The 144179-nt window shown below is 41.2% G+C and overlaps 1 protein-coding gene across 9 annotated transcripts; it reads left to right on the top strand.

The window, feature by feature from the left end:
* Positions 1-40413: 40413 nt before the first annotated feature.
* LOC111596276 (homeotic protein antennapedia) lies at positions 40414-140943 on the top strand. Of its 9 annotated transcripts, none has more exons than XM_030222753.1 (6): positions 40414-40711; positions 57286-57366; positions 127210-127455; positions 127514-128260; positions 128404-128442; positions 128550-128792. In XM_030222753.1, exons 4-6 carry the CDS (start codon positions 127640-127642, stop codon positions 128790-128792), a joined length of 903 nt encoding a protein of 300 aa, XP_030078613.1. In that variant the 5' UTR covers positions 40414-40711; positions 57286-57366; positions 127210-127455; positions 127514-127639. The 9 variants fall into 9 exon arrangements, with proteins under 9 accessions (XP_030078613.1, XP_030078609.1, XP_030078608.1 ...); XM_030222749.1 differs by lacking the exon at positions 40414-40711 and adding an exon at positions 140277-140943 and having other exon boundaries at positions 57309-57366; positions 128550-128784; XM_030222748.1 differs by lacking the exon at positions 40414-40711 and adding an exon at positions 140277-140943 and having other exon boundaries at positions 57309-57366; positions 128538-128772.
* Positions 140944-144179: the final 3236 nt, after the last annotated feature.

Genomic DNA, 144179 nt, shown 5'->3' with positions numbered 1-144179 from the left:
AACATCGTAAACAACATTTGCAGTACTGCTCGTTGTTCTGTTCCCTTCTGGCTGAAGCAATTTGTAATTTTCCGTATTTCATTCGCATACACTTCATTAACATCCCCCTGAAGCTGACTGGCGTGGAGGAAGAGTTTTCTTTCGGTGCGCTTCAATGGCAGCTAACCAGGCAGGGGGATTGTGGGTGGGATGCATCATTAGAGTCGTTGAGCATAGTCGTGCCTTGAAATTTACGTCCTTTTGGCGAAGACCTTCTCTAATTTCTTCAAGGATCCTGCCAGCCACATATATGCTCAACCAGGGGAAGGACGACGACGACGACGACAGCGGCAGCGGTGGCGGCGGCTTTGCCATCAGCGACAACGACACAAAAAGTCCTTGGCCAATGACAGCCGCAGCAGCAGTAGCAGCAGAAGCCAGTAGCCAGGAGCTGGGCCCGAGCTCAGGCGCAGGCTGAGACAGGAAAATGTTTTTTCACGATAAAAATGATGGATGACATCATAAATAACGTTGGAGTGCGCCCAAACAGAGGGTTTCCAGTGGTTGTTTATTTCGATATAAATGAAATTCTTCTTTTTTCGCCTTTTCTGCTGCTTATTTTCGCCGGCTAGTGAACAAATAAAAACTTTCCGTATGTAGGGGCGGGAGTGTTCCCCAAACAATTTGGCAAGGAAAGCACACGCATATATACACACAAACACACTCACACACACACACACACACATAATCATCGAGCCAATGCAAATGCCGAACTTTCAATGCCCTAACCCGAATGCTGCTTATCCAAACCTTCCTCTGCACATTATCAATGGCCATTAATTTGGGGGCGGGGCCCCCGATATTGGAGCGGCATTTGTAATCACAGTTCCAGCTCACATTGTATGTGGTAGATGTTTCCCGTCATAAATATCGAAAATTATTATTAATGTACCGTGCCGTTTCTTAGACGTAAGTCACTAAGTCGACACATTGTTGACGGAGCGTTTGTAAATTTGCAATACAATGGGATTAAAAGGAAATCCATGAGTCAGAAATAAAACAAGAGATTATTTAAAAACATCAAGAATTTGTCAATTGCAATAATATTCATATATGTCATCATTAGACAATGATAAAATAGAGTCCATAATATTAATAAATTGTGTCATAATATTTTGATTTGTGCTTTCCAACACAATAATGAAAGCATTAAATACAAACTACTAATATATATATATTTTTTTTTGGTATTGCTGATTTTATTTGCAATCTGTCTAATACTAGACAATAAAAAAATTTGTTAACAATAATATTACATAACAGGATGGCTTGGACTCCAATGAGATCAATCCTACTTTACACATTTATCTATTTCTGTGGGGCAGGTCTAGGACACGAAATCTTTTGAGTCGCCTGTGGTTGCTTGCGTCATTGAGTAGTCTTAGTGCTAGAAAGCTGGCGTGGTTATGTAGTTTATTAATGTATCTGTTTGCATATAGTTGTATTTCTTCTATAACAAGGGGCAGTTGAACATCTTTGTGGATATTATAATTAGTCACATACCAGGGTGCATATGTAATCATTCTGAGCGTCTTGCTCTGGTATCGCTGTATAATTTCGATATTTGAATTACTAGCAGTACCCAATAACTGCAAGACAAAGTTCAGAACGTGGTCCTAACATCCAATACCTTGTCCTGGTTTTCACCTTGAGCTGCTTTAATGTGCTGCTTCCAAGCTTCTAATATAAATTTCGACATGAGGCTAAATTACCTTAAAGTCTATATAATTTTATTAATTTAGCTCTTAATTGTGTAGGAACTAATTGAATTTTCTCCCATTGTGCGGCTCATTTTGAAGGACAAACTCGAGTCGGCACACACGGACATAGATTGTGTGAAAGTGAAAGCCTTGCCAAGACGTTGGTGTGTGTGTGTGTGTTGGTGCGCTTTAATGATATCCTTATAGCCTGCCAAATTTATGGCAAAGCCGCATAAATTTAGACACTTTTTTTCACGCTTTCACTACAAGGCGAGCCTTATCGTATTTTTATTTTAATGGATTTTTTATCTGCGGCTGCGGTTGCCTCCGCAGCCGCTGCTGCTGCTGATGACATTCCCTTCGTCTGTGGAACATCAAGCACAGGACACTTGGCTAGCCGAGGGGGCGGGCCAACCGCGCTGGCCAAATAGTTGGGCACATTTCTCATTTTGTTTAACTGTAACTTGATGCAGGGAAATGGGATTTAATAAGCCAACATTTATTTTAGACATTATTGATGGCGGTTTATTTATCGCGCCTCTATACTCCACCTCTATTAATGCGACACACTGTGCGCGTGTAGCCGGCACTCCTTATGCGGCAAAACTCAAAAGGATTAAGTTGCACACAGACACACACGCACACACACACACACACACACGTACACAGCGAGACAAAGGCACAGCCAAAAAGATTCACAGCCGCCGCACAATGCAAAAGCTTCTCGACATGGTTTGTCCCTGCTACCGCTTCTCCTGCTGCCTTTGCTCCTTCCTGCCTTTGCTTTTGCTCATGTTGTCCGACGATTATTCAAAATGCAAGTCACACTCGTGTGTGTGTGTGTGTGTGTGTGTGAAAGTCCTCGCAGCCATGTTGGCGTCAGAGTCACGACCATTCCCTCTTTAGCCGCTTGCTGCTAGTTCCAACTCTATGCGGGCTCTCTGGCTCCTCGGCTGCTTGTTCTCCTCCAGCAGCTCCTGCTCCTGGTCGTGCTTTGGGCTTAGGATTTGCTGCTGCTGCCGCCGCGGCTGCTGCAATTGCCGCATGTAAATTCTTAAAGTAGTACTTAGCGCTATTATTTATTATATTCCAACAGTTTCAACACCTCTCAACAAGTAACGAGCCAAGTTAAAGGGGTTGCGGGGGAGTCAGGGGGCGCCACGGCACTGCATGAGGTGCAGGGTGTTCGACTAGCTGCTGCACTTTGGTATTGTTGCGCTCTGTTCGCATTGTTGTTAGTACTCACTGCTGCTGTTGCAGTTGTTGCTGCTGCTGCTGCTGCTGCAGTCCTCGGCGATGTTGTGCAGAAATTTATGAATATTGCATGGTAATAAAGCGAAGGATTTCATTACGACTGCGTATGCAACTGGCTCTGTGTGCGTGCAGCTGGGCGTGCTCCTTTTTTGCGAGAGCGTATTTGATTTGAGTGCCTTAGTGAACCTCTAAAGAGGTCACATGACTGCTTAAATATAGATATGACTACATATTTACCTATCAGGAGCTACGAATTAAATTGCATAAAGACTAACCGTGAGTGCAGAGCTATACGATACAGACATAGGCCTTAAAATAGAATCGTAATATAGGTAATGGCAATATATATCAATTGACAATCTTCACATATATTTAAAAGCTCGAAGATAGGGAAGCTCCGCAGTCAAAAATAGGAACTGCCAGAGACAATGAACTGCTCACATCGACTGTGAAAACCACAATAAGATTTACACGAATCATAATTCAGAAAGGGATCGTTGACAGACTGAGACAGAAACAGAAAGACAGAGAGAAATAGGGACAAGGGGCGTATGCGTGGAGCAGGGGCTCGACACTTACAACCGCCATAATCATTTCAACAAGAATAATTTAAATAATTATTAAAACGAATCCACAGCAGCCACGACAATTACAAGCGAATGGGCCGGAGATTCGAGCTGCGGACAGCAGTTCACGGGATTGTGCGGTGTTCTCCTCCCGCCGTGCGACGCATCCTGTCAGCTGCGTCTGGCTGACTTTTGATTGCAGCCAGCAGCGAGCAGGCAGCGCCTTTTTGTATTTGCGTGGTCGTGTGGTTAAAAATTAATACGCGGAAGGATATGGCAGGCAATTCGTTTTGTGCGCATTTGCCAGCAAACGAAAAAAATCAAACTCCAGACGAGAGAGCATGAAAAATTTACATTTGAATAGACGGCCAGTGAATGAATGTGTTGCTGGAGCTGCGTGCTGCGTGCTGCGTGGTGAGAGTGGCGCGAGTGGTGCAGCGCTTCTGTGGTTCGCGGCCGGCAGGAAGCTGCGCCAACAATGGCCGCTGGAAGTGCGGCTGCCTGAGCATTTATGTGGCGTATTGTTTTAATTTGCAGCATTATCGTTGTATACCAAACGTTTCTCTGTGAATGCATTCAAATGCAACTTATATTCTCCATGCAGCTTAAAGATTCAAAGTTTGCCATCGAATCGGGGCATTGCGTGGCAGTTTTTGCGTCACGTTCCGTGCTGGATGCGCAGTCACAGCTTGTGGCTGGGCGCGTGTTTAGGCCATGTCCCTGCAGTTGTCCCTGTTCTGCTCTGTCCTGTCGTGTCCTGCTGTATTCCTGCAGCAACCGCTAATGGCGCTCGCATTGGCCACTTGCATTGGAGCATTCTGTCTTCCAAATTAATTTGGTGTCCAGCTTGCTCGCTGACAGAGACAGTCGAGCTGCAGCAGCAGCAGCCAGGACATGATTATGTTGGACATTGCAGCCAGCAGCTGGCCAGTCCTTGCCCTCAACTCTGTTCTATTCTGGTTCAGTGTCCGCAGTGCGCTGCTTCGTTTCAATTAAACAGGCATCCAGCAGCAGAAGAATGTGTATGGCATTGGGTTTAGCTGCACTTAATGCATAAATTCTCTGCTGGACATCGCTCATGATAAATTTGACCCTCTTTTTTGGTTCAGCAAAATATCTGCGATTTGCATAGCCCTGCGCTTAATCGATGTACAATAATTTGTAGTTGCCAGCACAGTTGTGTTAATTGTGAATCAGATCACTTGTATTTTATAACATAATGTGTTTTATGTCAGCTTGCAGCAGAACTGCTGTTTTTAAGTTTTCGAAAATTATGAGCTAGACAAAAGTCAATAGAATATTTTTGAATATGTTTATTACTTTAAAAATCATTGCTTATTCAAACCCAGTATGTACATACCGCGGGTAACTATTGATAACATGAGCTTTCCATAGCCTTTATCATATTTAACAGCCCAGTTTCTGAGCCTCCTTTTGCCAGCTCTTTGTTGTTTTATATAACTTTTGTGGCTTTAATATTTTAACCATGAGATCAATAAATAATAAAAATGATTGACTTATGTTAAGTTATGTCACTGACACCTATTCTTGGTATTATGACAAAGGTTATTCTTTTTAGAGAGTTAAACAAAGTTTCATAAAAAGTAGCTTAAAATGAAAAATCAATTGAACTTGTTTTTTTTTTCAAGATTGTATAAATGATGTCCTTTCAGAATCCCAGTCATTGTGAATTGTATTATACTAAGAGGCTTTTCTTTGTTTATTACATGATCTTTATTCGAATATGCATACAATCGATTTACTATGCATTTTTTACTGAACAAGAATGTAATAATTAAACCAAAAATGTTTGAAAGTAAATAAATATATGATTTTGTATAAATATAAATATATAAAAATAATATAATAAAATACAAATATAATAAAATACAAATACAATATCTCACTTACTTGAGATATGATTGGAAAAGAAAGTTATATAAGCCGTAGAGCACATTTGGCAACTGATGCTGTCAAAATAAAAGCCAAATGCTGTCGGCTTTAAATTGTTTAAACATAACGATGCAATGGGGAATTCAATGCAAGTGGCTGGAAAAACTTTTTCACTCAGAAAAAAAAGAAAACAGAAACCAAACAGGGAAATACAAATAGAAAAGAACGGCACAACGTGGCTGGCAACGCTGGCAGTGGCAGCATCCAATTATTTTTCGATTAGTTTCGCTATCATTCTTGAACAACAACAACGTAAACAACAACAATATGTATCTGAAACCGAAACTGAAAACGAACCCAAAACACAAAACTCAACCCTCAGGCTGAAAATGTGGGTAAGGGTAGAAAGTGTGTCTGCGTGTGTGTGTGTTGTAGTGGGAGTATCAAGTCGAATATAAATAAATAAAACATACAAAATGGAAATAAATCTAACTGAAAAGCCATAAAGCATTTTCAGCATTCGCAATTTAATATGTTCGAGGGTATTTTTCTCGCACGTAGCGAAGATGAACAACACCCACCACCGCTGCCACCACCACCAGAAGCCAGCTAGCAGCAGCACCACCAACACCAGCCACCACCACCGCCACCATCAGCAGCTCGGGCGCAAGATGGTGCCTGCTGCTGAGCAGGACGAGAAGGACGAGTCGACAGCTGGACGCGCAGACAATGGCCAAGAACGAAAGCAAGACGCTAGAGCAAGAAAATGAGAAAAAAATACGGAAAAGAGGAAAGGAAAACGCATTTGGATTCTCAGTTTGGATGCTCAGTCTCCACGCTCCACACTGTGCATGTAGATGAAGATGGAGAGATGCCTGGCCAGATGCTGTGGCATGGGCCTCAACTAAGTGGGGCATGGGGCATGGTGCAGGGGTTTCGAGTTGGGGGCAGGGTGTCTCGCGAGCGCGCTAAGTGTGATATATTTCGTAAGATTATATAAAATGTTTTATTTGTTCTTCTTGTTGCGACTTTTTCCCGACTGCTGCCTTTTTGTTTCGCTCTTCGCTCGTCCTTGCCGAGCAAATTGCGTGCGCATCAGTCGAGCTATGTGAAAGTGCGAAAAAAGGATATTAGATATATATATACATATATATACATTTATTTATGTATAGTAAGGGGACAATTATCCCACTCCACTCGTTGCAACGAGCGAATGAATTATTTCTTACCCTCATCTAAATTCCAAGTTGGTTCTGCTCCTCTTTTGCTTTCCTTTTGTTGTTGTTGCTTTGTGAAATTTGCAAAAACTCAAAGTCTTAGGCAGTTGCAAACAACAACAATAACTACTTCGACAAACGCACTTCAACGGAAGGTAAAATACGAATTCTTAGAAGAAAATTAGTAATCTTAAAAAAAATTATATTTAAATTTTGTTTCTTAGAAAATATTTTATTAGTTAATATATTTTACTTTTTTAATAGTATTAGATCAATTGTTACAGATATAACAAAAAAATCTTTCGGATTGCTTTTATAATGAATTAAATATATATTGATATGCATTTTTATTTACTCCAATTCGTATTTATCCCATTGTGCTTAAGTTGTCCGTTCAGTCCGGCTGGGGAATAGGTTATAGGCTGTTGGCTGTTTTTGGAGTTTGATATGTACAAAGACAGCGGCAGATGTGACCAAGCTGAATTTTTAAGTAGCCAGCACACAGTTCCCTTACACACCCATACACTGTTTCAGCGTTTAGAAATTAGTGAAGAATGTTTTTTTGTTGGAGTTTTAGGTGGGCTCAGATGAGAAAACGATGCTGATGATGCTGCCAATGGCTGAGGAAAACAACCATTTTTCCTACTTTATGCCAACTTAAGTGGGTGAAGCGCCTCCGCCTGCGCACGCTCACACACTGTAGGCGAAAGAGAGGGGTCGGTGGTGGAGGATGGGGCCCAGGGCTGAAGATGAATGTGCCGCAGCTCTATAAATATGTATGGGATGCTATATATTAAAACCGACTCGACTCAAGTCAACTCAACTCGCACAGAGCAAAAACTAATTTCGAAAAATGCCAAAAGAAAACGCAGCAAAATGAAAATAAAAGAAAAACCTTCAAACGGAAAAACATACAGCAACGAGCTGAAGTCGACTCGCCTGAGCCGAGTCAGAGCACTGAGCAGGAGGAGGAGTTGGAGGAGGAGATGGAGATGGAGTTGGACGGGTGCTACAAGAAAAGGACATTTGTGCTGCCGGAGGAGGCTGTGGCTGGGCCTGGGTCTGGGTTCGTATATTGGGGGTTGGCTGGCAGGACCACAGCCAGGACCTGGAGCCGACACGGACTGACAGGCTAGCAACGGCAGCTGCTGCCGCTACTCCTGTTGTTGCTCCTTCGGGTGGGTACACGAGGGTAATATAACACAACAAAATGCAATAAAGCATTTTGTGGCAACTTGAAGATGTGAGCAGCAGATGCTGATTAAAGGTGTGTGGTTGTGTGTGGGCGAAAGGGCGAACTGTGGAGGCTACACACAGACACACACACACGCACGCACACATAGAACACACAAACTTCCATATAGATGAGCTCGGCAAAAGAAATGGGAAAACTCATTTTCCGCTTGAAGTTGAGTGGCAACCGTTTCGGTGAGTGGGTGACTGGGTAGTTGGGTGGTTTTTGCTCATTTAAATTGCGTGTACATTTGCCGGGCACTTCACACTTGAATACGAAAGCAGATAAAGTAATGTAGGAAACGACTGGAAGTAATTGGCTGCTGAGAGTAATGAACACAGTCCTCAAACTCTGCCCAGTTTATCTCAGCTAATATCTTTAAACATGGCCCAGATTATCTCCTTACAATAGTTTTTGATAAGCTATAACCTATACGAAAAATATCAACATGCTGAGAAAAGCAAAAACGAAAGATTTCAATGCACATATGATCTACATATTATATGTATACCCTGAATCATTTTTATCCAATAGCTCATCCCATTGGTTTAAGGTATCTTCTAGTCGAGCACTCCAGACTGGAACACTCTCCTTTGTTTTAATATGACGTTGTTAGATTTTTAGGCGTATATTTGGCTGATTATAAAATTTAATATGCTATTCACAATAAGAAGTAAAATATGGTTCGAGATTTTAGGGGCACATTCTATACTATTAGCATTCGGTTCAATACTAAAATGGATTATGGTGCGAAGAGGTGGATTTAGTTTGTCAGTCTTAACGCAAGCTTGGTGAAGCGCGCTGACATAGGGTACTTCCGCTGTAAAACATAGGACTGTTGCTTCAGGGAGTTTCAATTCGTGCTCTGAGTTTTGTGAGTCATTGCAAATAAATAAAGTTCCGTAATTTTGAATTTTGATTTTAACACATTTCTGTAGTCTTATATCATAAAAAGCTACCATATCAGTATTAGTCTCTTTATTTTTCCAGAATGAATATCGAACACCCGATGGTGGGCACACTGCTTTCCATTCGTCTCGAAAAGCTTTTGTTATCACGCCTTCGCATATAAAATGTAAAGTAAGGCCTTCGACGAAGCCACAATCATCGAAAGCTCCATCGGCCAGACAGCATGGTAACTGTGCTATAATCAATAGGATCGAAATTGCGAGCGATGTGCACCGGCAACTCATTCTTTACAGACATAAATGTTAAAAAATATTCCAAAATTTTAGGTCATAAATTGTAAAAGGAAAATACAAAATTTACTGACATCTCTAACCATATTAGCTTAGACAAAATATTTTGAAGCACTTAATTTATTTTAGGCATAAGAATTTAGTATATTTTTTTGGAGTTTCTCTAGCTTTTGTTAAAATTTAACGTCCTGATCATGTATTTATATAATCATTTCCCATTTTCAATGGGCTCCGGCTACCAATACGATACAGGGTAAGGTAGAAAATGCACACAATTTAATTAAATATAAAATTTAGCAAGCCTTTTGATAAATGTCATCCAGTGTTCAAATAAAATGCGCTAGTTTCTTCACAGTCTTACCGGTTTTAAAGAGGGCTCTATTTGCAACATAGCGAAAGCGACGCAAATCGTGATGTGAATTGTCAAATAGTTGTCGCTGTTGGGCTGTACTAATAATTGCAGTCAGTTCTTGGCAAGCAAAATACGTCCTCGTATCCAAGCCCATTGACCAGCTAGCCAAGCGCTTTCTATGGCCTTTGCTTAATGACAGTTTCGACAGTTTTGGTTTTGATTGCTGTCGTAGCAAAGCCAAGCAAAACAAAATCAACATACGAGCTGCTGCCTCCCCATTGGTAATGTGGTTGTTGACACTAATTATAACTGGAATTGCATGTGGCTGGGTGCCTGCCTCAATGCATCTGGCCGACTGGCTGGTCGGCTGGCAGGCTGGTTGGCTGACTGGCTGGCTGTTTGCCTGCCTGTCTTGGGCATGCATTTCCACCTGCAGCAAGTCGGTCAGTTTTTCATTATTTTCATGCTGCATTTAGCTCACGTTTTAATTAAGTCGTCGCCGGAGTCGTCAGCAACTTGCGTTTCATCGTCGTTGTTGTTGCTGTTGTTGTTGCCTTGGCTGGGCCACGGGGCATGGTTGTCGTTGCTGCACTTGCATGTAAATCTGCTCATCACTGTTGATGGCCATAATACAATCCAAAGCTCCTGGCACCTGACATACCCCAACCCAACTCCCCCACGCGTCCCCCACCAGACGCCTCTATCCCAGCAAGTGCAGTGAAATGAATGCGATTTGCAGTCGACGCGTCTACGAGTTGCATTTGCAGTTTTGCAGTTTAGCAGTTTGTGCTGCAGACTTTGGCAATGTTTTTCTCTTTATGGATTTTCACTGGATTTTTGCTGCATGTCCGTTGACACGTAACGTTCAGTTTTTGGAAAATGTTAACACACGTTCTTGTTGTTGTTGCTGCTGTCAAATTGCAAAAATACTTCGGAATGTTTATAGTTTGCTTACTGCGTCGCTTCAAAGCAGCAAAACAGTACACTTTATACGCACTAACCCGACCTTCCGCACAGCAAGTTCTGCGAGCTTTGATCTTCTGACTGAATTATAAATAAAGATTTCATCATCAACAACAACAGCCAGACAGCCTGATGGGCGTTCCGCTGCCAATTACTATACATATAATATATATATATATATATTTATATATATGCATATATTTATATAATTGGTGCATATAGGAAGACATTTGGAATTCGCTTTGTAATTTTGAATACCTGACACGTCTCGAAAGGCAAACGCAAATGTGCAGTTGATTATGACAGAGTTTATGAGTTTCTGAAATGCAAACGTTTGTTTTAATCATTTTTTAGCTTATTTCCTATTTGTCATTGCTTACCTAAGAACTATAAATATTAAGCACCATATTTGAGTCTGTGTCTGGAATAGCAAAAGCATATAAATTTAGAAATGATACAATAAGAAAACAATTTCGAACTTCAATAGATTAAAGCAAGGTATGATCATATATGTCTGGCTGGGCTGTGTGGAAACTTAAATTGTATTAGAACATACCTCAAATGTATATATAAAATTTAGCTTAGAATAGTTCTAAGGGGCAAGGCACTTAATTTTAACATTGTAATATTTATTTTCTTTTTAAGGAATTTCTTAAATATTTGGAATGTTTTCTCAAGAAGTCATACAATAAAATTATTATTTTATAAGCTGATATTTCGGTTAATTATTTTGAATACTATTTTAATGTATCAATTTCATTATATTTACATTTTTTAAGACTAAATATTTTTGTAAATGTACAAGGTAATATTTATAGTTTCTATTTGATTTTATCTTTTGTTTCGTCTATTGCAGCAGCACTTGACTTGGCATCAGATAATTGCCCCAATGGTTTGCTTGGGGATTTGTGCCTTGTTTTGTCGACGTGTTATTGCCAGCCAATTGCCAATCAATGGCTAAACTGCAATGTCTGACCAACAAGGAAGAAGCTGCCGTTGAACGATTGCATCAGTTGAATTGGAAAATTCACTTGAAATGGCAAAAACCGGACTAATTGAGGGTTCATGTACAGCATGCCAAGCAGGGCCAGTGGTGGAAAATGCAAATGCTTGCATGCCAATTGAACATCTATTGGCCTACAGTCGGTCTTTGTATCGGGGAAATGTTTCGAATGGCTCTCACCCTGGTACAAATCAAAGTGGCAATCAGAGAAACTGCAGATTGACATCTGCCGGATTTGCATCTACCAAAATTCTCGTTGGGGTAGCCTTTCGACTTGGTCCAATCAATGAGGCAATCGAGACTCCCAGTTGGGTCTTCACTTGGCGACCATAAGCGATTAAGTTTGTTGGTCTCCAGGGGCAAAAGTAAGCGAGGCAGCAGCTACAGCTCAACTAGCTGCGAGGGTGTTTCGTTAGCTCATTGCCAGAGTGTGTTGATATTTTTGAGACAGCGAAACATTTTCGAAATTGAGTGAAACCGATTTCCCACAGGATTCATATGCCAAAGTGTCTCTGTGTGTGTGTGTGTGTCTGTGTGCCAAAGTTTTGTTGCCAGTCAAAGCTAAAGAACCTCCAACCAAGACCAGCCCACAATCGTCCAAATGAAGAAAATGTGGTTTCGGTTACGGTATTTCACTGTTTTGCTTCGCTCAGTCCTGCCACCCAACCAACTCATAGAAGGCCCAAAGCTTGTTTGTGTGTCTCTGTTTTTTTATGGAAATTTACGAAAACTTTTCGTAGGCATTTTGTTTATTTCAGTTGCTGCTGCTACTGGGGCAGTAGAAAGCGGGAAACAAGGCAGTTGGAACAGGGATAAAAGTTTCGGTCGGCCTCTTTCAATGCGGTTCCTGCTGCGTGGCATTCGTTTGCTGATGTAGCTGCTGCTGCCGCTGCTGTTGCTGCTGTTGTTGTTTATTTTATCATTACCATTGGCAATTTCTTTTAAGTGGTGCCAATCTTTTTTCACTTGTTATGCCCAAGTTCGAGGGGATTACCCAGCACTTTCCGTCCCTCCGGTCCTCTGTCTCTTTCTTTTTGTTTCTCTCATTCCCTCTGTGTGTGCAAATTTATTATAGTAATTTTATTCAATCGACAAATCGGAAGTGATTTTGAATTCATTATAGTGGGTGGACACTCATCGCTCTTCCTTCCGTCCTAAGTTATTGTAGGAAACGTGTTTTATCTACAAGGACATCTTTATGAAAAGTGTGGGTATCATATAAGTATATAAATGGATGAAAATTGAAATAGAGCGTAATATAATATATATACATTAATATAATAAAATATAAATATATGTATATATATATACTCCTAAGCTCTATATTTAAATTTAGACTTCAAATTTTTGAAAACTTTTATTTTAGCCTTTCTGGTCAAATCTTAGCTGCGATGGAGGCAGCGATTCATGAAGAAATAGACCTGTGTTAAGTTTTCTAGAAGAAGGCCTCTTCAGCTGTTACAAGGGATGCTTAAATTCTTACTAATTTTAATTGCCAAGCTTTAGCCTATATATTGTAAGTGAATAGCCAGCGGAGCGATGCATCAGTCGGTCAGTTGACCAGGCTAAAAGTCAAAGTCTGAGCCAAATGAGCGCATTGACCTCATAAATAACACTCGTTCACTCGCACACACACACACGCGCACATGCACGCACACACACACACTCATACAGTCCGGGCAGTTTGGTTAAGATGCAGCCCGGCCGCTGGCACTGGCGGGCGCTTGATGCCACTTTGGTGGTGGCATTTCCAGACACTTGCACTTTCTCCGCACGCTTAATGGACAATTAACCTTGATGGCGACTGCGGTACGTTTCTGACCTTGCACCACAAATTGAAGTCAGCGCAAGGTCGCGTGCTGGCTGCTGTAACCGTTCTGGTGCAATTGCAACAGTTATTCAATTTTATAGCAGCCAAGCTGCCATTTGGTTCATGTGCATTATTACATACACGCGCCCTGGGTAATTAGTCTACCACCAACACCTGATCAGCCGGATCACGCAGCGTACCTGCTGAAATTCCTAATATACAGTTTTTCGCCTCTCCATTTGCTGCCTTTTGACCTCCTGACTTGAATGCGAGTTACAATTATCTTACATTTATTAGCCTTCGCTTTTGGCCGTCTCAGAAAGTCAGTTACTTTCACTCTTGAGTTTAGGCTGAAAAGGTTGAAAACAAGAAGCAAAATAATCTATTTGGAAAAACTGTGTTAAGTATGAAAAGAAATTTCGCTTATAAAATTGCCTACTTAATTTTATATAATATGAAAGTTTTTTTTCATATTTTTTAAATGTGGACTAAGCGTTGGCGGATTGCTTTCGCTTACCTGGCGTGAGCTCTAAATACTATTTTTCATATATGTATATATCGATGCGATAATAGTTAAAACTTATTTCTCAAAAAAAATAAATAACAAAACTTGTATATCATCAATGGATTTCCTTCAGATTTTCGTAGCTATATATATATATATATTTAAAAGCAAGATTCATTGTGCACTTATGGCTCAAGTAATGTTTTATTTGCCTAATATAATTAGCCAATATTATGGCCAAGTTAGATGGTCTTTAGGCGCAGTGGCCACAATACAATGATATATAAGGCTCATAATGAAAAATGTAATGAGAGGCATTTATCAAAAATCGTTTGTTTGCAAGAGAAGGCATGTATCTTGTATCTTTATATCTTTGTATCTGCAGCGGCACACATAAAAAATTTATAAATGTATGTATGTGCGAGTATTTGATAATTTTGTGGTGTATCTTGGCCATGAACATGAATCTTTTGGCCGTCCAGCCAAAACAAAAGCGACAAAAAAAGAAAGAAAAAATAATATGAGAAGCGAAACGAAGTCTCGAGTTTGTGGCTTTTGTATGCTGCTGGAGCTCTGGGGGGATCATCTTCAAGTTTTTTTTTTGACCGACCGTCCGCTGGCCATAAATCTTCGTGTATATTGGACTTTTAGACGATATCAATGAAATTGTATCTCTTTATCCGCATTATTATAATATACGGATGCGAACGCCTGAGACACTCTGCCAACTGTGGGTGGGTGTGGGGAGGCATCACGGCAACATGGCAACATGACCCACCTGCCCCTCAGCTTCAGATATTTCATGACATTATGAGATATTATTTATATATATATTTCTTATTTCTGTTTTGTTTTTATTTTTTTTTTGGCTTTCTAAATACTTACTTATGTATATTTCATTATGGGTCGCTAGGCCAGGCAGAACTGAAGCTCATTGCGAGTTGTGTGTGCTGTGTGCGCAGGCGAGAGGGCGGACAAAGGGAATTTCACGTGCGGGTGGCACAAGATAGATTGCCACCGCCTGCATATTTATGTGCAAAATATCGTTGATACAAGGCAGCAGCTCCTTATGGTAGTCGCCACATGGCAAGGCGGACTCCTTTGCTAAGAAAAATTCCATTAAACGAGCCAAGTTTTTCTCTAGGCCAGCTGTGGGTGTCTTGGCTGCTGCTGCTGCTACCACCCAACCACCCACTTAGCAAAAGCGCCCACTCATTGTCAGTGGCGGCAACAACAACAATTGACGACACCCAGAATCACAAATCATATAGATAAGAGCACACAAAGGAATTTATTTCTATTTTGGCATTTTTCGGTCTCTCATTTTGCTTGTAATTTTTTTCTTTTTGATGCTTGTTGTTGTTGTTGTTATTGTTGTTGCTTTTGCTGCTGTTGTCCTCCTCCATCGATATTTTCGGCTATTTTCACCCCAAAGTTATTGCGTTTTAGATTTTTTTCTTCTGCTGAGCTTCCGCCTACCGCCTTGGGCTGCCGCGGCTGCTTCAAGCTGGCAAACCTTGCTTTAGTTCTTTGGAAGAGGGAGGAGGGGAAAGGGCACGCACCGGAAGCGCCGATAGCGCCATGTGTCGAGTGCGTGCGTGCGTGGCCTGCGTTCGTGTCCAGGGAGAGGCATTGGCAGAGGGAGAGTCTGTGTGTGGGTGTGGGTGTGCATGTTAGTGGCGCTGTAGGGTGTTGCCACATCGTATTTCACCACCCCCAACAGCAAAGAGTCCCCTCCGCCCCATTCGCCTGAGCCATCCGAATAGTAGGCGTTTCGCTTCTTTCATTTTAATGGCGCACACGCATTTGCTTTCGATACAATAGATATGAACATACAACATACAATATATGCGATACACAATCTCTTAGCTGTGAATATGCGTGTGTGTGTGTGTGTGTGTGTAGCTGGGCGTAGTCGTATTTTATTTTCACTCACTTAGTGGCTTTAATATTTTTCATAATCATATCATTAGTTGCAGCCAATGGGCTTAGTTTTTAAATCACTTGGGAAATTCAGCTTACCGATAAGATAATAAACAAAGACGTATTAAGGCAAGCACATGAATAGATATATCTATAAATAATTGATATTTCATTTGGCTAGAGAACGTGTGAAAATCTCTATATTGGATGACAAACCATTTATTGTTTGATTTAAAAGTTAAAACGCGGATAGCAATAAAAATAATAGTAAAATAACATTTTTTTAATTTTTTTGTTTACTTTTAATCTATTGTTTACATATATTTATAATTCTATACTTATTCTACATAGTCTAGTTTGGAGTGGATTGAACTATGCTGATATATTTATAATTAATTTTCAACTTAGCATTTTAGTTGATAAAAAATGGAGTGCAAAAAATATTATAAATTTTAATTAAAACGTACGTTTTAAGCTTAAGAGGCTGTATAATGTTTATAGAATTTGTTTTAACTTCTGCTTCTGTAATACATACTCTAAGGTATTTAATGCAAATTTCAGTCTGCCTCACAACTGTTGACATAGTTATCTTCAACGCTTTCTATAGTTAATCTCTTCTATTGTTATCTTTCAAATTGAAAGTCTTCGAAACACGTAAAAGTCAACAAACGGATTCCGAAACTAGTTTTCAAGAGTATATACAATCGGTATACCTATCAATTTAAGCCGCATTACAGACTGTCTAGGCTAAGTGTCACGCCTGTAGGATGCCCGACGCTATGTGATCCATTTGAAATTGTTATGAATGGATATGTGTGATTCGTGTTATGGCAACACTTCAGTTGGCATTACTCGAATGATGTCGACGGCAATTTGTGTCCCGTTGCTGCCATTTGGCATTGTTTGACACATAATGTTGCCAGAGCGAACTTAATCAAAATTGTTGCTATTTGGTACTGAGTAACAGCAACGCCCAACGCTCAACGCCCAACTGCCACGCCCATAACTGCGCTGTGCTGTGTGCAACAAAGTAAGCAATTGATGTTAGCTTGGCTCAAAGACAAATTATGATAAACGACCATTAAAATGTTGTCATATGTACACATATGTCTATCTGCTGTTGCTTTTATTGTTGTTGCTGTTGTTGTTGTTGTTGCTGCTGCTGCTGGCCGGGGCTACCGTGCGCCGTCAGTTGGCTTTTTATTTATTGACTCACCTGATCAACTTGACTGATTATTCGTTTGCATGCACGCTCTGTCACAGAAGCAGGCAAACAATAACAAGAACAACTTCAACTTCATTCAGAACAATTGCCGAAGCGACTGTCAGAAACTCACTTCTCAAACACATGACAGACCTGAATACTCTAACACACGAAAAAGACAATTCAAAGCAACTGAGACAAATGAAATATATGATTGAATGTTTTATACAAGCTTCATTTAGTTACATGTTATATTTATAGATTAAAGTAGCCGTTAATCAAATTATTGGAAAAGGCGAAAAACTTATCGAAGAACAATAATTTCGTGATTGATAATTACAAGTAACTGATAACAATATTGTATATAGTGTTTTATTAATTAAAAGATATTGTATGTAGTGTTTCATTAATTAAAAGATATTTCTGAAACGTAAAAGAAGTAGGAGAAATAAATGTTAAGTTAGTTGATTCCATAAGTTTTTGTTTAGATAAACTAACATAGAATCTGACCAAGCTGGATTCTGATTTAAATATGTATATGAATGCTTCATGCTTGAGTCAGCAAATTGATTGATAACACACAAACCCAAATGTTAACTGAACATATGCAAAGATGATATAATGCTAATCTGCTCGCATTTCTATTTTTCTCCTCTTTTCTCTTGGTCTAGGAGTGTAGCTTGAAGCTCTAAGAGAATTATAAATTTCATAAATAAAAATATTAAAATATAATATAGCAAAACCTCTTCTGAACATTGTACTTTGTATTCAAGAACCCTTCATATTTCAATGAAATTTTAGCAAATTTAAAAAACAAATATTAGTTGCAGAATTGCCTTATGACTTAGGATATTTTCCCTTTTTAAATGCTTTGCTGTATTCTGTATCTCACGCTTAGCTGTATACAAAAAAAGAGTAAGTGGAAAGTGAAAACTAATTGTTAAGCACTGAGTGGAAATAGGAAATTCACTTTGTTTTTACTGCCTGCCCTTGGAGATAAGGTGAAATTTGTGATACGCTAAGAGCAGATCAGAGCTGTGGAACTGGGAGGGGCTGGAGGGATTCTGGATAGGGGCGGCTTCGCTCGAAAGCAAAATCGAAGCGACATGCGAAACAATTCAAAGTTTCACGTCGTAAATTTGGCGGCCGACTTCATCGATCACTTTTGGACTTGTTGTTGTAGTTGCCTTTGCTGTTGCTGCAGGTTGACTTATTTGCCCGATTGCCAAGCCGGAGCCCAGGCAGTCTCGTCGCCTGGGTGCCTGGGTGCCAGGTTGCAGGCTCCAGGTCCCGGTTCCAATGGGCGAACGGCACGCGCGTCTTGTTTTTCTGAATGTTGTTGTTTGTGTTGTTATTTTGTTGTTGTTGCTATTGCTGTTGTTGTTGCAGCAGTTTGCTGGAGCGGAAATGGAGACTGAGTGCGACCATTGGCGGCATGTGAAAATATTTCCCAAGGTGAATGCCACAAAAAAGGACAAATCCAGCACAGAACGAGCCTCATCCATGGCAACACGATTCCAGCTGAGCCCTCCGCCACAGCACCTTTCTGTTCCTGTTACCGTTCGCCCTGCCCCATGCCCCTTCCATGAGCCCCAATTGAATGATTTAGGGGCGCACAGTTGTCAAAGAGCAGCGATGCGTGCGGGTCCACAGACGTGGACCTGTGGCCAAGGCTTTGGTCCTGCCATTTGTGTGTCGCACATCCCCAACCCCCAGTCGCATAGTTGCAGCATTGGTGGGGCGCCAAGTACGCTTTTAAAACCGATTCATCCGCTCATTTGATATTTATTGCAGCACATAATTGAGTGTAAAATTGTACGAAAAAAAAACAAAAAGTTGAAAATAGCTGCACGCCTGTGGAAAATATTATTAAATTTCCAATATAAATAAATATTTATGCTAGTTATTATTGTATTATAATTTTAATAATATAACAGATTTAATCGCTATAATTCTTATTTCCAGATTAATACAAAAAAAAAAAGGTTGAATTAAAACAAAATATATATTTTATAATAAACTTAATGATATTTATTTATTTTCTTAAAAACTTTGTGAACATTTTCTTTTACCTTTCCAATTTAATATATTATTTTCATCTATAAAAATTCGATTATATTATATTAATATTATATTAATTATAATTATCATCATTTTATCATTTTAATTTTAATAATATTTGATAAATACTATGCGATTTTTAAAAAATTTCTGAAATTTTAAAGAACATTTCAAATTTAACCATTTCGCCTGTGGGTTCCCCTCATTCATAGCAGACGGCAAATGGCCAAATGATTCTTCACTCAAAGAGAAGCCGTCGGGCCGTACTCACAGCGGTTAGGTAACGTCGACAGCGCTGCCACTGCTCATGTTAGCGGCGACGCCGACGTCGACGCGTTGGACTCGGTCGGTTCGGCTTGTAGGTCCGACTGCGTAAATTTATGTGAGAAATCCCATTGAAAAGAGCAACGCGGCCGCTCACGACACAATAAAGCAAAATAATGGCACATTCGTCACACTTAACGCGGCCGTATGTTGCCGTCCCTGTCGCACGTGCGCTGCGGCTCTCGTGCGCTCTCGCTCGTACACAGACATAGTCGGCAGCGTCATCCATCTTGGAGGCGAGCGCTGGTGTGGCTCTCCGGCAAGCGACAGGCGAGAATGCTTTATGAGCGCGCGCTGCAGCGGCTCCTCCCTGTTTGCGACGCGTTGCCAATTGGCGGCGGCGACGTTAGCCGCGGCAGAGGCCGAGACAGCGGCAGAGCTAACGCAAAGTTGGCCAAGTATCACTTTTGGAGTCGGGCTATGCTTTTTTTCAGCAGCATGTTGCACGTGGTGTTGCATGGTGTTGCAGACACACAGCAGCTGCTGCTGCTCTCTTCTGCTTATTCTTTTTCTGCCTCTGCCGATCTCATGCTCACGCTCACAGCGGCCAACAGCTGTGGCAAGAGAGTCGCCGTAGTCGTAGCAAAATGCGAGCAGAGAGCAAAGAGAGAGAGAGAGAAAGATGCTGTTAAGCCATTTCGCTCATTCGGGGTGGTTCTGTATTGCGTGCGTGTGTGCGTAAATGCATGTGCGTATGTGTATGTGTGTGAGTGCGTGTTGTTTCTGTTTTGCGGCGATTGTACGCCATGATTGTTGTGCCGTCGGCAAACAAAGATTCCAGATATCTGGCAGCCATAATTCTTCAGAGCGAATTGCTCAAAATATGAAGCGCGCCAATAAATTTTATATTTACTTGCAATATTATATATATTTAACCCAATTAATTTAATGAAACAATACAATTGGAATAGGCCAATTTATATTTTATAAATTTTTGTTTTCTTTCTTAATAAATACTTATTTTTTATCTGCTGCAAATGGCAATTGAATATAATCATTTGTGTAATTTAATTATTAAAAGTAAAACATAATTAAAAAGTAAATGAACATAAATAGAATAGCTAAGTAATGGAATTTTTAATAATATATTATATTATTTAACTTATACATTAATTCGTTGGCTTTAATGAAAATATTCATATATTAAAATGAATCCACGATGTGAAGATAGATTCTGCTTAAGTTATTTAACCTACTAAAAGCTCAAAAAACTCAACATTTCGTCAGAATATATAGAAACCTACAAAGATTTCTTGAATAAACTTTTTATTGTTATATTTAACAAACAAAAACTTACGTAAAATTTATTATTTTAGAAAAATAAACTATTTAGTATAAAATTAAAAAATTCTTTTTAAAAATTTAAAAAATTTTAACGTACCAAAATAAAAATGGAAAATTGTTTCAGAAATTCGCATTGCCATCGGGGATTCTATTTTGGCCCAGCTAAGAGGCAAGATAGCTGCACGAAGCCGCCGCAATTCAGACTGGCAAAAGCCGCAAGTGGCCGCTGTGCGAATGTGAGATACAAACACAACTGGCAGCGCGCAACTGGCTGTGCCACAAGCTGTGGAAGCTCTCGCAAACGTAAATTTCGCACTCATTCACTCATTCGCTCAGCTCTGGAGCTCAGGAGCGCCGAATGCGAGCAGAAGATACATTTTTTTTGGTATGTTTGTTGTTTTTCGGTTCGTAGTGACTGCAGATACTTTATGGCCGACGTTGACGGCGACGCCAGCGTTACCGTTGACGCTGGCATCGGCGTCAGCGCCAGCAGCGTATAGCATAAATAACGTTGGCAGCGGCTCGGCTGTGGTTCTCTCTTTCGCTGCTCGCTGCTCACAGCTCGGCGCGTGAGTTTCTTATAAGATTATTTATATACTGTTTGGGGGGCAGTGCGACGCTGCCGACGTTAGCAGCGCCGCGACAGCGGCTGGCGCGTCGCTTCTGGATTAATAAGGAGTTCTCGCTTGGATTTTCACATGTATATGCTTTGAATTGAATGCTTTATGGGTTTAGTTTGATAGAAGTCGTAAAGAAATCAACATCACACAATACAAAACGCACCCGTGTGTAGTGTAAACCGTGTATGCCACACGTTGTCCGCCGTCGTTGTTGTTGTTGCCGTCGCCGTCGTCGTCGTCGCTAGCGTTGTCGTTGTCATAGTTGTTACTCTGGTTGTTATTGTTGGGGGCATCATCTGAGCAGGAACAGCAGCAGCAACAGCAGCAGCAGCAGCTGAAGCAGCGGCATCTTTTGGGTCTGTTTGCCCAAACTATTCGGTCGCTTACGGTCGTCGTGGTCAGCTCGTCGCAACGCCGCCAATACGCCCGCCCGCTACGCTGCGGCCAATTGACAGCTCGTAAAAAAATCGTTAAAATCATAAAAATTATCATAACAATAATCGTAAAAAATTAGAACCACAACACCAGTCGCACATTGGCCACAGCCAAAGACACAGCTACAGAAACAGACGCAGACAATAATCGCAGACAGAAGAAACGCGCGCGTTTTCTCATACTTCCTCTCTCCTTCTCTCCAACACTTTTTCTGCTGTTCTTTTATGATGTTGACCCGCGTAGATACTTAAGAGCCCATAAACACCTACCGTTCCAACGTCTGGCAGGTGTCTAACTCGGCAATCAAATTGTGCAATAAGTGAATTAGTGTAAGAATTACACTTGTTACACTCTCCAACCAAAAAAATAAATAAATAAATACATAGTGTTTCACGCTTCATATTCGTCTTGACTTGGCTATAGCCAAAGCGTGTTAAGTTCTTATAACATTTCTAGTCCCAAAGTAAGCAATATCTTTACAAACCTAGCAGACAGCCAAAAAGAAAAGTGTAGAAGAGGTAAAACACGCAAAAACCAGTGCAAATAAAAACAAAAAAGCAAAAAAAAATAATCTATATAAAGTTTTCGCTGCAAAAAGTCTCTGAGCACGTGCACCACTGCAAGTTGAATTCGTAAGCCACCCATAAGGATCAAGGATTTGCGCAGTCAAATTTGGATTTAGACGGTGAGTTGCAATACGATTTGAAATTGCCGCAGAAAGCGGCAACACTCAGTCAACACTTCATAACTCAAAAGTTGCGGTCCACAGTTTCGTTGCACATCATTCAAACTGCAAACTGTTGACAGGCTTATTAGACATTTGCATAAATTTGAACAGCTAGTAACTATGTCCACTTTCTAGTGTCCACTGGGCAGGGCTCACAGTGTCCAGAGATAGATTCTGGAGTCTGAATCAGGAGCTAGCTAGGAGTAATGGTCGCTTTGAACTTGGAATCGTTTTGAATTATTGCACATATCCTGGGCAACATAGTTTCACTTCCGCATGCGGCAGCCATTGCGGAGTGTGAGTGCACACACAGCCACACATACATAGACAAACTGCCTGTGCATAGAAAATTTATGCGGCCATTGTTGCGGCGCATTGTTGTTGCAATTGTCCTAGTTGTCTGCCTCCTGCATATTTGTCGCACTCTTTGTCTGCACTGCTAGCTTCTGCCTCGCTCTTTCTCTCTCTCCCTGCCTCGCTCTCGCGCTCATTGCACTTGCGCTGAGATTTATTTCATTTTGAAAGTTCAATTACTGTTTTTATTTTATATAAATAATAATAAATATTTGTTTGATTCGTTGTTGATTTTTTGCTCAATAAAAAACCTTAATGAACCTGCGGGGCCTTCTTTATTTGTTGTTCGCGCATTTGTTCTATATAAACAATCGGAGTCCATTTCATTTTTAACAATTTTCGCCATCAGCAATGATATTATTTGCTCATAATTTATCGATTTAATCAGCCGGAAATGTTTCACAGCTGACAAAATCATAAACTCAACTACGATTGCTCGATCTCCTCTTTGTTTTTGTTTGTCTGGCAAAAAGTTCATGATTTATGACTCGGACAGAACGGCCGGATAGTGGGTGTCACATTGATGCACTTCCAATTGTCACCAGTTACAGTCGGCTTGGCTGCAGACTATTGTGACAAACATTGTGAATGGGGCAGGGTTTTTGTTGAGGCTAGAAAATCTCTATGGAAGCTTATAATTTCTTTTATATGAATATCAAGATAACAAATAGTTTTTGTCTGGGCTTTAGGCTTTATTTTATTTCAAATCAAATTTTTATTGAAATATTATATTTTTATAAGTATTTCTATTATGTTTCCTCTTCCTTTCATCTATTCAACTTAATATTTTCTTTATTTTCGCGTTATTATTGCTCTCTCCTTGGAATGCGTTGCTTAAACAATTTCGATATCTTCATTTCACAATGCCCAATTCTTGAATGAGCAAATGAGTAATAGTTTTCCTGCTCCCCACCTCCGGAGCATAGCCGAATGTGTTCACATTTTAATCAAATTCACACGTTGAGACATGATTTATATATTTAATAATCCCGCACAAAAATGGCGACAACTGTTTTGTAAATGCATTAATCACCGATGCTCGGACGGCAGAAGGAAACTAAAGCCGAGCTAAACATACAACAATAACAAACGAAACAAACCAACAAATAAATATATTCACGCACATATATATTTATATATAAACATATATATATTCAGAAACAAAGAGCAACAAAGCAAAACTTGTTTACTTAAAACAGATGCCGTGCATTTGAAATTAAAATTATATTCAAAATCATTGATAAATGGCGACACGAATCGGCTAATTAATCAAATGCAAAACTCCAAACGAATAATAAAAGAGAAATAAAAACCACCGAAAGCCACAAAAAATAACAAAATCGAATGTCTAAGCTCAAATAACATTTCACACTGATTATATTCAAATTCAATAAGTATTAAAACGGCTTTTTCCTGATGAATTACTAAATTTGTATTTTGTAAAAGTTCACAAAATGGCGAAAAGAGTTCATGATAAGAATTTCATATCAATTATTTTCTTATTTTTTTTCTATTGTATTTCTTATGTTTTTTTTTTTTGAAGAAAACTTTTTCCTGAGGGAGCTATAAGAAATCAGTTAATGAGCTTACGCATTGAAAAGCTGTAAAAGTGTATCTGATTGAAGCTGTTAAAGTGCTTTAATTTAATAATAAGCTAAAGCTACACTTTTGAACAGCTGCGAAAGTATCATTAATTTGATGAACTAATTTTGATGCAAGTATTATATATAGAAATATGTATATAGATATGATATATATGATACCGATACCGATATAAAAGTAAAGCAACATAAAAATAAAGCAATATAGCTTAATATTCGTAACTAGATTCTATTCTATTAATTATTTTTTCTATTTAATTATTTTTTCTTGCAACTTTGTAAACGCTTAAGTTGAACTTAGTACAAAATAATCAACACTTTGTCTATCTCAAATGCTTCTATTTCAGGTTGACAATTCTTACAAGCACGTCTCGTTCTTTAGTTTGTTTCTCTCTTTTTCTTATGCCCTGCCAAAGCCACTCAAGCTGCTCACCCACTCAGGCGAAAACTGTTTAAGCCAACGGATTTTCAGTATTGTACGAGAATTCGTTTTTTATTTGTATTTTTATAGTTATTTTTCTTTTGTTTTGCCACTTGTTGTGGTCTTTTTTGCTGTGCCATTTAATTTCTGCACGGATTTTGATGTAGCTGCAGTAAAACAAGGACTAAACAGCCCCCAGTTGCTCAGATTGGGTGGCAATTTGCTGTGGCTGCAGTTTGTTTTGCCAACTCTGTCTGTGTGTATATCTGTGGGTGTATGTGTGTGTGTTTGGGGGTTTTGGGTTTTTGGAGCTTGCAGTGAGCGCCTTTTGCGAGTGCACTCGAATTGTGCTTGTTGGCCCCAGCACGGACTGAGAGTTGCTGCTGGAGTCGAAATATAGGAATCGGAATCGGAGTCCGAGTCGGAGCCAGAGCTAGAGCCAGAGTCAGAGGCAGAGGCAGAGGCAGAGTTGGGGCCGCCCAGCGGGGCGCTCTCGCAGTGACATTACGCCGAGCGGGTGACAATGATTTATGGCAAAGAGATACGCGACAACGAACGCAAAAAGACAGCGACCAAAAACACAAAAAGAATGCAAAAAGAAACGCAGTGAGCCCGAGTGAAAGAGTGCGAGAAAGTGTGCTGTGGAAATGCATAGTTTTTTTGCAAACCTTTGTAGAAACTGCAACTACCTGATCGAGCACCTTTTAAGACGCATAGTTAAAGATTTGTTGTTTTTTTTATGCGCAAAATGTCCTTGAAATTGCAACAACAAACGGGCAACTCGAACGAAAGTGAAAACCTGCTGCGTGGTTTTTAATATTTCACCTTTTTGCCACTTGCAGTTTCAGCCGCTGCACATGTCACAAAAGGTCATAAAGAATTTTCCGAAATATGATTAGCCATTAGGAAGTCACCTGGCTGAAGGTCACACCCAGCTCTAGTCAGTTGACTCTCAGGTTATGCAATAGTCATTTGCAACGGCCATAAAAATTAATATGCGTCCTTCGCTGTGGCAATTTGGTGCGCGTATCTCGGCAAATGCATCTGCGGGGCGCAGCATTTGACTTTGAACCGCTTCGGAGCCGCTGGCCCTGCCCGTGACCATGCCCCTGGACGGCCAAAGCGGACATGACTTTTGGCTTGACTTCGTCTTCAGTCTCAGTCAACTTCTATTGTGTGTGTGTGTTTGAAGGTTACCTGTTTTTACAGTTGGCCATGCAGCGCTCCTTCTGCTGCATCTTCCTCTTACTCCTCTTCTGTGTGTGTGTTTTTTTAGTATTTAGTTTTTCATTCTCGGTCTGAAATTATTATTTATGAGTTCGCATTGTTGTCGCCGTTTTGAAAGTGATCTGGATCGCCTGCATCGACCCGAGCACGGATCGTACACACAAGTTATCTGCTGTTTATCTTCTGGTATCTTCGGCAGTTCGCCTGGCTCAGCAGCAAGATCAGCTCCGAGAGCGCTGCATTTGTGTTTTTACTTTCAGTTGAAAACGAAAATTCGTAATAAATCAAATCATTTGTATGCAGTTCGAAGTGTCATATGCACATAAATCAATTGATGCTGTTTAGAATCCTGTGCTCTTTGCATTGTGCAAAGGATTAAGATTGAACGAAAAAAAAGATATGCTGAACATAGTGGTACGATCAGATGCTTCATTCCCTATATAGTTTACCATCTAAAAATTTTAACTATTTGTAGTATACATTTAAACGAATTCTTTTATAATGACACAAAAATATTTATGTTATTGAGAAAAACTATTATTATAATGACACATGAAATTGGAAAAGTTTTCTTCTTCAACTTAAATTTCATTTAGATGTTGATTAACTTTGTTTAAGCTTATTCTTAATGCCTTTTCTATTAATATTTCAAGTATTTGCAAATACAAATATTTTTGAAGTCTTTGTCTAATACTTAAGATCTGTTTTTTCAGATATTACTCAATGAAATCTTTAAAAGGAAAATTTAATTAATAATTGAGATTAAAGTTGTTTATTAAACATCCAAGTTTTTATTTTTGTTTACTAAGGTAAACCAAAAGCTGAGCTGCTTCACTGTTTACTTCTCTCTTTATTTCACTTCTGTTTTGTCACTTACAACTGACTTTGTCTTTTGTTCCTTGCTTTTTTTAAACGTTTTTTCGGGACTTCAATTACATAGCCATGAGAATGGTGCTGAATATGTGTGAGTGTGTGTGCGGGTGAGAGTATGAGAATGTGTGTTGGACTGACTCGTCGTGCCATAAATCACATTCACTTCTAATATTTTCACAAACACATCACAATGGAGAAAATTTGTGATTTATCTGTGCGAAGAAGTCAATAACTCATAAAAAATCCACATAAATCTCCGTTTGCGCTGCAAGAGGCACACAGAACTTCGCAGGCAGCTCTTACAGCAACTCAGACCAACGGTTCTGAGTTGCATTGCAATTGTCTCAATTGCCAACGGTAGGAAGTTGAGGGATGCGCATCGACGGGCTGACATCGACCCGATGACGACATATGTTGCACAATATTTGCATATTGCAGTGGCAGCGGGAACTGCGGGAGTTCCTGGAGGACGCGAGCGTCGAGCCGACGGTAGCTGAAGATGTCCAAACAATGACAAATATGAATATCAATATGGAAATCTTCAGGATTTTTCTTTTGTCACTCAATTATCTACGCTCTACATTTGGGAACATTTGGACCAGTTGCTAAAATATCAGCTTGCAGCGTTCGACGAATTTCAAACGCATACGCCGCTCACCAGCAACAAAAAACGCAGTGTTCAAACAGCATGGGCTCAAAAAAAGCAAACTTAACAAAACTGAGTCAAGAAAAGTCCGCACAAGCAAAAAATAAGGCAAGCGCAGGAACTGGGCGGCAAAATTTGCAAAATATAAAGGAAAAACCAACAACTACAATAACAAGAGGCAAAGGCCAAGCGACGAGGTCTCATATGTGTACATAAGCATATACATATGTAGATGTCGACATATCTGTGGCCGTATCTGTATCTCGCGTATGTATCTGTATCTAACTTACCAGCCACGGGCAGTTGGCGCTTTTTGTGTGAGTTTCGCATACAAAAACATGGAAATAATTCGTTTTGTTTGCCGTTGCTCTAAGCCCGAGTCGGACGAACTACACGAAAATGTCGGCAGGCAAAACTCAAGCAGAAACAGCGAAAAAAGTAACCAAAAAAATAAAAAACAAATAACAAAAAAAAAACAATGTCACACATGTCAAAGTTGTTGCAGAATGACACAAATGCGGCTCTCGAATTGCTCACTAACCCGCACAGACCCTGGCCCCGGCCCCGGGACTCGAATCGAACCCGTACTTGGACTGAGCCCACAAACCTCAGCCCTCGACGACGTCGTCATCAGCGCTTCGTCTGCCTGGCGGAATCGTGTCAGCCCCAAAAACACGAACCGGGTCCAAAACTCAAAGCTCGCGATGCGCATTTCGTGGAAATTTCACAATTAAAAAGGCACAAAAATCTTAGGAAAGAGTTAACCGGAATATGAGAAATCGTGTCAACGTCAAACCCAACCACCGCAACGAGTTCAGTTTGTGATCTGATTTTTCTTTGCCAAACCCCCCTCCAAAGAGCAAAGCCCGCGCACGAGCAATAGGGCAAAACACAAAACCAAAAGCAAAAGAGTTGGCCATAAAAATTGCTTCAAATCTTTCACTTGATACTTTTTTTTTTTTTTTTTTTTTTTTTTTTTTTTTTCGTTTTTATTTCTTTATTTTGTTGCAGCTTATTGTCTTAGACTCTATAGCGCATTTAGCTCTAAACCTTAACTAATGGGAGGGCAGATATGCCAATTATTCTGCACTTGTAGCTACTATCTTAATTAGTTCTAATATTGTCTAGAGGATGCAATCTCTTCAGTCTTCGCCTATTGTTGTTTATAGCCAGGTTGCTTGCGAGATGGTTAGGATGCGCTGCAAGTCTGTCCGCGTATCTTGAACTGTGTCGCCCAATGAGTTCAGCAACTGTGGGAATTGCTAAATCCCTATGTAAGACTGAGTTTCTTACAAACCAGCTGGCTCCAGTCCATCTGCGTAGTGCTTTATTCTGCAGGGTCTGAATTTTGTTCCTTGTAGTCTTCGCCGAGGAGCCCCATAGAGAGATACCATATACGAAGGTTGGGACAACTATTGCCTTGTAGATGGCGGCCTTGCTGCTGTAAGACAACTTGCTTGAAGCTCTCAGCATCCAGTCGAGGGTTTTTAGCTTGCTTTTGCATTTTGAGGTTACTTGACTTATGTGCGCTTTAAAAGTCAGCCTTCTGTCAAGAGTGATACCAAGGTACTTTACTTTTGAGGCTTTGGGAATAGTGGGCCCCAATGCAACGCTTGGGCAATCTCCTCTTCTAGTGGCGAAGGTAGTATGTACAGACTTTTGTGCATTAATGGTGATACACCACCGTTTTGCCCAGCGTCCGAAAGAGTCCAGATATTTTTGTAGTGAGTCTGAAGCTTCTTGCGCAGATACGTGACGTGATAAGATGGCGGTGTCATCTGCATAGGTCGCTATGAGTACTGCATCTGTACTTCCTATATTTGGCTCGGGAGTTGGCATATCTCCTGTGAATAAAGTATAAAGTGTTGGGCCTAGAACACTACCCTGTGGTACTCCAGCCATAATTGGTCTAGTCAAGGATACTGTTTGCCCCCTTGACACTTGGAAGGTTCTTCCAATAAGGTATGAGGATAGCAACGCGAAAAATGGGGCTGGAAGGGTGGTCCTCACTTTCTGCAGCAGTCCCAGGTGCCAAACTCGATCAAACGCCTGTTTGATGTCTAAAAAGACGGCAGAGCAGTACATCTTTTCTTCAAAGGCTCCAAGGATATGGTGCACAACTCTGTGAACCTGTTCCGGTGTTCCATGCTGTCTCCTGAAGCCAAACTGATGGTTTGGAATGGCCTCCTGGCGTCCCAGATGTGTCAGTACTCGTTCCAGAAATATTCTTTCGAATATTTTGGAGAGTACTGGCAACAGGCTAATTGGTCTGTACGACTCAATTTCTCCCACGGGTTTGCCAGGCTTAGGAATCATCACAATCACGGCGCGCTTCCAGCAGGCTGGAAAGTGCCGGATGCGGAGCATGGCGTTGTACACCATAGTTATGTAGTCTATGGTGGAGTCAGGCAGTGCTCTAAGGACTCTGCCGTTTATTAGATCATATCCAGGGGATTTTTTTGCCTTCACTCTTCTGATGTGTTCAAGAACCTCTTCTTTTGTACATCCAGTTATCTGGTCTTCAGCTGGGAGGGGCGAGAGAACGATGTCTTCTGTTGCTTCGATTTCTGAGGCCTCTGCGGTAATCACCGGCGTGAATTGGTCTTGAAGGTGGTTTGCAAAAGCCTCAGCTTGAGCTTCGTCTCCAATGTGCCAGGAACCAGAAATGCTCCGAATGGGATGACGTCGTATTGGCTGCCGTTTGAGCTTTCTTGTAAATTTCCATAATTGAAACTCTGCGTCAGTGGGCGATTCAGCTCGTACCAGCGCATCGCTGATACACCTCTTTTGAAGCAGGGCGAGAGCAGCTTTAAGATGCCTCGTGGCTTCGTTGTACATGGATTTGGCATCAGGCGTGCGTAATCTTAACCAGCGTCTCCTGGCCCATCTTTTGTGTATTAGTAGGTGTTGGGCCTCCAAGGTGAGGGGGATGTTGTACGGAGACTGTTGTCTTGTTTGGCAAGATGGTGGGGCGGCTTGGTGCGCAGCTTTGACTATTTCTTCCTGCAGTTTGTTTGCTGCGTAGTCCACGTCTTCAGGAGTGTTAAGTTCCATTTCTATGTGCAAAGAGTAATGGAGCTCGCGCCTAAAGACTCCTAAATCTGATCCTGCTGGCAGTAGTTGTTTCCTAATGGGCAAGGGCTGTGGCTGCGCGTGGATTGTGACTATTAGTGGCAGGTGGTCAGAGGATAGGTCCAAGGATTCTTCAATGGTCAATTGCCGGTCACAGATGCCTTTGTAGACAGCGAAGTCGATTGCCGAGGGCCTGTGTCCATTAATTGGGTAACGGGTGGGGGCTCCAGTCGCCAATATGCTGAATTGTAAGTTTTGAATCGCCTCAAATATGACTTCTCCGCGACGATTCGCACTATTGCTTCCCCAAAATGGGTGCCATCCATTCCAGTCGCCGCCGATGAGGGTCTTATTCAACCTTTGGCCTAGAACCTGTTCCATGTGATGATCACACAGACCAGTGTTTGGCGGAAGATAAATTGACGCAACTTCGATCGCTCCAATAGACGTAGGCAGGGTGATGGCTGAGACCTGCATTGTTGCGTTGCAAATTGGCAGTAAAGGTGTATGCGGTATTGTTGCTCGTATGAGGATTGAGGATCCACCAAAGCAGTTTGCTCCTTCACCATGAGCCTGATAGTGTTCGTATCCGAAAATTTGTGTAGTGGGGCACTCATGAGTTTCTGTTATTAACATTATATCTATGTTTTCTTGTGAGAGAAACGCAGCCAGTTCCTGAGTCTTGTTTCTCAGGCCATTGGCGTTCCAGATACCCACACGTAAAGCCATTATTTGTAGGCAAGCTTGGTTATGATGGCCATTAAACTGTTTAGCATGGTTGCTTGTTGGGATTGTACTTCTCGCATCGCTTTGAGCTCGGCATTAATTGCGTCAAACTGACGTTGTTGTTGCTGAAGCATTTCAGTGAACAAAGTGTCACTTGTGGTATTCTTATTTGACGGTCCACCTCTAGCGGCCTGTGCGTAAGAAACACCACTAATAGGCGTTGCAAAGCTCGTGGCTTGGGTAATGCTCCGGGGCCTTGTAATTTCGGAAGCAGTACTCGGACCCGTAGACGGTGTTTGTGTGGGACTCCTTTTTTGTGCTGGGGATTGCAATTTGCGCAACCGCTTGTATACTTGGCAGCCCTTATAGTTGGCTGGGTGCTGTAACTCACAGTGCACACAAGTTGGTGCCTGGTCCTTTTCGCGGGTGCAGTCTTTGGATGCGTGTTTCCCGGCGCAACGCACACATCTGGGAGCTTTGTGGCAGTAGCGTTGTGTGTGTCCAAATTCTTGACAGCGATGGCATTGTGTCAGGTCGTTGTATCTTCTTGGCAGTTCCACTGTGCAGCGTTGCCTGCAGACAACTCGAATGTCCAAAATTTCTTTGTTGTTGGGGGCCTGAGCCACGTCAACAAAAAATATATTTAGCGGTGTTTTGTCCATACGGCTCAGTGGGTTGTGCACATTTGTAATTGTGTGGCCTTTGGTTTCCAATTCCTTTTTAATTAGTGTTGTATCAGTGCTGGAGTGAAGCCCTTTGAACACGACTCTATATGGTTTGTCCTCCTTAAGCTGGTAGCAGTGGAACTCCAATTCCAGCTTAGTAAAGTGGTCTATAACTCTGCGATAGTCCTCACTGCATTGGGTTAATACACCTATGTTATTCTTCTTTGGCTTAATTACGTATGATTTAGCATCAATTACTTTATCTATTATCTGTTGAAGTAGGGCCACAGACTTGATGTTTGGACACCATATGGGGGGCGGACGAGGTTTCGGAGTAGTTTGCTGGTCGGTCAATACTGGGGCTTCTGGAGCTACAGGTGATTCGCTGTAGTCTTCATCTTCTTCTACGAGCAGTGAAAATCGATTTTCTGATATTAATGCTGCATTGCTGGTGCTTGGTTCGTCGAAGATGAGCCTTTTCTTGATGGTTTTTGGTGAATTTGGCTGTTTACGTTTCGTGTTTTTGTTGTTAGTGATGCCTTGCACGGAGGCGATATCTATTTTTGAGTTTATTGGCATGATGGAGGCTTGCCTATTTGCCATCACAACGTTAAGCTGGGCTTGCATTTCTGCATTTACCTTTACAGCTGTAGCGAGGTTATTGACATTAGATGTCATCGCGGATTGTGCTTTTGAGTGCAGGCGCACTCGCGCCAAGCGACGAAATTTCGTAAATTGCAATTAAAGCAATTGAGTTACGCGGAAGCAAGCGATAAGAAAACGCTGCGTGTGCGGTTTTTGTTGCTGTTGCGTTGAAGAATGCACCGCAAAGTTCTATTTTTAGAACTCTGCAGCAGTAGAGCTTAAGCGAAGGCTGTTCGAATTCACGTCTTTACAGGTCGAACGACTGATCGCGATTGTCACTTGATACTGATTTTTGATTTCCGTTTGGCTAGGAATGTGATATGAAATTAGAACAGTTTTTTTGTGCTGCGCGGAATTGATGTTCTGAGTGGGAAAATGAGGAAGCAGCGAACACTCAAATACCTTGCAGGGAAGCACGTCAAGTGAACACGTAGCAGACGTTGTACACTTCGTGCCAACCTTAAATTCATTTTGAATTATTCTGAAGGAGCTTCCCTTACAGTGAATATCATCAATTGAAGAGAGTGTTTCAAGCATATTATTGATATATTTGACTCTAATATGAATATGATTTTTTACTCAACTTACAAGGAAATTGCTTGTTGCAGTAAGAGAACTTAAGCATCAATTTAGTATGGATGACAAGTAACATAATATTATACTTACTATATGGACTTATCAATTGTTTTTTCTATTCCCTAAAAGAATTTACATTTAACCAAAAAAATGCAGAGAACTTTGAAAATTGATTCGCTTTCTATTTCGTATTGAGATTTAAAGGCACTAAATCATGCGTTTTATTTAGCTGTGAAATAAATAATTGTTTGAATTATTTATTTTTATTCAAGTCTTTATTATTTTGAATTTTTATTCAAGTCTTTGACAGGCTTAAAAACTTTAACAATTAACGATCATTTTTAATTACTTTAGATTTATATCCATTTTATTTCATTTGGAAGCAGAAAACCTTTCCATAGAAGATCTAAGTGGGCTAATATGTTCGAGTACGAATTGAGAATGATTTTTCCTTTTTCAAGTAGTTGAGAGCGGAGCAAGTGACTGTCGCAGGGCAAGTGGCATGAGCAGCGGCCATTGATTGTAGTCAATGGCGGAAGAGATATTTCCATGTGGAAGCAAGAGTGAGAGAGGATGAGAAGCAGAGATGATTAGGCAGAGTAAAGATGGTTGAGCACAAAAAAAAGTGAACCAAAGTGAAAGAATTTCGTTAAATCGAAACTTGCGGGTGAGACACAGAAAACCAATACTAATGCACACTCATGTGAGGGGCAGGGCAATCTACATACACACACTCACACAAACACACACACACACATTGTGAGCAAGAAGCAGCAGCAGCGCAGGGCAATGTCTACTTCAACGATGAACAAAAATTAAGGCCCATTAATCATTTTGACTTATTTCTTTCCTTTTTTCGTCTAAAATTAATCTTGATGCCAAGCGTTGCCTGGCAACGCGGCATCCCGGGCCCGGGCCAGCACTCAGTTAGAATGGGAGAGCGAGATGGCATTAGTGCTTGTTGTTCTGCGGATTATAAGGGCAGCGGCACACCAAAAAAAAAGCAGAAGAGAGAAATATGAAAGCCAAAAAGATGCGGATGCATAAAGGCAGCCCAACTGGGAATCAACTTTGAATTCGCAACCAAAATATTCGAGTTGACTCGGTAACCGCCTCCCTCCGCCGCCACCACCCACTTCCACTCCCCCCTGCCCAGCTGCTTAAAGCATTGCGCGTCCAGATTAGCGACGACGACGTCTCTTGCCCATTGTTTGGGCCCTGCAAATTCCCAAAAATAATTTAAAACAGATTAAACCGTTACGGCTGCCATTTGCACCCCATTGCGTCCGGACACGCACACACACACACTCACGCCCCCTTTTTGGACTGTGTCTAGGCTGGTGGTGCGGAGAGCTAAGGCTCAGGCACACATGCCGGGGCCACTGACATTGCGGCCCCCGCAAATGAATTTGAATTTGACCAAATGTCTTGCGAAACTGTCGCCCTGTCGTCCTTTCCTTTTCGTCCTGTTTGGTTTTTGTGCATATGCTGCAAATTTGCCACTCCGCCAGGATCGCGGGGTGGGGGCAACGCCGCTGTCGAGTGGCATACTTAAGGGCGCGTCAGCAGCAATGAGAGAGTGAAAACAACAGGACGGCCATAAAACCGTTTAAATCAAACGGCTGAACAAATTGGTTTCCTTCGAGTCGAAAGCTTTATGCGCCAGACAAACGAAAACCGATGGCTGCTCGTGCTGGGGGGTGGTTGGCCCAGAGCATGCGGGTAAGACGGGGTTGGACTTGAGCTTAAGGGTTGGCTCAGCCGTGTGAGGTGTGCAGCCGACGAAATATTTATATGATGTGTATGAATCTACTGAGTAAATTTTGCAATTATTATGTGTAGAAGAAGAGCTGACAGATAACTTGAATATCATTAATAACTTTAATATTATTAAAATTACCTATAAAAAATTAAAAAAATAAATAAATAAATTAAGTCTGAATAAAAGCTTTTGGCGACTTTTAAAGCTTTTTAAACAATTAAACAGGAGAATCTTGGAAAGCAATAACAAACCATAGACATGAAAGTACACTGTTTATCCTTTCGTTATAGCAATACAATTATTACTCTAATCTTTTCGTCTTATAAGACTACCAAATGGCGGTGCTGCCAACGGAATCAAGGCCAACTTAGCCCACTCAGTGCGCAAACACATTTTTCAATTTGCATGCAAATTGTCTAAGGAAGTGATAAACGATGGTCAGCGAACTGTACAAACGCGAACTCCATAAACTGGCCTCTGTCAGTTCTATGAAAATCTATTAAAAATTACGTTCTTATGGCTAGACACACACACACACACACACTGAGACATAGGTGTTTATACTTATGTATATGTTTATATAACGTGGAGTCTCTTACATTTTGTGACTTGACAGAGAAGATGACAAATTGTCGGACAGGCTGACTGACAGGCGCAACAGCAACTGCGACAGCGGCAACAACAACAACAACTTCCAGACACTCTAAGTCGCAAGTGCACTGCAATTAGTCAAAGTGGCCCTATGTGCAACAACAATAAACGGCAACCAACAACAACAAGTTAAGCCAAAGACATTTTGGCTGCAAACCAATAAAAAAGTTGTAAAATTATGAGGAGCCATCGCGGCAATAAAAGTGCGATAAAATTTTGCTTCCAAGTAAAAACAACAACAACAAAAGCAACCATATCAAGCGAATGATGAAGGTGACAAACTCTGGCTGAGCTATGCAGCCAGTGGCACGTAGCTTCACGTGCGACGTGCGTCAACTGGCGGCAATTATAAAGTCCGTGTCCACAACGTGAGGCACTTGCAACGCCGCCGGCGCTCAGGCCAGACCCAGACCCAGGCTCAGACACAAAAAAGACATTGGCACCCAAACGTCATTTCACTCGAAGCAGACAGACACAGAGCCCAAAGCCCAGTCCCAGACTATTTGCGACAGGTGTTGGGCGCTGCTGGTACCGGGATCTGTAGCCCGGCTGTCGTTTGAATCAATAAACTCTGATTAGACACCGACAAGGGCTCCCGATAGATTGGCCCACAGACTTATCGACCGTGGCAAATCGTCTGCCAAATGCATCCGCAATAAAAAGCAAGCACCGTTTGCTTCTGCGCATTCCAACTAGCCAGCTTTCAGCTAGTCAGCTAGGCAGCCAGTCAGCTAGTCGGCCACAATTATGCAATCGGCGATCGGCAGTTGCCAATAGCCAATTACCAATTGCCAATTGGTCAAAAGTGTCGCCGCTGCGTCACGTCTCCGATGCGTGGGGGTCAGGGAGCCGGACACTGGGCGGCACTACAAATCGCTGGCCTCCGTCCAGAGATTATCAATGGTAATAAGGCAATAAAATGGGCATATGCAGACAGCGTTCTGCGGCTCTCTGGGCTCTTGGCCTACTCAGCAGCTCGTATCTGCAATCATCTAAATCATCTATGAAATTCTAAGATAACTAAATACTTGTTTGCTCTTATTAAGTTTCTGGTCGACAGTGCGTGAGCGACAAATATGATAGGAAAAAGATATTTATAATAAGAAAATTTGAAATTTATAAAAACAAGTTCAAATTTGGCTCTCTGAATAAATATTTATGAGACTGGAATAAATAGGGAAATAATATGAATGTGTACTTTAAATTCACACAATAGAAGGCAGTTACGATTATAATAAAAAAACTTTTTATTGAATATTTTATAAACTCATGAGAAATAGGAAATACAGCGTCTTAGCTACCATTCGCAGATAACAGGTTGTTTTAATGTCTCAAGATCTTAAGGATGTTACATGTACGTTCATATATATTATATGATATATCCTGTTGGCATATGAATGTTCCTTTGAGAAATAGGAACCATTTGGCTTAACTTTATTTGCTTTGGATACGATAGGCAAATTGATGACAGATTCGAATAGAAACTGGTCTGTGATATTTATTAAAAAGTTTATTAACTAAACATTACTTAAATGTTATTGAAATGAGAAGGAAAATTACTGTTTTAATTTTCTATTATGTATTTTATTGTTATTTCAATTGTTTAAAATATGAATGGGCAAACTTTTAAGTATTCAGGGACGCAAGTTTGCCAACACAAAAATGAAACATGTCAACACTCGACGTGATCAAATAAACATGCGCCATTGAAATGTGCTGCGAAGATTTCGTAATCAATCAAATTGTAAAACGGTAAATTGTGCGTGAGTGAGATGACAATATGAATGTGTGAAGAGGAATAGAAGGGAAGGGAAGCGCGGATAAGAGGCACGGCGGACAGCGGACAGCGGACAGCGGACAACGGACTGTGATGTGCTTTTAGTTTGGGACATTCAAATGAGATATGCGATATTTTGGCTTGCCGCACTTGTTTCACCTGTGCTGCCCTCCTGCTCTCTTTCTCTGCCTCTCTGTAGTACTCTCTTCGCTGCGATTATTTGTATGTTTCGCTAGCAAGCGGCAATAAATCTTGTAATCATAATAATTTGTTTCAATGTTAATGCCTTCAAAATATCTGAAAACTCAATAAATAACAAAACTACATGTTCGTGTGTGCTGTTAATGTCATACCATGAGATACTTCATATATCATTCCGCTTGCTGCTGCTGCATTGGCCAGGCAAAACCTGATGCCAGCCCTCTGCCAGGTAGGTGACTTGTGCCTTGTTTTTGAATTTTTTATTTTGTTATTTTCCGCTTTACCTTTTGTGACGCAACAGTCGAGAAATGCTGTGGACCCAAAAACTGCATCACATCAAGGCATACATAGGGGCAGGGATTGCGATTGGGGATTTACTTGACTGCAGAACAAATTAATCCAAAATCAGCAAGAGACAAGCGAAAAATGAACCAAAGGACGACAACATGAGAGAGGGACAGAGAGAGAGAGAGAGAGAGAGAGAGAGAGAGAGACAGAAGAGAGGGAGAGGAACGTAAGAGACCAAAGACTTTGTCGTCGTCTTCGCTTTGAGGCGCGCCCTGGGCCAGATGAAGCTCAAGTGTGAGGCCGGATGACAACGCTTGAGGCTCGATATCGATATCGACTTGCCAGCAACACCCAATAACAACAGCGACGACAAGCACACACATGTATCTACACACACACATACACACACTCGCACACACACACACACGAATACAGCATACGCATCCAATGCTGAATAACTCAATTAATTTCTGTCACCTGATTTATCACCTTTCGTGTATTTTCGGTGTACGCGTCGCCGAACAACTTTTAATTTCAATTTTATTTATTTGCATTTTTATGATCTCACTCTCAATAAGTGCACGCGGGGTATGCACAGCGGCACGAGTAGGTGGCCCAAGCAGTTGCATGGGCAATGCAATTGCAATTGAGACATTGCCAAGAACGTGGCCCGAGCACCAAACCCATCCTCAACCCCAACCCCAACCCCAACTCGACGACGAAACCCGTTTTGCGGCCTGCTTCGCACTTGAAAATTAAAATGTTTTATCTCTCGGATATGCTGAGGAACATGTTATTAGCACAGCCTCTTGTAATTTGCATAAAAAGGCAAAGCAAAAGAGCGTGCCTTGCGCTGGGCTGGCTATTAAAACATTCCGCTTAACACTTCCTGCGACAAGCTGGCAGCAGACCTTACGAATCAATTGCACAATGGTAGGACGGGGCAAAAGTCTACACTTAAAATTCCTGACTTTGGCGCATTTGAGATAAACACCAACTGAAACGTAGAGCCTGCAACCTTTATCAGGGCTCCTTAGAGTTTCTCTTTCTGTCAACATGATTTACAATTCTCTGGAGTAAAGTAATTTTTAAAATTGAATTTTCTGTGTATAGATGATAATTCGTTTGAGTAAGACAAATGCTTTTAGTTTATAGCATTCATAAGTATTGCAACTATTTAAGACGATATCAATTGATCAATTTCAATAGCAGTATATATGTCGCCAGTATTTGTTACTTGTTCCACTGTGCAGCAATGGGGACTGCGATTGCAGGTTTCCAATATGCCGAGCCTCTAGACATCTTCGGCGATGTGAAACTAGTTTCTCAATTAAGCAGTTGGGCACAGGCACCGAAGATTGGCACTCACACACACACGTCTCCCTATTTGTGTGTGCGTTCGTGTGTGTGTAGTTGCAGTCATCAACGACGGACGCACTGCATCCGTCCAATTCGTCAAGGAACAGTTGCAGCACGCCCAGTTTGAGGCGTTGAACGTGCGATTGGCTGCGTAGCTGTATACGCAGACGCAGACGCAGCCACAGATGTCGGACGTCTCGTAGAAAGCATATTTATGGCTGTGGCATGTTATGAATACACCCAAGAGACATTTTTCTTCTTCTCACTTGCTGTGCCCAGATTCAATGCGACTCTGGCTCTCCGTGTGCATGGGCATGTGTGCGTGAAGAGGGGCTGGCGGGTGCAATGCACTGGGCGCTTGAAAACGAAAAGAAAATCTAAAAATAAGCAAAACAACAGCAAAACAAAAACAAAAACAAAATTCAAGGCAAGTCGAGCAGGCAGAGTGAAAAGAAAAACGCGTGCAACGTACGGGAAATTCTTGATCAACCATAAATCTTGGCACCCGAGCCATCCATCTATCTCGCTTGGCGCGTTTCGTTCAGCGCCAAAGTTGTTTTCTATGTTGCACTCTCCTCCACATCTCCACACGTCACCCGCCCTCCCCTACCGCAAGCTGGCAGCGTCTTGTCTTGTTTTGCCACAAATTTCATTTTCAAAAATAAAACATACTTCTTCGTCTGGCTATGGTTTCGACTTTTAACTATATTGCTGTTGTCTTTTATGTTTCTAAATACAAAACCACACATAATCAGGCACGTGTGTGCTTAACCACAGTGTTTGCATTAGAAAGCTAAAGGGTCTTCATGTAGATACTTATTTACCTCCTCAATCACAATGGAAACTAAGCAAACATTAAAGAGCTATCAGAAATTGGATTCCAAACTATTTATTTGACTTTGAGAAAAAACAAAAATATTTTTTTGACAATTTCTAAGAAGTAGGGAAGAGGAGAAATTGTGTTCAGTTTGTTTTCGAAAATGGTAATTTTCATATATGTTTAATATTTACATTTGTATTAATTTTTCAGTTTTGAGTAATTTATTTTTGTTTTAATTTTTTGTATACAATATAAAAGATTAAAAACAAATATCTTCAAATTTGTTCTAATTTAATATTATAAATATTTTTATGAATATTAAATTTTTATTGTGTATTTAACTTTATTATTTGATATTATTTCTTAATTCTTTTTGAATACCAACAAGCTCTTCATTGTTTTATAATTCGGAATAGCAAAATAACTTTTGAAAACTTTCAAAAACACAATTCTTAAACAATCAGAAGACTGCGCACTCATACCGAAGTCAAGGCAGCTATGAAAAAAATTCCGGTTGGGCTTTAAGGTCGAAATTAAGAACTCAAGTTCGTTTCATGTTTAAGTTCGTAATTAATAAATCATGTCAGCGTCGAGCGGGAGTGCGGGTTGGAATTAAATGTGTCAAATGCAAACACGCAGACCCCCAGCTACAGCTCTAACCCCGGGGAAGCGCCAGAGCCAGAGCCAGCGCCAGCGTCAGAGCCTAAGCCTGCCCAGGAAATGTCAAGAACGAGGTAAGCTGAACACGAAAACAAAACGCAGCCAAAAAGGAGGCAACATTTTCATGTTGAACGGCAACTGAAGCCAAATTCCATAGGACTACGAATAAAAGGGGTTGTGGAACACGGACTGGGTTAGGTTAGGTAGCTAGAATTGACATTTAGGCGGGGGGTGTGGCTGGCACGCACCTCGCCCAAAAATCGCAGCTGACGCCGAAAGTTTTAATAAATTAAATTAAAGCTGCGTGAAAATTGCCTTCTACATAGCATGCATATATACCTGGCTAAAAGTATATATCTTTATATATAATATATACACATATATAATGTAGAAACAGACTTAGTGCAAGCGAGATGGCAGACATGTGCGAGTGTTTGGCAAAGGAAATGATAAATGGCGTGGTAATATAAAAAATGGGGAAAAGCAGCGGGCGGCAGCCACAAAAAAAATAAAACAAAAAAACATAAAAAACGAAAGATAATAACAAAACAGCAACAAAAAAAAAAAAACAAACAACCAAATCGCTTGCTGTGCAGACAAAAAACAATAACAACAACAAATGGGAAAATAGAAAACCAAAGTTGATTTTTCCAACTTTCCTGGTCAGCACAGAAAAAAAAAAATGGGCGCCGCATTCAAAACGAAAATGGTGGAAAATGAAAAAATAAAAAGAGGAAGAAAGAGAAAAGCATAGAATTTTCTACTTGGAAACATTTTCGGCTAGTTATTCGCTGCGTTGTCTATTGTCGTGGCCAGAGAAATCGCCTGTTTTCTTTTCGGCTGTGTGTTAGCGGGTTTGTGTTACGCAATGGCTCAAACCCCACCGAGTTTGAACCCTTGTATGGCCCAAAAAACAAACACACCCAGTGACCCTAATTTTGGTCCTCAGAGAAATGTCGCTGGCATTCGGGCCCACACTCTTTTGTTTTAATTTCATTTATGGCTTCCGTTCGCCACGTCGCTAGATGCCTTTGCCGAGTTGTTTCTTGACTCAGTTCGGCTGCTCCTGCCACAGGCACTCAAGTGTACTAGCCCAGCTTTTTGGCCTTTTGTGTGATTTTCGGCATTTATTCAAATGCGGCAAAAGTTAAGAACTCTATTAATTTCATCAAGAACATTTGAGCTTTAGATTAGAGGCAGGCGATAGGCGCTAGATGAATATATAATATTTGATTAGGAAGAAGGCAGCGCCACTTCTACTTTCAGTTTGATCCTTTCGACTCGCAGCTCTCTGCACTTCTGAATTATTTCATAATCAGTTGATTTTGAATCTATTTCGTACTTTTATATTTAATTAAAGGGAAGGCAGGAAAATTCCATTTCCATTCCAAATCAAAATAAGGCCTTAGCTATAGATAGATGAAATTAATTACAAAAACTATATATATGCTGAATATCCAATTAGTCTTATTCGTTTCCTAACGCAGCAAAGCAAATGAAACTCATAGCAACCTCCTCTTCACCCCGCCCGCTCTGGTATAGACAAGAAAAGACAAGACAAGAGACATGACTCTAATAAATAAGCAGCTGGCTGGCTGGCTGGCTGGCTGGCTGGCTGACTGGGTCGGTTGTTTTGGCTGCGTTTTGGCCAGCGAAGTGTTTAGGGGCGCCTCTGAATCAGATATTTGAGACTGAGCCACATCCTCGGGGCTGACTTATCTGTCCCGTTTTATCGGAGCGAATGCGAATGTGCAACGCATGAATGAATAAATGCCAAATGGAACTAGCTGGCGTTGGTTATCGACAGGACTCAAGGCGGCCAGGCTGGCGCTGCTTCTGCTCGTGTGCACCCCCTTGGTCCTTTGCTCCTTGCAAGTGTTGTTGCTGTTGACGAGTGCTCGTCTGGCACATTTAAATTGCCTACCGCAGTCTTCGCCTCGTCGCTGATAAGACCCGCCACATTTGCTGATAAGGCCAAGACCTTGCCAGCTAGTATAAAGAGAGAGAGAGGGAGAGAAAGAGAAAGAGAAAGAGAGGGAGACCGAGAGCAAGAGAAGTAGAGGGAGAGGTTTTGCTTCCTGCCATTGCCGAGAGGCAAACAGCCGAAGCGCAACTGCCACGCGTTTCGCATAGTTTTGCATTGAAACTAGTCGGTCGAGCGACCTACGCAGCACCCTTCGACGAGCAGTATGTCTGCGATATCTCATTTTTATAATTAAAACACTTGGCAGGACATGTGCAGCCTGCCAGCATTCCACCAAACATGCCAGCAGTGCGCCCAACCATCCAATCCCGCCACCGTCTCCGTCTCCGCCATCGCCCCGGGGCAGCTGAGGGGCGATGTTTATCAGCTGCAATGTGCGGCTCAGAGCCCGCGCTGTTGTCGCAATGCTAACCCGTAGCCATATCCTGGCCAACAATCTAACCAACTGACTTCAGGGTAGTTGAACTGTCTAACCGAGCGTAAGGGCTGCAAATGCGAAGACAGCAAACGAATCATTCGCTCTCTGTAATACCTCTAACAGTTCTGTTCCTTTCACAAGCTTGATTATGTTTTCTGTAACATTGTTTAACCGACTTCAAGGTTTATTTGCTGTGGACTCAAATGACATTTGGGAAGCATTTCATTGAAGTGCTCCACTCATTTTTGTTTTTATTGAAAGTCAGCTGCAGCAATGATAAAGTTTCTTCAATAATTATTACAGTCAAATAAATGAATAAATTCTCTATCATTGCAGGTAAGTGCTGGCAATTAACACAATTTTTAATACAAATATTGGTAAGTTAGACTATAAAATCGACTAAATTCATTTGAACTATGATTCAGGGTACAGCGCAAACCCTTTGTCCAAGGCGAACTTTGCAGGCCATAAAAAAGTGCAGCACGTCAGAAAGTTTGGTGCAAAATTTATGAGTGCAGTTAACGGTTAAGTTTGAGCGCTCCGGGAGCGTAAGCCCGCCCAAGTCCAGGAACAAGTCAGAAGTCCGAGCCCCTACGGCGCAGGGGCGAGTTTATTAATTTAAAAAGGAAATTCTCATTTAGTCACCTTTTGATTTAAGTCCGTTACTAGACGCTTCACTGCTTCGACTCCTTAGGGGTAGCAAACCGTCTTCGCAAAAAGAACGCTACACAGGCTTAACTCAACACAGCTGCACAGTTGGTCAAATGGTAGTTAAGGCCAGTGAAATGGAAATGGTATTAAAGCCCAAAAAGGCGCTCGTTGAGCATTGGCAAATGCAAGCCAAATGCAGTCAAAGCATGCACCGTGGAGAAGAAACTTCACTTAAGTATTAGAAAAAAATATATTATATAAATATAAATATAAATAAGACAAATTAAGGAAATATATATTGAATCAATCAATTATCTCGATTATTGATAATTTTCTCTTTTTGAAAAATATATTCGACAAATAGTAAAATTATTTATAAAATACAAACATGAGAGTATCAAATGTTATTATATTGATTATTATTATATATATATATATATATATATATATATATATATATATATATATATATATATATATATATATATATATATATATATATATATATATATATATATATAAATATATATATTTGGATATCTACCGAAACTAAGAGACGTATAGAAATAAAATATCTCAACAATCTTAGAACTTATTTCCAGTTGATTGAACTTGAGTTTAATTATTGGATTGCCAATACAGATAAGTGTATCTCACCTTTAAAGGCTGGAAATACATGAGTAAATCAAATGTTATTAAATGTTGAAGTGTTGAATTTCTTGCCCACTGTACGCTGTGGTAGGCTTCGTATATGGTACCGGACTCATAGCACTCGTATATTGTATTCGAATTGTTCACTTGTTTCTCATTTCGGTGGCCCTTTCTTTTACCGTTGCGTTGAAATGTGTTCGTTTGTCGTTGCCGAGTGGGCAGCGGGGGCGTGGCGGGCGATGCAGCTTTTGGATATGGTCATGGCGAGTTCATTCAAACTCATTCACTCACTCGTGCACTTTGCAGGCATCGCTTAAATATGCAAAAGTTCGCAGTGAATGCAGCTGAAACAAAAAACCACCCGACAGCACCTCCGACCAGTCTCCCACCCAGCAGGCTGGCTGGCTGGCTGCCTAGCTGGGGGCGTTGCACTGCGGCGCTGTCTGCGCAGCGCAGTCATCGCAAAGGGGGTTGGCTCTGGCTGGAGGGTGGCGTTGCCTGGCCTGATGTAGTTCCACCCCCGCAGATTGCATGCAAATTGGTTAAAGTGTGAATTTATGTGAGAAATATTGTTTGGTCTTGTTGTGCACACACATATCTATGCACACACACACAGAGCTAAACTCGAGGCTCGACAAAATGATTTAAGTTCGTATGCAAATTGTTGCCGACTTTGACTGACATTTGCCGCGTTCGCATTTGAATTGCAATTGAAGTGCTTTTACCCAGATTTGTTTTTGTTCTCTTGTTATATGTTGTGTTTCGGGGGTTTATTTATATGGCATAATTATTTGTGGCATGCAACTTTTGCATATGCAATTTGGCTGCTGCTCATAAATCTTGTGCACATTTAATATGCTTTCACATTTATTCGCATTATTCGCATTCGCATATTCATATACGCATTTCAGTTTTGCGCTCAGTGCGTCCCGTCGCAATAAACACTCAATTAACGATTTCAAAATTAATTTTTCATAATTTCGTGTGCATTTCCTCATATGCTGCGTATTTTTAACCTGACCTCCCCCGCCGGCCCATGCTCCACAGCACACAGCCCTGGCCAAATTAACAGAAATAAAATTAAATAAATGAAAATGCAGTCCGGGTCAGGCGAGCTCCACGCCTCCCTCGCAGCTCCACTGTAGCTGTGACTGGGCACACGGAAAATGCGTTTAATTTATGGCCCTGGCCCCGCACTCGCCTGGCTGGGACTCTGGCTGTGATTCGCCATCTGCAGCTGCAACTGCTTCTGTTTTTCGCTTATTTTTTTGCTTTTTCCTTGAATGTGCGTGCCCGAAACATCGACTGTCCGAGTTCATATACCATGGCAACTGGCGCCAATGCGAATGCACTTCACTCTCCAGATGAAACATGCACATATTAAATGCAGAAAGAGACAGAGAGAGAAACAGAGATGGAGGGAGAGAGAGAGGCAAAAAGACGGAGCAACACAAAGGGATGGCTCTTACTTGGGCAGTTTTGCTCAGATATTATTAAGCAGCTTCTGCATATAGTTTTGAATAAATAAGATTTATTAACAAAAATTAAAAAATATATAAACTTTATTGGAATATATTAATAAATGCATAAAATGGAGTTAACTTTGTCATAAAGAAAAGTATAAAATCAGAAATTTGAAGCATTTTACTGACTGCGAATTGGGCTACGAGCTGCTGACCCATACAGAAAAACTTGAACAAGTCAATTCGTAGAGAAGAAATTTGAGGCGAGCGAGAAAGTCATTGCCGCCACGGAGGCTAACTTTGCAAATCTCTTTAAAACGTATTTTTCGGAAGGATTAAAGAAGTTGCAGCATAGCTAAGTCAAGCTGAAGGCAAAAACAAATTTCAAAATTTCTTCTTCTTTTAGCTCAGCTGTAGACTTATCAGACCGTCGCCGTATAAAAAAGCTGTTAAGATTTCTCCATCCCTTAATATTATAATGCATTTCAATTTATTGAAAAGTCAAAGCATTCAATATTATTGCTTTGATTAATGGCTCAATGATCTTGCAATCAACACCTGCTTAAGTTTAGTTGTTTCTGCAGCATCGTTTCATAGTAACCTTAGAAATGTATTCACACACACACACAAGGAATAACCATAAACATTTCAACACTTAACGGCCAACTTGAACTTCACGAAAAATATTTTCCATGCACGGGCGCAGACACGAGTCGAAGTCAGGTCCCTGCTCGGGCGCCACAAATTAAAAATGCACACAAATTGTATTTGGCACCTGTGTAAAGCCTCCGTCCCACTCTCTCTCCACTCAGCTGCAGCGGAAGTACACACACACACACACACCCGTGTGTGAAAAGGTGTTGATAAATGAGGCAAGACAGACGGCGCTGGTGTTTGGGTGTTGTTGCTGCTGTCGTTGCCGTTGCTGTTGGCCACGTTGAGCTTGGACTTTGGCTGGAGCTCACAATTGAATTAGGCAACCAAAAATATGCAAAGCTCGCTGGGATCAGCAAAACACTTGCAAAACGGGGTGTTTGCCGCTGATTTCACTTGTGCCGCGCAAGACGTGCAACATGCAACATGCAGCACTCAACTGCCCCTTCGCGTTGCCGATTGCATTTTTAATTAGCACACGGCAACACTTTTACTCTAACAGGTGTTAAATAGTCGGGCCCACCGTTAGCAACACGCAATTCAAGTCGTAATTGAAGTTGCTTCTTTCAAGGGCGGCGACAACCCTACAGGCGAACAGAGGGTTGTCAACTGGCCTGGGAAAGCCTAGCTGTCTGTGCCCGGACAAATAATAAAATAACTACGCAGTGAAATCAGTTCATGGGCTTACAGATATCCTGTAATAATATAGGGACATCAATTTAGAGGAAAATCTCAAAGATTTTGTTCTTTCTTATCGCTAAGATCTTACTTTTAATGCTTGTTTAATTTATTTTATTAGCTTGCAACAAATTGTGAGCGTTTGGTTGATTCTAATTGAAAGCCAGATAGCATCTGATAAATACACGTTTTATTGTTTCTGCTTGGCTACACACATGCTCATGCACATGCACATGCATGCCCTATCTAGCATCTCAAGTACTGGGTATAATAACAACAACAACTACAAGAGAGCAGCAACATCCGCGCGTAGATTCAGCAATTTTCCACTTGAAGTTGCAGCAGTCGGCACTGCCGCCGCCGTCGCTGTCGCTGTCGCTGTCGCCTCTGTGGCTGCTGTTGCACAAAAACAAAAATGAAGCAAAACAAAAGCTCAGCGGAAAACAGAAATGCGAAGTATAAAAACAACAATAAAAACAGCAACAGTGCAGCCACCGGCCCGAGCATGGAATTCGAATTCCCGCAGCAGCAGCAGCAGAGACAACGCGTCGCAGCTCTCGCGTTGACACTGCGAATGTGGACGCTTGGCCTGAGGGTTAAGTGGCATGCACACACACAAGCACAGAATCACCCACACTTGCCACACACAAACACACACACACTCACAGAGATATCCACCCACTGCAGCAGCTGCTGTTCCTCCTGACCCATGCAGCATGCCGCATGCCTCTTGACACACCTCCGCAGGCCCTGCACTGGCCATTGCCATGCGCATAATAAATAATTGCAACGGCGGCAAACATTTCGCGTTGCACTTTCTGCAACCAAAGCGAAAAAACATCAGCAACAACAACAACGAGAGGGCGTCGGGTCCTGCAACCGCGGCTAGCAGAATGAAGAGATTTTTATCGGCGATTCTCACTGATTTCATGGCAAATAAATCGCTCATTTTCGCTTAATTGGAAAATTATGGCTTTTCGGCCACGAGCGAAAGGCAAAGAGAGACAGCGAGAGCGTAAAAGAGAGCATCTACATATACCTATATATTTATATATATATATATATATATATAAGTTCATATTCATGTGCGTATACTACATGTCTGTCCATATGTAATTGCATTTGCATATGCATTTGTATCTGAGTGAACTTTGTAGCTGTTGCTACTTTTAGATACAAATGCTGCACACATTTTAATTATATTTCGAAAATTATTTTCTAAAATAATGCAACAAAGTTACTAATTTATGTAACTTAATTAGCTGTGCAATATTTTTAGTTCATGCTAATAAACCTCTCTTAAAATAAATATGCAAAAGTTTAATGCAAATTCAGTTAGTTGGAGTTAGTAAAAGAGTATCTGAATTATATCAAATGAATAAGTTTAAACTTTTACAAGTTCTTAGCAAGTTAACTTATCAAAGTACCTGAATTTATATATAGTATTTTTTTTATTCCATCTCAGCTTAACATTTAAAAATGTGTTTGGGTACTTAAGCTATTCGATACATTGGCCTATATTATTTAATATATTTATTTATTTAATATAGACAAAGATATATATCATTACTATATTTATTTATTCTAAATTAAAATTGTATACATTTTAAACCACAACACAATGAATAAAATACATTTGAAGTTTGTCTTGGCATTTACTATAAGACTAATTCTATTGTTATATTTGAATCAAAAATTAAGCTAATTAAAAAACTTTGAGTTATATGAAAAGCTCGACTAATACCATTAGCTTTAGTTATGAAACAATGCATAGTCATAAAACAATATATATATAAGAAACATATATACACACACATATAGAGACACATATAATATAATTTTTTTTCGCCCATTCTATTTATGTATGGGAAAAGTTCCAATTTAACATGGTGTCGTCTCAGCGATGATTTATGAGTGAACCAAAAAGCTGAAACACTCCGACATTGTCCGTTGTGCCTCTCACTGCTGCTCTCTCTTTCACACTCACACTCTGCACTCATGTGTGCTAGCCAGTGTCAGTGTGTGTGTATGTGTGTTTGTTCTCTGCTTTGCCTTGTTGAGGGCATCGCCGTTTGCTTCTCATTTTCCACCACCGCCGTCGTCGTCGTCGTCGTCGTTGCCGTCGCTGCAGCCGCTACCATTGTGTGCTCTTCTGTGTACCTTCTCTCTATCCACCCCTCGCTCTCTACCTCTCTCTCTCGCGCAGTGTGCCGTACCTAACCGCATCTGTTGGACGCTATCGCCGAGCGGCACTAAGCGTTGGTATCATGGCCGCCAACCTTATCGCCGGGGCAAATGGCCGCCCGGCCACGTGTTGTTGTCCCATTGCCAAGGATTCAAATTAGGATTTGTTTTTTTCTTACTACCCTTTATACGCCTGTTTCATTTGCTCCAGTATCATATTACACTCGAACCGATATCAATATCAGCTGCTTCAGCTGCATCCTTCGCTGAGATCTATAAAGAGTTTTCCGTTTCCAGGCTTCAAATATCAGAAAAATTAAGTTTACCTTACGACAAGCTGACTCGCACCTTGGCCCAAGCGGCAGAGCGAGATGGAGTAGGTCCTGTGTGTCCTTCGTCTGTGTAATGTCCGCATTGCTTGCTCGTGCGCCATTTGTGTGTCTGTGTGTGTGTGCGTGCATGTGCGACTATGATTAATTACTTTTGCATACATTTACATACAAATTTGTTGCCACATTGTCTGCCTCGGGCGCTGTCCGGAGCCTCCGTCTGCAGTCAGCGCCTCCCATGCCATCCCTCGACCCTTAGCTGAGCCACACTTTGGGGTTATTTTTTACACATGCTGCCGACCCACGGGGAGGGTCGACAACGCCAGCCAGCCGGGTTAATTTTATATGAAATTTTTCTTTTTGTGCAACCAGAACGGAAGGAACTTGATTTGACAAAAGTTTTTTATGCCCGTTCGTCCTCGTTGCTGTCATTCGCTGTGATTTTCATGCCTCGGCGCTGTTAATTGCATTTAAATATTTTATAAAATTTGCGTAAAACCAAAAATGTAAACGGACTCAAACAATGGCGTTACGGCGTGTTAATTGGCCATTTACAATTCTTCATTTCAGGTGCGCCTCGACGCACGTTGATACAAAATATTTTTATGATAAATTCGAACTATCTGCTTTATTTAATAATTTTAAAATAATTTTAAAATTGATTTTTGAGCTGCATTAAAAGATTGAAATGGTTGAGAGTGATAAAAAATATTGTGTATAGCAAGAAAAATCATTACTCACCTAGTTGCCATATTTTAGAGCCTCTCCCCTGCCATAAGCTTATGATAAAGCACAGCTTTTTCATACCACACTTTTTTAAGTATTTCGATTCCCTTTTCATTAGCCTCTTTCACATACTTCCATTGGCATTCGACTGTATTTTTGCTGCAGCACAAAGCAAAATATGATTCATATTGCAGCCAACCCTTGCCATATACCCCCATATATACACTTACATAATGCTGGGGGCAGCCAGCAGAAGAAATGCAGGAAAGGCAGAAGCGGAAAAACTAATTTTAGTAATTATAAACTCATATAAATGGTTACATCAGAAATCTCTGTTTTTGCTGCCTTTAAATTAACACGATTTTTCCGCTCTGCTACCCTGCGGCGCTTGGACAGGAGTGCAAGTCCTCTGCACAGAAGTCCACACACGTGTCGCCTCTGCCTGAAAAGGGTTCAGGACTACACTGACTGGGCGGGGGGTTGGCTACGTTCATGAGTTGTGCGCCGATGTCTAGTCCTTGCAACGGCTCGTAACTCCTGTGCAGCAGTTTCCAGCTCCTGCTCCAGCTTGTCTCCAGCTCCGTTGCCGGTGTTGCTGCTCTTGTTGTTGTTGTTTTATATAATAAATGAGCTTGGTGGGTTAAAGGCGTATTTCTGTCTAGTAAATTAGCAAAATACACGCAGAGGCGACACACACACACACACACACACCACCCCTGGAGCGTTGAGTCTCTAATGGGCTGCCGTGTTCTGATTGAGCACGGCAAATTGGGAGCAGAGCAGCTTGAAACATGCCTAACTCATTCATGCAACTCCAGCAACCCCTTAAAACACACACCCACACACGCACACACACACACTCACATATGTGTGTGTGCTCCCAGTTGTCGGCTTGTTAAGTTTAAATAATGCTTTTTGCCATTTCCTCTATGCCAAGGTCATTCAAAATTCAAACCAAGTGCGCTCACATTTACATGCACATTTACACACACACACACACCCCCACCCACACACACGCAGACACACATTGCTGCTGTTGTTGCTAGTGATGCCCCCGAGTTGAACTGTGGCATATTTCGAAAGTCTGTCAGACATTGTCTGCAAATTTCTGGAGCGTCATAAGTTGAAGTTAAATGAACTAACTTCATTCAGCAGCTTGAACTGGAATTGGATTCCAACACCTACACCCGCCCAGCCACACAGACGCACACCCACACACACACACAGAGGGGGAGAGAGAGAGAGAGACACGGCGACATTTGCACAGATGTCGCACATGCAATTTATGGCAATTCCAAGTCTCAATTGGAGCTGAGTAGAAATTGAAAATGGTCGAGCCGAGTGCAGCCTATAAATAAATTTTAGATTATTTCGATTGCTATAAGAGCTGATAGCTTAAAGACCGGTTAAGTTATGCTGCTCAGATACATTTGAGCTTCCAAAATGTAGCCATAAATATATTTATATTTATATAAATTATATTAAAAAATATGCGTTTTTTTAATATATATTTAAATGTATTTATTTATTTATAACTAAATGCAGGGTATACAACTCTTTCAGCTCATCAATAAGGAAATTATTAAAGAGTTTGTTCAATGTTTGTCTGACTCCTCATGGACACAGTTGAGCTCGATAAGTTGAGTTAATTTTTAATGAATGTTAAAAGCTAAAGAATAATTAAATACTTTTAAACAAAAACTTAACGCTCTCTTCAATTATGTACTATGTGCCACGAGTTGGCTTGATTTTACCTCGAACAGCCAAAACACTTTAAGTTCATAAATCACGATGGCCAAACTTTGATTGCTCATCCGTCAGCTGTTGCCAGCCCACGCTGAGGTTTGGGCCAGCCGCATAACGGCAATCACTCACGCACTCATTCGCTGAATGCCCGCCATTGTCTTTCACGTCGACTTATGAATTCAGATTAGATGAGCGCAAAGATAATCCGCAGCTCGGTTCAGTTCAACTGGACTCGGATCCATTGCAAGTGTCAAGTTCGCGGCGCTGGGGCACATTGTTGTTGGCCATGTAAAGCAATCACTTACAGTTAGAGTCCGACTCGGCTCAACTACAGCGTTTAGCCAATATACAATACAAAGCAAAGGCAACAGCAAAAGCAACAGCCAAAAAGGCAAAGGCAAAAAGCTTTTCATCTCGCCCGCTGCGTATGGAGCGCTAATTCTTATCGCGATCACACGCCGTAGCTGGACACGATGAGATTCATGGCATGGCTTGGCATGGCATGGCTTCACTGAGCTTAGCTCAGCTGGGCTTGGAGCTCATAGTCACATCATGTCCGACAAGCTAGAAAAAATTGAAGTCAAGTTTGACGTGTGATGTGTGAGCGGCTCTTGGTTTTTGAGTTTTGAGTTTTGAGTTTTGTATTTGGGTCTGCCGTTGGGGTTGGCTTCAGTTGCGGGCAGGTTGAGGCCGGTTCATTGGCGCTACAACAACAAAAGCAGCAAAAGCTGTCCGACACATCGTTCATTTTAATTTGTACAATAACTCAGTTTGGCAGCCAAAGGCGTAGCAAAAAAATATATGTGTATATTTTTATTTGTTTTTTTTTTTTATTTTGCAAAAAAATTAAAAAGAAAAAATAATTACCAAACTGCAAAGCAGACACCGAGAGCAAGAGGTTAATTTAAATTTCCAGTCACACAAGTCACAGCGAAAACATACACGCGTGGCCACGCCCTACGCCCACAGACATTTGAGATAGTGTCACTAAAATGACTTACAGGTAGCTCCGTGTCCGTGTCCGTGTCCGGAGCAAACATCTTTCGGCTTCTCGCCTGCAATCCATCAAAATGCAAATCTTGTTGGTCAACTCTTTGGACTTCGCGTAGCACTTGATTGCCTTGCCCGCTCCGCTCCGCTCCTTGCCCCTTTCCATTGTCAATGCTGCTGCTGCTGATGATGATGATGACGATCATCATGATGATGGAGATGATGATTATTATTGTTTATTAAGTGTCGGCGCGCACATAAAATTAAAGGGAAGTTCATTTTTATAGCCTTACATTTTGCGCTGGTTTCTGTTTCCATTGTCTCTCGCTCCTCACATTTGCAATTACTTGTTTATTTTTAAATTATTTATTTAAATTTTATTTGTTTTTTTTCTTGTCTTGTTTTGGCTTATCTCTGATGTGCCTGTGTGGTCCCTACAACAGCTAGAGAATTACTCGGCTGCATGTAGATATGTTTAGTTGATATGAAGCTCAGAGAACGAATCGGCGTTTGTTTGATTTGTTTAACTTTAATTATTTCGAAGTGTTTGCTTATTCAATTTAACTAGAGACTTAATCCAAACACCAACAATTTTTTAATTGAAAAATATTGAAAAAGTTGAAAACAAGCTGAAATTTAAATCAATTGAAACAAAAACATTTTATAAACATTTATTACAAGTAAAATCAGTTTTTGATTCATTCTGTTTGGTTTTCTTTTTTTTCGTTTTAAATATAGACTTTTTTAAAATATCAAATTACTTTTTGATACCAATAGCTATTTGTTATAAATTATGTACTATTTACATATCAGCTAAGCAGCATTTTCATAGATTTTACTCTTTTACAGTTCAATATTAAAGCAAATTCTCTATTGTCTTGATTTTCCCAGCATGAAGTCAACAGGGTGTTTCAGTATCTTCATCAAATGTTCTTTTCCCACCAAATCCTTCCATGCGCAAGTAATTTCCCAAAAGGATATTTGTGCATATTTGGTTCAAAAAACTCCATGGGCGGTAATTCTTGTGACCACACAACAATGTCCTTTATGAGCGCATCAAATATATCCCTCACCAAAATATCCTTTTAGTCGAGTCACGCACCTGGCAACAAAATCCTTTTGCTATTACAGTCGCAGTAATGCTCTCACAGGATAATTTCCCAATGCTCTTGTGTGCACGCTAGCTCCCGCTAGATGGTCACACACTAAACGCCATCTGCCGACAAGTGGCAGCACTATGTCAGCGACTCTCAAACTGTGCGCACATATCGCAATGCGTCGAACCCGAATCGAAAATAAAAAAACGGAATTAACGAAAAATTCGCTTGGATGAATTCGCTATTTTTATACGCTGCAAAAATTAAAAAAAAATAAGTAAAATGTTTTCGAGGGCTGCGACTGCGCATGCAAATTGCGACTGATTAGCGCGTCGGTCGCGTTGTGCATAAATCAAAAAGCGAGTCGGCGAGGGGCCACCCAGAAGTTGGAGTGCCAATTAATTAGGTATTTTGGGCACAGAACGCGAGTTAAGCGCCCAAAAAACTATTTTCGCCTTTAATTTTACGATGCGCTTCGTAGAAGCTTTTTACGGGGTTTTTACGACGCGGGTGCCATAAATTCGATTTGGGGGCCCCGGAGCGAAAACGACAAAAATATTTATGGATGTTTTGATGTTGGGCGTGAGCTGCTTCGAAATCTGTCAACGCCAATCCATCAGCCCAAAGCCATCGGCCTATGCATTAGACTCCCAGGCCCCGTCGCTCAATTACGCAGCAGGGCAAATATTTTCGCGCAAATAACAAACAGCCGAATATGCATATGAATTTGGTTACTGTTACGCCTAGGTGGCCAACAACATGCCCGCCCCCGCACCACTGCACCCGCTCAAAGGCCATGGGCCTTTGTCTTCGTCTGATACGTGCCCTGGAGCATGTCTGACGCAGAGCGCGTGCAGATTTCTAATAGACATCGATATATATTCATGATGATGATCGCCATTCGCCGTGGAATCACTTTCTTTTTCGGCCATGCTAAGTAGCTGTGATCGTATTCGGCTGATGGTTCAAAGATCTTTGGCACACACATTCATTATCAGTTGCCATAGACGGGTCTGACAGAAACTGGGGAAAAGCTGTGAATGAGAGGTGTTCTTCGTTGAGAATATGACTTCATTAGCATAATTGTAATGACAATAGCAACAATGTCGCACTTCTTTTGCTATTGCTGCTTGAAGACTGAAAAACTTCTCTTTCTTGGACTCCCCATACCATGCAACTGGGTAAATGCCGCAATAAGCTTTAAGGTGGACCCCTTCTCTGTGGCTGTGCACCGACGCCTGAGTTCTTGCTTTCAGCGTGCACAAACTCTTTGCCAAGCATCTTTATAAGTTTGCCTTTGACATCATCTGTTGATAATGCTTAAATAAATATTAAAAGGGAAATACATGTCTTATTATATTTAAAGTGTTAACAATATTCCGAGCTGAAACTCTAATCAGTATTGAGTCGATTTCACCTTAAACCTATTTTCATTACAAATGCTCGCATATCGCGATCATCAGCAAACAAACGAGCAGCGGCGATTCGAGATCCGTTGTTATCGCCGCAATTATTTCGATATCCATTTTAAGCGAACGGAGAGCATAAATGCTTCCTGCGCGAGCTGCTGGCATTTTCCCACCTTTTAATGTCAGCGCTCGGTTCGCATATGGAGCCGAGCCAGACGACCCGGTGGCTTCTGGTCTAAGCCGAACGACACGAAAGCAGCCAATGCCGCCCGTTGCCAACGCCAATGGCAATGCCGTTGCCGAGTTGGCATTGCCGCTGCGACCTGTCAGGTTGGCTGCTGTCATATCCTTTTGTGGCAGAGGCAGCCGCACGGCTCTCCGCTGCGAAATTTGAGCGCGCTTCTCATTCATTTGCGCCAAATGTCATTATTGTTGCTCGTTTGTTGTTGCTGCTGTTGCAACAGTTGCTGCTGCGGCGGCGGCGGCGGCCACTTTGCTGGCTCTGCTGCTGCCACCAGACTGGGGTCTTTTGTAAGACTCCCTCGTTAAACAGATTATTTTCACACCCGTCTTGGCGTTGTCGTCGCCGACTCGCTGCCAATTTGAGCTCTGCAGGCGTTAATAATGCGATTTCAATGCATTCGCTGGCCAAATTCAAAGGTTTTCTTCACTTCTTTAGTCTTGTCTGAAAGTGCGAAGTGCTGGCTGGCCTGGGAGAATATGAAAGCGGCAGCCGCTGCTGCGCATTGCGCTCGAGTGACACATGTATGCACTCGGTTTAGACACAGAACTCGAACTCGTGGCCTAACAATGGCCAATGGCCAATGGGCACTGGGCATTGGGCATTGGGCACTGGGCACTGGGCACTGGCCGATGGGCAACTGCCAGCACAATCATTGCGATCGCTTTTTGGGCTCTGTTAATTGCAAATGGTCATGAGTGTTTTGCCCAGAATGAAGTGCATGAAATTGCTTTTTATAGTAAAATAGAAGTGTTTCATGCACGGAGTTGATACTTTGCTATGAATATTATTGAAGTAACAATTGTCTTGTAATTTATGATATCATTGAATTGCAGAAGAGAAATGATAATTTTGTGCTTTATAATCAACAAAAAAGAAAAGAAGAATTAGTTTGAAGTAAAAATATGTAAATGTTAAAAGAAACACCTCATAATAATATTTTATGGTACAATAATAATAAAAATAACGAAAATATTTTATATATATTTTTTATTATATTTAGCTAGAGATATAAAAGAGACGAATAAAAAGTGCATAAAATTAACATAGAATAAGGCTATATTTCAAAGAAAAGAATGAGAGAATTGTAATTTAAATAAATTAAAAAAATATAAATAAATAAAATTTTACATTTTATAAGATGTTAGATACTTAAAATATAAATATATTATTTATAATATATAATTATAAAGATAATGTGATATAAAACTTATCCTCAGTTACAGCTTTAGCTTTCGCAGAGCTAGCAAACGCCTCGCAGAAGCCAGGCAGTGCGCAGCTGCCGCCGCCTGCCGCTAGAGGGCAGTTGGAAATATTTGATTTATTTTGGTGGATGCGCTAGATTTTTGGTTTGTTTCTTAGTTAGGGAAATTTGAATTTTGAAACAAATAGTAAACGAGACACTTTTGCTTTTGGACTCTTTACAGCCAGCGCATTTATTGGATTATCAAATTAGCACATTGGGGATTAGCTGCTCGAGCGGAATTTATGGATAACCCACATAAAAGGTAAGCAAATTATTCGAATTGCCAGCGATAATTCGGGTTAAGCTGAGATGGCAAAGTGCTTAACCCATGCAATGCCAAGCCGCTGCTTGCCAACCACTTGGTAAACAGAGCGAGGCCTATTAATCCTAAGTGCTTCCTGTGATTTTATGCAAATTGAACATATCGCCGGGCACCAAGTCGCTCCCTCGTCTCCTTCTTCTCGCTTGTGCAAGAGCTGCTCTTGTGGCGCGCAGTCCGCGCATTCAATGTACAAATGACAGTTGACTGTGACATAAAACAGCGGCTTAAAGCGCTGCCTTGGCCAAAAGAAGACGTTAAGAGTTCTTGCCGTTGCATGTCAGCAACAACAACACGACAATTTTCCGTCGACAAAAGACATTTTCATTTATTCATTGATAATGTTTAAAGCCCTTAAACAACAAGCGACGACGACGACGACGGCGACGGCTACGACGACGACAAAGCGCGGCCAAAAGGCAATGAGAAACGAAAAACATGCGACAAAACAACATAATTTAAATTTTGCGCATGCATCAGTCTCGCGCTCGCTTTGGCCACTTTGCAACATGTTGCTGCAACACGCCAACAAGCAACAGCCTCGTAATCCGGTAGCCGATGCTGCGTTTGCCTCCATTCGATTTGCTTTGAATGAAAATGAAATTATCGCATTATTAACTATGAGAGCCCAGCTCGACTGCAGTTTGCCTGGCCCCTTGGGGCAGGAGGCATGCAGCCCAGATGCTGCCACAGACAAGCCTTGTTAGCCTGGCCAAAGCGCTGCTTAGAATCGTCTGCAGCAGCAACAGCAACAGCAGCAGCAGCAGCAGCAGCAGCATGGGCATATTTAACAATAAAATGAATTGTTAATTCTGTTGCACTTTTTCCGCAAGTTCTTGTTGTTGTTGTTGTTATTTTTGTTGTTGCTGAAGTTGTCTGGTCTGGCTGGTTAGCTGCTGGATGCGGCTGCTCAGCTCGAGCAGTTGTAATGCGCAAGTGCCTTTATCTGTGGCACAATCGCGCGCTCAGCTGCGAGCCACTGCGAAAGGCTGCGGCACACTGCACACTGCACAGTGGTTAAAATTGTTGCAAATGCTGTGAAAAGTTAATAAAGTCTTTGAGTGACAGTCAAGAGTGAATTTCGAATGGGAAATCAGAATAAGTTTAATTTAAATCGGCTGTGGGTTAAAGCAGGAAAGAATGCAAGTAAGGAAAACTAAGAAATATTTTAATTTTTTTTCTTATATGAAAATATTTGAAAAATATAAAAAACAACAAAGAACAACAATAATTTTTTTTTTTACTTATTGATTTTATGTTCTTTTGACATCAATTGAAACTGCATTTTTATTATATATTTCAATAATTATTTTCTGTTTGTTTATCAAATTGTTATTAATTGATGTAACTCAAACTCAGCTTCAGCTAATATCAGGTCTGATTATTAGTATAATTGGCCTTAAGCTTCGACTCACAGACAGCAAATTATGGGAAATTCAGTTTCAATCAACATTTAGCTACTTCTGTGGAACAGATCACATTATAGGAATTCAAGAAATGTTTTTACATGGGACTACATTTATCGAGCTACTCAGCTCTGCTCAGCTCATCTGCTTACCATGAGATGCTTAGCCATCGAGTTAACGAGTCTTATAATTGTCATTTACATTTTAAAATATATTTCGCATTAAATATAATATTTCTATGGTGTTTTATATCAACTTTATCGAGACTCACCCACTGTGCATTTTCAAACATTTGTCTGGGGGAACTTCTGGCGGTCTGTTCAAGCAAAATGCCGAACTTGTTTTAGCCCAAAAAAAGACACAGAAAAACGAATAAGAATAAAAAACGAATGGCCAGAACAATTGTTAACGCGTTCGCTAAGTCGGCGCGTTGTCCATTCACAATGAACGTCTGGAGCTTGGAGTTGGAGCTGAGACCGGGGCCGAGAGTGGAGCTGGGACTGCGACAGCGACTGGGACTGGGACTGGGCCAGAATCTGTTCTGCTCCGGTCACATGGGCCTTGCCTGCAAATGTCTTGTTCCATAGAATTTGAAACGGAAACATTGAACACTTTGTTTTGGTTCTTGTTTCACATTTTCCTTTTTTGCTGTTGTTGTTGCTGTTGTTTCTGTTGTTGTTGTTCGCCGCTTTGCCTGAGCTTTGCGTTTGTAAGCGCGCGCATGCGTAGCACTCGCATTGGGCCAGTCACGCAACATGGCTGGGCAGTGGGGCTTGGCGCTTATCCAGTGCACGTCGGCCAGCGGACTTTAGTCAAAAATTAACAAGGCTCAAAACACAGTTTCCACTGCATGCAAATTCGTTGTCAAAATAAGAAGAAGAGAATGGAGCCCGAAACTAAATCGCTGCCAGCCAAGGGGCAACAGCTCCTCCATGCCGTTCGCCAAGTCCAGTTAAGCGATAAATGAGTTACTGACGTCTGTGCATGTGCATGTCCAGACGCGATCCGATGCCCAGCAACAATAACGCTTCGGGGCAGCAGGCAGGCAGGTGCAGGCAGGTGCAGACCAGGTGCCTCCTCTCTCTCTCTATCTCTCGGTCCGTGGTTGCTCTGCAGGTTGCATTGCAGCATTTCAACAGCCTTCAATATCATTTCCAGACATTCTCATATGTAAATTTATGCATTCTACCCAGCGTCTGGCGGGGGTGGACATTGGAGCGGAGGGCGGGGCGTGGCAAGGCTTTGCCTGCGGTTGCAAAAGATGAAATATGCGTTGGGCTGCATAAATCTACTAATTGATCAGCGGCTAACATGATTTTTATCTTTTGAGAACTTAATTATTTTCTGTTCGCCAATGTTCTCAAAGTGCGACTGTCGACTTCCAATTGGAATCGATACGTGCTCCAACCGACTGACAGGAACAACTCGCCAGACCCGTAGCCCGAAGCCCGAGGCCCAGATGTGAAGGAATGCGAAGGTTGTTCGACTGTCTGTCCATTTGCTTTGAATTAAAAAGACTTAGGCTCAGGCCCGAAGGCATACGATATATCTATATCCATAGAGAGCATTCAGCTGATTGATTGTGATTGATAGAGACGACTCTGGAATGAATGAGTAGACCCAAATAAATTGTGGGATTCAGTGACATAGATTTAGTCAAAAAATAGATAGGAAAAGTTATATTAATATAATAGAGCTCTTAACTAGAAAGAAATTTTAAGTGAATATAACTTTTAAGTTGAATATATTAGAGAACTAATGGAAAAGTAGAAGGTAGAAGAAGGTTCTTAGGTATCTGAAATAGAAAAGTTGTTTATTTAAATGCAATTATATACATAATTGCATCTTCTTCTTTATATCCAATTTAATATTCTAGTTAAGCATTTATTTTTATTTTATCTTTAAATTATTCAAAATAAAATCTTTTTGTAATATTTTATTACATTTCAATTATATATTTAACTTTTAATAAATTTTATTTAAAATCAAAATATTTCTCTCAGTGTTGCAAAAAAATGTTGCCTTAGTAAATGGCAAAAAGTAATTAGCTGCAAAAGGGTCAAACGTGCCAATAGCCAATCAAATACATTTGATGCCTGGCATATCTGAGGTACACATACATACATAGATTGGTCGCGCGTGCGTGTGCGTGTGTGGGTGAGGGTGTTTATTTTTGAGCTCTGCCGATTGCCTTTGATGATCGAAGCGTCGTATGTGGCACCGTTTTCGGAAGCCACAGCAAATTTATGTTAATGTAATTGAACTATAAATAGCCTCAATTTCAATTGTGTATTCCATGCGAGAATGATCACTTTTGTTTTGCGAAAATATCCGCAAGTTTGGCATTGACATCAAATATTTGAGAAAAACAAATGCAAATTCAAAAAATTTGAATTCAAATTGATATTGGAATTCATTTAGGAATTCCTTGTACCGGCAACTTGTTTTGTGTTTTCCAGTACGAATAAGAGAGGGAGAGAGAAAGAGCGGTTATCTTTCCAGTGAGAGAGCAGCATGGCACAAGCACAAAATTGGCGGGAAGCTATGCAGCTGTTGCGTGGGAGCGAGATGGCTGGCATGCGAAGAGCGCATGGAACGGTAAAACAGGATAAGAGAATTGCTGTGCACTCTCTTAGCTACAGTCGATATACTCTTCGGCCTGCGCAGCTGTTGTCTGTACGCGCTCTCTATCTCTCTCTGGCTAACACTTCCGCTCTTTGGGGTAGGTGAGTGCATCTTACATATGCCATGTGTTTCGCTTTTGCCATGGCTGCTGAAAGTATCTTCGAGCTGCCTTTTGATGGTGGATGATGATGAGCATTTAGCATTCGCCACTCAAAGTCTTCGCATGGCAGCCCGTTGCCAAGCCGACGCTCTTCAATGGCTGAAAGTGGAACACAGATTGCCGACGGCAAATCATGGCCGCTGTTCCTTAGGCCGCTCTCTTTTTTCGCGTTTCTATTGTTGTTGTTCTAACTATGATGTGTGAGTGAGTGAATGCTTGCGTGTCTCTATATATATATATATGTGTGTGTGCCGGTTTTTATGGGTTGATCAATGCAGATTGACGTGCTATATGGAAGCGGCCATTACTCATTTCTCTCATGTCAAGCAACAACAAGAACCAAGCTAAACTTTTAAGACGTTGTCCTTAAAAATGACAGCATAAGTGTTTATGATATATATTTTAATTATTAAATTAAATAAGTGCTGCAGCCGACAGGTCTTGAAGCTTTTTTAATTTACTATAAAATTATATTTTATTATTAATATTTTAAAGGAAATTAATGAAAACCTTAGATTTTTGTTTAAATATTTGGAGATCTGTTTTCTTTTAACTTGTAAATTTTTTAAATATGTTATCACAATTTATTTATTAAAGTATATGAGTACGAAAGTTTATTGATCTATATAACATATACTTATATATATTTATATATAAATATATATATAGTTATATCTATGTATGTATATCATAAATCCTATCCTAATCAATTTTTATTATCTTTAAATAGAATTCAAATATTTTCTTTTAAGTTGACTTCAATCAATTTTCTTTTTGAATTTATATTTCTATAAAGCAAATTCCATTTATTTTGTTTCTATTTGGAATCGACGCCTGGCTTATATCGGCCACATTTTCAACATATCTTTAACAATGATTTACTTTATAATAATTTTATTATGTTATGTAAATGCTTTGCTCAGCACTTTGCAGTTGTCTTCAAATTGTTTTGGTGTCTTTCAACTCGATGTTGAATCGATTTTTGTATTCGAATTTTCCCCAGCTTCGCCCCCTGTTAAATGAATTGTTCATGTGCGCTTCTTCTTCTTCTTCTTTCGCTTTTTGTTTGCGTTGGTTTTTCATGTGCTTTTAGCTGTCTTTTGTTGTTGTTGTTTTGTTTTTGAAGGAATTGGCACTTAAGTTACTCAAGTGGAAAAAAGTTTTTGTTTTTCGTTTACTCGATATAACTATATATATTTATATATATATATATATATATATATATATATATGCATACATATGTATATATAGGCACACACACTCACCATGCAGACACAAACATCATGCCACATTCTGCTTCAAGTTTCGATTGGGGTTCGCTCTGCGAAGGGCTGTCAGCTGGATTTCTTCATGGGGGAATTCTTGGATCTCTGTGCGTTATTTCTGTTATTTTCTTGTTTTTTCTTCATCTTTCTGTTTTTGTTATTTTGTTGTTGTTTTGCTTTCAGTTTTGTCGCTGTTTTGTTTTTCCAAACCAATTGAAGGCTGACAGCAGCAGAAAGCAAAAAAATTCATTATGAAATTGGATCGCTGTCAATTTAACGAGCGACAACTCTTTGTCCACTTTTCTAGGTCTCTCGCTCTAATGTTTATTAGATCTAAATTGCTAACACCTGTTGTGCATTTTTGTACGCCCTTTCCCTAGTTTTTTACCTGGATTTTTCACATTAACATTTGCCGCTACAAATCGCCGCTGCTCAGCTTGAGTAAAGTGAAAACCGGCGGAGAGATTCGAATGCTATGCAGTCGAGTGTGCGCCTCAGTGGCCACCCGGCTCCAAGAGCATCGGCTGAGCCCCTCTACTCAGTTCCACTTGCCGCAGTTCATAAATTAAAGTCAAAGCCGCCATCACCGTCGCCGTCGCCGTCGCCATCGTCCGCAGCTTCAGCTCCCAACACGGTTAGCTAGTGATGTGATAATTGCGGCTTGGCTTATTTTGTTCGCCATTTAATTGTTGTAATTTGTGCGTTTGCCGCGGCGGCAGCTACTGCTATTATTTTGTTTTCTTCTACTGCTTTTTCTCGTCTCCCGCCTTAAGTTTTCCCTTTTCATTTTCAAGCCAATTTATTCGAGTTTTCGCCTTGAGTTTAGCGAAATTGTTCAACAAATTCTCGCTGGCACGCATTGCTGCATGCAGATACTTAGACATACACACACACTCGCGCACTTCGTTACTGTTGTGTTGGCCATTTGGCTGGTGGCAATTGCAATGAATGTTGTTACTTCAGCCTCACTTGCACCTTTACGCTTCGTAGTTTGTGTCTAAGCTTTGACGTGCACTTCCTTTTCATGTTTACGGAAGCGTGACACAAAACAAAAGCCGGGCAAAAAAAAGTAAAACTTCATATATATATATATAAAAACCTTAGTGTGCAGCATAACTACATTAGGCAAGGCGTATGCGATGTTCAGCTGCTCAGACAAAATATAAATAAATATGTACAAATTGTGCATTAAAGGCCAAGGTGAATTATTAAATTCCACACATATTGCTGAAGTTATGCCATTTTTCCTTGCGACGAGAATATAGAACAGAATTAATATTACTTATTTAAATGAGTTTTTATTAGATCTTAAACTGGATTCCACTATGAATATACTAATTACATTTCCGTTTTTCTCCTCTTCATACTCAACTCTCACGTGGCTCTACATTCTATATAAGATTGTAAACTTCTTTTTAATCTCCTGAATTACTGCCATAAAGCAAAATGACCCAGTAAGTTTGATGCTATTTCCAATCATAATACTTCAGCATTTCTTTGAAGCTATCGACAATATCTAACCGTTACGATATTAAGTTAGACTTGCCATTAATCATTTATTGCTTGTCTTTACTTCAAGTATTACTAAGAGACTCCGCTCACATCACATGAGTTTAGTCAAAGCATTTATTTCAGCTTTAAAGTCAAGTGAATTATCTAGATATAATCATTTGCTTAACAGATACAAAATATTAACACTTTCCATCATTGGACACATTTCGAAGATCAACTGTCAGTGACATTTCCTGTGAGTCAAGCTTAACTCGAGCTGTTTTTCGCAGGCTCTCACAAGCGAAGGCCAAGGCTGAAACAGCAAAATAAAATGCTCTCTTAATCTACGCCAATAAAAGCATAAAACACAAAGCTCAAAACTAAAGACGACATCAAAAAATAAGAACAAAACGTATATGAAACACAGAGAAAAAAATGCTCGTGTGCTGAATTCCCTAGCGAAGGTTCCAAGAAAAACCAAAAAAATAATGTATATATATATATATATATATATATATATATATGTGTGTAAGATATATAACATATATATGCATATATTTGTTACCGAGAACATTTAAAGAACCTCGGAGGCCGCAAGAGAACTTTGACATTTTCCTTTTTGTGATCAACGTCTCCGCATCCGCAGTCGCTTCCCCTTTTCTTCTCCCGCCTTCCACTTCATGCCCCACCCCTAGCTCTGCTCTGTCATTGTGCAGAACGTTTTCTTGTTTTTGAGCGCAGAAGTTTTTGGGATTATTTTTGTGCGACTTTTCGGGCATGTGAGAAGCTAAAGCTAAAGCTATAGCTAAAGCTAAAGCCCCGAAGTTGATGCCAAAGTTGAGGTTGACTTTTTGACTCTTTCGCAGAATAACATGGACTTTTGTTTCATCTTTTATTGTGGCCCCTGCGGTTGCTGTTTGCTAGCTGCAGAGCTGTCAGCCGCCGGGTTTGCATGTCACCGGCTGAAGACCCCAAAAACTGGCCATTGTTTTTTTTTTGCTCTGGCTCTGGCCCATTTGCCCCCGCCCTTTCTGTTCTCTCTACCTAGCCTTCTTTAACAGCTGCCATAATCGCGCTAACAACGAGCTGACCTTTGTGTGTGTGTGTGTGCGCCTACTTCAGTTGCAGGACATTGAAGTCGTTGACGTTGGCTCCTTATGCCTGCATTTGTGTTTGATTGTGTCCCCAGCGAGGCTCTTGGCCATAAATCAAAGTCGCCAAACTACAGCAAAGTGTCGGATGTCTGAGTTTTGCAAATTACTTGGAAGTGTGCCCCATGGCCAAAGCCATTGCTCCGCTTTGGCCCCTGGGAATCATCCAACTCACACACATACCAATACACTAACACATGCTAGGACCCTAGCTAAGTGGATCAACAAACATATGTGGGTGTTTTCTCGTTAGTTGAGATGAGTGCGTGAGAAAACAAAACTATTTTCTTCCCCGACTCGAAACTATTTATACTTAAATCTGAGCTACAAAAACTACGAACTGTAAAATGTATGTTTTTGGCCAGTAGAGATTGAAAAAAAATATATTTATTTTTTTGTGAAAGACTTTCTAATTTAATTGGCTTGAAGTGAACTATACAAGCACATTGAATAGAAAATCAAAAAATATATATTATATCATATATATATTTATAATGTGGAAAAATTCATATAACATTACTGATTAAGTAAATAAGCAAATAAATCATTTATTTATATTTTTTAGTATATATAATTATTTTAGTAATATAATAAGCATTTATCTTCTGTAAAGTATTAAATTTATATTTCATATTTATAGAATTTTTCATCTTTGTTTTTAACATAAAAAGTATCCTTTATTTACTATGCATACAAAATAAGAGTCTTAAAACTAGGTCATATAATTTTTTATATTTTTATTTTGTTTAAAGATTTCTTTAAATTAAAATTTTATTTTATTTCTTTTTTATTTATTTATTCAATTAAATTCAAGTTTAAGATAATAAACAATATAAATTAGAAAAAATGGCAATTTATTATAAAAATGTTGCTCAAGGATTAAGACTACATATTGTTAAAGCTGAATTGCGACTTACTGATAAAATATATATATATATATACATATATATATATACATTTGTATAAAATACTATATGAACTATATATGCCACTGCGTAAATAGCAATTAATAATTATTGCTCTGAACTCACATTTTATCCGTATTGATCTTTTGTATATTTCATTTTACCATTTTATTTTGCATTTTCCTGCATTCATTTCATTGTTTTGCTTGGTTGAAAATATGCGTAAGTGAAGCAAAAAAATCGAAATAAACTTTGATATTGGTATCGAGGCAGTTTCACCATCCGGAAAATTAAGCTAATCAGTTGCTCGGCTGGCGATTATTGAGGCGCCTGCCTCGAGTCCCAGAGCCAAGCAAACAGAGTCAACAATAAATAAATAAATCAAATCAACATAAGCGAAAAAAGAAAAGAAACAAGTAAATATCGAGTGGAAATACTTGCCAAGTGATTTGGATAAGTTAAAAAGCCGAACGCGTGGGCTGGCTGATGTTTGGAGAGTTGGGTTGCTTGAGGGCTGTAGAAGGGAGCCGGGTGGGTGGCCACAGCAATCGCCGGGCAAATATTTGACATTTCTCCAACGGCCATAAATCAGTCAGGAAGCGTGACATGATTTCTGTGCGCCTTTGTGCTCATAATTAGAAAATTAGTTGGAAACCGAAGCGGCTTAAAATTGCGAAATTGTTGAATTGGTTTTTGGGGCTCGCCTTGAAGTGGGTTAAGGGATGTTCGGGAGCTCTGCTAGCTAGCTGTTAGCTGGGATCGTAGCTAAGTGCTAAGTAGCTCGAGCAGACGGCTGACAGAGAAGAAGGAGCTGCAGCTGGAGCTGACTGACAACGGCGTCGGCAATGGTGCTGGCTGCCACTTTGACAGACTATTATGCGGGAAAAGGTTTCATTCACTTTCTACTGTGACGGGGAGCGGGCGGAGCAGTGCAAAGATGTTCGGCGCTCGCTGCGGAACTGTCATTTCCGTTTTACTTGTAAAATGAACATGGAAGTATTTGAGGCAGCCGACAAAGTGGCGTACAGGCGGACGGACCAAACCAGACCAGAAGACCTGGCAGGAGCACGAATGCGAGCAGGAACAGCAACAGCAGCAGCTGACGCTGACTTGTTATATACTAAACTGCTGCCTGAGACTCTGAGTCTGACTCTGACTGAGAGTGAGACAGGCGAACGGAAGGATGAACCAAACTGGCAGACAGACGAACAGACAGACACAAAGGGGAAGGGCACTCGAACTGGTACTGAAACTGAAACTGAAACTGAGAATGGGACGGACAGCATTGCGTTTAACGTATTTCGCAAAAGTTTCGGTTTCGTGTGTTTTCGCAGCTCGTCTAAAGGAAATTGCCAGCAGCAGCAGCACACAGAATGATGATGGGGAATAGTGAGAGGAAGGGAGGCAATAAGGGGCGGCTACGCAACCAAGCATTGCACGCTACTCTCCCGACCCTGAAGGTAACAACGCAAGAAAATGCCAGGCAGCAAGACAGGCAGAACTGACGTAAAAAGATTTCTGTATGCCGTTCCGTAAGAGAGGTGTAAGGAGGTCTGGCATCCCGGCCAAAGCAGCCAACCAGTCAGCCAGCAGTCCGGGCTGCTGCTTTCACTCCCTCGCCATTGGGGGTGTCTGCCTACTCGCCCCTTCTCCAGCTGCCCGCTCAGTTGGTAATCATCATGAAGTGTTTGCGCATTTTCAAAATAATAAATGTATCTTTAAACGTTGCGCTGAATTCGACGCTTTGTTTATTTACTACCTGGCGAAGATTGCGCAAGCAAATGAAAGCAAAAAAAATCAAAATGAAATGAAAACGAACTCAAATGAAATGAACTGGCTCAAAACGTGTATCTATGCCGCATAGTTGGGAACGAACTGTTGATTATTTACATCATTAAGTGCTCAAATCAGTCTATAAAATATAAACTGAAATTTTTATGGCAAGTGCAAAATTGATTTGATAATATACAAAGTTCGCTTCAGATGAACAGTACACCATGTTTTCAAGACTTTGAGGATTTTAATAAAGAAACTGTATTTAAATATTGTAATCAATACAATATAACCACAGCAGATATAGACTTGATATCTCTGTAAAAACTTTACACACATTTGTGAAACTTCTTTAAGATTGAAAGCTTTCATTTTTGATTCAGTTCATTTTAAAATTAAGCAGAATACTTTAAGAAAAATTCTAAACGGATGTAAAAATTAAATTATTCCTTATTGATTTAAGTCTTTTTTTGTTACAAGCTATCATTAAAATGCTTATCATTAAAATAGTAGTAGCTAAAATAAGGGGGAAATATAATACTATGCATAATGCTTAACATATATTTATGGCTTGGCACCTGTGTGACATGAGCATACTTGATAAAGTTTGAAATTCTCTCCATCTATATCCGAGCATTACAAAATTAAAAAACTCTCCATGTACAAAAACGATTGCGAATTTTCTCAATCATGCAAATTATTTAGTTGAAATGATTAATTAATTAATTATATAATGTTGAGATATATTTAATTATTTTTTATTAACTTCTACACCACATACACACATACACAGACATTCACCATATAAGGGCATTTGGGCCGTAATCCAGCTTATTAAATAGTTTGATATGAAAAGGAGCCCGCATATTTGTAGCGAAATGTTGCGAATCGGCGTAAAGCCACAAATAAGCGCAATTAATTTGATTCCATGAATTACTGAGGCAGCTTATCGACAATTGTGAAAAATTGTGAGCAGATTCAATGCGAACGGACGCATGAAACATTAAACATATTTCTCTTTATCTGCGATGCTGATCAAACTTTAAAACGGTATTTTCAATTGAATTTAATGTCAATTTAATTTGAGCATTTTCTAATTATTGTCGCATTTAAGGCATTTTGCATTCCTTGCTCTGCATTTGACACATATCCAAAAAGCTGAAGTTTTTCACTTGCGTTTGCAGAATTTTCCATTTTCCTTTTTGCATCTCTCTCTTTACATATATATATGAAACAACAACTATTAAAATTGGTAAATTTTAATGAAAAATCTAGCTGCATGCAAAAGCCACTTCAAAGGCTGTCAGACAAGGTTCCGCCCCCACTTTTGCTCGGACCCCCTGCTTGCAGGCAGCGCCGGTGACATGAATGCTGACAACGTGTCTTAGTTTGCACAAAACGAGCTCCACACAGACTTATATACATATTATAGGAATATACATATATATATATATATATATGTATGTATATATTTATATATGTAGTCATTGTCAGTGGCAGTCCAGGACATGGTTACGCAGCACCGACATGGATGCTGCCATAAGCTCACACACAAACACGTTGAAACTTCAAGGCAGCTCCAGTTGTTGACTCCTTTGCTATGCCTGTGTGCGTGTGTGTGTGTGTGTGTCGACACTTTTGTCGCAGCGAGATTGAGGCGCCTGACAGAATAGCACAAAATAGGAATGCACATTAATAGATTAGCCTGCTGATAAGAAATCAATAAAAAATTCAGCCTGGCATAAATCAGGCGCCCATTTACGGGCTGTCTGTGATGCTTATCGCGCTGTTGTTACCTAAAGCAGTCACGCCCCGTCCCATTACCTGCCTGTGGGCGAAGGCAAATTCAATTTCAATTTATTCATAATTTGAGTTGAAAGAATTTTTGGCCAACGGCGTCGCGACGACATAAAAATCAATAAGCTAAATTCTTAGCGCAGCTCGAAAAGTTTTTACAGGTAATTTTGCGGTGCTTTGTCATATCAATAGACTTGCTGCTGGCAGATCCTTGTTGCCCTCTCTTCAGCCTTCGCTGCTCTAATTCCCCCTCTCTCTCCCTTTGTCTGTGTCTCTCTTTGGCACAAGGCCGCGCCGAGTTCGTGCCAAAAAATAATTTCCGACTTGCAGACGCGCGGCGACTTTGCTGCACTTATTGTTGTTATCAACGCCTGAAATATGGCATTTTAATTTTATTAGCTGCCTTGCCAGCATACACACACAAACACACACACACACAACCAATTCGCTGGCGTTGATGGCAATGGCGTTGACAAGGCTGGGCAACTTTGTTGGCACAGTGGAGCGGCGACGTGTCAAAAAAGGTGATTTTAAGATTAATATTGTTGACTTTAAATTACAAATAAAGATATTAAAGCTTAACTTAATATCTTAAAAAATGATTAACAACTAATTAAAATTTAATTAAAGTTTAATTAAATAAACCTTACTATTAATATTTGATTCCAAAAAAATAACTGCTTAAAATTATATATATATAAATATGCAAGTGGCTATATAAATATTTGAGTGGTAAAAAATTGTTTATCGAAAGCAATATTAATAATCAGGAATAGTTTTAAAAGACAAGGCAAGCCAAAATTTCAAAAACATTATAATTCCTTTGATACAATTAGAATATAACAATTGTATATAAATTTCTACGCTGTTGTTATATGTATATCCTCCTAGTTGAATAATCTTATTTAATATAGAAAAGAATTCATATGATAATATATATATATATTTTTTTATTTTATTTATTTAATTTTATTATTTTTATGTTATTACATTTAATCAAAAACTTACCGACAAATTGATTCAGATTTAAATGCATATTTATACCCTTAGCTCTCAAGATTCAATCCGATTGGCTTCCATTGTACATTCACTTTGTTTATTGTTGTTATTGAATTGTTCTTGCAACAGCCTGTGGCTGTGGCTGTAGCTGTTGCGGCTGCCAGCTGAGAGTCGCTGTGGCAACTGCGCATGCTGCGCACGCTGTCTTCGATGGAGTTAAGAGAATACATACTTTGCGTGCGCCCATCGAAGAGCCATCAAGTAACAGTTTAGCGTCTAGAATTAAGTCGTTTAGCAGTGCCCAGGCCAAAACTGATTGCCACTTAAAGTTGCCTCATAATGTTGCAGCTCTCAGCTGGCTGGCCCCCAAAAACGATGCTCTTAAGCCGCATCACGGCAATAATTTATGCCTGATGTGTTGCTCTTTCAGTTTTTGGCCCGGTTTACGCTTTGCCCTTCTTTTCTGTTGTCATTCTGGACGCACGTTTGCCTTTTGTTAAGTATTTCGTCTGAGCGTTTTTCTGCTCAGCGTCGCTCGTGGAGCGTTTTTTTCGGCTGGCTCCGACACGGAGGCGGCTAGTTGGCAAATTGGCGGCGCTGCGTGCGGGGCGGTTCAAGAGCTTCAAGCGCAATAAACAACAGGCGAAGAAAACGGCAAATTTTCCAGTGCTTAGTGTCATGGAAATTGCCTTTGGCCTTAAATTGCCGACGGCAAAAACGCGCTGAAAAGTAAAAGTAGAAAAATCATCCGCCCAGTGCTCTGTGTGTAGTTGAGTGTGCGTCCAACTGAGTGGGTGATCGCAATGCGAAACTGGCGCCAATGTTGAAACTGAAGCTGCGAGAGCAACAGCCAACCTGCAACTGCAACCGCGATCATGTGCCCCACCATGCAAATGAGACTGTTGTGCACAATTATTCTGGAAAAACGAAAACTGCGCCTGCGAACCAAGCGCAAAAAGTTTCACACCTAACAAGCGGCAGACCGTCAAGAAAACATCCTCGCGGTTTCAGCTCAGACAGTTGAAAGAGATCGAAATTTGCTTACAACACAGGTGAATAGCTATATGAGATAAGAATGCCTAACAGTTGTACACTCAAAACTCTAAGCTCAGCATAATTTTGTTTTGGACTTCATTAAAGTTTTGGCAACTTTGAACTTTTGGAGTTATTTGCTCTGCTGCAGCAGCTGTCCACAATACACAGTTCACACCTTTTTTCTTTGCACTTGGCCAACTGTGAAAGCCAATGACAAACTGTCGAAATGTTTTGTTGCCGCCTTAACACTTTATAAAACCGATTTGCTTTTTGACTGTGCCTCGTGCAGCTGTAGGTCTGGTCGAGTGCATTGCCAAAACTTTTATGATGTTCATGGCTAACGAAGTGCTTGAAGTAAAATTGATAGTAGTTGAAGATATAAGGCCATATTGCATATGATATTTCTTTTAATTAACAATTTTTTTATTTTTTTGGAATTAATAAATCTAAAATTTCTATATTTCTCATTCAATATAATTTTTACTTTAATATTTAGAAATAGAATAGTCTTTCAAAGTTAAAAATTAAAGGCAAATCCAATATTTCGCTTTCACTTTTTACGTAAGGATCAACCTGACTCCAAATAGGTCGCTTCTTCTCGTACTTCTTTTTGCATGATTTCAATTCCAATTTTCGTGCATAAATCACAATCCAAAGCATTAATTGCTATCTTAATGATGCGATTCAGAGTCATTTAACTATAATCCAGGTACAAATCAATGCTAAATATTTCGCATTCAAACTTAAAAAGAAAACCCCTAAAAGCCACAGTGAACAATGCGAAAACCGCAAAACAGCAGCCGCAATTTTTCGCAGTTCGCAGTTGGCAGTTGGCAGCGCGTATTTTATATATTAATTTGCGAACAATCGAGAATCGACATGTGACACGCGTTTTTTAAATTTATGCCCTACGAATTGCATTTACAATTTTTTGCCCATGTTCCCTGCATCAGATGTTCTTGTGGTTGTTGTAAATGCATTGCCATTGAATGCAAAATGAGGGATCCTTTTGTGTGTGTGTGCGTATGTGTGTCACAAATAATAATCGCAACTGAAAGTGTGCTGGGCATTGGGTGGGGGAAGGGTATCTGCGACCTGCATATGCGCGCGCAACGTATCAAAAACAATTCCAGCTCATCAGCATCATCGTCATCAGGCTGGGCCCGCGGCTATGTCGAACCTTTGCTTGCCTTCTAGTGCCCACCAACCCCGTTCCCCGCTCTCCCCACACTTTTTTCTCTTTTTCCACACACACGCCATAAATCAATGTTCGATTTTCACAACAACAGCAGCAGGGAAATTCGCAAAGCAACGCAGCAAAAAAGGAAAAAAGCTGCAAACGAAATGAACGCACGGACAGTTTGAAGGACGGCAGGGCAGGGCCGGCAGGGACTGGCAAGGACACAGGACATTATGTTCGCGCCATGTTTAAAATTTTTGCTGTTGCTTCCTTTTTGCTATTTTTATTTCAACTTCTCTTTTTTTTGTGATTTTCAATGCTTGTTCTTGCTGTCCTGCGCTGCTTTTCATCTCATGCGTTACACATTTTATTGTTGTAGCCGCTGTTGTTGTTGTTGCTGTTTCCTTGCGGCAATGAAATGCATTAAAATTTGTGACATGCGGGGCGCCAGCAGAGCATTTGCCACATTATATGTGAGCAGGACCAGGCAGAGTATGTGGCGCGCAGGTAAAAATGAAATGCGACAAATGTTACAGATTCCAGATGCCATTCCGGAACTTGAGCACTGAATAACTGCGGGTCGATTGTATTCCACTTCGCCTAACCACACAAAAATGATCTTGTCCAGAGAGCGGAGTGCATATCTTGAGAGAAATGATTGGGCTCGATGAAGGGAAAATTGGTATTTGCTTTCATTGAAGAGAAGTTCAACTGGAGCCTAAAGAGTATTATATGGCTTCTTATCATATATAGCATCCCATCATTTGTAGAGTTGAGCTACAGGTTAATCCAAAATGAAAGCAAACTTTTTAGGCTACTTTTTTATTAATCGAAAAAGCTGAGTTAAAAGTTATTGACAAATTTTATTATACCACTTTTCTGAACCTTATTAAATTTTCAATAATAAATTTTTTTGTAAAAGAAAATTAAAAGAATCAAATGATTTTTCAATAAATAAAATTATTAATTAATTCGTTTTTAATTTGGAATACTATATATGAATTAATATAAAAATATATAATTAGATTTTTTTAGATTGAACTAATTTATGTATATATATTTTTATATTTTTTACAAGATAAAAACAATATGATTGAGTAATCATGATAAGTATTGAACATACAAAAGTCAATCAACCAATCAGTGTAGCAAAAGTTATTGTACAATTATTTATTTTGTGCCCTTCTTAGTTGATCTTTAATACATATATTTTTTAAGCTTAAAGACTTTTCTTAACAAATAATGTCTCAAGCCGAGACATTAAAAATTACAAATATTAAAAATAAATATATTAATTTAAGTTTAAAAGCATAAGACGATATCACGAACGACGTTTCAATCAAATGTAAATTTTGGGACAAATTTAGGCTCTCGTATTAACCAATTCTGTCTATTCTATACTTCTTTCACACAATATATATTAAAAAGCATTATCTATTGGCAAAATAATCTTAGTTTTTGATAAGCCGTTTTCCTTTTCTTACAATTTTAATGCTAAAGACAGTCGTTTACAGCTGCCACGGAGTTAGCCAAACAGTTCAATTAGAAGAAGTCTTGGCTTGGACTTGGAGTTGGAGGTGGAGGTGGGGTAAACCCGCTGGGCCTGCGTCTTTTGAAAGGCATTTGGCAAATGAATTCATTTGTTTCTTATTGCGATGAATCAGCTGCGACTTGCAATTGCCATTTTATTATGATGGGGGCGGTTCGCTGTGAGGAGGCGTGCTGCGGCTGCGGTTGCGGCTGCGGCTGCGACTGCAACTGCTAAGCAAAATGTAAAATGCAGAAAACGCCAGACAAAATCGACAAACGATGCTGCGCCCTCGAACTGCGAGCCGGCTGCGAATTAAGTTGTGAATCGTGAAGTTGACTACGAGTGCGACTGCGACTGCGACTGTGAGCGCGATTGCAAGTGGATGAGTCGAAGTCGTTGGTCTGTGACTCGATGCTGCCCTGCCCGCGGTGATTAATCCATGAACTCTGGACTCAAACAGATTCGCAACGGCAGATACTCGATGTGCTTGCAACAGATGCAGCAGACGCGCCTTCCACCTGGCCCAAGCTAAAGACGCAGACGCAAAGGCAAACGCAGATGCAGATGCAGGCGCAGGCGCAGGCGCAGACGTAGTTGGAGGCCCTGTGGCCTGCTGGTCTGAGACGGGGAGCAGGCGATATTTAACCCATGATTACAATGTTTGTAAATTTTGGTGTGTCTCGCACTGGCAGGCAGCGCGTCTCCTGCTGCCGCCTGCCATCTTGTTTTCACCTTGCGGCCAATTTGTTCGAGAAACTGTTCGGACTCCGCGACTCGACAGCGCGCAAAATGCAAGTAAATTGGCCCCAGCCACTGCCCAGAAAGAGAAAGAGGGAGAGAGGGAAAGAGCGAGAGGGAGAGAGAGAAGGAGAGGGCGGAAGTTGGAACAGCGGATGTTTGGGGGCATCATTTGGATGCTCCACTCGCTGGGCTGCCGCACTCGCCTGGTAGTTGAGCAATTTATTATTGCCGCAAATTGATTTTTATCTACGCTTAATCGATTGCTGGGCACGTATGCTCCTAGGCCATTCACATGGGCGCAGGGAGTCGGGCGTAGGAAGAGGGGCTGCAGTGGATTAAGGAAATTATTTATGTTAGTTCACACGTTGTTTTACACGTAATTTATTAACAGCGTTTTCTAGCGCAAACGATCCGACCTTGGGGCAAATGGGCATCGATAATGCTGCCGTGTTAGAAATTGTTGGCAATCACAGACGCTGTCGCTGTCGCTGTCGCCGTCGCTGTCGCAGTCAGCGTCGCTGTCGCTGTCGCAGTCTCCGTCGGGTGTGAAGGTGATTTACAATGGGTAGGTGTGCATGCATGATTTGGCCATTTTTCAGCTCGCTTTAGATATTTATGACAGAGAAATGAGCGCCAATTGCCGCAATTACCGGCGCGTGTTTAGCCTAAGGTGATTTTCAGGATCGGCCAATACAGATTGGAGCCAAAATGTGTTAGCCAGAGGATATAGATTGCATAGAGCTAGCTGTAAGGAATTCCATTTTGGCTTGCTGGCATTAGCGCTGCAGTAATAGATCTTCTGATTGCGCTTAAATTATTTTGAAAAATGTGTAAAATATGAATTTTAATTTATTGCAATTTTTTATATTTCATGTCGTCATTGATCTTTTTATGTAAACTGGTCCATGTCTCGCTGCAACTTTTTTCTGCAACAATATTATTCATAATTATTCCATTCAGAAGCAGCTAAGCCCTAGGATGACCCAATTAGAGTCTTACAACATTCATTTGCAAATCCATTGCTTAAATTGTTAAAGCTGAAGCCGCGAGACTCCGGCTTTGGTGTTACGAATATCGACAGACAGCAACAACAGCAGCCGCCGCAACAAAATAAAAAAAAGAGAGGAAAAAGTCGACATGCACTTTTATCGGAGGGTAATAATTCATTACACACTTTTTTGCGGCCCCTCCCCCTGCGGCTTCCAAGCCCCTCGCTGCTGTTGCTGCTGTTATTTTACGCCTTATACCATCAGCAGCGAAGTCGGGCAGAGCAGCAGCATCGGATGTGCTGCATTTACCGCATTCGACATGACGCTGCCCCGCAGTCGCCTATCCGTGGCCCTCTGCTATAGCCTCGTGCTGTTGTTGGCCACGGGAACGGGAACGAGAACTGGAATGGTCAGTTGATTGTTTCTTGTAGCGTGCGTGATGGTGGGGCAGAGACAGCGGCAGTGGCAGTGACAGTGGCGGGGGGTGCAAGATGTGTTCATCAGCGTTAACATGAGACTGGCAGCTTTTAACGGTTCTACGGCTAACTGTTTGTGATAAGGCCAACACGCATACGCACCTATGTATGTATGTGTCGGGGCCGCGCACCTGGAGGGCTGGCCAGCGGATAAGCCACTCGCTCGGCCAGAGCTCAATTAACTAATTGCACACAAAGGACTGCAATCAAGTTTGGTGGCGCAACCCGGCGGAATTGTGAATAATATACATTAATTGCGTACCAGTTAACGCACACACACACTTACACATATATATATAGAGAGAGAGAGAGAGAGGAAAAGGCGCGGTACGGAATGGGGGTTGGGCCGACATCATCATGTCGCTTGATGGATAAGATTTCATGCGGCTGAAACGGGTCGCAAAAGGACTCAGGACCAGGAGCGCGTGCAAGCAGGCAGGCAAGCCAGCAGCAGGCAGGCAAACCAAGCGCCATAAATCAATGTAACTGTCAACGTCATCGGCATCAGCAGAGCGTCAATATTAGCAGCAGCAGCAGCAGCAGCAACAGCGCCAAACAACCCCCGAAGTATGCAGCAGTAATCAGAGCTCTGGCCTAGCCACGCCTATTAACTCATGCGCCCATCGGTTTGGCCTGCGAGCGAGTGAACGAGCGAGAGCGATACAGCGGAAGGGAGAGTGAGAAGGAGACAGCTATGCTGTTTAGTTTGGGTTTCATTTTGCATAGGCAACACTTTTTCTGGCGATGACGTCAGCAAACATGCAATAAGTAAATTGTTTCAAATTGTCAACCCACACACACGCACACACATACACATACACGTATTTGTACGCGTGTGTCAGCTGCATATGTAGATGTGGCTTCCTCGTTCACAACGCGCAGCAGACAGACAGGATATTACAAGCTGCTTGTGGGGGAAATTAGATCTTCTAACTGCGTCTTAAACACACGACAACATATCAGAATCCGAACCAGACTCAATCCCGAAAACACACACACACACTCTGCTTGGGTTGTCTCTGTAAGTGGAATAAGTCAGAGACCACGTCCCCGGAGGCGCCAGCAAATACATGTTGCATTTAATTGGAATGATTCCGTCTGTGAAATATGATTTTAGTTTTAAGTTTTGGGATACTGAAAGAGTAAAAGAGAGAGAGGGGGAGAGAGCAGTGGAGAGGAGAATGGAATGGCACATATGACGTATAGAAATTCCTGGGATATAATAAATTAAAAATATGATTTAATGAAGGGATCGACGAAACTCAAAACAAAATAATTGTATATATAATTACAGCAGCTTTCATATATAAAAATAGTAAATAGAAACTTATAACTGGTTAAATCAGCATTAATCAAATATGGTTTAAAATTAAATTTACTTGATTTGTATATTAGTACACAAAAAATATATAAATTAAAAATATTTATGTTATAATTACCTCATATTCTTCTAGACTTGTACTTCTAATATCTTTCGTCGAAAACATATTTTAGTTTAAATATTAATTTGTCAACTAACTCCGCCTGGCTAATTAACTAATTCCCGATTCTTCTGCTCTTTTCATTGCAGGTAAGCACGCAAATGGCCATGCACACCTGCTTGGACATTCATGTGGCTTTTCAGCTATGTTGGTCAAGTTAGCCTGTTGGCTCCAGATACATTTCAAATACCTTAAATGCGCATGCAGCATTCCTGCAGTCGCCTGTATCTGATTTCTGTCAACATTAAAATTGCAGACTTGACAATGCACAGGAACAAAGGCAACTAAAGCACCAACAACAACAACAACACGTCAGCAAGAGCAGCAGCTAACTAAGTAACCCACAGCAACTGACAGACAAGACGCAGGGGGAGGTGAGGCGACGCAAGCACTAAGACTAAGAGTGAAAGATGTTGTTGCTGTTGTTGTTGTTGCTTTGTTAGTGCATGTATCTCAAAGTGTATTCCTAGCGATAACACAAAAGGCTAAAACGCCTCAAACTGGCTGACTGGCTGACTGGCCAAGTGCCGAGGGGGCGGGGGCAATGCAAGTTGCAAGAGCGAGAGTCGAAGCCAAAGTCAGAGCCAGAGCCAGAGCCAGAGCCAGTGAGTGGCAACAGAGATTATAAATTGAAATTGAGTTCATAAAACACGAATCAGCAAAACGTTTAACATCTTTATTTCTGCGAAATGGCACAGACAGCAACCTCAACCTCAACCTCACAGCCGGCAACCACAAGAGTCGACGATGCGACTGCATCTGTGGCAGCAGTGGCAGCAGTTGAAGCCCAAGGTGCGAGTTCGAATGCAATCAAACAAGCGTAAGTCAATTGCACAACTATGCTGAATGCTGGCTGTTGGATGGTCGTTGGTGGATGCTCTGTATGCTTTATGCCGTATGCCTCGATGCTGCTGAGGCACGCTGCCAAACCCAACCCAGTGCCGATTCCAAACCGAATCCAACCCGCCAGCCAACAGCCCAGCAAATAGACAGACAGATGTACGCGAGTTGCAAGCTGCCAAACAGGCAACGCGTCGCTATGTCGACCGACGCGTCGCATCAACGAACGGTGGGCCACACGGAAAGATTGTCGGCCATACATAAGAGGCATATTAATTGAATATTTCTATATTCATATAAATATATGATTTTAATTTTAAAGATATTTTCTTCAATAATTTATAAAGAGTTCGAGTTTCTACTATGCTTTCCCACTTTATAATTCAACTCTAAACTGTTTGAGTGAAATGTATGATAAGCATTTATACTTTTGAATACAAATGAATCTGTTTTATGCCATTGTACAATGCAGAGATGCTGTGAGCACACAGAATGTGGAATGTGCACGCGTTGAATTTCTTGTAGACGTGCGATAAAAATTTGCGACATTGCAACAGTTTGGCGAACGTGCGAGGTGGAGGTGCCTCCGCCTTCTGGCAGAGTGACTCCTCTCCTCATTGTGGAGCGGTGCCAGCTGGCGTGCAGCGAGCCACTCAATGCCCAAGCTCTTAGCCATAAGCCGCAGCGCACAAAGCAGATGACATGCCGATACTGTTAATCTGCGTGAATAAAAATGTAAATGAATTGAAGATTGCGCCGCCATCGAAGTCAAAGTCGAAGTCGAAGTCGAAGTCGAAGCTGTTGCCGTAGTCGGAGTCAGTGTCAGGGGCATCATGGACCAGCAGCATTATGAGCTATGGCTGTGCCTGGTTGGCCACTTAGGTGCCTACAAAACTGCATTGGACAAGTGACAAGCGAGATTAGGCCAGGCTATCGGTTTGCTCGCCGTGGACAACGTTTAATAAGCCATGACGTGCAGGTGAGCACATCACCTCAGACTCTGGCCTCAGCTCCAGTTGAAGCTCAGCCTGCGTTGACTTTAACACAAATGTTGATTGAACCTTTTGGCCAATGAGCGAGTGTCGTTGTGTGTGTAAGAGTGTGTCAGCCGTAATAAAGTGTGGACAAGTTTAGCACCAAATGATGGCCAAGTCGCTGCAAAGGATGCAGATGGAAGACACAGACGCAATCAAAGTCCAAGTCCACTTTAGCCACGTACCGACAATATACTCTGAGAAAGCTAACGGCCAAGTTGTTGTTGTTGCTGTGGCTGTTCACAAACATGTTTCAAGTCCAAGCCCGCCACACGAAAACCAAAAACACAATCAGCAAAAGGCCAGCTGCGGTCAGTGCCGTAGCTGAGAGCATCGCGACAGAAAAAGGGGGATTCAAGAAAGTATTTTAAAAGTGAATTCTTCGAAAAGCGAGCTAATGAAACTCCATTGAGAACTATCATGGAAAATCTCATTCAATGTCTTCTTCATTTTTTTTAATTGAACGTAATATCTCAAAACTGTTGTTAAGCCAAGCTAACAGTTTGAGGTGGATACAGACTTAATATCTCAATGGAAAATAGTTCAACTTCTCTTTCATGTGAACTCATTTCTAAAAGCTACGCCCATGGCTATAAACCATGGCAGAGCCATGATTTCCCATATAGTGATTGCTCCTTGCGAGTAAAGTGTTTGTCGATAAACCATAGCAAATGTGAGGGATGGCTGCGGCAGTTTATATGGCTGTGGTTGTGGCTCTGCTTGAAGTTGAGGTTGAGGTTGAGGTTGAGGGAAGGCGAACGTGTGCGATTGACCAAAGGCGCATATAATAAAAATTAAATCGCACAAAATAAAAATGTTGAAGTGGCGAGTCGGAGGCACGAAACCGACAGCCAACCAGGAAAAATAGAGATGAAGCTGAGGTTGAGGCTGACGCCGAGAGAGGAAGTTGCGAAGAAGAGATCGAAAATGTAAGCGGGAAAAATCGAGTCACGAACATTGAAATATGTGTCCACAGCTGATGAGGAGGACATGGACATGGCGCATTGGCAGACACCGACACCGGCTGATAAATGCGTGGAAAATGCAACAGCTGCCAGTGCTGGATGCTGGATGCTGGATGCCGTACACTGTATGCTGGATAACAGCAGGCAGCAACTGAGAGTAGCAGGAGAGAAAGGCCGCGATGCGCTGTTGGTAAACAAATCATTTGAAAGGATTTTCACACACAATCTATCTTCGTTGCCTTGGCTCAAGCTGACGTCGCAGAGCGAGAGACGCTGCCAAGCGGAGACTTAAGAAATTTGTCAGTGCACAGCGGGTATGGGAAATGAGAACAGTGAACAGAAACCTGTTTACATGCCAAATACAAAACAGCCGAATCCTTTTTGCAGCCCAAAAGCGAAAGTGTCCGTCAGCAGGACATGCGGCAGGACAATGGGCATTTAGGATTAAATGCAGACACCGGCAGCAATTGTCTTGAAAGAGAAAGTTCTATTGCATTCCGTAGGCGTACTTGTTTTTATTATGCACGCACATTTGAATAGCCAAAACATTCGACCTGCATTCTTTTCAAAAGGTCAGCTGAACTTATGTAACCGAAATGTCGAAGAATCGGACACACTTGAGCCGCAGCAAGGACACACGCAACACGCGGGATCAGCAGCCTTCAAGGCGAACGCATATTATATTATGCAATGGCTCTCTTGTCCGTGTCAAGGCCAGCGGAAAGTGCAAGCGACTCTACTAATGGCCTACAGACAGTGCCCATTTAGATAACCTCTGCGATTGCCAAGCCACGCCCCTGCCTTGTGTGCGGTTGCCAAAAGTGTAGCAAGGTCAACGTCTAAGAAATCGAGCTCTGCATTTTTCAGGCCACTTATCTATATGAATATTATCCCAGTAATTAGTCTTATGGCCCAGCATGACCATTTTGAATATAATCAAATTTGTGATGCAATATTTGTTTCAGTTCTCATTTGGCACGCATGTGTCAGTAGATCTAGGTAATTTCTTGGGTTTATTCAGTATTGAAATATGTATTTCATATGCTGAAAATTAGTGTCTGCCCTTTAATGACGCCTGCTGAAAATAGTTTAAATTATTTCGTGTTATATTTTAATATATTATAAAGAAATAGTATAATTTATGAAAGCCCAGTATACCATCCGCATTTAGTTTAATTCAATATTTTGATTTAGAAAAAAGTTTTTGATTATTTTTAATTATATATATTTATATTTTAGTTTAAGCAATTAAATATATATTTAACTATAAAGCTCTCAACCGGATTAGAGAAAAATAAGAAATACCCTTTTGACGAAAATCTTTCCACAGCAAACAGAACTTATGAAATGTGCCGTAAGTCGGGTCGCAAAATATTTCGATTTCTAAAATTTATCATTGTATTCGCTATTAAAAATAGCAAAAATATCTTAAATTCTTCGTCGATATCTGACGCTGGCCTCGGTTCAAGTATTTAAAGTTCTGGATGGGGTCGAATGTCCCTTTTTTTAATGGATGTGAAATTTCGCTTTGTAATTTACACAAAATTAAATTCGAACTGTCCTCGTTGCAAAAGACAACAGCGAGCGTCCTGGCGGGGCAGGACTGCTTCGCCTGGCAGCAAATGAAAAAATTCCAATGCAGCGTTTGAAGCTTATTGGCCCATAAATAAGAGACGGGCCAAACGGAGGAGGACGCTCAATGGGCGACAGCGATTGACAATTTGATTAAAAAAGCGAGGCGGCCAATGAATTGCATGCAACAAGGACAACGGACAAAGCACAACAGTAAAGGATGCGTTTCGCATTAAAGTGAAAGTGTGTATACACAATTTAATTCCACAATGCAAATTGCCAGCCATCCGCTCTGAGTAATTGTTGCTAATGAAAACGGGGCCGGGCGCGGATCGAGCGCAAGGGAGAGGGGTCCTACTGAAACCTGCTGCTGACGCATTTAAGTGGCTAATTTCGCTGGGGCCAATTGTCAACGCAATGGCCAGGAATGCGCACTATGCCAGCCCAGGGAGGAGGGGGCAAAGGCGGGCTGTGGCTGTGGCACTAGACGGCGTCCAGCAAGCGGGCGAACAAATGAAATTGCGGGCGATGCACAAAATGCAAATGAAATGTGCAATCGCCCAGGGATGCAGGACAATGCGAATGTGTGAACATCCTGTGTGTGTGTGTGCGTGTTTTACATGAGTGAAATGTTCTACCCGTTGTGCAATGTCCTGCATGCGTCTGTCCCCGTATGTGTGTGTGTTCGGAGTGCTTTACAAATTTCACATTTATTGCCAGTGACAAAATATGATACGAAAATTAATATTATTGATTAAATAATTGAAATTGGCATGCCAGCGACGCAGCATGAATTATTATCTACCCACACACTCTAATTGCAGCAACAACAAAGAATGTCAAACGGCATTTGTAAAGCATTTGCATCTGTGTTTGAGGCTTTGTGTGGGTCTCTGAATGCGTTGACATTTTGAGCTTTTGTCATATTGAAAATTTTGAATGCGCGAAAATAAATTCGAATCAATTTGGAATGCCGTTGCAAGTAATTTGTTATGGTTATCTAAGGCAAATTTAAGGCTTTAATAAATTTCATAGTAAAACATATTCAGATTAAATGGAAGTTAAATAGTTATTAAACACATATTCTTACTTCATATTAGTATAGTAAAAGTATTTATGAAATCAACTTAAATTTAAACTATGGAGTATTGATAGTGGGAAATTGATGTACTTAGGGTGTACATTAATTTCATATATGAAATGTGTGCTTAAAATACCAGGCTGTTCTAATTATTATATAGTAGAAATGCAGATTTATGTTAATTCACATCCAGATCATTTGAAAACTCCAATTACGTACGAATAAAGATTGCATTAACTGCATAAAGTGCGATCCAATATTGTATTTGTTCGTCGAATGGGTTTACTACGTAGTTGATATAACAAATTTCTGCTCTTGATTAAATATTACGAGTATCTATTAATATGAGCCTGAGGTTAACGCCTTTAAGCTTCAAGGTTCCCAATTATTTATAAATCTATCTTATCTATAAATCAATCTTTCTATCTCAAATTTATCTCTTTAATTGATTGACTTTTAACAATTTGAAGTCATAAGACAATCAGAAATTAATTTTGAATTCGCCCAACACTTAAAACGTTTTTCTCACTCGCTCCCGTCTTCCTCTTGCGCCGCCCCTCACACTCGCCTTTTCTCTCGCTGCGTCTGCCTCCTTCTGTTACTGACAGACACCGCCATTGTGCTGCGTCTCGTGTCATTTTGCTTCAGTTTTAATAAAATATTTCATAATTCCTGCGCTGTTTTGCTATTGACACTTTCTGATGGCATCCTTCGCTGGCTGCGTGGCATGCTTCGTGCCTCCCACCCGCTGTGCTTGCCAACGAGTAGGTGAAAGTTGGGCTACGAAGGGGCACAATGGCAACGGCCATGCCTCTCCTTCCTCAGTTTACGTAACTCATCAGCAATGCCAGGAGCAGATCCTGTTGTGCTGGTGGTGCAAAGTGGTGCGAGTAGGGGTGCAGTTGTTGGGGTTGAGGGTAGGTGGTGCTGCAGGCGTCGGTGGTTGAATTGATTTCAACGTTGATGGCGTTGACACAAAAAGCTTTTACGGCGCCCTCTGCGGTCGCGTACCGTTGACCACCTACGGCGCATCCGCATCCTGTGGCTGCTCCTGCGGCTGCTCTCGTTGTTGTTTTGGTCCTGCCGGGGAAGCTGCTCGAATGATTTACATACAAAGTGAACATGCCCTAGCCTGAAGCTGAGTGTGTCGGACTGTGTGTGTATGTGTGGGGGTATGTGTGTGAGTGTTTCTGCATTTTGCTGGTGCTTCTTTTTGCTGTCCTGCCTCGCATGAAGGAAGTCCTGCGGCGGTTGGCTCCAAAGGGCGGAAATTAAAGTTGTGACACGCTTAACCAAACTGTTGTCTCTCGAGTGTGAGTCCTCACATATTTTTGGTAATTCCCTCAATTTTTCTGCATGCAAAGTGTTAAAGTTCCCCATTTTTGTTTTGCTCGCCACTCAGCGAAATTGCAACCACCGAATTGTTGTTGTTTTGTAAGTGTTGTTGCTGCTGCTGTTGCTGCTACCTTTCGCTCGAGCGCACAAAGGATACGGCCGGTCCTCTGTTTGTCCTGGTTGCTGCTGCCCTCCAGCTGTGTCTGAATTTCCTTTTTAACCAGCCGCCAGTTTCCAGTTCCAAAGTTCTCTGTCTGTAGCCAGTTGCCAGTTTGCCGGCTGCCGGTTGCCTGCTGCTGACTGCCGTCTGCCATTGCCACCAACACCAACTGATTCTGTTGATTTGGTAGTCAGGTCTCCCCGCTGCCAACTGCCATGCCGCCCTGTCCAGTTGATTTAGCCTCGAAACCATTTACGCCTCTCTGCACCTTCTACAGCTCTGGCTCTGCTCAGCGTGTATTCTGTTTGGGCCACGTCAAAAAATATCCGCCCGTGTCTGCATCCAGTCCAAGCGTTGCTTTATTATTATCATTATTTTTTTTCTTCTGCTTTGTTTTTGCTGCCTCTCAGCACGCTTGATTTTGGCCATGTTAAATACTTCCTCCAGCCTCTCCACCTGCATAATGATTATCGCAAGGCAAAAGAGAGCGAAAAGTTTTATATATATAATTATTTTATTATTATATGTATAGTTGTGGATTATTCTAAGTGATAGACTCTTTGTTTAATTAGGTATTTATATATCTATATAAATTTTCAATTTTCGTCAGTCTTTAAATCCATCTATATAACTATGTCTATCAAAATATATCTATCCATTTATCTAGATTTCCATCATTGTATGAACATCTTAATGAGCTTCAGCTGTTTTCAATTCCCTCCCAATCAAATTCTTATTGCTTTTCCATTGAGCGTGACAGAATTAAAACTTCGTTTTCTGTTTTCTGTTTCCCTCATATTCCATCTGCTGTTTAGCACTGCGCTGACCTAACCCAAGCTCGTAAAATCTAACCCGAAAGCACTTCATAATCTACCCATAAAACATAAAAGGCGTTAAATAATTATTTACTTAGCCAGTTGATGGCTAGAATTTGGCACACTTTTTATTGGCCGTTTAGCACATGGACAACATTGGGAAGATTGGCCACATACTTGGGTCGCGTACATCTCATAAATATGTGTCATAAAACGAACACTCGACAAGAACAAGAGAGTGAAAGGAGCCAAATCAGAGACAGTTTCAGGGAAAAGTCAATAGAAAGAGAGAGAGAGAGAGAGGAAGAGACAGGGAGAGAAAGAGGGCGAATGAGATAAACGTCGACAAAGCGATTTGTATCTAATTTTATGAGGTCATAAAAAGCAATCATTTTGCCATTTGGCCCCAGACTCAGGCCCAAATCCAAATCGAGAGACAGGCCAGACCGCAGCTGGCAGCCATGCCCATAAAATGTGGCCCAGCCCAGGCCAGCGAGAGAGCTGAGAGCTGGCAGTTGAAAGGTTCTAATGCGGCAGTTAAACGGATTTTATGAGCTCGACGAGCTTGGTTAAGTGAATTACATGAATTGGCTGCTTATTGGCTTTTAATTGCCCCATCTCGAGTCGCTGCCTGGGCAGAGGGCGTGGCCAGAGGTCTTGGGGGTCATCACCTTCTGGGTGGGCGGAAGCGTCGAGCCAGGCCAACTTCTAATTTCCGCAGATCAAAAAATGCTCTGCAGATAAGCGTGTCACATAATTAATTGAATACAATGAAAATTTCAACTAATTAGCACACAAAAAACAACAACGGCCAAAGAGAAACAAAAAGGCAAGGAAGCGGGGGAGGAAACGCACCAAACTTGATGGTTCAGCCGAGCTGTGAGCTGCGAGCTGTGAGCTGCGACTCTCGATGAGGGAGTCGAGGTTGTCTTTGGGAACGTGCACGAAATAAAAATGCGCAGTAAAATTTAATTTAATGAGTTCATAAAATAATAAACACAAAGCCAAAGTCAGAAACCAAAAACATTTCAAGGTTCTGCGCACAGCAAAGGGCCAGACATACATTTTTAGGAACAGCAGCCCACAAGGAAATAAATATGAAACGAAACCAGAATTAATAATATTTTCAGCTGAAATCAATTTTGATAATTATTAAAAATTAGATACATATGTTGCGGCGCCAGCAGGCCGAAAAGGGGGCTGAGTCTGAGTATGGTGCAGGGAGGGGCGGGGCAACGTTTCATGAATGAAAATCCAGGCCAAGCAGATGCTGCCGTTGTCGCTGCTGCTGCCTGTGCACCTTTCCATGGACAGCCAAAAAAATGTTTGTCTGTCCGCGGTATCCGGGTTCGATTCGAATTCGGGTCCAGCGCCTCAATTTGGGCCCATAAATCAATCGCAGCGTTCCAATCTTATCCCAAAAAGTCTCAACGTGTGCTTGTGTCTGTGTGTATTTTTGGTATTTTGTTTTGCTTTCCAATATATAAGCACGACAACTCATAAAATTGTTGCAAAACACTTTGAGATCGCTTTTAAATATTCTGTTAAATAATATATATGTATATATATTATATAAATCTATGTATATCCACATCTATATATATATAAAGTAGCCATCAGTTTTCCCATTTTTCTTTTGAGTTTTCCCGCTCTTGTGACACTTTGTGAGTGCTGAAACTGTCAAGTTCCCTGTCTTGTCATAATTAAAACGCAAATTTCTTCAACAAATTTTTTGTCCATAAATAATTGTCCGTTCTCTCAAGTTTTCGTTGGGGGAGTGAAATAGATTTGGCAGAAGGCGTTGACGGCTGATTTGGCTAACAACCGAAAGTAAATAAATTTTAAAGCTACTCCGCCACAGGCCAAACAATAAACCTGACAAATAATATCTTTTGCCTAATTTATGTAGCCTTTTTAAATACCAAAATACTAAACTTTGTGTTTGTGTTTGCAAATGCTTGGATTTGTTTCAACTAAACCAAATTGACAGCTAAATGTGTTAACAAATACTGGGAATGCTTGGGAACCAAACAGTTCGCCTTTATTATATAAGCTGAAAATTGAAAATTAAAAATAATTTAATCTAACATATATGCTTAAAATATATTTAAAAGAGGTGTAGAAAAGAGAAACAATGAACCAATTTTGATTTCTTCAAGTTAATGTCAATTAATAATTTCCCAATGTAAAAATGATCATATATTCACAACTTGACAGGTAAATTCTTTTTCAACCTATAAAATATATAAATGTCAAACAATTTACCCTATCTAAAACTTTTGAGTTAATCCTTAAAGTAATTCATCAAGTTATACGAACAATAGGGGTATATATATATATTTTCTATTATTTTAGAAACTCCAAGTCAGTAAATTTTAATTCTCGTAATCCGTTTGTCTTTCTATGCATTGCTAGATTGGTTAGTTTGTAGTTGTTGGTACTCTCTGATAGAGTATTAAAGCATTTATATAAGAATGCTAAGCCAAAGTGAAGGATTTTCAGTTACTTTCAGTTCCCCTATTCCTTGTTTCCTTCTAAATAGCTTGAATGGTATGCATTTTAACAATTTACCAAAATTCCTACACGCATAGCTATATAGTCAGATGAATATATTCATATATATATTTATATATACCAGGAATTATAACACACACACATACACACGCACACACATTTAGAGTAATGCTCAAGTAATTTCTCATTTCGGAATTATGAATGGTTCTTGTAATTAGTGCAAAGCGCACTACAAGATTCTTATCTTGGCCAACAATAAAACTCGATTTGAAGCTGAATTGTGTGTAGAGTAGGCTCCTCCCCTTGTTGGGGCTGGGGTTTGTTGTTTATTTTAATTACGAATACATTTTTAAATGCTAACATGGCATACGACGAAATGGAAATGAGAAATGTTTGCACGCACATGTCATGTCAACTACAAACGCATAAAATTTATGCGGAACACGCAAATCCAACAAAGAAATCAACACGAGCCGAGCCAAAAACAGAAACAACAGAAACGGGCTGCCCAAAAATTATGAAAAAAAAAACCTACTACAAATAATAGAACCACCAAAAATGAGGAACACGAATTAAATCGAGATCTATTTGAAAATTGTTCGGCTCCTTTATATGTATGGCTTGAATGTCTGGAGTCTTGGGCAATGCTGATAGCCGAGTGCAAGTGATTGCCAGTTATTATTAGATAGACGGGGCGCCAATCTGTGCCCCCAAATCAGAGGTCCCGAAAAGCCCAGCGCTCGACTTGAATGAAAGGTGCAATTTTTATGATTTATCGCCGCTATTATTATGAAAGCCGCAAGAGGTGGAAACGAAAGCAAATCGAGCCAAAAGAATTTCACAGCGCTAAATTATTCAAAAACGAAATAGGAACGTGGGTCGCCGTCGCCGTCGCCATCAAAAGGTAGCCCTCTGTAATTTTCTAACCTAATGCCATCTTGCTTCAGCTGCCTTATGCCCTGTCCCGCTCTGTCAAAGCGCTGGCGGCGTTGTCGTCGTCGTTGCTTTGGAAGCAGACCCTGGCGTAGGGTCTTCCGTCAGCAAAAACAAAAGCAAATTAAAGCGGCTAGAGACCAAATGGTAGTGGAACTGGAAATGGAAGATGGCGCGTCCAACATTAACATATGCAGCAGTTCACACGATATATTCACCCACACACACACACCCGCACACACTGGCGCACTGACAGGTGCCAAGGCATTGAACATTGAATGGCAGCACGAAAGACTTGGAACATTTGGCCCAGGCATTTGCCCACTTACAGCTGCTTGCAGTTGCCTCTAATCAATAAGCGTTTACGCCAAGTAACTGTAATTGCTGTGTGCCTATCGCAAATCTATCGATAATTTAGCCACAATTTGCGCCTCGCTGTTATCGCCGTGCCGCTCAAAGCCCCCCACATAACGCAGTCGCTACGATAAGCCAATTTGGCTGCATAGCCAGCGATCAAAGCTGACCAGTCCGAATCCGTGCAGTGCCCCTCTCTCTTTCGCTCTCTTTCTGGGTGCCAGTCCAGTCCAGTCCGCGGCACACAGCTGCAGCAGCCGCTGCACCACAGCCCCGACAGCGACAGGCAACGGCAACTCCGAACTGCAACGCCGGTGGTGCTGCCAAACGAGAAAACAACTCGAAAGGCAACGCGTTCACAATGGTCTGTTATTGCAAATCATTCGAAAAACATATTAAATAACTAATTTGAGATGACTTTCAAAAGGTTTTTAAATAGATTAAATAAATATTATGAAAATATTGCAAAATATTTCAATAATAAAAAAAGCTCAATGAAAGTCAATTAAGGTATTTTCATTGCCATTGCAATATTATAAATATTTTGTTTTTGTCAATTAAAATCTAAAAGGTATATAGAATAAAATATACGAATTTTTTTTTTTTGAATTTGAATTAATGACTTCATTCAGAATACATTCAAAGAAAGCTATGAAATAACATCTGAAGCAGTTAGCAGATCAAGTAAAATATATATATAGAATGCATTTTTTATATATGAACTATAAAAATCGATATAAGCGCAAGATTGTGCTGCAAATTTATTATTATGTGCTCCACTGTGCGTGCTGGCCATTAGATGGATGCATGACGCATGACGGAGACTGGCTAAAGCCCGGGCCAAACACCAACACACATGTGAATAGAAGCACGCAGGGCATTTGACTGACATGCACGGCGAATGTGTGTTTGTGTGTGTGTGGATATGGTAATGTGTACCCGCGTCTGCAAGTGTGAGTATCTAACTTGGAGCACTTCGGACAGGTTGAGACACACGCGTAAAAACTACACAAATTGACGGGGCAGTCGGCTCAACTGGATGGCTAAGCGGGGGCGCCAGAGAGTGGGAGCTGGCGCTGGAGCGGGAGTCGAAGTCGGAGTCGGAGTCAGAGACGGAGCTGTAGGCCACTAATCGCTTCAACTGCAGCCCAGGGCAGCCAGCCAGACGAGCCAGCGAGGTTTGACTGACCAACTGCACAGATCATAGACGGCAGATAGCAGGGCAAGCTGTGAGCAGGAGCAGCAGCAGGAGCAGGAGAGGCTGGAGCAGGGACATGTCCATCCGGCGGCTCGGACTGCCTGGCTGGCTGGCTGGCTGACTAGCTGACTGGCTGGCCACGTTCGGCCAATTCCAGGCAATTCTGCAGTCAAAGCGTTCGTATTTTGATTGATTTTAAATGATTATGGTTGACATTGATTTATGTGCGCCTCATGCATATATTGGGCCACAAGATGGCGATGGCGCGAGCTCCAGAGACGGAGAGACGAAGAGACGAAGAGACGTGGCAGGAAAAGTTGTTGTTGGCGACTCTCAGCGCATGTGAAAGGTGGCAGAGGCCGGTTCAACTGATTCGCACGCACTTCGCCCAGCACGGAATGGATCGAACCGAACCGGACGGGATTCTGATTTGGCTTAGAGGAGCCTTAGAATGGGTCTCCTACAGCTCGAGCAACTATTCAAAGCACGTTCCTGACCTAATATAAGTAAAAACGCCCACCAAATTACCACAAGCTGCGAACTTTTTCCTTCATGTTTGTGCCTTGATTATGGGTTTCAGATGGCCCCTAAGTGTATGTGTGTGTGTGTTTCGGTCATCTTGCAGACGGTCAGCTTTCTTCCTTTTCGTATTATTTTCTTATTTTTTGCTTTATTTTTTACATTTTTGGCAATCGTTTTGGGCCTGTGCCACGCTATTGGCATTGGCTGCTTTTCGCCCTCGTTTCAGTTTGCCTTTTGGATTTGATTTTAATGAATCGATTTGAACTGTCCGTTCATAAGTTCCGGGAAGCGGCCAAATTGGATTACCATGTTAGCTCTGGCGCAAGGAATTGGGTCTTCGAACATGCAATTCATGAAAGAAGAAATCAGACTCTTTGACGAATAAAGTAAGCGATAGAAGACATGTGGTTAGAACAGTTTGAAATTGAGGAAAAATAATAAATATAAACTTTGAATATCTGTTTGAACTCATACTCCCTGCTGTCCTCTCGACTGCTACTCGATCAGCTGTCCCTGCCAAACCCACAAAACCCGAACCCAATAGACGGACCAAATATGAAAGCAAGAATTGCAAACCTTGGACAATTGAGTCGGCGAATTGCGTCATTTCTTGTCAGAGTCGTGTCACAATCAAATCAAATCGCAGCGCGTTCAATCGAATCGAAGTGCCGCGAAAAACTGTAACAACTTCATTCGCAATGAGAGCGGCAGATAAATTTGACTCGAAGGTGCGTGGCTTACAAGAAAATGTCATAAACGGCGTACTAAACCGGTCGACCAGCTAACAATGAGAAAAAATACAACAAAACACAAAAAAAAAAAACAAAAGACGAGCAAAAAGCCGACAAGAAACGCAACAGGTTACCAAGCAATCATCCCAAGACCCAGGCCAAAGAAATACCCAGAGCCAGAGCCAGAGACCGATTCGCAATTGGACTTAGAGAGCGTCGGGTGGGTGCAGAGGCAGTAGTAGCTAGTAGTGGTATATATATCATAAATACGCATAACTCGTGCGCAAAAACGTCAGACGAATAAGGCAAAAAATGCCACGCAACAATGCGCGGGCCACAGCCAAAAGCCAAATGCTGCATTAAATTCATTAGCCGGGCCCCGGACACAGTTCGACTCGGAGCCCGGGTCCAAGTCAGAGTCAGAGAGGTGTTCCACTGTCCACAGCGAGTACTCGACTCGCACTCGCACTCACACTCACACTCTTTGTAACGAATGAGCGACACACGCTTGCACGACAATGATGTCTGGCGCACGAGCAGGCATCAAGTAGAGGCTGGTCGGTCAGGGGGGTAACTGGGCAGGGAGTGGGGTTCAGTTAGGGGCAACAACAATGGGTAACTGGGGAGCAATTGCGCGGCGGTGGCGGTATGGAATTTGGATCAGCGATTGAGTTATAACAAGGCACAGGCGCACTCACAGACGAGGCTGTCCAGTCTGGAGACGGGTACATGGGACATGGGACATGGCACATTGTTGTAAGCGCCCTCAGATCAGATCACAGTCGCTGCACCAATTCCAATACCAATTCCGAATAGCAATTCCACCTGATGAAGATGTCGAGATCAATGATCGCGGCGAGTTCATAAATTTGTTTTATGAAGTGCGAGCGACATTTGTAACGAACGCGATCTGTCCCGATTACAGGGGCACGTTTTCATTTTGTATTCGTATTTGTATTCATTGTGTTCAGATCAGCTTTATGTTGCCGATGAGCGACATAACTGAGTGCTCGCTGATCGCGTAATGAATTAAAGGAAGCTCTCTTTGAACATAACTATATAAAATCTGTATTCTATATGAGGTCAAGACTATAAATATTTATATATGATCAAAAGAGTTATTAGATTGGAGTCTTATATTCAAAATCAACTGTTCTCTCTTATTTAATATTTAATTTCATAGTGTTTTGCTTTTTCTATTTGACATTTAAATATATGTATATTTAATTAACTAAATAAATGATAGATCTTTTTGTATATATCTGTGAATCTATCTATATAGTTCGTTCAACTATTTGTGAACCTCATCATCCATTTAATTTCCTTTAGCTTCTGCTACATCCAATCTATATACAACATGCATCATACGGATGGCAACTTTGTCAGCAACAGATTTTCAATTGCTGCAAACAATTTATTAGTGATAAAAAAGCGACGAAGAAACGCTGGAAAAACATTGCAAATAAACTGAAAAGTTAGCAAAAATGTTGCCATTAACTTTTCGCCAGAAATCGAAACTGTTTCCAAACATTTCTCTGCACTTTGCTATTGTTTGCTCGCTTTTTATTTTATTTTATTTTTACTTTTCCATTTTTTTTGTTTTGGCGAGACGGCGACGCTGTTCTCGTTCCACATTCTGCATCAAGTTTTGGTCCTGCGTTCTGCTGGGCTGTTGGGCTGCTGGCAACGGAAACGTCCCACGCTGTTGGCGTCGCATCGCCCTCCGAGTGAAAATAATCGAATTACTTTCAACAGAATAATTTCTAATTGAAAAATATTGTAACTCATGTATGGGCGAGGACCGAGCGGCCAAAAAGGACGCGCTGTAGACAAATCCTAAGCACCAGCCGCACCCCACCACAAAAGTTGCTTTGCAGACTTTCGGGTTTTTGGACTCCATTTAGAGGAGAAGCTGGGGGAAGACGCATTTGTATGCCAGTGACATTGCTGTCATCCAGCTAAATGTCTTGACTGGACTGCTGCTCAGCCTGCTCCATTTGGGTTACTTCTCCGGGCTGATTTTGGGCATTTCATTTCGAATTATGCTTCTGCTTAAGTACAACGCGCAATCACTGTGTACAGCACTAATAGGGGCCTTCGCAATAGCCAGATAAGGAAATATACTTCAATTTTGTCGGGGTCACGTGCTCGTGTGACGAATTTTTAAGTGCATTTCACTTGTTTACACGAACTTCTCCCAGGGGAGCTCTGATTTGTTCAAGCTATTCTAACAAAAACTTTCTTTCTCTTTCATTCTAGGTACGATAACAAATGATTGTAAATAAGAAAAAATGCATTAAAGCAATCAATGTAAGTGTTAGCTAAATTATTTATTAATTTTTTATATGGAAATTCATTACTACTTTAACTTGCTGTAATATCAACTTCTTTTCCAATTACTTGACAGATTGTTTTTATACCCTGATCCCATTAAAAATGGGAAATCAGGGTATAATGGTTTTGTGCAAATGTATGTAACAGGCAGAAGGAGGCGTGGCAGACCCCATAAAGTATATATATTCTTGATCAGGACGACAAGCCGAGTCGATTGAGCCCTGTCCGTCTGTCTGTCCGTCCGTCTGTCCGTCTGTCCGTCTGTCCGTCTGTCCGTATGTGTGAACGCGTGGATCTCAGCATCTATAAGAGCTAGAGACTTGAAATTTTTTTTGTAGGTCCGTGTATAGCACGCGCAGGTCAAGTTTGTTTCAAATATTCGATAACTATTCGCATTTAATTGTTATCGAATAAAAACATTATTGAAATGCAGTAAATAAATTATATCTCGAACGTCTTCAGAGCTAGAGCCTCCAAATTTTGTATTTAGTCTTATGTATATTTTATGCAATTTTGATTTTTGTTGGATTTTGTATACCGGCTCCAAATTCCCCCAAATTCTTAGAATTTAAGTTTAGTTGGAACTAGGGCCATTATGTCAAGGCGTTTGCATCTCAAACAAGCCAATAGGATATGTAGATCATATGCTGAAAATTTCATTAAAATCCATTAAGTAAAACAGAGGTTATTAAACAAAACGTTTGGCCAATTTGCAAAAGCACATGTCAGCAGCGCCACGCGCACGCATTTTTCCTATACGTGTGCACACATACATTCAAATGCGTGTATTCTTTTCTATTCCAAGAATTGAAATTGCGATTGAATTGTACTGAATATTAGCTGCTACTTATGTTCAAATTTGCAACAGTTCGTGAAAGAAGGGCGGTGGCTGCGTTGGTAGAGGCGCCGCTCGCATGCAGCTTGGTCCGGGTTCGAGACCAGTGGAGATGAAATGTTTTTTATTGTTTTATTTTTTTTTTTAGTTATGAAGTGGCGGTGTTGGTAGAGTTTGTGCACGTTGCGTAAATAATCCGGGTTCGAATCCTGGTCTCGCAATGTCGATTTTTATTTGTTTTCTTTTTTTTTTTTAATACTCGATACAAATTACGGAAAATATTACAAAACTCAAAGGACTGGGATCAGGGTATCTCCTAGTCGGGCACCCCGACTAGAGCTTTCTTACTTGTTCTTAATTAGAGTTTATGAATTCCAAAAATTATCTGAAATATCATGTAACTATTGTCTAGCATCTGGAGTCGAAAGAATAACCCATTAGTTTGTCTATACAAATATATATATTTAACTCATCCCAATTTCTCTCAGGCGTAACCAATTAAACTTTCGTAATACAAACGGAAAAAATGTTCAAAACCCAACCCAAAAAGGTCTACAAATTATTCATGAATAATTTTTGAAATTTTAGGTATTCGCGCGCTTCTCCCCCCCCTCTGTCGGTGTCTCGCACAAACCACGTCTCAACACATTTCGCTACGTAAAGAAAAAAACAATAGAATTACCTACAAAATGGAAAAACTTTAATACACCGTCGCATTTTCATTTCCATTCCCATTTCCATTTCGATTTCCACTGCGTGCGCTTTCGACTTGAGTGCGTCGCGAGGCAACAATTAACATTTTCCATTTTCCGGTTGCCAGGTTTTTTGTTGTAGAGCTCCCTTTTGTCAGCATGGTTGTTGTTACTCTGCCCGCTCTATCTGCTTCTGTCCGCGTTGGCACCTTTGTCTGCTGGCAGACAGCGCACGCAGGATATTTATGAATATTAATCAAAGTGCATGTCGCGGAAATGAAGCTAAAGCTTGCCCCATTTGCATTTGCATGGCAGGGAAACCCCAATAACAGCCACCCCATCTGAAAGCCACCTACATTCAGCATCTGCGCTGTCGCGGCGTCCGCCATTTTGTAGTTCGCTCGAGCAGCCCATTTTGAAAGCAATCAATCCCAACACCCTGACCCAGCCCCGCCTGCACACACGCCATTCAAAAATTCCTACTCTCTCTCTCCATCTTTCGTTCGCTGGGAGTGACAGTTCGTCAGTTGGCTTGCCTAGCTGCAGGCATGATTTTAGACACTCTGCCGCCCTCGTCAAGCCGCCATAATGACAGCAGCAGCAGCGGCAGCAGTTCGTCATCTGTCATTGTCCGGGGTAGTTTTCTATTTTTTTCGACACACGCACCGAAGTGTCCAAAAATCTACCAAAGACAACTCAAAGCAGCTCTGCGCCTGCAAATGTATCTGTATCTGTGTCAGCATCTGCTTTTGTAGCTGTAGCTGTAGCTGTCCAGCGTGTGTAGTTCGCTCAACAATTTTTTGGTTGCTGTTCTCTCACCCTCGTTGGACAAAAAACCGGAACACGTTTCTAAAATTGAAATTCTTTTTTCCCAGTCAACAACTAGCAGCAGCTACAGCAGCAACAACAACTTGCAACGGGCAACGTGTAAGTGTAATCATGCCATGTACAGTTTTTGTTTCCGTTCACTGTGTTTGCTTAGGTTGGAACATGTGCGTTGCCAACACCAGGCCCAGGACAAGGCCTGTCGCATGTCCTTGCATCGACAGCCCCGCTAGCCCTGAACCCCTAGCCCAGAGCCTAGCTGCGTGTCCCTTTTCGTATGTCGAAACTGATATTCGTTGCAAGGAAAACATTTCAATTCTCACTTGATGTTCGACTTGTTCCACTCCTTGGTTAGCGGGGGCGTGTAGCTCGTACCTAGACGGGCTCATTTCGTTGGACATTTCTATTGAGTGTGCTCGGTGAAAAATGAGTTCTTCAAATGACGACAGGTGTGATTTATAATACTCGATAATTATCACATTATAGCAACTGCTCGAAAAAGGAAAATGAATAACAAAAAAGCCAAAAAGATACAAATTGGAAATATAAAGTAGAAGTATTTGTATCTCTGTTCATAAATATATTTTTGGAAAATATTAAAATATAATTATTTATTCTCCTTTGCTCATATTTAATATTTAATAAATAGAATTATTTAAATATTATATTACGTTTTATAACAGTTTTAATTCATTTGGGGTCTTAAAAATATAATATAAATTTACATAGGGAACATTTTCATAACTTAATTGCATATTTTATAAAGCATTTTAATTTAAATTATATTCATTAAACCAACATTTGATCCGTAGACCAGGCTTATAAGCCCAGCCTTCTCTGCTATTCCGAAAAAAATTTTATGCTGTTGGCTGTGGACTTGATCTGACATGGTTTAAGCCCAAAGTCAAGCTGCAATATAAAACAAGAGAATATCTCTAGAGCACGTTGATATTCAGGTTTACAACTCATCATGCCAATGGCCATGCTACAATTCAGCGGGATTCTTGTTGAAAGCCATCATTCATCTCCCACTCGAATGCAGTTCGATGTTTTTGCTCAACAACAATTCTATTAGCGTTAATTAATATTCAGTCAGTCGCTGGCGACGCGGCCACCGCAACAACAATTGGATGAGTGAACCACAAAACGGCAACCACGTTGCAGGACTCGAACACATGACATGCCCATAGCCACTGGCAATGCACACACACACAAATAGACACCCACAGCAACTGGGGAGCAGCAGCCGCCCTCCGAGCTGCCATCGGGGGTTAGCCTGATGCCATGTCTGTGGCGCGCTCTGTGCCTGCTGCGGGCTCAGCCTGCTCGATGCCCGCTGCCTGCTGCCTGCTGCCTGCTGCTTTGGCCGTTGCCTGTTGTCGTTGCTGGTGATGATTACAATGATGGCCGTTGGTTTCCTTTTGCCGTTGCTTATTTTCGGCTGTTCGGCTGTTGTGAGCTTTTGTTTTGGTGCTGCTGCTGCTGGGTTGACTTTGGATCTGCCAGTGGATGTGGATGTGGATGTGGATGCGGCTTTGCCTGACTGCTGCCAGGCGAGGCCTTTTCGCTTTTTGGTTGATAATTTTTTGTTGTTTCGTTTTTTGTTTTTTTTTTTTGTTAGGTTTCACTTGGGCTTTTGTTTCGTCATGTGTGCATTTCATTTCATTTGATTTCCTATGGCGGCGGCAGCGACTGCGACGGCGACGGCGGCAGCGACGGCAACGCTGTGCGCCCATGTTTGTTCTTTTGACAGGCAGTCAACCCGTCGTCATTTCATTTGTTCAGCAGCGCGCACTCAGCCATGTTCGCCCTGCGAGCCACCACCCGTTAGTCGAGCTTCGGAGGCAGAGGCTGAGAGGCGGCAGCAGCAACAGCAGAGGCAGAGCAAAACGCCGTTTCCTTTCCCTTTTCAGTTTCATTTCCCGTGTGCCTGCCGCAGCCAGCCTGTCAGTCTAACCAACAGTGCGAGCGAGGGGTTGCGAGCGAGAGAGGGATGGAAGGGTGGGAGGGTGTAGAGCTGAGTGCGGCGTCCGCTGGCCCGCTGTCCGGCCATTTTGATTTATGTGCGTTTCATTTCGTCGTTCAATACTCATATGCGGAATGTGGAATGTGTTGCGGATATGGGAGTTTTGGAATATCTTTCGCCCTTTCAGCCAAGTGCGAGTGCGCCCATTAGCTGTGCATGGGAGGTTCTAATTTCGAGTCTAGTGGCTGCTGCCAGGACATGCCACGTTACGATTTCTGATTTTCGTCTTTGTCAGCTTTGTGCTCGGACAGCGGATGGCGGATGGCGGATGGAGAATGGAGGATGGAGGACGGAGGACAGCGGACACTCGAGGGCGGTTGCAATGGCCTCGTTTCGGGGTTTTCGGGTGCGTAAGTTGAAATTTCAATTCAAACGGATTTGCCGGGAATTGTTTTTGATACGTTCCTCTATGTTGGCCATTGTCTTGCTCGTGATTTTCAACTCTGGGGCGGGCAGACCGCTGCTGATGACGCCCCGCGTCAATGTCACTTACTAGAAGTTGGTGGGGTGGCAGGCCTGGGCGACCGTGCATAGGATGTGAATGCAATCAAGAGAATTGCCTCGCCTAATGGATGTTAAATGTGCTCGAAACAGATGCCTAAATAAATTAAATTAACAGTAACCGAAGCCCATTAAATGGAAAAGTGCAAAGTTGGTAACAACTTCTTTTATTTACAATGGCCTAAGTGATTTTATCAGGAAAAATTGTCAAAATCTGTTTGGAATATATCGATGATACAAAGCTTTCAAAGAACCAATGTAGTCAACCCTATATTAATAATATTGAAATTAATAATTTCTTACATATTTCACTCTCTAATCTGTTCCTTGTTTCATTCATTATCACAAGCAGAAAAATTTCAATTATGCTGGTACCATTCAAGAACTGATAAACACAACCAAATTCATTTCAAAATAATATTAATCACCCAAATTTATGAATAAGAAATTTCTCTTATTTCACTGTAATTTTATTATATATATTCTGAGTAATTTTTTTTAATTCTAAATTTATATTACATTAAACGATTTCTAAATTAAAATTCCTGAATATCTCATATCGGCTAAGTTCGCTTAGTAGCCTAATGCAGCTGCTGTTAACCGTAGGCTAGTGTTTAAAAAAGGCCTTTAATCAATTTTAGATGCCACAGCTCCAGCAACAGCAACTGCTACAACAACAACTGTTGCTCTTGCGGCGTTGCAAATGCATTAAATAAAGTTATCAACGTCTGGGCTGTTCCCTTTTTTTAGGTTTCATTATTTTGTGTAGTCAAATAAAAAGCAAGAATTTTAAATTTATGGCTTCACGCAATTAGCGCTTAAATGTATGCAAAGGGATATTGAAATCAGAAATGTTGAAAACAACAACAACAACAACATGAAAAGTAAAGTCGCCCCAGGACCTGAATCAGAGGCAGGACCTTAGTATAATGAAGCCATTCTCGTGGCCTGCTTGTAGTCGCCGTCGCCGCTGGCGTCGTTGACCGACCAAGCAGCAGCAGCAGCCACAACAACAACAATAACTCCAACGACACTCTCGATGACTTCCACGTTTCCACGCTTTTCACTTTCAATTGTAGCTCAACTTTTTACTATTTCATGAGGCGCTATCTCGTTCTCTCTCGCTCTCTATCTCTCTCGCGCGCTCTTAACAATTGCGCCGCCAAAAGCAATAAATCTTTTTGTACAAAATAAAAAAAAAACAACAAAAATTTCGTGTTTGTTGCGTGCGCTTTTGGCGACGTCAGCGGCGCAGTCGACGTAGACGATGGAGACTGCGACGGCGACGGCGACGGCGACGGCATATTTGTATTTCATATGCATGGCGGTAATTTCTGTGATTATGTTGCTGTTGTTGTTGTTGTTGCTCACAGCTGAATTTCAAGTTCAGCCAGTTTCCCACCAAAAAATAAGTTGAAAGGGTTTTCGGCTAAACAAACAACGCAGAGTCGTGTCGCCGCTGCAACCCAACCCCCCTTCAAGTAGCACATAAATTGAATATATTTTAGAATATTATTATATATTCATGACAGCAATTATCGGCACCAAATCAAACGGCGCCACGCATCGTGCCTTGCCACAATTTTGCATTTTTCTATTATTTACATACGATTTCCAATTTCATATCCATTTCCATTTCCAATTCGAATTCAATTTCAATTTTGAGTTTTGTAAACGCTTATCGATTGCATTCCCAATAAGCTAGCTATGTGTATTTATTAGTTATTAATTTACCCCAATGTGCATCTAATTTATTCAGTTTTATTTATTTTTTTTTTTTTTCAATAGTAATTCTCATTCACTGTCAAATACTTTAGCTGCAATTATTTCGTTATTTCTTCATTTGCGCTTCAGCAACATGCAGCCAACAAGTTTGCAGCGCGAGCACGCAACACGCTGGCAACATGTTGGCAGCATCTTGGCAGCATGCCTACAACCAAATGTTGCGAAGCTACTATGCTAGGCACGGCATATAAAACCGCGGCTTAAAGGTTTAAAGAAATTAAAATGTGTAGCATATATAATTATAATAATGAATTTTTGTATTGAAGTAGAATATTTACGGCCAAGCAATTGAAAAATATTGTGTAATTAAACTGAATTTATTGATATATTTTTAATAATACAACACAAAGCTTCAAATAATTATATTTCTATTCTGTAACACTGTTTGATGTAAGATGACTAATACAATTTATTAAATGAATTCGTAACTGCATTATAGTGTCATAAATTAAAATAAATTGATATAAGCCTTATCTATCAAATACTTTTACGATATTCATCAAGAGCTACATACATACTCAAATGTCACTCCATGTAATATCGGGCTTAACCTCCTTTGAGCACACTTTCCTGCTATCCTAAGCACTGTCGTGTCAATTTGTTTCTATGCACATGGTCCGCACTGTATATTTGAGTTGCCGTTGCCCAAAAACAACGCCGCCATTTATCATATTGTGTTGCCGGCTCGCTCATTCGCCAGCTCGGCGTTGGCCGTTCGTGGGAACGGGGCAACATGCTTGGTGCGCAACATGTTGCCGAGCGTGTTGCTGTGTATCCGTAAGTTTGTTTGTGAATCCGAAAGATACATGTTTACGAGCATTTACGGTTAGTTGTGAATGAATGAACGTGCCAAATAGACGTGTTGCCGCCGCTGCTCGGGTACTCGTTCTCGCGAACTTCATTCCAAAACTGACGTAAAAATTCGCTCGCATCGAGCAAAACACAAGCATCAATAATTGCGTATTTGTATTTGTATTTGTGCATTTAAAGGAAGTTTTTCGAAGCGCTTTTCGTATTTACTTTCTTGACTTCTCTAACATTTTTGACAAGTAAAAATTTGTGCCAGTTTTATTTTGGCGCAAAATGACAGAAGGCAACGCGTGTAGCAGTATGAAATATAAGTTTCCGTGAAAATGACATGGAAAATTCGTAGAAAATTGTATGTGGACTGACTAATCAGTCGCCGAAAATCCAAATTAAAATTAAAAATCAATTAAATTGCTTTCTTTACTGAGAATTTTGCAATTTGCAATAACAATTGCACCCGACTGCCTTATCAGCAGTAACAGCAACTGAACTCTCGTGTCTGCGGGGGCTGAGATGTCATCGGCAGTGGGACATCGACATCAACTTCATCATCAGCAACAGCAGCAGCATCGACTCCAAAGCTCTGCCAATTTTTGGCGCTGGCTCAGCAAAGAACGCCGAACCCAAACTCGAACCTGAGCCCTGTACGTAGCTGATAAGGAACGTATGCTGATAAGCACGCAGACCCAGTTCCAGACGCAGTATTCGACGACACTCCGAATTGATTTTGACCGTGCATAATATACCAAATATTTGTTGTTTATGGGTAGAAAACGCAAGTCGACCCGTCAACATCGAAATTATTTGCGTTTGCGTCTTCTCGTCCTTTCGTTTATCGTTCTGATTGCCATCGTTGTGGCGCGAGTTTTGTTCATTTTGCTTTTGTATCGTTTGCAAAATTTCAAGAAATTCAAAAAGTTCATCTCCGGATTCGACAGCAGAAATACAATAACAAAAACAACAACAACAAAAATAGCAACAACTACAAATAAAAAGCTCGAAAACTCAACAACAAAACATTCGGAACGTTTTATTTGGTGATTCTACATTGTATATATGTGTGTGAGTGTATATATATATAAATTTAAATAAAAATCGTGCTTAGTTATATATATATATATATATTCAAAAAAAATCATAAAAAAAAAAACAAAAATTGTGATTCTGAATTTTGTAAATATAACATTATAAAAATTTAACGCAACGGAATCATTTAAATTAAGTGTAAATCTAACAAAACGTCGACGTTTTTAAAAAGAAATTGTGATATTAAATATATACATATAATAAAGTAGAGATACGCGAGTTTTCAGCAAGTAGCAACAAACACACACGTCGATTTGTATATATAGAAAATCGAATAAGCGAAAAAAAACATCATCAGAAATCATCAATATTTACGCACTAAAACTAAGCTGAGCAGAGTACACAACATTATATATATATATTAATATATATACACTTATATATTTTGGGCACCGATTTTTACACAATCAAGACAAAAACCAACAACAAGAAGACAAAAATTATATCGTAAAAGACACGAAAACAATCACAAAAACTAAGGTAAATAAATCTTGAATGAGTTGAAAAATAAGAAAATTGAATTGAATTAAGCTAAAATCTTTTTAAAACTAAATTTGAATGTACATACATTTATTTTAATATTAATTTTATTTTTGTATATATTTATATATATATAAACATATATTTCATTAAGAACATCATGTTAAAATATTATTTATTTTCACTTTCGTTTAGAGACAACAAATGGCATGCTATAAATTATGGTTAACTTATTTAATTGATAGTTTAATTGTATTAAATATAAGCAAAATTAAAATGCTAAAATATTTGAGAACTCGATCTATTCATAATATTTGTATTCGTAATATTTGTATACCAAAACGTTGTAATTAGTTTCCTAAATTTCCCTTGACATTTGCTATCAACTATTTTCTCATGACTCTCTTCTTCTTCTCCTACTAAGCAACATTATTTGCAAATCGAGAATTATCATAAACACGTGTCGATAATTCAAAATAATCATCTACTGGTTAGCCAGAGGCCCCTCCATCGTGGCCCCTTTCGATCGAAAAGTTTTGACGCATAATTGATAGAGAAACGAGAAATGACAGCGAGACGAAGTGAAGTGAACCGGCTGATGATATTCATGGCTAGTTGCAATTTAATTAGATCATTAAAACAGTTCATAAATCTTTTACGAGTTGCCAGCAGTTGCCAGACAGAGAGACCACAAATCGACCGACAGGCAGTCAGACGGACACGTTTTACAAAACAAATTAGTTGTAATCACAAATCGCGAATCGCAAATCGCAAAACGCGAATCGCGAATCGTAAATTGCGGGTTAAACACTTGCCCGGTTCAATAATCAAACAAGTTGTTCTAGGTAAATGCCAGCAACTGACACAAATGAATACAGTGAATGAATAGGCAATATATGCACAAGCCAAAGAGATAAAGAGAGACGGCGACAGCGCGAGCAAAAGAGAGAGCGAGAGCGAGTCACTTTACGAGCATATGAAATAATTAGCGCATGTAGATGAAACGCTTCCAAATGTTGAACAGATAAGAGAGCAGTCCGCAAATGTTCCACATAACCCACTCACAGCCACTCGCATTTACAACTGCATAAACACACACACACACACACACAATGTGTGCTCTGTGGCTGCTGTGAATGCCATAAATCATTTCTCGTTCATATTTTGTGCATATTTTTAAGTTTCTTTCTGCTGTTGAATCTATTGAGTGCCATTCTGTGTGTGTGTGTGTGTGTGAATTGTAATGATGATGTGCCACGACATGGCGTCAAGTATTTATGCAACAATAACAATTACATTAAACGCCAACTGTAAAGCGAATAAACTTGGAAATTATACGAATTTATTTGTTTAACATTGCAAATTAATTTTAAATGTTTATCCAAAGATATTTTTCATATTCAGGGAACATTTTCAGACAGCTTGTCGGCGATTATCTTAATAAACTGACATTTTTGTTTGTAATGCTTAATATTTTACTATTGTTTGAATATAGTTAATTGTATTGTAACGGTTATCTATTAATTCCTATTGGATGGACTTTTACTTAGCTTGGGATGTCTAAAATTTGTAGTTCCACTAAAGTTCCATTGTTCTCTAGTTCTTATAGAGCTCTGTATTAACTATGTTATTTAAATATAGAAGCTCCTTGATGTCCATGTTTCTATAAGAACAAACTCTTTGTTCTTGGGTTGAATGAAAAATTTGAATGTTCTCAAAATATCCTGTACTTTTCTGTACTTAATTTTTGAATTTCATCAAATCTATAAACATTTTTAAGTATTTAAGTACTCTAAGCAATGACAATACTTATGTACTGCAATTCCTTGACATTTTTAACATTCAACCTAATGATTTGTACAATAGTATGCTTTATATATTTCAAATGAAATGATTTCCTCTGGATCCATACCGCTTCATCTTTTATTTTTAAAACAATATTTGCACTTTCGTTAAACAAACGTACTGCCCACTGTCATGGACAGTGCGATATATATGTATATATACATATGTATGCTTGTGTTTATATAGTAAATATAGCATTTCAGAATACAGAAGCTCAACCAAGGCTGGACAACAGCCGCAACAACAACAACAGAAGAGAAACAAAACTGCCAACTGTTTGGCGAAACTAAACCAGGCTCACAACCTCCAGACGTGTGGTCGAAAGGGGAGCTAGGGTAAGAGGGGGACCCTCTGCAGCCCCTGGGCGAATGGACGAGTGGACAGGCGACCCAGTCAGGCAGCCTCTTTTGTTGTTGTTGCTGTTCTTATTGTTGTTGTTGTTGTTGTTGCCGGTTGTTGTCTATCGGTTTCATAAGTTCTATGAATAAATTTCCATAAATGTGTTTATTTTTTGCCGCCACTGTTTGGCAGCAGTCGCAGCTGGCAGTACAGAGGTAGCACTCACGCATACACTCATGGGTACTCATACTTGATACCCATAGACTCATATACCTGATAGTCAGACCTGATAGTCAGATACCCGACGGATGCAGCGACGCGGCCCGTGCAAAATGCAATGCAGAAAACAATTTTCAATATAAGCATCAAGTGACTAAAATTGCTGCTGTTGTTGCTGTTGCTGTTGCGCGTGTGTTGGAAGCGACAGTTTGACTGACATTTTTCTAGCATATCGTTTACATATATTCGTTAGATTTTCCAGCAAACGCCGGCGAGTCGCAGCTTGTTGTTGCCTTAGCTGCTGTTCTTGTTGTTGTTGTCAATGTTGTTGCTGCCGTTGCTTGTTGCTTACGTTGTTCAACATGCTGTTATATTGAATAACAGACGCAACTCGGCCCAGGCTGCGCTCCTGAACTGGAGCCAGGCACAAGTGCAGTCTGTCTGGCAGTCAAGTGCACTCCTAACTCACTACATCTGTGTGTGTGAGCGAACATGTGTGTGTGTCTGTGGGTGCTTGTGGGTGTCCTGACACCTCATGTGACTCCTGTCACTGGCAGTTTGTCGCACTGTGTCTGTGTCTTATTAAAAATTAATTTGCCATAGTCTGTAGTCCATAGACAGTGTGCCCAGCTGCATGTGCACTCACACACACTTGCACACACTCACGCACATACGCTCGTACATCACACTAATTGCTTTATAATGAAGCTGTCATTGTCACCTGTCGCCGATAATCTCTAACAAAGTATGCCGCACGCATCTGCCTCTGAGGCTGGCAAAGTTTCTCTTATTGTTGCAATTGGCAAAGTTTAGTTCTCAAAGCGAAGCTCGCTGCGAAATTACAAATTATATTGATACATATATTCTATATCTCTCCTCTCCTCTAACACACACACATACACATTTGCATAAGGCAACGATCGCGCTGACAGATAATGCCAACATCCAAGTATCTATTAATATGCGAGCGATGCCGATTCCGATTCCGATTTCAACTCAATCCGATCCATTAATTTCAATTTCTTTAGAGCAGGCAATAGAAATGTCACAGCGCTTAATCAAAGCGGCTTGGGAAGATTTTGCCACACAGATTTCCGTGGGCCTTGGCCAACTAGTTCCCATTGTGGCCAACGGATTGGCCAAGATTCGAACTGTGCCACTTGGCGTTTCGATTTTGCACAGAAAAAATAAAAATAAAATTGTGAACAACTTTTGCGGACTCATTAATTTGCAGCTGATTAACCCAATGCTTAGTCAAACCCAATGCGAGTTTTGCTTTTATTTTTGTCTATAATCAGTATTAGCTTTCGCAAGATCTACAACTGAAGCAGACGTCTCAGTCTTATAAATTTACGTCAGCTGAACATAAAACGAATTATCAAGTGAATCGGACATAAGACTCAATAATATCACGCTGTTAAGATATATTTTTATAGCCATTTCGTCCTATTTCATACTCAATTTGTCTTGTACGAAATTAATCTCGCGAGCGAGCTCTTGTGAGATCCCAAAATGTCGACAAATAAAAGAAAGTTGTTGTTGCTGTTTCTTCTTAATGCACTTCTATTAATTTTTTATCTCTGATCAAAAATGATCAGCGATAAGTGTGTATAAATCAGCTTCAATAAACTCTTGTCTCCATTTATCTATTTTATTATTGAAATTAATAAGAAGTTAAATAGTTGCAGTCTGACGTAATACTTGTCGATAGTCCAATGTCAGAATAAATCGTATCTATTGTATATGATATATTTTTAGCTTGATTACATTATAACTAAATTGTCAATTCTCACTCTCATCTTCGACTCGCACATATCAAAGCGATGCTCATTTTCATTCAGTGCATAAATTCTAATACATCTATGTATAATTGCTCTCAATTTTATGATATCGACAAGTTCTGCTTAAAATATTGTAATGGATTGTAGAAACCTAGATCTACAACTGATATACCCTATCTATCTATTCCACTCCTACTTTCATGCTAAGCTGTCGAAATGGAAAACCACTTGAATTATTAGTTGGCAAGTCTTTAGGACACTTTGTTAGCTGGAAGTCCAGCTGGCAAAGCGGAGCCTTTTGCCTTATGCCTGTTGCTGGTTGTTGTTCGGTTCGGTTTTTGGGTCAGTAGCAACTGTCGCTGTTGTCGCTGTTGGCGCTTTTCTGGTTGCTGTTGCATTTGTTGTTGCCGCTGGTGTTGCCATTACCATTAATGTGGTCGCTATTGTTGGCTGCAGATCTCAAAAGATGGTCGGGGCAAAAGGAAAAGGGATTAGGTTGGGGCAGCTGGAACAATGCAAAGGGCCAACAATAGCCAGGAAAGAAGCCACGTTAATGATGACACGCGCTGTGACTGCTGCTGCTGCTGCCGCTGCTAGACCAGGCTAAAAGCGTAGCAGCAAGCAGCAAGCAGCCTAAAGATCCCCATGCCAACAAATTAACATACAAGCACAAGGCGAACAGCAGTTCGCAACTTGCAACTTGCAACTTGCAACTGGCAACTGGCAAGCTGGCAGCAAGCCGCCAACGCAAAGCACAAGCAAGTGGCTCCACTAAATGTTGTTGCTGTTGTCGGTACAAATAAGGCGAGTGCACAATGCGAGCTGCTTGTGCGCCTCACCTCGACTTACCGGGGATTAACTCAATTGCACTCGAATGTCAACCGTTTGCCGACGGCAACAAGTTGCCAACTAGCAGCAAATAACTTAATTAGCCACGGGTGCTATTGTTGCAGCCGTCTTTGTTGCTGTTGTTGTTTGTTATTAATGGGTCATTAGCCAGCGACAATGAATAGCCAAGGATTAGAAGGCGCAGCAATTAACATTGCATACTTATAAACTAAATGAAATTAAGTTATTTGTCATCACATCTCTTACCTTCATTTTTATACTTTCATGAGCATCATTTTTTATTATCCTCCTTTTTTAACAGGGTGTGATATAGGAAAGATGATTTAATATATTTTTATTCATGGGCTTCCTCTAAGCTGTTCCCTTTGCAGCTTCTAAAATCGATTTCTCATTAAGTTGAATCACTGTTTCCAATGAAGCTTTCAGACTTCTCACATTTACATATTATATGTTTCACATTTGATGGTTATTGATAATTAGCTGCAACAGATTAAATATATATAAAATATATTCATTAAATATATTTAATAATATTTGATAGTTTCTCAAGCATTCATCGCCATCGGATTGATTCCAACCCACTTTCAATCGCCATTTTCTTATTCGAAATTATCAAGCCCACCTCGACTATCGTCGTTGTTTCAGGGATTTGGGTTTAATTTGGTATCGGGCTTTTTAGTGTCGCATAATTGTCGTTTTCCTTTGAACTGCAGCGCCTGCAATTTGCTTATCGCCAACGATCGCGATTGCCAATGGGGAGCTCGACTTGGAGCCGACTTTGGTTCGTATATTGTGTACTTATTGTTGTTCCTGTTGTTGTTATTGTTATTGTTTTTGTTTTTGTTTTATTTTTGTTGTTGCTGGCGCTGTCTTCTTCGCCATTGCCGTCGGTCTGCCGTGAGGCTCGAGTACATTTCAATTAATTAACATTCAGCTGCACATGCGCAGCGACGTTGGCGACGTTGGCGACGAAGCCTCAGACTGTGACTGTGCCAGTGTCAGTGCCTGTGCTAGTGACTCAAAGCGGATACCGAAAATTGCTGATTGCGCCAGATAAACTCATTTACAGCGGTTAAATGCCACCGGCGGCGCACATTGCCAACACTTTCGGGCGGTCCGCTTATAAGATAGAGATAGAGAGAGAGAGAAAGAGAGGGAGAGAAGCGGCGGGGTCTTTGGATGGAGACGTGGATGTCGACTTGGATGAGGCGGCGTCTATTGCGCATTTCAAATGAAGCAGCGACCTAAGCGAACTCTCTCGCAGCTCGCAGTCCAAGTGCACTCGTAAATAGTACGAGTATTCATACTAATCGTATTCATTGTTGTTGCGGCCAAGTGAAGCTTGTGATTGACAACAGCGAACCGTTGATGCTTATCGTTGCACACGTTTCTTGCCTGCTGGCCTGGCTGCCTGGCTAGCCTCCCCCCTTCCCCAGCTGGTGGACTCCTTGATTTCCATTGGCCTCCATGTTGGATTCATGTTCGTGTCGTACTCTGCAAATTGTCATGTTGCTTGTTGTTCAGTGCGGGGACTAGAGGCAGATGCCTATCGTCACGTCACGTTACAAATTTATGCCAAGCGACATTAGAAAAATTATTGTAATTAGCCCGGTAAAGTACAAGCCAACGAGCCATGTAAGCCACACACATGAACAGTTGACTGCCAACTGATGAGTGAGGGGGGCAGAGGGAGAGGCAGAGGAAGAGACACAGAGAAGTTCTGGCTGTGGGTTGGCGAGTTGGACGCAGTTGTTCGTGGCTGCCGCTTAATCCTCAGCACAAACAGCCAACGGCGCCAATATCCTGCTCTCCCTCACACACACATATACTCGTATATATATATAGATACACGCATGCAGATGAGAACATATGCCAGCGGCAGATTATGAAAGGGCAACCCCATGTAAAGTGTAAAGTGTAAAATGTCTTAATGATAAACAAACAGAAAGTTTGTGGCGCCCATGCATGGTTAGGATTCGAGCTGAGTGGCAGAGTGCGTGGGAGTAGAGGGAGGACGAGCTGGAGAAGGATTCGCCATTGATGGAGGGCGTTGGCAAAACTTGCCACACATCGTTGAAATCTACCGAAATCTATGTGCGGCAGCTGAACGGAAAGTGCAAAGCGCAAAGCACAAAACTGTTTGAATGCCGTGCGACGCTTCGATTGTATACACGTGGCGTATACGTAATATTTACTCGTAGCTGGCACAGTGGAGCAAATTGAAATGTGCGCCAGTATTATATAATACGAAAACTATTTGATAAGCTGTGATGAAGTGGCATATACCTTGACAAAAGTCCGGATAAACATAGGTCCTAAGTATTACCTAAAGCTATCGGTTCTATGAAAATATTTTAATGAAGTTCTGTTTCTACTCTGGTCATCAGTAATTGTGTATGAATCAATCGAATTATCGAACAGTATATCTGTATTTTTTTAATATGTATGAACTACGATAAGAATTTATCAACTAATATTAAATAGTTCAGAATGGCGCTTAGCTCTAATTTCCCTCTTTACTTAGCAGCTAATATATATTAATTCAAAATTTAGTTTAAAGTTTTCATTTCAAAGCATCTTATTTCAGGACTTTAGTTCTTTTGTACCACTGTGTCTTGTCATCGCTTGGCTGCTATTTGGAAATTTATTCACAATTCTTTATAGACGAGTGTTTTTTTTTTGTTTTACCTCTCGCCGTTGGTTACATTGAAATTGCATGTTGGCACGCAAAGGTTGTTATTATTGTTGCTGTTGTTGTTATTGTTGTTGTTGTAGTTGCCGCTGCTGTTGCCACTGTTGTTGGTGTAATGTCTTCTTATTATGCTGCGACACTGTTGCGGCTTTCCATACGCGAACCAACGGACCAACCTGCTCTGCTCTATGGGGTGGTGCAAGGTGGTGCGGCGACCGCTCGTTGGTTATTGGTAAATAAAACGTCTAAGCGCGCAAATTTTGTATAAAAATAAAATATGGTTTCACTATCAGTGGAAGGGATCGTGTATGCGGCTAATGCTAATAACATGCAATTTCCACCAGCAACAACACGCATGCATGCCACACGGCTTTTCCAAATAGGAAGCAGGTGAAAAGTATTCCATTTGCATGAACACCAGCCAAGCAACCACTACACCTCCATCCCCCTTCCCACCCCTTCATCAATCCGTGCCCAGCAACCAGCCAGGCAACCAACTGGCGACGTCGCTGGCAACCCGCAGCGGCGCACCAGAGGCGAAGGTGTTGAAAATTAGTAACTGTCTGTGAGCCTCAAACCTCTGAGTGTGGTGGCCAAGCGGTGCCAGTTACCATCTAAGCAGCTGCTGCTGCGAAAGTTGATTGCTCGTAAAGCTCAAGTACAAATATTCAAAAAGCCAAGAAAAGGGAAAACTCCATAAGCTGATAAGCTACTAAGTAGCAACAGAACCAGTGCATGGAAGGAATGTGGATCGGATAGTTGAGAAAGGGAAAGGAAGGGAGAAAGGGAATTGCTAATTATAACTATTATACTATATATATAACTATATATATATATTTTCATAAGATATTTTCACAATTAAGTGGGTTAGAAATACATTTAAAAGCCATTGTCTGCGTTCGCTACACGCCTGCACAGCCTGATCGTGTTAGGTATTTAATAAGTCTGTTAAATACTTTTTGGCTAGATCGAGCAATCATCATCGCTATTTCATATCCATATCCATGCTGGTCTACGGCTTCCTGCTTTTTCTAATACACATTCGCCATATAGTTTTCATTCGTTTCGAAAAACCAATCTAAAGTATGCCAGAAACATTTCATTTAATCATCATCTGCGGCTGCTGATCAGCTAAAAGAACTTGGCGCTGAAATAATTTCATTTCATTTGCGTGCCATGGAGAATATTTTTGTTAAGAGCTGGGAAAACGGGCAACTTTGTGTGACGACAACTTTACAATGTGAGCAAAACGAAACAGGAACAACTGCAACAGCAACAGCAACAGCAACAACAACAATAACAACTGCAACAACTATGGACACAGGCAGACGGAGGCAAACATGAATAAAATTTGCTTAAAAGTGGACACAACGAGCAAATAAACAAGAACGAGAGCAACAGCGGGGCAGACGACGAGAGTGAACGAAACGGAGCAGAACAGAACGAGTACATCGAGAGAGGCAGACAGAGCTAGCGAGAGAGAGAGAGAGAGAGAGACAGAGCGAGAGATACATTTGAATTGGAGACAACGCTTGGACTTTGGGATGTTTGTAAATGCAGATGTGAATGTGGATGTGAATGTGGATGCTTAATAAAATAATGCGACAGAAGGAACGACAATGACAATGATGGTGATGATGATGATGATGGTGATGGCGATGGTGATGATGATGATGATCGAGTGAGCTGTGTGTGTACTTGTGGGTAAATTTGCTTGTGTGTGGCGCGAACTGAATTAATGGCTTAATTGAAAAATTTGTTCTCACCACAAGAGTTTGCTTTGTGTCATCGTCTTTGCCGTGGACAAATTGAGCGACTATCTGTAGAGTTGCCAGCCCAACAGCAGGCCGATGGCAACTCTATTGAAATATATGCAAGTGGCAAAGTTCCCAGCAAAAACCATTTTGACTTTGACACCTTTTTTCTTCTTTCACATTTCTGCCAAATTAGCATTTTTTCGCTGTCCAATGAATTATGGAAGCCATCCACTTCAAAAGTGGAAATCACAGTGCGAAAGGGAGACAGGGGAGCGGAGGAATCCCGGCAAGAAACGAGTTTCAAACTGTCTTTGGATACGACGTCAGCGATGTCTTCGTCTTCGTTCCACTGGGGCACTAATCAATTTCATATCAATTTGTAAATTTGCAATAATTACGATAATTAGCTGCGAGTATCTGACGATTCCGATGCTCCAGACAGGCAGGCAGGCAGGCACAGAGTGAAGCTGGGACCTGTTTTGTATTCGCCTCCAAATGCATTCAAAGAATGCGTCGAGGTGATAATGAGATTTTCAATTCAATAAAACATCAACAGCAGCAGCCGCAGCAGCAGCAGCAGCATCCACGTCCATTCGCACTGGCCATTCGCACGTTGCCAATTTTGGACTCACGCATCGTCTCGAAATCTCTGCATGAATATTTCATTCAATTTACACTTGGCTCGAAACGTTTTTGCTGCCCCGCTTCGCGTGGCCAAAAGGAGCTGGCCAAGGATCTTGCAACAGCTAATTAAGTAATTTTTTCACTTTGCTCTGTATTTGTCTTGGCAACTGTTGTTGATTTTCTGCCCTCCCTGCCTCCCTGCCTCCCTCCCCCTCCCCCCTCTCTCTCTCTTTCTCTTTCTTTCCCTCTCTCTCTTTCGTTCTCGCTCCCTTTCTGTTTATGGCTGCTTAATCAACACCCTGTCCAGCTGCTGCGAAGTTGGAATTGGTTAGCGAGTCTGTAGTTGACTTTTTCTTAATTGCTTCTTACAGCTGATTAAGTGCCACAGCCGTAGCAATTGAGCATTCGAATTGGGTGCAATCGAGCTTGAAATTGTAGCCAGAGTCTCCCGCATGTCTGCAACTGCTGCAAATGGCCACATAAACTTGCCTATACCGATTAAATATATTTCAAGCGAAACTCTATTGCAACTTAGCCCAAAATCCTTGAAAACTTTACAGTTGCTGCCCAATATAATGCAATACTTTGATCCAAATTGATAATAAATATGTTGGAATCGAACTAGAATGAACTTTCTATAATTTCTACAGTCAAATATAATTATATAATAGCTAGGCTTATTCAGTGTAAATATTTAATGTATACACATATATGACACAGCTTTTCTGATATTAACTCAACAGATTTGATACCATTTATAAGATAATTATTATATATATAACATATCAAACTGCAGAGTTCGGCACTCGAACTGATTATTTCCTTTTCGGTATGACAACCTTTTACCTTGACTAAGGCCCTCGGACGATCAACAAATCGCCAGCTGCTCGAATGTGATTTGCTGGTATTTTGATCCACTTATGGCAATGGCTTTCTTCAGTGTTTCGAGGCTGTTGAATGTTTTAAGCTCGAACATAGCTGTCCAAAATGACTCATAGAAAATAATCCCTTGATGAAAATAACATGAATAAACATGTGCTAGTGTAACAAATCAATAATTAACTACAAGCTCATTTTATTTATACACTTATTTTAATTTTAACAAACGTAAATAAACTTATAAATAATACAAATCACTAACCATTTCATCAACTCTTTTTCTTTCCAGGTAAAACTTTAATTCCATTTACATCAGAAAATGAGTTTAGGCCACTCTAAATCAAACATATGTAAGACGAAATAACAAATCTTTATAAAATCTTCATAGATTTGTGTAATTAAGTGCATGTGCATTTGGCACCCTCCCGCATCAATTTGAGTTTGGCTATGAAAATGGAAAAACTTCAATAGAATAACTTGCAGGCCGATCAAACGAAAACCACCCTACACACACATAAGCACACTCATACACATACACATACATAGGGGCACAGTTACCCCGTGGACGGGGTTGTTTTTCCGTTTTGCGCCATGCGCCTGTGAAAATGAAAATGAAAATGAAAATCCACCCGAGCTGTGCGTTGCTCTACGATTACGATGTTTTAATGCCATTTTTAGTTTTTCATCCATATGGCCGAGCTGCCTGGCCGCCTGTGAGCCTGGCCAGCTGGACGAACGATTCGGCTTATCGGGGCTGGTCAAGCCAGGCTAGGCTAGGCCAGGCCAGGGTGTTGTCATTAGCTTCTTGGCTGAGTCGCTTGTTGCGTTGGCTATGGTGCATTGCAGATTCCTCGTTACGGATTTATCGCAGCACACACTCACACACACGACATTGACTACTCCCGTGGGCAAACAACTTAATCTGTGTATCTGTATCTAATGTGGGGACAACCCGATGGCCATGGCCATCGAGCATATTGTATCTACAAGTAGTTGCTGCCACTGCGCCACGAAAATTCGATAGCCAAATTGCAGTTGAAATGTTTCTATCGATTTAACAGCTGCGTTTCGCAGAGACGGGGCTAACGTCTAGAGTTTGATTGGACTTGATTTTGGTTGAATTGAGTGAATGAATATTTGGAGTGTTGATTGCTGCGCTTAAGGCAAAGCAACGAATAAGTTTTTCCTAGAGACAGCATAAAGCTTACATTTAGAAATGAGGTAGGCAATATCAATTGATTAACCGTTAAGTCCTTCAGTATGAATGATATGGAAATTAAAGAGTATTTGTAAATTCTTCTTGTCATTTAAATAGACCGATTGATATAAATAGCTTCCAAGATTTATTAATTAATTAATAGTAGCAGTATTCATATTTACAATAGAATAACAGGTTTCTCCTAAGATATTGATTCTGTATATTTATTAAATTTATCTCGTAAATATAATGCAAAGACTTAAGTTATGAACTCAAGAGAATTGGTACTGAAAATCATTCAGATATTCAATAATTATTTGGTTATTAATAGCTCTTTAGTATTCGAAGATCAAAGAGGTGATTTGTTTTGGAGTATCTTCATAAATATGTCATATTTTTCCAAATTCCCAAAAAGTTTATTCCACCTGCATTATGGTTGAAAATTTAATTAAATTAAACTAAATTGTGAGTGCATTTAGAGTAAATACGTTTGCCCTCGGCCATTTGTAATAATTAAACTAAATGCCCTGCTGGCTGGGGCAGAGCTAACAAGGGCGGGGCGGAGAGCGGGGGAGGCAGTGAACGTTTCTGTTATTTTTTTTAATTAGCTGGCGACGCCAATGCCAACCGTTGCCAGCCGTCGCCTGTGGCATCAAGCTCGACGTAGACCGCGGTGTTGCAACACGTGCACACAAAAGCTGAACTGAGGCGTGGCCAGGCCCCAGCCCAAAGCAAGCCAAAATGCCAAGCCAAAACCAAGGCTCAGCCCACAGGCCTGTTGGTTAAATCCCCAATGGGACCTCCACGTTTCATTTTCGGCTTCGGTTTCGGTTGCTGTTTTGCGGCTCTGTGAATTAACCGCGCGCAGCAACAGCGAAAACTACTTTGGCAAGGTGTCAGCTGCGCATTAGGCACAATCCGCCCCCACTCCCCACTAGACCGAATCTAGATATTGCCCGATTCCCGACGAGGCCTGCTAATGGGCGTGTTCGTGGCGCAGGGCGGTGTCGCTGGCAGCTCGTCATGTTGCCAGCTAATTTCATGAAAGTTGACATAGAAGCACATGTGAAATCAGGCAGAGGAGTTGGAGATGGGAGGCAGAGTGTAGGCGGGTGTCCCGCAACAATGCCCAATGGAATTGTTTCATGTGTCGTTGTGTTGCTTGCGCTGTGCTCTGGCTTTGACTAAATTAACATTGACGTGTGCGTTGTTGTTGTTGTTCCAGTTGTTGTTGCCACATGTGCCATTTGGAACAGCTCGTTGCTACGTTCCTGCATTTATATATATTTTTTGTTATTTTGTTGGTAAACCAAATGAAATATTCACACATTTTCCATTTTATATTTTGACTTGTAGTTGTCGCTCCATGTTATATTTTTTGTATCCAGCCCCGATCCTTCCTACAGTGTTGAAGTTTTTGCTGCCCTATATGAATATAACATTTGTGTGTGTGCTTTTTGCGGGCAGCATATAATTATCATATCATAGAGCAGAGCTTGGGTTAAGCAGCGCAGGGATTGGGCGGTCCGGACGGTGAGAGGAACGAGTCTCGGGAGTGCAATGAGCGCGTCCTTTTAAAGGGATTTGGGAGCCGAACACATTAGCATAGATAGAAGCGAGTGGGGGTGGATGGAGCTTGGCGGACGGGCTGCTCGCTATGCTGTCGCTGACTTAATGGCAATCAAATGTAGCTTGAAAACAATTGCGCATTTGGGTTTAAGTAGAGCTTAATAGAGTTAGTAACAGAGAGTTTTGCGTTGAGCACATACAAATTTAACTTTTATATATATGTATACAAAATATTCCCAGCCAATTTCTGCGTTCATCAAGGCATTGCTTAAGAGCGTCAATGAAGATTTCCTTTGGTTTAAAATTCAATTGGCGCCTAACCAATTTAAAGTCTATCTTTTATTTTTGGGTCAGCGCAAATGAAATCAATTAAAAGCCAGCTTGCCGCTGCGCCAGCTATACGATACAAAGATACAAATAAATATAGATACAAAGATACATTTATGAATTGCTCAGCTCGATGCTGAATTAGGCCGCTTGCATAGCTGCATTTTTCACACAATTCACTTAGGCAAACACTTCGAGCAGCTAAAGACACAGTTGCGTTTGCACTTGCAGATACAGATAGATATACAGATACAGATACACTTGTGTGAGATTTTCTTAGTGCAGCTGATTTCTCAGTCAAGTTCAGTTTGCAATTTGTTTTTGGCGCGCATTTGATTTGCATTGTTGCTGCTGCTGCTGCTGTTGGTGTTGCTCTCGAGGCATTTCACGCTGCGCTGCATTTTCTTTTTGTCGTTGTCAGGCGGCGGCGCCGACGCCGACGCCGACGCGGGCGCGCCCGAGACGGAGCCAACGAGCCATTGCCAGACGGAAAGACGAGCTGACAGGCGGAAAGATGAACATTTCAGGCGAGGGGCTGGCACGGGGCAGCAGGAGATCGAGGGGTACGAGGGACTGACAAAAGCCAAGTCAACTCAAGTCGTATCACGGCAACAGCCAAGGCGGTGGGCGGGTAGGCGGAGGGAGGGTGCCTGCTTCTGGGGCGGTCGCGTTTTCCATTTCGTTGAAGTGGAAAATATTTTGTAAATATTTTCGTGTGCGTATGAATGTGTGTGTGTTTTTTTTCGCTTTTCCTCGCTTGTTTTCTTTGATTTTGTTTCGTTTTGTGCGGCTGCCTCCGCAGTTGTTATTTTTGTAAAGCTGCGAGTTTATTTTTTGTGTGGCAGCCCCCACCGGCAGCCCCTCGACAGTCGCTCCGCGGCAGCCGCTTGTTGTGTTTTGTATTTTTACAAATATTTTGTGTAATCTTTAAAGCAGACAATGATGACAGCGACGACGATGGCGGCATTTTGTGTCACATCCTGAAAAGTGTTCTCTCATTTTGTTGCTGTTGTTGCTGCTGCCAAAGTATTTAAGCACGTGCGCACAGTGGGTCCAAGACGGGCGTATGTGCATGTGTGTGTGTTTGTCTGCGTTGATGTGGCCCTGGGGCGGCAAAGGCCGCCGGCCGCATCCCTTTCACCAAACGTATCTAAGTATCTGAGCTGCTGTGTATCTGTATCTGTATCTGTATCTTACGCTGAAATGGACTCATATTTCGCGACAGGGCTGTTAGTCAGCAATTCAGTTTGGCCCCGAGCCCCGAAGTCAGTGAGCCTGTCATGACATTCACTGGCTCTGGGCGACTCTTTTGCGTTTTGTTTTAGCATTTCTGCTCATATTCTCTCCCTCTCTCTCGCTCCTGCTCTGTATTCTCTGAATAAAGCGACACAGTGTAGACAAAAAGAAAAAATTGTATATAGAACAAAAGTTTTGCTCATGGCCTGTCGCTGTCAGAGAAGTGTCAGGCGGCAAGTTGAATAGGACAGGGATAGAGACAAGGCGACAGCATCAGGGCAGGCAGGCATTCAGGCAGTCGACATGCGATGGGAAATGGAAATGAAATAGTTGGTTATGGGGCGATGGAGGAGGAAATCTCAACGATTTGAATAAGTAAATAAGCATCTATATGGATCAGGCAGTGGATAGCACATGGCTGCAGTTGACGGTGACATTGTTAATAGGACTAAAGAAGAGCACAAATAGCGTTGAAGAATCAAATACCCTGTAAAAACTCGAGTGTCATTAGATTAAAATTGAAGCTAAAAGTATGTGATTCCGGGATTATAAATAAATGTAGAAATATTGATAGATAGTTGAATATATTGATTAAAACAGAGATCCATCTCGAGATGCAGACATAGGGCAGATAGACATATGACCTACTATAGTTAGATACGTAGATAAGCTAGATATATGGATAATAATTAGATAGATAGATATAGATACAAATATAAACAGCTCGACTGACCGAGCCACAAGTGTTAACTGTAACTATCTGACTAGACCCGGAAAAGAGTATCGAATACTGTCCAACCTCTATGCTTTACATCACAAATAACTTGAGCTTTGAGCTTCTGGCTTTGGCCTAGTCTTGCTGTGTTGCTGTGATTCCCACACACGCACACGATCGTTGAGTAATTGGTCAATAAGACGTCATCGCAACGAGCTGCAATGTCATACAGATTGTTCGATATTAAATTAATTGCAGGTTTTTTCAATTAGATTAAATAATGTGATAATTACGTGTTGTTTTTTGACAACTCCTGGCGGCAATCACACTCTACGCCCCGATAATCGCAGCCACTAACTGACAATTAGCCAAAGACTCGTTTTCTAAATGTAACTGGAATGACTCAAGTAAACGTGGCTACTCATTTGGGCCCTAAAGGCAGTCGCCGTCACGTAGGCAAGGTTAATTGCTCTATTTCGGGCCTGCGGATGACCAATTTCACGGCCTGCACGCCTCAGGTAACCTATGCGCACCTGTGGCCCACAGTGCTCGAGGCCTCGGCCGTTTCTTACGCAATTTTCTCTTGGAAAACAACGAACAATTGCATAGCTCGGCATTGGTTCTTATGCAATTCCAACTTTCACCTCGTCTCCCGCTGATTCGTTGCGCTCCGTGGGAAGTCAAATTGTTATCTAAGTCAGGTTCCTAACTATTTGACCTTGTATGTGTCCTGCTTGGATGTAATTCTCTTCAGCTTGCAACGTTTTAAATTGCATATGATAAATATGTTTCAAACAGACCTAAGAAAAGAGGTTAAGTTATATTTATAAAAAAAACTATTAAAGGCATTTGGGGTCTAGAAAATTGTAATTTACTTTGACTAAATGTTTTAAGTATAAAACTTTTTGTTAACTTTTTAAAATGTATAAAGCATTTACTAAAACATTTTTTAAAAATTTTATTAACTTTCCCATACTCAAAAGGAAAAGAAAAAGAAAAGTGAAAAGTAAACAGTGAAAGTGTACAATTCTAATGTCCCGCTCTAAGTGATATATTATATCATGCATTTGGCAAACAGAAAGAAAAAGCATTTAAGCAGTCACCTTCTGACCTTTTGCATAACTCAAATATCTAACAGTTAATGCGCGAATTGGACTGGCTTGCTCGGTAATTCCAACACAATTTCAATGCTCATTAATTTGTTTCGTCTGCCGTATTTCAACCATAAAATGCGTTATTTATGGTCAGTGCCTGCAGTTTAATGTACCACATTAGCTATAAGGCAGAAAGAAATTAACAAAAAATATAAAAAATTATGTTCACTTTCATTTGGGCCATAAAATGAAATTTAATTAACACCTAAAACTTGAACAGGCATGAAAGACAGAGAGGGAGAGAGGGAGGTAGAGAAGACGGAACAAAAACTTACTTGCAAATTGTTGACAACACTTTAAGTAGTCTCTGGTCAATGGTCATGCGGTGGTTCGGTGGTGCGCACTTGGATCTGCACACGAAATTATAATTTTCACACGCAATCGCAACTGGGCACTGGGTGCTGGGAACTGGGCAACTGAGAAACTGGAGTTGGGGCTGCTTGGAATGGAGTCTCTTGTAGCGACTGCTGTTTGTTTTGTGTATTTCCTTTTCTTTTAGTGCTTTGTCTTTTTGTCTGGCCCCAAACGCACTTAACAATTCAATTGTGGCAACGTATTACGAGAGCGGGCAGCTGGCGGGTACTTAAACGTGCTCTCTCATTATAAGACAACAACAACGACGACAACAGCAGCAAAAAAGATGGAGAAACAGACGACAAGCGTTCGCATTTGCACTTAACAAACACTCGATAAAGCTGCAACAGATCTTAACAGAGTGGCTTCCCCTCCCCAACTCTCAACTCCCTCCTTCCTGCGCCTGCTGTGCGTGAGCTGCAGCGTGCGTGCGTGAGTGCGTGTTGTAGCTGGCCCTGGAATTGTGGCGGCGGCGGCGGCTGCGGCTGCGGCTGGGGCTCCAACTGCGGCCATGCGCATGCGTGCGTTGCGTTTACGCATTGCTCGGCTTGTAATGAAGGCATTCCTCATTACAACACTGATGGAGGACAACAACAGAGCGCTGGTCATGTTGTTGCCAATCAATTTCCAATAGGCGAGCATTGCTCTCTCCTCCTCTTAGTGCTGCCAATCAACGGCAACAGATGAAGTCCAGTGTGGACAGTACAGACAGCGCACAGGCACACCAGCATCCACTTGACTTGATCGTTGCCTGGTTCCCTGGCGCGTTATCACAACGGGCAGCAGCCGCCGCGGCAGCAGCAGCGCAAGATTGATCGATCGCTCGATGCGACGGGCCGTGCCATGTTTGCGATGGATGATTCGATATGATCGCAAATTTATGTATTGTGTACATTGTCAGCATTTTAGGCATAATTACGAGCAATGGCAACAATCGTCTTGTTTGACTGATCGATGGACTGCCCCTCCGTCCGCCTCCCGCCTCCGATCTACCCCTTCCGTCTCCCGCAGCAGCGATCATTAGCAATGCAGTTCACTTTTAATTGCACGCACTCACATATTATTGGCCAGCTTGGCTGGGCTTTGGACTCATGTCAACTGCCCTGGGACTGGCTTCGACTCAGCTGATGTCTACCGGCGCAAATGTGTCAATTAGATTTATTATCAGTTCTTGTTCTTCAGGTTTCAACATATTCTCATATTCCCAACTGGGCTGCAGTTGCACTCGATGCAGGTGCCTGGACACACTGCACACTGGGCTCATGTCCATTAGTGAATGCTAAATAGGGCCAATTAAATGTAAGAAATACGTCTCCAGCCCTTGCTTCATTTGGCCAAGTGCACAGAGTGCTAAGTCAAGGTAGCTTCACTTCTGACTCGCCCTTTTTCTTCTCCAGCTCTTCTTTGGCTATTCCAGCTCTTCCCAATTTCCAATTCAAATGCAAAACTTTATTTATGAACTGGCAATCGTCAAGCGGCTGACATTTTTATTATCAGCGGGCAGCGCGCGCGCTCCTAAAACCCAAAACGTAGCCAGCTGTTGGCCACTTTAGCCCTTCGTAAAGGGCCAACACAGCAGTCGTATCCCTCCCCGTCAATTGATAGCCGGACTAGCCAAGCGTCGCGGACGGCCGCGTTGACAAGCTCAATTTCCAATCGCAATAAAACGCAGCACTCGAAAAAAGATAAATGTGAGAAAAATGCAGGCCTCGCTGGCTCGCAGTTCTCAATGCGTCCGCTCCCTGCCCTGCCCCGGCCTTCCCTGCCCTGCCGCTTCCGTCTTGATCGCCGTTTGCCTCTTACGCTCATTCGTCTTTATGCAACACCGTCGCTAAATCGCGTGGGCTTATCCTCCAACAGACCAGGCCAGACCAGACCAGACCAAGCCGAGCAGCCGACGAAACGAGACCAGGCCAAAACAGACCAGGGAGAGGACCTGCCGTCGCGTCTGCGTTTTGGTCCGCTTCAAGTGCTGAAATTTATAGTGGTAATAAAATTTTATTTGCTCCTTTAGTTGATGGCACAATAAACTCTTCTGGCATTCGGTCTGAGCACGTGCTTCGACTTGCCAGTCTCTGTTTTTTATGCCCTCTTAACTACTTACAAGTTTTTTGTTTGTTCGCGCTAAACAAAATGAACAATATTTCAAGGTCATTTGCTTAGCGTTTATTGATAGTTAAGATAAATAAATGCGTGAGTCTAAAAATGTGTTAGTTTACTACGAAATTAGCAATGGAAGTTGTGTGAGTGTCTAAATATGTTTATTTATGCAAATATAATTGGCACAAGCATAGTCAGCCTTCAATTCAGTTCACAGATAAGCCTCTTGTTGATTTGCCAAAAGAAATTCTCCATATAGTGTTAACGAACTAATCCGTAATCAAGGTGGATCTTAATAATAGCTCTGTTTTAGTTGGCAAAGCCAATTAGTTATTATTTAAATAAAATGCTAAACAGTAATTTAAGCAACTGGCGCAGCCGAGCAGAACGATTTCAATTTGGCTTAATTGAGAGGCTTTCGTGTACGTCTGTGCTCCATCTTCCTTGTGTAACTCGCCCTAACTACCTTTTGTATGTTGACCGTTACCTTGATTCATGGCTCCTCTCATTCTCTGTCTCGCTCTGTCTCTCTGAAGATGCCGACAAGAACAGCAGCAACAACAACTGTAAATAACAAAGGCGACGCCTTCGCATGGCCGCTATGCAAAACTATGAAGAAGAAGCAAGCAACTGCGACAGCGACGCCGACGCCGACACCGACGCAATCGTAAATCAAAATGGCTGCAGCTGATGGCTGAAGAATGAAATCATTCATTTTCATTCCATTCCATCATGAGAAAGCGCATGCGTGTGAGTGAATCGGTTTCGGCATCGTGTTGATGGCTGTGTCTGCACGTGCCTGTATGCGTGCCAATGGGTGCGTATGTGTGTGTGCTGATTAACTGCATTGCCGAGCTCTTGTTATTGTTGTTGTTTGTCGCCTTTGATGGATTGGCTGCCATATGCGTTGCGCTGCTGCTGTTGTTGTTGTTATCGTTCAGTTCTCAAATCAGCTGTAGAGGGGCCTCCGTTGTCGTTGACGACTTAAACAGGTAACGGTACTGCCCATATGCCATGCGCAATCCCGTTTCTCTGTTTGAATGTGTTTGCGTGTGTGAAAGTGGGCTGGGCTTGAAACTATGGTTGTTGTCTTCGCTAATTGCATGAGTATATGCACAGTGGTAAAAATCGGGTGATAACTGCTGATAGTTTTCAAACCATAAATTGGTATTAAAATATATAGCTTCAAATACTTAAGTGGCTAGCGAACACTGTTGACTGGAATAACTTTCATATTGTAATTTATTAAATTGCGTGAGGATTTCAGTTACTCTCACACCAATGGATCTTGTTTGAGTCATTTTCATTACTTTACTTTATTGTTTTCAAATCTTTATATAATTAATTAGAAATGACAGAGTTTATTTATAAATTAATACCTAACTGTGACATGTCACTATTGCATAATGTTTCTGTTTTACAACTATTGCATTCAGCAGAGTGTAAGCTGTCACAGTTCGTTTGTAACTTAAGGGGTGGCGCCACATGTCAGTCAACTAAAGCGACATCTGTCAATAAACACTCAAGAGCTTCAATTTATGGCCGCAAGAGGGCAAAAACCACTCGCCTGAAATTATGCAATAACTTTACTTTACTTATTTTTGTTGCCTGCTGATGGGCAATTGTTGCTTAAGCAAATGATTTTAAATTGTGTTAATTGTTTTTCATTTATATTCATATTTGATTAATTATTTAACATAAATGAATCAAGCTGAGAATCAATCGAACAATCAACCTATAGATAAAAAAAAACAATTAAAGCCTTACGTTCCGTCCTTTATTTTCTGCTGAAAATCTTTTATTGCAAATCAAATTTTAGCATTTGTTCACTTGAATAAATCACATCAGACAAACATAAATCATAAAGTGAGCACACACACAACAGTAAGTGGCATAGTACAACAGCAGCAACAACAACAACAACAACAACGGCGTCCACACAAAACACACATCAGACATTATTATCATCTCGCTTGTGCTTGACTGAATTTCTTCGCCCCTTCAGCAGTCACGGCCAAGGCTGCTGTCTCGCTGGTGCCGTTTTTCCACTTCCCGCTCCGCTTCTCCCATTCCACCTCAAGCACCACATATCTGATAACCACCTACATATCGTATACTCGTTTATGGGAATCTCTATAGGCAATGCGAGCCACCGAGCACCGCATCCGTTAGCTATTGGGTGGGTGTGCTGGCCTTTGGGCCTGGCGCAGCTTCCTTCCGGCTGGCATTGTCCTTTCGCGCCGAGCATATCCTCCCGCTCTCCATCAGCGGCCAATGTGTAATTGAAAGGGAAGCTTCGGCTTCGGCTTTGGCGTCGGCAACGACAGTGGCAGTGCCAGTGCCAGCGGCAGCGGCGCAAGAAATTATTTCGTTAACAAAAGCGAAATAACGGAGCATGAGAGAATGACAGAAGGAGCAGCAGCAGTAGAACACAATACAAATATAAGCGACGAGGAATGCCAAAATGAAAGACGAAAACGAAAAGTAGGAGGAGAAGGAGGGAAAGGGCGAGAGTAAAAATATGCAAGCGACGCTTGTCGCTGAAATATTTTAAAGTTTTACATTTTCTCTCTTTTTGCGCTTCGGCCGATTCGCAAAGTTGCAAAAGTTTCATTTCCGACAACAAGTTACCGTTAGTTAGTTTTTCGGCAGGGCTGTCGCCACCATCAAAGCAGAGTGGGAGAGGGAGCGAGAAAAGTAGCTGCATGCATATATGCATGGCATGTAACGTGTGTCTCTGTCTATCTGTCTGGCATTGCCAGCCTCTGTATGAGTGTCCCTCTCTTGTCTATGTGTGTATGTTTGTCTGTCTCTGTCTCTGTCTGTCTGCATTGTTCGAGTTTTGATTTATGAGGTCAGAGACTCGTGATAATGAGCCAGGAAATTAAATCACTTTGACCGGAAGGATGTCAGGTCAAAGGGGGATAACACAATTGATTTCATATTCATAAATTCAACGAATGTTGTCAGCCTGTCAGCCGGCCAAAACCAATGAATGATATTTCAGTTAGGAAAGCCAAAAAGAACCGCCAAATGCATAACCAACTATGAGTGTGAGCAAGAAGATGCGCTGCGCACTCTTAATAGTTTCCTTAACTGATTATTATGATTACTTGAACTATAATGAAAATTATGAAAAGTGAGATTCTGATTGGATTGTTTCAAACTAAGCCCGTTTCACAACACTCAGCTCAAGAATAGTGCTGAAAGCGGAAATATTTCTTGGAATCTGCTTAAGTGAAATAATAATCTCTTATAAACTTTATAAGCTCTAAATACCTTTGACTTAAAAAAGAGATATTTGAAGATACTTAACATGGAATACCTATATTTTCAATAGGTACAGTGACAAATTTGTATCTCCTTACATTTCTCCCTTTGTCTGCCTCGTTTTCACAATCCTTCTGTTTTTTACTGCCCATTCATCTCTCTCTGTCTCTCTCTGTCTGTCTCTCTCTCTCTCTCACTATCTCTATGTCTACCGATCTATCTCACTACTTATGCCTTTGCTCTTCTGATCACTCTGATCTGAAGATTTCAAGAACTTTTCATAGCGTAGCATAAGCAATTTATCAGAGGTTTTGCCCACAGAGCGCGAAGCACATGTTGTTTCAAGCCCAAAGCACATGTCTGACAGAGTTTCGAGCGGCACTTTGAATAGAAACTTTGAGCGACAAACAACTAAACAAGCTAATGCCTTTTCATTGTCTAATTGCAGAGTTTCAAAATCAAAATTGAAAATAACAACTAGAGGTTAAGGCTACTTAAGGATTTAGGCAACAGCAATTACAACACCAACGGATTTTCTACCAAATTAGGAGGAAGCGAGAAGCCAACACAGCAAACAGAGGACGCAAATCAATTTATACCTCACCCCCTTACTCAAACACACCCACACACACACTCATACACTAAGTTTAAGGCGCAACTGTACATTGTACTTAAGTGTTCAAAGGATATTTAGGTAAGTGTTATTGGTGTGCGAAGCGTTCTCTTGGCAGAGGTGACTAATGTCCTTGCAGTTTACTTTGTATATAGGAAAGTAGCTAAAAGCACACGGAGTCGAGTCACAGTCACTAGCAACTAAGTAAGCGCTATCAACAGTAACAGTTCGAGGCAACAGTCAGGAGTCAGGAGAAACAACAAAAATGACGATGAGTACAAATAACTGCGAAAGCATGACGTCATACTTCACAAACTCGTATATGGGAGCGGACATGCACCATGGCCACTATCCGGGCAACGGGGTCACCGATCTCGATGCACAGCAGATGCATCACTACAGCCAGAATCCAAATCAGCAGGGCAACATGCCCTACCCGCGCTTCCCGCCCTACGATCGCATGCCCTACTACAACGGCCAGGGCATGGACCAGCAGCAGCAGCAGCAGCATCAGGGCTACTCGCGCCCCGACAGCCCTTCGAGTCAGGTGGGCGGCGTTATGCCGCAGGCCCAAACAAACGGCCAGCTGGTCCAACAGCAGCAGCAACAGTCACAGCAGCAACAGGCGCAATCACAACAGCAACAGCAGCAGCAGCAGGCGCAACAGGCGCCGCTGCAGCAGCAACATCCTCAGGTGACGCAACAGGTGACACATCCGCAGCAGCAACAGCCCGTCGTCTATGCCAGCTGCAAGCTGCAGGCAGCCGTTGGCGGCTTGGGCATGGTCCAAGAGGGAGGCTCTCCACCACTGGTCGATCAGATGGGCGGACATCATATGAATGCGCAGATGACGCTGCCCCATCACATGGGTCATCCGCAGGCACAGGTAAGTTAGTTCATGCCTTAGAGGCCTAGTGGGTAGCTAGTAATGAGCCCCGCCCCCGCACATAATCCTAGCTCTAAGCTCAACGCCTCGCTTATAACATTCTAAACGCTTCTTTCCATCTCTTCCGCCTCCGCTATTTGCAGCTGGGCTACACAGATGTTGGTGTTCCCGATGTGACAGAGGTAAGCGGCGAGCAACTTACTTTATGCTTTCACTCACTTTATACTTCTTCTTGGTGCTGGTTGCCTTGCCTAACTCGATCAATACACTAATCTAGATGCATTCGCAGGTGCATCAGAACCACCACAACATGGCTATGTACGGCCAACAGCAGACAGGTGTGCCGCCGGTGGTTGCACCGCCTCAGGCGATGATGCATCCGGGCGCAGGACAGGGGCCGCCGCAGATGCACCAAGGACATCCCGGACAGCATACGCCTCCATCCCAAAATCCGAGTTCGCAGTCCTCAGGGATGCCGTCTCCACTGTATCCCTGGATGCGAAGTCAGTTTGGTAAGTGTCAAGGAAAGTGATCGACAATTCCACGAAACGTATTAAGTGGAATTTTTCTTCTTCTTATAGTAGTGGGTTGCTGTAGTTAGTTATTTGAATGTAGTTTAACTAGTCATAGTCGTAGTTGCATACCAACCAAAACCATCAATCAAAAGAAACAACAACTCTTTGATGAATAACAAAAACGAAGTTACTTTTCTTTCCACTTTACTTGAAAACATTTACAGCGATTTCTCTCTACAAAGGATTTTTATGTTTAAATTGCCATGACACGGGTTGAAAATTGAGCCCTTAGAATGACAGTTGCTGCATCGATCTGTTCGTTAAGTCTTACTCACGCTCACTGCTTGTTTTATATAATTGAAAACTGCTTTAGCAAGCAGTGCGAACTGCTTTTTACTTGATTTAGCTGCACTGCTTAATAAGCTCTATTCAAATGGAAATATCGAAACGTTTGAGAATTTTTAAGATAAAAACTGTAAAATGTCTTACAAAATATTTTCAAATTATTGCAATATTCAATTGAAAAAAGACAAATTGTGTTTTGGCTTATATATTAAAACTACATTTCTTATGAAAGTTTCAATAAAGAAATGGTTTCATTAATAAATTGAACAGAAGTATACGATTTGCTATAAATATGATAAATATATTTTTAAAATTTATTGGTACTTAAATACTGCAGACAAACGCTAGTTAACAAACATTTTAGTTACTTTATTAGACTTCGAAAGTTAAAAATCGTTTTGAGTATCAAACTAAACATTTTTTATAATTTAAAAAATTCAAATGCAACATTGTTCATTATCGGCTGCCCTTCAGATATTTCACTTGCTATATATATCTATTTAGGCAACATTTGCTTACTTGCAATGCCGAAGCCCAAACGTTTGCCGACCTTGACACGTCCGAGTAATTTCACTTTATTGCCTTGGCCAATCGTTCGCATTAGTCGTAATCCATCTGCAATGAACGCAAATACACCGTCCCCTTACCTGACATTTAGTCAAATTCGCAAATTTCCGACAACGAAATCCATGAATGCACTGGCAAAAAAATAAAGGCTGCGACAAATGTCACGCAGTGTGAAAGAGGTCGAAAGAGGTACAAACATGGGTCAGATTCCGACTTCGAGCTCGACTCAGTCGTCACAGAAGGCGGTCTCCCGAATAATGCAAATTGACAATAGTTTTGAAAACGAAAGCGAAAAGGTTGCAAAATCGGAGCGTAACTAATCCGTAGACGATTTCCGTAAAAGGCTCTGGACTCGGACATGGAAACAGAGCAGGCAGCAGGCGGTTTAACGAAGGATGCGTGCGAGTTGCATAAACACAACTTTGTGCAGCTGGGATTGACAAAACCAAGTGTAGAAGTTCCCTTTTCCTTTTCAGGCGAGTGAAAGTGAAGAGAGAAAGAAACGCAGAGGGAGAGGCAGAGAGGGAGGTGAGCTTAAGTGTTGGTCTGCTGAAAGCACTTCCTTTTCCTCTAATACAGCCTTGTCGTTGGTCATTACTAAATCGCCGCCGAATTGTTTGTCCACATCGAGGCTCAGGCTCAGGCTCTGGCTCTGGCTCGGGCACAGGCTGAGCGTTTTTTCTCGCTCTTCTTTTATTTCGCTGCCTCGGCCAGATTGAGATGTAAAGCAGAATTGATGAGCGCCATTAGTTACACGTTATGTGCAATGGATGCCATCAATTTATTAATCTCCAGAACACGCTGCGGCCCCATGCTCCACGCTCCATGCTGCATGCCGCCCCATGAATGGGTCCGACCTGGACCTGGCCATAGCCAAACACTTCGTCGTCTTAATCCAGCCACTGCTCCTTCACCCGCCTTCCACCTCCACCTCCTTCTCCTGCTCCAACTGTGGCGTGCAAAAAATACAAGAAATAAGAAAAAATTGTGCGCCTACAAAAAAGGCAACCAGCCCGCTGCGGTGACATGAAGTTTTCTGCTTCTTTATACACTTTTTTCTTTTTATATTAAAAAATGAAACAGAGACAACGCCAAGCAGCGACTCGAACCTGAGACCCAACAAAAAGTGTCTCCCGCGGAGGGTGCGGCCCATGGACCGACTTAGACTTGGGCTCCAAGCCGAACTTAAAGTCGAAGTCGAAGTCGGAGTTGGAGTCGAAGCACTCTGACTGTGGCACAACATGATCTCGAGCTTAAGTTACGATGATTAAATACATACGAGTTTCTTTTTGCTTAGCTTTTGCATTCAACTCCTTCTTCTTTTTCTTCTTCTTATTGTGAAACCAACAAAATAGTTGCGACAGTGGGAAGAAAATTTAAAAATTACTTCGTTCGATCTCGGTTAGTGACAACTTTCATGAATTTAATATATAACAAATTGCGCAGAAATGGAAATTCTTCTTTAGCAGCAACTAAAAAGCTTTCTTTTTAACACTCGTTAACTAAATATATCAAAATCAGTATTCAACTGGCTTCACTGTGCTACAAAATCTGAGTGCCAACCCTAAATAAGTTCGTAGCCAAGTCGGAGCTTAAAATCCAGCTCAGATAATGTCTATGTGACTTAACCTAAACCTTTCTAGTCTACTCTGTTAGCAAAAGCTGTATCAAAACTTTATGGACACCCGGATAGACTGAAAACAACTAGTTAATTTTGAGCTATATTTTACACTTTTGAAATTAGCAAAAACAATTTGAAACTCTCTCTGATTCTTAGCCATTATTCGCCAGGCCTCTCCACTGTAGCTGCTGTGCGACTACTTAACGCCTCGTCATATTTCACGCGGGCATTAGGCAAATAACTAAAGAGTGCCGATCGTGACTGGCGTCCTAGAAGCGCTCCCCATTCACAGGCGAGAGGTGGGGCGCGTGCATTGTCGCTGCAACAAAGCGCGATTTCAATTAAGTTGTAACTCATGAACACAAAAAGGAAGAGGCAGCCGGAAAGAGCACAGTCAGCAGCCCCAATCGCTGCTCCAGACCGAGTGCAAGTTCAAGTCCAAGTGCAGCTCTCCCGCTGCCCCTCTCTCTCTCTGTGAGCGTTGCATTTAGCTGTGGCTGTGTTAATGTTGTTTTGATGCTGTATTGGAGAGTTGGCAAAAGTTTTAAGTTGGTTTTTGATAATTTGCTCATAAGCAGCAAAAACTTGCGGCCTTTGGCTGCCATTGCCCCATCTGCTGCGTTCGCCTTTGCCTTTGTCGCTCCGCGTTGGGTCATAAATTTAAGCGAGTCAACAAATATTTGCAACAAGTGGTTCTTGGTTCAGGTCTAGCCAAAAGGCAAAGCCTGTTGTCTCCCATACCACACACTTTTTTATAAATCTAAATATAAACGAATGTGTAAGTTAAAAGAGAGAACTTTATCTCTTCTGACCTTGTTGCAATGTTTATCTATCTAAAAGTGTGTGAGGCGAGCAATGAGTTTTCATTTAAGGAATGCAATTATTTACAAGTCAGATTGAAACATTTCAGTATTACCTTGAATATATTTTAAATAGCTATATAGTCAGATACTGAAACAATTTGAAATCATAAATAAGTTTTACTGCTAAAATCCCTGCTCAAAGTCTTATCCCGCAATGTCTATAAAACTCTAGCTATTTTTTCATATTCATTTCAATTTTAGTTTGATAATAAAATCTTTATTTTGTTGATATGTGTTGATGTTTGTTTTACACCTAAAAGCCGATGAGCATTGCTAGTTTCTAATATTATAATTGAAACCAGTTTGCCGCTTTGTTTCAAGAACAGTTTTCTGGAGCCTATATATGTCTAAAGAGTATATCAATAATGAGAGTAAAATTATATAAAATTGAAAATCAGCTTAAGCCACAGCAAGGCAATGCACTATTTTTATACATTTATACATTCCATGGAAGTAATCAAATATAGATTATATATAGCTCGCTCCCCTCCCATCGAGTTGTTGTGGATACTTTTAATCCAATTGGTAAACGTAGAGTTTCTATAGCTCATCTATATTCCGAGTCGTTGAAGGCGTTCGGGTGGCAAACAACTTTTCAATTCTTTCGAGTATGAAAAGTGCACTTCATTGTGCGCATTATGTGCGACAGCTCCCAATCTCCCATTATGGCTCAGCCCCAACCCCGGGCACAGTTTTGGTTCCATGTCAGTGTCAGAGGGCGCAGCACAATGAAAAGAACTTCTCGCCAAAAAGTTGCACATTGGATGTCAGCCCGTCTTAGCCCTGCTCCCGCTCTGTCCGTGTTGTCTGTGTAGTCTGTTGCAAAAGTTTTTTACGGCTCCATGACTGCTACGTAAAACGTTGATCCCCGGCCATCATCCGCTGGCAGGGCACAGGCCCTGCTCCGCTCGCCTGCCTCCTCGACAACCAGCACTTGGCGCTGGCTTTGCAAAGTTTTGCCGCGCTCCTTCGCAACGACTTTGTTGTCTGTTCTCGCTGCACTTAATGTGCCCGATTCAAGTCGAGTCGAGTCCTGGCCGGAGCTGGAGCTGGAGCTGGAGCTGGAGTTTTGCTAAGTTGAGGATTTGCGCGCAAACTACTTTTCGATGGCAGCGCGAGACATTTGAGACAACAACTACTTAGGCAGGCGATTGCCCTGGCTTATGGCGCTGTCCACTGGCTGTGCGGCGTGTAGCAAGTGGCATTGTGTTGACGCATTCGCTGCCAATCCACGAGTAGCTGCCACCTTCCGGCGCGCAATTGAGGCGTGCGGATCAAAAGATAATTTGCCAAATGCGTGAAGATTTTTTTAAAAATATAAACCGTAACCACAGCCACATGGCTGCCCGCACCACCAGCTCAACCACTGGCAGCTGACACGGCCTGTCAAAATGTAAGCGACAACGACAACTGAGCAAAAAGAAAAAGCAAAATACAAAAAAAAAAAGAAAAAACAAAAAATGACACAGGAACTTTTGGGATTTCCATGTGCGGCAAAAAGTTTAATAAAGCGCAGCAAATGCGAAAAGGAAATTTCGCTTTTATTCCCAGCTCCCCACTGCTCACTCCCCGGACTCACCCTGAACGCTTCTTGGTCAGCATAGAGGAGTAGTACAAAAATAATGGCAACAGCTCGCCAAAGGTCCTCGGGGTATTGCCCCGAGGCATCCACAACTACAACAGCAGCAGTTGCCTCGCTTGTGGGTGTTGTTGCTTTTGTTCGCATTCATTCATTTCACTCAATCGCAGCGCTGTTTTTGGATTCCGCTTCTCGTCTTTTTGTATTTTTTTATTTTGGGATTTGGCCAACCTTTTTGACAAATTACGAATATTATTCATGCAGCAATGAAGTGAGGTAGCTCTCTCGTGGTCTGTCCAACAAACAGAACTTGCCCAGCGAACAGAACCAGCATCAGAGCCCCAGCTGTATCCGTATTCCTCTAGCCATAAGGTATTCAAACCAACCAGAACGGACAGAACCCTTAATCAAGAAATGCGAATCAATTCCAATTCGAAATAGTTGCGGCACATGTAAATGGAAATACATATGTATTGAAATATATTAATAATAATTAATAATACTCTAATTGTTTTATATTGTATAGTCAGAATATTATTTCAAATACAAAAAAAAGTATTAGAAATTCTATAAATATTAATTATTATTGGGCCATAAATTGGGAAGCAATAATGAAATATGAAATTTAGAAAAAATTATGAACTTCACATCAAATTCTTGTTAATTGACAATAAAACAGCAAAAAAGAATATTAATTTAGTTAAAAAAATACAAATAATTGAACTTAATAAAAAACTATATTTTTGGTATCTAATTTTATACAAATATCAATTAGGGATATTAAATTTATTAGAAAATTATATAATTCATGCATTTGGTTTCCGATTCCATAATTTTGTAATACCCTGTTTTAATACAATTTGTTATATTTTTTTTATTATTACACCAAATAACAAGGTTTTTATATCGTGCACAGTTAAATACATTCACTTATTACGCAACTCAGCTTAAGATTTGATATAAATACTCACTCAGCTGATGCTCAAGACCATCTTCGCTTGCTTGTTCAATCTGAGACCTGCTAGTTGATCCGCGTAGTCGTCTTCGTCGTCAATGTCAAGCCACATGTTTCATGGTTCCGCTGGCTTCAATGGCCGACACTCGCGCCTGCCATGATGGAACAGGCGCTCAGCTGCTTGACCGACAGCCAGCGGAGGAGTAAGCGAGACGCAAGGCAGTCAAGCCAGCAACAAAGTAGAGCGAACGAGAGCGAATCGGCTCTCGGTCTGCCTAGGGATATATGAGTGCTAGTCGCTCGCCTGTCTGCCTGACTGCCTGACTGCCTGACTGCCTCCCCCGTTTCCCCTGGGCTGTTAGTGCTCGTTGCCGTCTCGCATAGCATGTTTTAGTCAGCTGTCAAATATTTTGACATGGGTAGCCATGGCCAGCCATGCAGCCCGAATTCGAATCCGAATCCGAATACTCGAATTCAAAATGGGGAACATAGAAAAAACCGAACTCTGCGCCAAACAATATTCGTAGCTGATATGGGAATAACTAGCTGCAAAATACCCTGTAAAGCATTTTCAATGAAAGTAACTAATTCTTATTAGTAATGGTTAGTAAAGTGAAAATGGGAGTGGCAAATACCCAATACCAGATGCTTAGTAATTTATCTGCTTAACATAATGTATTCGAAATATCACAGTTTAAATTAAGCTAAAGCTAATGTCAGAATACCCTGTACTGCGTTTTAAATAAAAGTAAACCGGAAATTGTTTTGAATTGACTGATTTAAAAATACCCTATAATCGACATGAAACAAGGTTAGCTCATTTAATTTAATAATGTGTTAATAAAATTGATTGCTTGAACATTTTGTAACACAGACCCTGTTACAAACCGACTCTAACTTCAATATACCCTATGCACGTAGGGAAGCTTAGTGCTTATAAAAAATGAGTTAAGCCACATAGTTTATCTGTTTTGCCTTTGTTTAAACGATAACTAACTAAAGTTTAAGGCCTCCTCACCGCTCCCTTTGGCTGCTTTATGCATGCGTCTCTAATGAATGCATTCATAAGGCAGACTCCTTGTCCAACCTATTTTTTTTTCTTTTGCGGTCCTTTATGCTCCGGTTGTATGTGTTCCTTTTTTCGTTTCTGTCAACTTTTGTCGATTTTTAACCCTCTTAAGTGCTTAACAAGTCCCAAATTAAAAAGTCGCAGCGTCTCCCGAGATTATGGCCAGCAAAAGGGAAAATGAAATTAAAAATGTTTATATAATAAATGCTCTGCTGGTCAATGGTAATTTTTAATTGTTGACGTTTACCTCTGCTACCTCTGCTCTCGTTGACTTTAATTAAAAAAGGAAATTGTAGCGTGCAAAAAAATTTTCAAATAAAAAAAAACAAATCTGTCTGTCCAGTCATCAAATCGCGCATTCCGCAAACCTCGAACTTCGACTCGGACTAAGGCAAAAAAGGTTTTTTGCGTTGCCAAGGGCGAATTCTTTGCTGAAAGTTTTTCCGCAGCAGCAGCAGCAGCTGGAAAATGTCAGAATGCAGAGAAATGTAATGAAAAAGTTTTGCTATGCAGATATGGGCCTCCACGCTGAGGTTGCGCTAATTGGCAACTGTGTCAGCGACTGTTGCTCCCCGCCGCCAGGGGGCGCTGTTTATATAGTGCAAGCTCATCGCCTGACTCGGCGAATTTGACTGCGCTGGCGATGGTGACATCACAAGCAACGACTGCTCGCATGCCACACACGAACATTCTTGACTCTGGGCACAGAATTTATCAACTCGCGGGCATAAACAATAATAATTTGCCAGCATTTGTTGTAGCGGCTCGCGCGTTTGTCCGTAATTTCCGCAATTAAAAAAACATTTACTCGCATTTGATGTGTGCTTTTGACTTTTTTCTGTTTATTATTTCTCAGTTTGTGTTGTTGTTTTGTTTTTCGGTTTTTGCTTTTCACCTTTTTGCCAAGTGCATTCGCATTTTTTACCAGCTGCCGCCGCATGACATGCAAGTTTGACAAGCGCTCAAGCAAACGACCACCGACGACGACGACAGCTATGAAGGCTCTGTCGTGCAACTAAAGGTTACAGCGAATGCAAATTATGAATATAATTGTTTTCTTAGCTCTTGCCACTCTGCGAACGGCATGTGCAATAAATTAGCTATTTAGTGGATCACTTGATTGCTGTGATCAATGAGTGAAGCGAAAGTGTGAAGGGAATATGGAATTGAATAGAAGAAGTCTCCAAATAGGCTATAGTCACGGAAGTTATCTCTTCATCGATGCTAAATTTCTTACCAGCCAGCATTCTCTTGAGGTATGAGAACACGATGAAGTCACTAACGGGCAGGTCTGGAGAATACGGCGAATGCGGAAGCCATACGAAAGAAAGCCTCTTTGAGGTGTCCACTGCGTCGATCTCGGTTCTCATTTTGTCCTCATTTTATTTCCCTGGTTCCGAAAAATGCTTATCAAACCAAGCCTATACATATTTATGAGAGTTTACTGTACTGTGATGCAGCTTATTAATATAAATAAATATATTCTTTATATATCAGAGTACTTCAAAATGTTTATTTGAAGCTTAAAAGAAGAATCTAAGCTGCATTGGCTCTGTTGCTGTGTTGATGAGGGCATTCCCTTAACTTTAAAACTGTTATAAGCAATACATCCACAAATGTGTGTTTTATTGAAGACGACGCTTAGAAAATACTTCTTCCTCTGAAATTATATACAGTCTTTAAAATCTGTTTCTTCTCTCAGTTTTAATTCTATTATCATAAAATTTTCAATTGATCCATTTGTCTATTGCAGTAAATATGCATAAATTAAACAATTTGCACCCCTTTCTATACTAAGCGAGTTCTAATTTTTATCTCTTTGAGTTTTTTCATGTTTGTTTATTTTTTTTACTTTTAGATAATAATAATTAGTTTGCGACTTCAACGAATTTCATAAAATGTTGTAGTAATTATTTTAATGGTTTCCTTTAAACGTTGCGCTGTGCAATCGCTCACACACACACAATAATAGTAGTGTAATTGTGTGCACATGGCGGAGTTGGTGTGCGGGGGAGGGAGGGAGAGAGAGAGAGAGGGAAAAATGGAATAAAATCCATTATGGAGCAAGAAGTAAAATGGTTAAAATGGTGGCCTAATCGCAATTTAATTACAATACGCTTTCATATCAAAAAGCATTAATGCCAGCCAAACAGGCAGTCGAGTGAGTAGCTGACCGGTAGTCGACCACTAGTTAGGCGTGCGGGGAGGGCGTGGCACGTGAGTTGCGCCACATTCGGCGCCCCGGCCACAGCTTAGTTGAGTGCGTATCGCTACTCCTGTTCATATTAATTGTTTCACCTTAATTATATTTCTCGTAGTTGATACGCAGAGCCCGCCCCTACGCCGCACAAAGTGCCCCATTGCCCCAACCCCAGCGACAGCCCCATCTTGTGGCTTGCTCAAAGCGCCATTAATGCGTTTATAATAATTTTTCAGTACTCAATTTTGAGCGCATTGTAAACTGGGCGCCGCACACCATCAAACAACAAAAAACCTATACATATATATTTATACACATATGTACATATGTGTGTATATATATGTATATACGTATTTGGTTTTCTTGGCTTTTGAGTGATGGCCGCATGAAATGTGCAAAGGCATCATTAAAAACTAATTTCAAGCAGGCAAGAGGTGAGCGCGCCCGCTCTTAAATTGCCAGTGACCAAACGATATATAGCCCCGATTCCCGATCCTCCTCACCACTCTCGCAGCGCTACAGTCTAACCGTTCCCAGACGTCACCGACTTGTGAGCCATGAAGGTGTTTTTATCAATTAAAATAATCATTTATTTGCGTTGCATGAGTCGGCCATGCAGTCGGGTCTGCCAAGGGGTCGGGGCCGCGCGCTGCTAATTAGCTCAAGTCTTAGCTGTGGGCAAACTGTATTGCGAATGAGAACATAATATCAGAAAAATATCATTATTCAAATATATTTTTGAGGATAACTGAATATCCCTTTTATCAGTTCGGAAATCTAAGCCTACGCTTAAAGCTGCTTCTGCGCTGTGCTCGACTCTTTCTAAGGCGTTTAATCCTCGTCTAATACATAGCTGAATTTGAGCCAAGTCGTCAGCTCTAGCAGCGTCTGGCCAAGAGAAGGGTAACAAGAAAAAAACACGCACGCTTTTTACCACAAATCTCTCAAGTTTTTTCCTCGCTTTTTTTTGCCGCTCGTCTAACTGATGATGATTAAATGCGAACGCCTTGGGTTATAGACATGGCATCAGTTGTGTCATTTAAAAGAAGGTAGCAGCCTCCGCCTCCCTCTCTCTCAGCAGCTCGGACTGCCTGCGGCCGCCATGGATCTGCCCCCCTCTTGTGCTATGAATCGGATTCGCGCGCATTAATGGCCGACGCATAAAAAGAGCTTATGATGTAATGACCCCCTAGCCAGGGAGGGAGAGAGCGAGAAAGAGTGAGAGAGGGAGGAAGGGGAGTAGAAAAACGCATTGAGCAAGACAAATGCTGAAGATGTTATTAAAAAATAGTTAAGCAAGTTGAAACGAGTCGAGCCGAGCCGAGTCGGGTTCGAGTCGAGACGCCCCCGTTAGAGGTCTTGAGAGTTCTTCAGGTGATTTTCCACATCCCAGCCATTTCCCTTTCCGCTGACCAGATCGAGGGTGTAGCCAAGCGCCACCCAAAGCTCACACGCTAGCTGACCATTTGCCAGCGGTAGGCATTAGGGGGAGAGCGGAGCTAGGGACTGGGAGTGGGGGGCTGGGGCAATTGACAATTATATTAGTTCGTATTATTTTTGACATATTTTGTGCGGCATTTGTTATGCTTTGCTTTCATTTTTTTGTTTGTTCTGCGTTTTTTTGTCATTACGAAAATTATAATTATAGTAAGTGTCATTAGGCGCTTAGCTGGTTTTTGGGGCGCAGTAATTATTCCAAATTGTTTTACAGTTACTCGACTACCGTCGACTGTTTTGCAGTGAGTCCGCCGCAAACCCGTGAAACCCGCAGACCTTTTTGTAATTAGTTAGACTGCTCCCCCATAGCCCGACAGCCCGACAGCCCGACAGTCCGACAGCTCGGCTGCCCAACTGCAACTGCCCCCTGTCCGTTTGTCCATGAAATCTCTCTTTCTCAACCTTAATCCAAAAGAGCTGCCGAACCCCTTCGCTGTCCCCTATCGGTGCCTCTTGGGTTTCTTTTTGACAAGTACAAATATCTGAATTCGGTAAGGTCGTCTTTTAATCAGGCTCGCCCTACGCTGCGTGCGTCTCGCCTCATGTGGTTTCCAGGCCTGAGATTGTGCTTGGGTCTAGAACAAAGCCCGCAGCTACGGATACCTTCGCAGATACCTTCACTGATACTGATACACACATGTTGATTGTGCCTGCGTTTCTGATCACTCTTTGAAGTTGTTGTTATTGGTGTTGTTGTTGTTGGTGTATGCACTTTTAGTTACCGTTGTTGTTGTTGGAATTTGTATCATTGTGCATTGTGCGTTGATTTTAATTGTGAACTTTTTGTCTTTCTCGCAACCAACAGAGCGCAAACGCGGCCGCCAGACCTATACACGCTACCAGACGCTGGAGCTGGAGAAGGAGTTCCATTTCAACCGCTACTTGACGCGCCGACGACGCATCGAAATCGCGCACGCTCTCTGCCTGACCGAGCGCCAGATCAAGATCTGGTTCCAGAACCGACGCATGAAGTGGAAGAAGGAGAACAAGACGAAGGGCGAGCCCGGCTCCGGCGGCGAGGGAGACGAGATAACGCCACCCAACAGCCCCCAGTAGATGCAACGCCTCGAGCGAGAATATAGCGGGGTAGACGTTCATGGTGGAGTAGTCCAAATCCAAGTCGAAGTCCAACTCCAGGGCCAAGGCCAAGTCCATGTTGAAGGAGGAACAGCGAAGCCAGCGCAAAACTAAATGAAATTTCAAGCTAAATACAATTTACAATTTATGAATTTGTTTTGAACTATCCAAGAGAGGACTATCTGCGGCGTTGCTAGAGTGCAGCGAAACAACAGTGAACACTGAACACTGAACACTGAACAATACACAACAACACTAAACTACAAAACACTACAACTTAGTTAATTGTTATTATTTTCTTTTTATTATTTAATTTTTACAAAATGCAAATGGAGAAAGCGTAATAAGTTAAATAAAAATACAATTAAAGCGTAAAACTCAACAAAACCAACTCATGTGACCTCAGATTAAATAAGCTATATATATATATGTGTATATATATGTATATGTAGATATGCACATGCATATGCATATACATGGATATACTATGCGTAATAACTAATATAATACGATATAATAATAACTAAAACCTTATATATGAAACATATATACGAGCGAATACTATATACACACAATAACATTAGATCTACGCGTCCTAAGTGTAAAGCATACTTTAATACATAATATATATATATGATTAATTTATATAGTGTAATACTGTATACCACACATAAACCTATATACGTATACATACGTACTATAACATTAACTAAACTCAATGTTTGTAGAAACTTTTAGCGCAAAATAAACTCACAACAGCAACAACAACAACAATTACTGAACTGCAGCAGTGTGTTTGATGGATGAAGCGACAGTGACAGTGAGAGTGAGAGTGAAAGTGAAAGTGAGGGAGCCGAATACTAAGAATCTAATCCTAATCCTTAGCCTAGCAGGATTAGACAGACAAAGAGATACCAAAATCGTGGAGCAAGCAGATAATACTAATAGAAAATAAACCAAAAGCAAATCGAACAAGTCGAACATTGGCAAACTAAACTAAATAAAACTCGAGAACCGTTTCGGCCAACCGAATCGAAAGATCTTTCACTGAAACTCGCTTTGAATCAGCATTCAAAGTTTGTTGAAATTGTTGTATCGTCTCGTTGTTTTCCCTAAATACATTTATAATTTCTTGTGCAATTTTTCCTTTTTTAATCAATTTTAGTTTCGATTTCGAAATGTTTGTAAACAAGTTTCTTAAATTACGAAAATTGCAAGCACTTGAATTAGTTCGTAAAGGATATAAAGTATACCGACAAAAACCAATTGGCAACATTATAAAAAAAAAACAAAAATAAAAATACTATATATATTGTTAAAATGTACACGCTGTTTTCAAAAATACTTAAGTATAACGAAACGAATGAAATAATCCATGTAAAGTAGAGAAATATAAAAACAAAACACACGAAAAACTAACGAAAATAATAAAAATTAATATATATATATATATATATATATATGTATATGCATATATTGAGAATGCATTTCTGAATGCAGGCGGCATTGGGGCCGCCCTTCTATTATACCTATAACAACTCTATATATATTTATATATATATATGTATATATATAGTGAATGTATGTACGTAACTCAACTAAATTTCTACGCTCCTCGCACAGCAGCAGCAGCAGCGTGAAGCGAGAAATGTAGAAATCCATATACCAAAGTTATAAAGAAAATATAAAAGTAAAGATAATGAAGAAGAACATCATTATATATGTTTATATGTAGATATATATATATATATATATGCATATGTGTATTTAAACGCAATATTATGCGTGTAACTTGTAGAGTATGTTTCGTTCTGTAAAACCCCCTCTCCTATCCCAGCTGTAGCCAGGCAATAGCAATAGCTAAAAGATACGTAAGATCCCAAATACTACCCAATAGAGACAACATTTGTGATTCCAATAGAAAGTCGAGTAGAGAAATGTCAGGCAGACCAGCGGCCAAGTGTGCTATTCAGAAGGATTGCATCCACAGATTGGCGAACAATTTCAACTCAATCCAGATACGTAACTTTCGGCCTCATTCTGTAAGAAACTAAGCGATTAAGTTTCACAAAAATTATAAAAAAAAAAACAAAATTTATTGTAGAAATTCACAAGAAAACAAAATGCACATGCGATCCACGTACACATGCAAACAAAACGCAAATAAATATATATTTATACATATGTATGTGTGTATGTACTCAGAAGAAACACACACACACTTACATTTCACAGCGAAATTTGAATGTGGCAGAAAAGCTAAATAATTTGTTGTAAATAAACCTTAAATTTAGTGTAAACAAGAAGTCGATGAGGAGAAGAATTGCAGAATGCAAGAATCTAAAAAGAAACAAAAACAAACAGCAGAAAATGCATAAAAATTATAATTAAATTACAAATGAGATTTTGTTTTTATTTGTAATATTTATAATAAAATATAGTATTTAAAAATTTAACAACTGCCTTTTTCTCTGGGTTGGCTCAGTATTTGTCTTGCAGCATGGATCCTCAACTCTGCGAGCTCAGACTTGCTTAGACCCAAACCTGGTGCGTATTTAGTTAATTTTCATAAACAAAAAAAGCAAATCTTTAACTTGTCTCTATTTTGCAGCTATTCATCTCCAGGTCGGATTCAGTGTCAGAGGTAAGCAAATGCTGTTGCCTGTCAGATTCATGTGAATAACATGTTTGGCTCTTTGGCCGCCTTGCAGAGACCACAAAACGCGCCATTTGGAAAACGATCTTATTAATCTGACATCATAATAAGCCATTAATCAAACGGCATTAACAAAACACTGACCAATGGCCACCTGAAACTGAGGCCAGGCCCAGACACGACTCACGGATCAACATTCGCCAGCAGCAGCGATTCCGATTCCGATTCATGCGATTGCGACTGCGACTGCGACTGCATCGACGGCACATGACACCAAAGCCAGGCGACGCAGGAGGAGCCAGAGGAGATGGAGGAGCAGAAGGAATGGGGAGTTGGAGGCGTACTCGATCTCTGGCAGCAGCTTAAACAAATTGAATTCGCATTGTTCGCATAATCGCTGGCCATTTGTAAGCGGGGCACAGAATGTGCTCACGTTTATGTCACAAAATCAAATTAATAATTTGTGCCGTATTTTTCTCTGAATTGAGACGCAGCAAGCAAAATATTCTCAACAATTCGAGCGTCTGGCACTTGCAGCAGGCGCGCGAGAAAAAGGCCTCGAATGTACAAATCGTTTTTCCGCAAATGCTTGAAAATGTCAACATTTGATTGCACCACTTGCACCACTAGCCCCCTTTGACTGTTGGCTGTTGGCCGCGCCTGAATGGCTGCTTGAAGTACATTTCACATGTGTCCCAAAATGATGGCGCTGCACGTATTCCTAGTACCTAGAGATCCACTCGAAATAGTTCTTGAGCAGCTGCCAACCAAAGTTCGACAGGCAACGCGGATGCGTGGATGCGTCCCTTAGCTCTGGGTGGGACGGGTGCAAGATTTTCTGCAACAGTGAATCAAGTTTGAGTTGTTGTTCTTGTTGGCTTGTTTGCTTTTCGGTCTGTTGAAATTAATTAAAAACGTTCTTGTTTGCCCAAACGAAGTACCTCAAATAGAATTTTAATTGAATTCGTTACCTAA

Source organism: Drosophila hydei, unplaced genomic scaffold, assembly GCF_003285905.1.
Source record: "Drosophila hydei strain 15085-1641.00,03,60 unplaced genomic scaffold, DhydRS2 tig00000063-arrow-pilon, whole genome shotgun sequence".
NCBI classification, from domain to species: Eukaryota; Metazoa; Arthropoda; class Insecta; order Diptera; family Drosophilidae; genus Drosophila; species Drosophila hydei.
Note: the sequence above shows the minus strand (reverse complement) of the source record. Positions and strands in the feature narration are given on the sequence as shown.

Coding starts and splice junctions, on each gene's coding strand:
- LOC111596276 (XM_030222747.1), top strand. CDS start 127,640: ATGACGATGAGTACAAATAACTGCGAAAGCATGACGTCATACTTCACA. Junction 128,261..128,403: donor TGGGTCATCCGCAGGCACAG/GTAAGTTAGTTC, acceptor CGCTATTTGCAG/CTGGGCTACACAGATGTTGG. Junction 128,785..140,276: donor TCAGTTTGGTAAGTGTCAAG/GAAAGTGATCGA, acceptor CGCAACCAACAG/AGCGCAAACGCGGCCGCCAG.